At 45.8% G+C, this 123,275-nt stretch overlaps 1 protein-coding gene and 1 non-coding gene across 3 annotated transcripts; both read left to right on the top strand.

Moving 5' to 3' along the window:
* Window positions 1-13,008: 13,008 nt before the first annotated feature.
* Window positions 13,009-120,025, top strand: LOC137355287 (serine/threonine-protein phosphatase 2B catalytic subunit beta isoform). Of its 2 annotated transcripts, none has more exons than XM_068020246.1 (13): window positions 13,009-13,255; window positions 68,074-68,274; window positions 70,463-70,587; window positions 76,226-76,337; window positions 77,503-77,648; window positions 80,015-80,154; window positions 80,254-80,331; window positions 84,750-84,844; window positions 85,365-85,490; window positions 85,614-85,691; window positions 86,213-86,294; window positions 87,099-87,196; window positions 118,018-120,025. In XM_068020246.1, exons 1-13 carry the CDS (start codon window positions 13,207-13,209, stop codon window positions 118,194-118,196), a joined length of 1,509 nt encoding a protein of 502 aa, XP_067876347.1. In that variant the 5' UTR covers window positions 13,009-13,206; the 3' UTR covers window positions 118,197-120,025. The 2 variants fall into 2 exon arrangements, with proteins under 2 accessions (XP_067876347.1, XP_067876348.1); XM_068020247.1 differs by having other exon boundaries at window positions 87,099-87,228.
* On the top strand, window positions 76,446-76,583 carry LOC137355527 (small nucleolar RNA SNORA84). The gene has a single exon (XR_010970937.1). It is a non-coding gene; the product is annotated as a small nucleolar RNA SNORA84 (small nucleolar RNA).
* Window positions 120,026-123,275: the final 3,250 nt, after the last annotated feature.

Raw genomic sequence — 123,275 nt, 5'->3', positions numbered from 1 at the left:
TCTACCCCCTCTCCATCTCTCCCCCATCCCCTCCCCTAGCCCCTCGCCATCTCTCCCTGCCCCATCTCCCTACACCCCTCCCCCTCTCTCCGCCTTCCCTCCCTCCATCCCGTTTTGCCCCTTCCCCTCCCATCTTACACCTTCCCCTCTTTCCCTTACCCATCTTTTTCACTTACCCTTCTTCTTCCCCCTCTCTTCCCTTCCCTCCTCTTCTATCCCAACTCCCCCCTACCCTCTTCTCTTCCTGTCCCCTCCTCATTATCCTTCCCTTCCCCCTCTCCATCTCCCCCCTATCCTTCTCTCCACCTCTCCCAGTTTCCCTCCTGCACCCCTTTTTCCCCTTCCCTCCTATTCTCCCCCTTTCCCCTCCTTCTCTTTCTCCCCTTCTTAACTACCTCCTCGTTCTTCCTCTCCCCTCCATCATTCTTACCCATCCCTCTCCCCCCACTCCTCCATCTCTCCAATCCCTCTCTATCTGTCCCTCCTTCCTTCTACCCTCTCTCCTCCTTTCCCTCCCTCCTCTCACCTTACCCCAAACCCTTTGAAGTCACCCCTTTCCCTCCCCACCTTCCCTCCACATCCCTCCTCCTCTCTCCCACTTCCCATCCCATCTCTCTTTCTCTCCCTTTCCCTTTGCCTTCTCTCCTGCATCACCATCCCATCTCTCCCCGCACCTCATCCTGCTCTCTCCCCTTCTCTCCACTCTCACCCATTATCTCCTCACTCGCCTTCCCCTCCCCTCTCTCCCCTTCTCCTCTACTTTCTCACCTCTTATCCCCTCCCCTCTCTCTTCCCTGCCCTCTCTCCCCTTGTGTGCCCCTCTCCTCACCTTTCTCCCCACTTCTATCCCCGTTGCCCCTCCCTTCTCTCCCCCTGCCTTTCCTCTTTCCTCTCTCCCCATCTCCTTTCACCCCTTTCCCCACTCAAAACCCTACCCTACCTCGTCCACCCATCCCTCACCCCCACATCTCCTCCCCCTCTCCCACCTTGCCTCCCCCTTCTCCTTCTGTCTCAACTCCCCCCTCCGACCCTCAAACCTTTCCCTCCCCCCACTCCACTCCTCCCACTATCACCCCATGGCCATTCCTCTTCTCTACTTTTTCATCACCATCCCTCCTCTATCTGCCTTCTCATTCCATCCCCATCCCCAATCTATTCCCCATCCCCTAACCCCCCTCACCCCCTAATCCCCCTCACCATCTAATCCTCCCTCTACCCCACACTGCCTCCCTTTCTCCCCAACTATCCACCCCCTCCCCGACTAACCCTCCCTTCCCTTCCCTCTATCACCCCTTGCCTATTTCCACCCTCCCCCACCCCATATCCCTCCCTCCCTCTATCCCTCCCTCTATTCCCCATACCCCTTCCTCTACTCCCCCTCCCTCTATTCCCCCATCCCATTCATCCCTCCCCCTCCATTTAAGCACCCTCCACATTCCCCCTCCCTAAACTCTACTCCATTCCCCTCCCTCTTTTCACATTGCTCTCCCCCATTCCCCTCCCAAATCCTCTCGACCTCTCTCTATCCCCTCCCCTCCATCTCCCCTCCCTCTATCCCCTCTCCCATTCCCTCTTCCCTCGATTGCCCCCATTCCCTCCCACCCCCTCCTTCTACCCACCTTCCCTCGCCCTCCCTCTGTCCGCCTTCGCCATTCCCTTCCTGCTAACACCCCTCCCCCATTCCCTACCTCCCCCTTCTATTCCCTCTCCCATTCCCTCCCTCCCTCTCCATCCCCCCCTCCACACTCCCTCCCTAATCCTTCCATCTATGAAGATACGAATTAGGAGCAGAAGTCGGCCATTCGTCCCCTCGAGCCTGCTCCGCTATTCAACAAGATCATGGATGATCTGATCGTAACCTCAACTCCATATTCCTGCCTACCCCAATAACTTTTCACCCACTTGCTTATCATGAATCTATCTACCTCTGCCATAAAAATATTCAAAGACTCTGCTTCCACTGCCTTTCGAGGAAGAGAGTTCCAAAGACTCACGACCCTCAGAGAAAAAATTCTCCTCATCTCTGTCTTTAATGGGTAAACCTTTATTTTTAAACAGTGACCTCCTAGTTCTAGATTCTCCCACAATAACCTTTGATGTGACACCTTGTCAAATGCCTTCTGGAAATCTCAGTACAGTACATCCTTCAGTTCCCCTTTCCACATCCACCTTGTCAAGACCTCTCAGGAGCTTATAGGTTTCAATCAAGTCACTTCTTATTCTTCTAAACTCCAGCCATAACAAGCCTAGCCTGTCCAACCTTTCCTCATAAGACAACCCACCCATTCCAGGTATTAGTTGAGTAAAACCTTCTCTGAACTGCTTCCAATGCATTTACATCCTTCCTTAAATAAGGAGACCAGTACTGTACACAGTACTCCAGATGTGGTCTCACCAATGCCCTGTGGAACTGAAACATAACCTTCCTACTTTGTATTCAATTCCCCTCACAATAAACAATAACATTCTATTAGCTTTTCTAATTACTTGCTGTACCTTTTGCGATTCATACACGAGGACACCCAGAACCCTCTGCATCTCAGAGCTCTGCAATCTCTCACCATTTAGATATTATGCTTTTTTTAAATTCTTCCTGCCAAAATGGACAATTTTCACATTTTCCCACATTATACTCCATTTACCAGATCTTTGCCCACTCACTTAGCCCATCTATATCCCTTTGAAGCCCCCTTATGTCCTCTTCACAACTTACTTTCCTACTTATCTTTGTGTCATCAACAAATTTAGCAACCATACCTTTGGTTCCTTCATCCCAGTCATTTCTATAAATTGTATAAAGTTGAGGCCCCAGCACTGATCCCTGTGGCACACCACTCATTACATCTTGCCAACCAGTAAATGACCCATTTATGCCTACTCTCTGTTTCCTGCTAGCTAGCCAATCTTCTAACCATGCCAATATGTTACCCCTTACACCATATGAGCTTTTATTTTCCGCAATAACCTTTGATGTGACACCTTGTCAAATGCCTTCTGGAAATCTCAGTACAGTAAATCCTTCAGTTCCCCTTTATCCACAGCACATATTACTTCAAAGTACTCCAATAAATTGGTGAAACATGATTTCCCTTTCACAACACCATGTTGACTCTGCCTGATTATCTTGAATTTTTCTAAGTGTCCTGCTATAACATCTTTAGTAATAGCTTCTAAAATTTTCCCTAAGACAGATGTTAAGCTAACTGGCCTGTAGTTTCCTGCTTTCTGTCTCCCTCCCTTTTTGAATAAAGGAGTTACATTTGCTATTTTCCAATCTAACGGAACCTTCCCCAAATCTAGGAAATTTTGGAAAATTAAAACCAACTATCTTTCAGGATCCTAGGATGAGGTCCATCAGGACCCAGGGACTTGTCAGCCCGCAGCTCCAACAATCTGCTCAGTACCACTTCCCCGGTGATTGTAATTTTTTTGAGTTCCTCCCTCCCTTCCATTTCTTGATTTACAGCTAATACTGGGATGTTACTTGTATCTTCTATAGTGAAGACCGATGCAAAATATCTGTTCAATTCATCTGTCATCTCCTTATTTTCCATTACTAATTCCCCAGACTCACTTTCTATAATACCAACCAAAGATCTGCAAAGGAAACACGACCCAAGCCCGAATGCTGGACCCGGAAGCCCGACCCTACCGACACATGTCGTTGGGTCCCTTCGGGGTCGAGTCAGGTAGTCGGCCTTTACCCATGCTTCCGGGTCCGGCATTCAAGCTTGAGTCGGGTTTCCTTTGCTGACCTTTAGTGCCAACACTCACTTTGTTAATTCTTCTTTTTTAACTATCTATAGAAACTCTTACTATCTGTTTTTATATTTCTAGCTAGAATTCTCTTGTATTCTAATTTTTCCCTCCTTATGAATCTTTTCGTCATTCTTTGCTGCTTTTTATATTCTGTCCAATCTTCTGACCTGCCACCAATCTTTGCACAATTATATACTTTTTCTTTAGGTTTGATACGACCTTTAACTTTTTTGGTTAACCGTGCATGGTGGGTCCTCCCCTTTGGAATTTTTCTTTCTCGTTGGAATGTATCTATTCTGTGTATTCTGAAATATCCTCTTAAATGTCTGCCACTGCATCTCTATTGACATATCCTTTAACCTACTTTAATAAAAGCAAAATACTGCAGATGCTAGAAATCTAAAATAAAAACAAAAAGTGCTGGAAATACTCAGCAGGTCAGGTAGCACCTGTGGAGAGAGAAGCAGAATTAACGTTTCAGGTCTGTGACCTTTCATCAGAACTGGCAAAGGTTCTTAACCGACTTTGCCACTTTAGCTAGCTCTGCTTTCATGCTCTCATAATTGCCCTTATTTAAGTTTAAAATACTAGTCTTAGACCCACTCTTCTCTCCCTCAAACTGAATGTAAAATTCAATCATATTATGATCGCTGCTGTGTAGGGGCACAATACTAGGCTTAGTACATCCTGCTAAAGTTACAGCAGTTTAAAAATTAAATTGAGAGATTTAATAAAAGTTTCAATCCCCTCTCCCACCCCCACCCAATGACTAGACAATTTATTAATTGCCCTCGCCCCAAAACAAATTACTTTGCGATCCCGACCTTGCCCGCTCCCCCGCCCAAAGTTTATAACCTTTGACCTTCAACCCATTCCCACCGTCCCTTCCACCAATCATAAGAGTTGTCCCCAAATCCCCCCCGCCACCTGCCCTGAAAACTTACCTGCTCTCCCCTCCCAACCAGTGTTCCGCCTGGAGATCTGAAAGCGCGGGAGTTCTGGCAACCAGCTGGAATACCACAGTGGGGACGGCTGTTGCGACAAGGTAAGTACTAATTCATTCATTTAAATAGATTAACATATTTTAATCATGTTCCCGGCACCGAGTGGCGGGGAAACCACCATGAGGTGTCCCTGCCACTGGTAATATGGGGTGTTGCTTTCCTGGCGTTGAGGCCCGTCGCTGGCCTCTCCCGGATGTATTTTCCGGGCCCCGCCCCCGCCATGACCCCTGACATCGGAGGGTCGCTAAAATCCAGCCCTATATGTAGATTGAAATCCCCCTTGATTATCGCCGTACCTTTCTGACAAGCTCCCATTATTTCTTCCTTTATACCCCGTCCTACCGTGTGGTTACTGTTAGGGGACCTGTACACCACTCCCACGAGTGACTTCTTGCCTTTATCATTTCTCATCTCGACCCAAACAGCTTCTACATCCTGATTTCCTGAACTTAGATCATTCCTCTCTATTGTGCTAATACCATCATTAATTAACAGAGCCACCCCTCCACCTTTTCCTAGCTTCCTGTCCTTCCTAAATGTCATGTACCCTTCAATATTCAGGTCCCAATCTCTGTCATCCTGCAGCCATGTCTCTGTAATGCTATCAGATCGTACTGATTTATTTCTAATTGTGCTATCAGCTGACCTGTTTTGTTTCGCATGCTACATGCATTCTGTACCCCCCCCCCCCCCTCTCTCATTCACACCTCTCCATCTGAACCTCCTTCCCCATTCCCCCCCTCCAACTCCCCTCCCCATTCCTGTCCCTCTCCACCCTCCCTCCTCCATTATCCTCCCTTACACCCTCCCCCATTCCCCTCTCCCTCCTTACTTCCCCCTTCACCACCCTTTATACCCCTCCACCATTCCACCCTCCCTTTATCCCTCTGTCCCTCCCTTTATCCCTCTGTATTGATCCTCCTTCCCGTTCCCCAACCATTCCCCCTCCCTCCCCCATTCCCCTACTATTCCCCCTCCCTCCCCAATTCCCTCTCTATTCCCTGTCCCCCTCCCCATTCCACCTCCCTAATTGCACTCCCTTTATACCCTTCCTCCATTCCCCTCCCCATTCACTCCTCCCTCTATCCACCTCCCTTTATTCCCCTCCCATTCCCTTCCTTCTAACTACCCTGCCCCTTTCCCTACCTCGCCTCATCTATTCTCCCTCCCCCCTTTCCCCCTTCCTTCCTACCCCCTCCCTCTATCTCCCACCCCATTCACCCCACCACTCCCACTAACCCCCTCCCCCTTCCACTAACTCCCAACCTCTTCCCTTCCCCTTCCCCTTCCTCTCGTCCTCCACTCCCACACCCAGCCCTCTCCCTCTACCCTCCTTTCCAACCTCCCTCCCAATTCCCTTTCCCTACCTCCCTCTCCTCCCCATTCCTCACCTCCATCTACACCCCATTCCGCTCCCCTCTCCCCCTCCTACTCCTGCTCTCCTCCCTCACTCTCCCCCCTTTCTCCTCCATTACCTCCTCCCCTCTTCCGTCCTCTCCCTCTCCCCTCCCCCTAACTACCTCTCCCTCCTCTCCCTCTCCCCTCCCCTCCCCCTAACTACCCCTTCCTCCTCTGCCTCTCCCTCCCTTCCCTTGCCTCCTTCCCCCCATCCATCCCCACCTTCCTCTCCCTCCTCTCCCCTTCTCCCACTCCTCTCCCCCTCTCCTCCTGCATCTCTCCCTCATCTCCCATCCCTCCTCTCCCCATCAACACCCCACTTTCCCCCCCTCTCCCTCTCAACACCCCCTCCTCTCTCCCTCCCCTTGCCTCCATCTTCTTCCCCTTCCTCTCCTCTTCCTGCTCTCCCCCCACACTCCCCCATTCCCCCACTTTCCCCTCTCCCCTCCCTCTGCTTCCCTACCCTCCCTCATCTCCCCCGCCCTTCCTTCCTGTCCTCTCCTTCTTCTCCCCCTCCTCACCCTCACCACCTTCCTCTCCCCCTCCCTCTTCTCGCTTCCCTACCCTCTTCTCCCCCTTCCCCCTGTTCTCCCCTCCCCTCCCTCCCTTCTCTTCCTCTCCTCCTCCCCCTCTTCTCCTCTCCCTCCACTCTTCCTTTCCCCCTCCCTGCCCTACTCTCCTTCCCCCTTGCCTCCCTCCCCATCCCTCCTCAACCCCTCCTCTCCCTTCCCTCTCCCATCCCTCCTGTCGTGCCTCCTCTCCCCCCTCTCCCCTCCCCCTCCTCTCCCACCTCTCCTCTCCCTCTTCTCCTCCTCACTCTTCTCCCCCTCCTTCCTCTCCCCTTCCTCTCCTCATTCTGTCCCTCCCCTCCCTCCTCTCGTCCTCCCCCTCATCTCCTCTCCCTCCACTCACCACTTCTCCTCACCTAACCTCCACTACCCCCACCACTCCTCTCTCCCTACTCCTGTCCCCTCCTTCATCTCCCCCTTGCTTCCCCATCCCCTCCCCCCTCCTGTCCCCTCCTTCCTCTCTCCCCTTTCTCCCTCTCCTCCATCCTCCCTCTTCTACCCCTCCTCTTTACCTCTCCTCCCACTCCCCCTATACACCCCCTCCTGTCCCCTCTTTTGTCTCAACCCATCCTTCCTCAACCCTTCCTCTCCCCCTCCCCTCCCTCCTTTCGCTCCACCTGCCATCATTCCTGTGGCCCCTCCTCTTTCCCCCTCTCCCTTCTCCCCTCCCTACCACCTATCCTTTCCCCTCCCTACCCACTGTGCCCTCTCCCTCCATCTTCTCCCTTTCCCCTCCCCCTTCTCCCCTCCCATTCCCCCCTCCTGTTCCCTCCTTCCCCTCCCCACTCCTCTCCCTCATCCCATCCTTCCTCAACTCCTCCTCTCCCCTTCCCTCCTCCCATCCCTCCTGTCTCCCCTCCTCTCCCCCCCGCACTCTATCCTCTCCCCCTCCCTAACCCCTACCCTCCCCCATTCTCTACCCTTCCCAACCCCTCCGACACCCCCTCCTCTCCCGCCTCCGCTCCCCCTCCCCCTTTCCCCTCTCCCCCCTCCCCATCCACTTCCCCTCCCTTCAGCCTTCCTGTGTTCTCCTTACTCTCCCCCCTCCCTTCCCTCATCCCATCCTTCCTCAACCCTTCCTCTCCCCCTGCCCTCCCTTCCATCACTCCACCTGCCATCATTCCTGTGGCCCCTCCTCTTTCCCCCTCTCCCTTCTCCCCTCCCCATCCCCAATCCTTTCCCCTCCCTACCCACTATGCCCTCTCCCTCCATCTTCTCCCTCTCCCCTCCCCCTTCTCCCCTCCCATTCCCCCCTTCCTCTCCCCGCTCCTCTCCCTCATCCCATCCTTCCTCAACTCCTCTTCTCCCCTTCCCACATCCCATCCCTCCTGTCTCCCCTCCTCACCCCCCCACACTCTATCCTCTCCCCCTCCCTTACCCCTACCCTCCCCCATTCTCTACCCTTCCCAACCCCTCCGACACCCCCTCCTCTCCCGCCTCTGCTCCCCCTCCCCCTTTCCCCTCTCCCTCCTCCCCCTCCCTTCCCCCCTCCTGTGTTACCCTCCCTTCTCTCATCCCATCCTTCCGCAACCCCTCCTCTCCCTCCCGCCACCCATCCCTCGTTTTGTGCCTCCTCTCCCTATTCTCCCTTCTCCCTCTCCACACCTCCGACCCTCTCCCCCTCCCATACCCTCTCGCCTCCCCTCCCATCCTCTTCCTCTCCTGCCTCCGCTCCCCCTCCTCTCCCCTTTCTCACCCCCACTTCCACTCTCACTCTTCTCCATTTTCTCCCCCTGACCTCTCCCCCTTCTCGATCCTCTCCCCTTCCCCTCTCCATCCTCCCAATCCACTCCACCTCCCTTCGCCCACTCCCCTCACTCTTTCCATCCATCCTCAACCCCTCGTCTCCTCTCTCTTGCCTCCTCTCCTTTCCCTCCCCACCCTCATCCCATCCTTCCTCAACCCTTCCTCTTCCAGTCCCCTCCCTCCTTTCTCGTGCCCCTCTCCCGTCCCTCCTGTCACGCCTCCTCTCCCCCTCTCCCCTGCCATCCCTCCACTCCCGCTCCTCTCCCGCCTCTGCTCCACTCCTCTTCCCCTTCTCTCCCGTTCCCCATCCTCTGCCTCCATCCTCTCCCCCTCCCCTCCATTCACCCTCTCCCCTCACCCTCCCTTCCTCCCATTTTCTCTCTCCCCTCCCCTCCCTCCTCCTCCGCTCCTCCTTCCCCATCCTCTCCCCCTTTCCCCATCCTCTTCCCCATCCCTCCTCCTTCCCCATCCCTCCCCCCCATTCCCTCCCTCTACTCCCCCTTCTCCCCTCTATTCCCCCTCCCCTAGCCCCTCTATTGCCCCTACCCTCCCCCCTCTAATCCCCCCTCCCCTCCCCTCCCCTATCTATTCCACCCTCCCATTCCCCGTCTATTTCCCTCCCCTCCCTGTCTATTCCCCACTCCCCCCTCACCCCCTCTATTCCCCCTACTCCCCCACCCCCTCTATTTCCCCTCCTCGCCCCCTCTATTCCCCCCTCACCTTCCGCTTCCCCACACCAATCTGTTCCCTGTCCTCTCCCCTCTCCCCCGCCCCTCTCTATTCTTCTCCCCTCCCCTCCCCCTCTCCTACTCCTCCCCTCCCCCGTCTATACCCCCTACCCCTATTCCGCTCCTCCTATTCGCCCTCCCCCCATTCCCCCTCGATTCGCTCTCTATTTCCCCCCTCTATTCACCCCTCCCATCCCTCTCTATTCCCCCCTCACCTCCCCCCTGTTCCCCTTCACCTCCCCCTTCTGTTCCCCCTCTCCTCCCCCCTCTATTCCCCCTCCCCTCCCCCTCCCTTCCCCCCATTCCCCCCTTCCCTCCCCTCTGTTTGTCTTCACCTCCCCCTCTGTTCCCCCTCCCCCCTCTATTCCCCCCCGCCTCTATTCCCCCTCCCCCTTCTATTCCCCCTCGCCTCCTCCTCTATTCCCCCTCCCATCCCCCTCTATTCCCCCTCACCCCCCCTCTATTACCGCACGTCCCTCTATTCCCCCTCACCCCCCTCTATTACCCCACCCCCTCCCCCTCTATTCCCATCACCCCTCCCCCTCTATTCCCCCCACCCCTCCCCCACTATTACCCTCTCCACTACCCCCTCTATTCCCCCCTCCCCTCCCCCCTCTATTCCCCCCTCCCCTCCCACCCTCTATTACCCCTCCCCGACCCCTCTATTTCCCCTCTCCTCCCTGCTCTATTCCCCTCCCCCTATTCTTATTCACTCCTCCCACTATTCCCCCTCCCCTCCCCCTTTTATTTCCCCCTCCTCTATCCCCTCTCTTCCCCCCTCCCCGCCCCTCTATTCCCCTCCCCGCCCCTCTATTCCCCTCCCCTCCTCCCTCTATTCCTCCCTCCCTTCACCTCCCCCCTTTATTCCCCTCCCCCTTTATTCCCCCTCTATTCCCCCTCCCCTCCCCTCCCCCCTCTATTCCCCCCTCTATTCCCCCTCCCCCTTCTATTCCCCCTCCCCGTTCTATTCCCTCTCCTTCCCCCCTCTATTTCCCCTCCGTTCCCCTTCTATTCGTCCACCTCTCCCCCCTATTCCCCATCCCCCTCTATTTCCCCCCACCCCTTCCCTTCTATTCCCCCCTCCCATCCCCTCCCCCTCTATTCCCCCCTCCCCTCCCCCTCTGTTCCAACTCTCCCCTATTCCCCTCCTCCTAGTTGCCCCTCCCCCTGTTCCCCCTCACCCCTCCCCTCTTTTCACCCACCGCTCCCCCTCTATTCCCCCACCCCTCCCCCCTATTCCCCATCCCCCTATGTTTCCCCTTCCCCTATTCCCCTCCTCCTCTTCTCCTCCCCCTCTATTCTCCCTCTCCCCTTTATTCCCCTCCTCCTGTTCGCCCCTCCCCTCTTCCCCCTCTATTCCCCCCTCCCCTCTATTCCCCTCCCACTCTATTCTCCCCTCCCCTCCTCTCCTCCTCTATACCCCCTCCCCCTTCTATTTCCCCTCCCTTCTCTATTCCCCCTCCCTTGCCCCTCACCCCTCCCACTCTATTCCCTCTCACCCCACCCCTCTTTTCCCCCACCACTCCCCCACTATTCCCCCCTTCCCTCCCTTCTATTCCCCCTCCCTTCCTCCCTCTATTACCCCCTCACCTCGCCCCTCTATTCCCCCCTCCCCTCCCCTCTGTTCCCCCTCCCTTCCTCCCTCTATTCCCCCCTCACCTTGCCCCTCTATTCCCCCTCCCCTCCCCTCCCCCTCTATTCCCTCCCTCCCCTCCCCCTCTATTCCCCCTCCCCTCCCCTCCCCCTCTATTCCCCCTCACCCCTTCCTTCTTCTCACCCACCGCTCCCCCTCTATTTCCCCTCCCTCTATTCCCCTCCTCCTATTCGCCCCTCCCCTTTTCCCCCTCCCCTCCCCCTCAATTCCCCCTTCCCTCACCCCTATATTCCCCAAACCCCTCCCCTCCCCCTCTATTCCCCTCCCCCTCTATTCCACCCCTCCCCCCTATTCCACCCCTCCTCCTCTATTCCCCCCACCGCTCCCCTCCCCCTATTCCCCCACCCCTCCCCTTCCCTTCCCCTATTCCCTCTCCCCCATTCACCTCCCTCTATTCCCCCTCCCCTCCCCCCTCTATTCCCACCACCCCTCCCCCTCTATTTCCCCCTCCCCTTGCCCCTACATTCCCCCCTCCCCTCCTCTATTCCCCTCTCCCTCTATTCCCCCCCACTCCTCCCCTCCCCCCTATTCCACCCTCCTCTCCCCCTCCCATTCCCTGTCCCCTCCCCTCTCCCGTTATGTCCCCCAGCCCTCACCCCTACATTCCCCCCTCCCCTCCCTCTATTCCCCCCCACCCCTCCCAGCTATTCCCCCCACCCCTCCTCCCTATTCCCCCCCCATACTTCCCCCTTGCCCCTATTCCATCCTCCCCGCCCCCTCTATTTCCCCCTCCCCTCCCCTCCCCTCCCTCCTCTATTCCCCCTCCCCTGTCTGTTCCGCTCTCCCTCTATTCCCCCCCACCCCCTATTCCCCCAACCCTCGCCCCTCCCCCCTATTCCCCTCACCCCCCACCCTCCTATTGCCCTCCACCCCTCCCCTCCTCCTCCCACTATTCCTCCACCCTTCCCCTTCTATTCCCCCACCCCTCCCCCTCTATTCCCCCACCCCTCCCCTCCATTCCCCACCACTCCCCCCTATTCCCCACCCCTCCCCCTCCCCCTCCCCCTCCCCCCTATTCCCCCACCCCTCCCCCTCTATTCCCCCACCCCTCCCCTCCATTCCCCACCACTCCCCCCTATTCCCCACCCCTCCCCCTCCCCCCTATTCCCCCCACCCCTCACCTCCTCCTCCCCCTATTCCTCCACCCCTCCCCCTCTATTCCCCCACCCCTCTCCTCCCCTCACCCATTCACCTCCCTCTATTCCCCCTCCCCTCCTCTCCCCTCCCCTATTCTCTCTCCCCTCCCCTCCCCCTATTCCCCCTCCCCTCCCCATCCCCTCTATTCCCACCACCCCTCCCCTTCTATTCCCACCACCCCTCCCCCTCTATTTCCCCCACCCCTCCCCCTCTATACCTCCTCCCTTCCCCTCACCCCTCTATTCCCACTTCCCCTCCTCCCCCTATTCGCCCTGCCCCTATTCCCCTCCTCCTATTCGCCCCTCCCCTCATCTCCCCTTCTATTTCCCCCTCCCCTCCCCTCTATTTACCCCTCCCCACCCCTCCCCCGTCTGTTTCCCCCTCCCCTCCCCGTCTATTTCTCCCTCCCCACCCCGTCTATTTCCCCCTCCCCACCCCGTCTATTTCCCCCTAACTCCCCATCTATTTCCCCCTCCCCTCCCCGTTTATTTCTCCCTCCCGACCCCGTCTATTTCCCCCTCCCCTCCCCTCCCCTCCCCTCCCCGTTTATTTCTCCCTCCCGACCCCGTCTATTTCCCCCTCCCCTCCCCTCCCCTCCCCGTCTATTTCCCCCTCCCCTCCCCGTCTATTTCCCCCTCCCCTCCCCGTCTATTTCCCCCTCCCCTCTATTTCCCCGACCCTCCCCTCTATTTCCCCGACCCTCCCCTCTATTTCCCCGCCCCTCCCCCCCTCTATTTCCCCCTCCCCTCCCCGTCTATTTCCCCCTCCCCTCCCCGTCTATTTCCCCTCCCCGTCTATTTCCCCCTCCCCTCCCCGTCTATTTCCCCCTCCCCTCCCCGTCTATTTCCCCCTCCCCTCCCCTCTATTTCCCCGCCCCTCCCACCTCTATTTCCCCGCCCCTCCCACCTCTATTTCCCCGCCCCTCCCCCCTCTATTCCCCCCGCCCCTCCCCCCTCTATTCCAAATGACCCCGCCCCTTGCCCCACCCACCCCCGCCTCTAGCCCCGCCCCCGGGCGGTGCGCGCGCTGCTGTCTGGTCCTGTTGCCGCCATGTTGCGCGGAGCCGCGATGCCGGGAGGCCGCCATCGCTGTCACTAGAGACCGAGGCTGTGGGGAGAGAGCGAGGCCCGAGGCACCGTGAGCCGAAGCGCAGGGCAGGGGCCTGACCCAGAGGCTCGGTCGGGACAGTCGCCGCCGCTCGGAGCGGTGCGATGGCGGCTCGGGACGGGAAGCTGCCGACCGCCGATCGGGTGGTGAAGTGTGAGTAGCCGGCGGTGGGGGAGGCCGGGGCGGAGGGGCCTGGCTCATTCCGCGGCCGGGGTGAGTGGCTGGACCCCCGGTAGTCTGTAGGGAAGAGGCCGAGGCTCCGCGCCCAGGTGCAGCCCCGGACTGGGAGTTGCCTGGTTCCTCTCTGGGTTGCCAGGACCCTGGGTTGTCGAGTTATTGCCCTGGGCTGGCCTGCGGATGCTGCTCGGTGGCCAGATCCGATCGAGCTGTGAGGTGCCTCCCATAGTCAAATAGCCTGTGAATCTCCTTTAGTTTGGGGACACCCCACAGTCCGGAGGCTGGGTCTGTCCAGGGTGGAGTAGTGTTTGAGGGACCCCAGAAACAGTCCCAGTGCAACTTTGTCTGTGGTTTTATCTTCAGGTTAATGTTTTTGGGGTGCAAAGAGTTCACTTGACCTTAACTCTCAAGATTCCTGACTTTACTATAGAATGATTTTCTCCTAATTTTTCCCAACATGACAGCAGCTTTTCGTTAGCTGTAAAATGTTTTAGGAATTCTTGAGCCTGTGAAAAGCAGTTCATAAATGCTGAGTCTTTTTAATTCACTGGCAGCCATTTGGTTTCTTCAGAGCAGTAAGTAATATCCCATTACAGTCATCGTATCCGAGGGTAGGTGTGTGCAGCGGAGTCTCCGGGGCCACAGGAAAAGTTTCTGACAGCTTGGCTCAGTCGGAAGCACGTTGATGTCTCAGCCAGAAGATCGCCTACTCCACAAACTGCTGGCTGACGCGACAGTGCAATATTGAGGGAGTGTTCTATTGTTGGATGTGCTTGTCTTTTGGCTGAGTTGTAAATCTCAGGCACTGTCTGTCCCTTTAGAATGACCTAAAAGATCCTGTGGCTTTATTCGAAGAACCAGGGTTGTTCTGTTGATGCCCTGGCCAGCATTCATCCTTAAAATCACTAAAAACATTGCTTATTAATCGTACTGCTGTTTGTGGATGTGTGCAAAATTGGCTGCTGTGTTTACCTACATTACAACAGTGACTACATGTCAGATGCACTTCATTGGCTGTGAAGTGCTTAGGCATATCCTGATGTAAAAACCACTATATTAATGTATGTAAATGCTTTATTTAAATTCCTGTTCCCATTAATCTGCATTTTAAGTTGCTGATAATGACATATCTTGGTGTTCTGATTGAGGTTTTACCCACCATTGAGAGAACAACACTAATTACAGCCTTTCCAAACCTCAAATCCACAAAATTCAAAGAGTAAGGCTCCAGAGATGGAACTGGGGAAAGCAAGTGTTTTGTCTGGGCTTAGTGGGCTGAATCATGGTTTTAATGGCTGGAAATGGTCAATGGTAGTTGCACCCTGCCTTGAGACACTGAAGAAAATGATGAAATCTGCAGCAGTTGTGTCTAACATGGAGAGCTTCCGCTGCTGGCGCATATGCTTTAAGAATCTGTTTACTTTTAATTCTATAATTATAGTTTGGTGACTTTTCTCCTGTTGTATAACATTTGTAGTGAATTACTCGTGCTGTGCGCTGAAGCAGAGCTCTTGTTTCCGAAACACCAAACAATCACAATGGCCCAGTGCTTGTGGGTAATACAGTCTGATATGGGACTAAGCCAGAGATTAAAAGTTAATAATTTTAATGCAACACTCACTATTTTTCAATTTTGACCAAGCTTTATTTTGATCATTGATAATTACATGTTTTTAAATAAAATACTAGACTTACTTAAAGCTTCCTTGTTTTATTGGGATTGTCAGTTTTGTTTCCCTGAGTGGAGCCAGTTTGGTCAGGCGTCCCTTTTGCTAGGCTGAAACAGTGCAGCTTTGAACTGGATTCAGAATCCCACCCTCAGAGCAATGCAAAGAACAAAGAACAGTACAGCACAGGAACAGGCCATTCGGCCCTCCAAGCCTGCGCCGATCTTGATGTCTGCCTAAACTAACACCTTCTGCACCTCCGGGGCCCATATCCCTCTATTCCCTTCCTATTCATATATTTGTCAAGATGTCTCTTAAACGTAGCTATCGTATCTGCTTCCACCACCTCCCCCGGCAGCAAATTCCAGGCACTCACCACCCTCTATGTAAAAAAACTTGCCTCGCACATCCCCTCTAAACTTTGCCCCTCGCACCTTAAACCAATGTCCCCTAGTAACTGACTCTTCCACCCTGGGAAAAAGCTTCTGACTATCCACTCTGTCCATGCCGCTCATAACTTTGTAAACCTCTATCATGTCGCCCCTCCACCTCCATCGTTCCAGTGAAAACAATCCGAGTTTGTCCAACCTCTCCTCATAGCTAATGCCCTCCAGACCAGGCAACATCCTGGTAAACCTCCTCTGTACCCTCTCCAAAGCCTCCACATCCTTCTGGTAGTGTGGCGACCAGAATTGCACGCAATATTCTAAGTGTGGCGTAACTAAGGTTCTGTACAGCTGCAACATGACTTGCCAATTTTTATACTCTATGCCCCGACCGATGAAGGCAAGCATGCCGTATGCCTTCTTGACTACCTTATCCACCTGCGTTGCAGATCATGTTGCCTGGGCAATTCGCATGCCAAACCTGTAGAGTGGTTTTCCAGGGTTGGGCGGCGCTTGGGCTCGTTTGGAGTCCGCCTGTGCTTCTTGAGGAGAAGCTGCAGGACCTTACCCGTAAGTGACACTTTAGGATGAGGGAACCATATTTGATCTCTGTACCGGTGATAAAATATATAACTCAAATTGCGGGAGAGGCCATTACTTTTATTCTATACGACGAGAGAATCATTTGAAACCTTGCACCTTCAGCTTGGTTTGTGCTCATTGAAAGTAGTAGAAGCGATTGTGATGCTAAAAACATCAGTATGCTAGCAGAGACATACTCTAGCAAGGATCTGTACCTTTAGGAGAGGTGGGTGAATATCGAGGGACAAAAGATAATACTGGGGAGATGTGGTTAATTTTAGTTTGTTTTTCTGAAAAATAATTTTAATTTCTTGACTTTTTTTAAAGTTTCTGCAAAACGTGCATGACCCAGACACCAGCAGTAGTGTATTTCATGCCCAGATGTTTTTGCATTACTTTGCATAAATGGTTTGGCAGTATTGTATTTTCATTTTATGCATACTAAATACTGATTGCAGTTTTCTAATTTCAGAGCAATAAGTATATTGTGCATTTATCACATGCAAAGTGTGCTTAAAACATGAAGTGGGCAGTCTATAATTGCTGTAATGGGAGGCAGACAAACCATTGGAAATGGTACATCTACATAGTTGTGTTTTTTTCCTGAATTTCTGTCAAGCACATCACTATAACTTAGAAATAATTCGCTTTGCTGTGCTCTCTGAACCAGTTTAAATTTGAATTTGTGATTTTTTTTTTTGAATAGTTAGAAAAATTTGAAATTCTCTTGTTTCTGTCTCTGAAGTCATTCAAATTAACTGCAGGCAGGCAGCAAGAAATGCTGCAGCTAGCTGGTGAAGTTCACTGCACTAAGCCACAAAGGCCAGACGTTCCCAAGTCTGATTCTAGCTCTGCTGAGTTAGCTAATCTTGGCTGAGGCAGCAGGTGAGGTGCTACTATTAGCTTCAGTCTCCCTGTTCCAGCAAGGCGTGGTGGGGGGGGAGGGGAGTGAGGCAGGGTTCCAGCTTCTCCTGGCTGTCTAGTGACCCTGCTGGAAAATGTGTGTTGCAACAGGATTACACTTTGCTGTGATCAGTTAGCTTTGCTAACACTCACTGTCCACGATCAGAGGGTGCCCAGCACCCATGGAAAAGTATCCGAATGAGAACCAACAGCTTCACATTGAATTTTGTGTAAAAAAAATCCTCTCATGGGTAGGGAGGAGTGTACCCATGGTTGACTGTCAAACATGTATCTCCCTCAACCAACATCTAAACTGATTGACCTGTTGTTCAGTGCATTATTGTTTGTGGGTTCTTGTGTACAGATTGTCTGCAATGTTACCCACATAACAACTGAGACTATAATTCAAAAGTACCCCATTGGCCAAAAGGTCCTTTGGTCACCGTGCAGACATGAAAGGCTCTTACTGAATGCAAGTCTGTCTGCCTGTCTTCATCTCAATTCAGATTTATTCTACTGATTTTCTGCTGTGAAAATATATCTAATGATTTGAATTTATGAATTGAAATCCAGACATATGCAAATCTTCTCGAAAGGAGAAAGAAATTTAATCAAATCTCAAGTAGCACCTTTGGGGAAAAAAAGTTTAATTTTTTTCTGTGGCTTACTGACAAAAGGTTTGTGGCATGATAAAAGCATTACAGTATACAGTAACATGATTGGACTTGACCATAGAATTGAGACTTTGATTACCTTCTGCAATTTGATTACCTGAAGGCCTTATCCTCTCTTCAAACCCTGGAGTTCCTTGATATTCCCCACTGCCATGGAGCTATTGCTTATTCAACTGAAGGTGGAGAAGCATGTAACTCTTAAAGTTATAACAGGATTTCTTTGTTTCTCCAAATTATTTGAAAACTGGCTACAAATTGAATTATTTAGCTGTTAATTTATTAACAGTTTTAGTTCAGAGTGACAGAATAAGTTAGAGCTGGGAAAATGATTTGAGCTGTTTTTCAAAACATAAACCAAGCTGCAATAGAATCCTGAAAGGTAAACATTACACCATGACACAGGATAATTACAGACAACAAAGCATTCTTTGTTTATACCTCATTGAAGCATGTAATTAATACAGCTCTGTGGGGAAGGGTTCACAGTTTCCAGGAAAGAATAGACAGAATTATGGAACTTAATCTTGGACGGAAGTTTGGGAAGGAACCTCTGCTTGGATAAGATACCCCCACCCCCATGAATAGCCTTGTGGTTTAGAAGATCTTTGCCCTCAGTTGAATGCTGCTTTGATAACTTGTTATTGTCCTCTGTATGCTTTCCAGATTTCTTGCAGGAAAGTAATTTGTCAACATTCCCACAATCTCACACACCAGTAATATCAGTTAAGTAACAAGTCTTCGCAAATTTCCAAAATACGTTAATAGATATAAAATGGTTGCATGATAAAAAGAAAAGCATTAAGAATAAGTACTAAAGCCATGTTGGTGATTCAAATTGCAAGTGCCATTTTGTTTCACATTTTAAATATTTCTTTCCATTCCCTTCAGGTTTCTCGCATGACTGCTTGCACTGGAAGCAGTGTGGACCAGGGTTGAGACACCAAGTCTGGTCTTAGCTTCTGAGAACTAGTTAGGTTCAGGGACTGGAGAAGGCCCTTCATACTGGTGTTCATGTTGGCTGGTCATTGTCTTTCATGGTCCGTGGGTTTGTTGGAGGACCAGGGCAGTTTGTGCTGAGAGAATGGAGTGCAGACTGTTTCAGTTGGATGCCAAATGCCCATTGTTCTGATGACATGTACCCCATGTGTGCTTCAGCTGCATGCTTACTGTGGGAAGGACTACACTTAGTCTGCTTCACATCATTAAAGGAATAAAGTCCACTGGGTGGGATGTTAATCCAGAATATACAGTGCCAAAAAGGGTCATTCAGCACAGCCAGTCCATGCTGGCCTTTATGCTCGACTCAAGCCTGCTCTCGTCGTTCTAACTATATCATCATAGTCCTTTCTCCCTGTGTGCTTATCTAGCTTCCCATTTAATGGATCTATGCTGCTTGCCTCCCTGTGGTAGCAAGTTCCACATTCTCACCACCCTCTGGACAAAGGAGTTTCATCTGAAGTTGCTATTGGTGACTGTCTTGTATTAATGGCTTCCAGTTTTGCTCTGCCGCGCAGATGAAAACACTGTCTGTCTATTAAAATCTTTCATAATTTTAAAGACCTCTATTAGGTCATCCCTCAGCCTTCTCTTTTCAAGAGAAAAGAGGCTCGGTCTGTTCTACTTCTCTGCTGTTTGGATCTGTCCCTCTAGAAATGAACCCTTGTGCTTGGTTTGTTTTTGTTATGGCCTTATTGACCTGTGTCATAACTTCTTGAGCTTTGTGTATTTCAACTCCTAGATTCCTTTTCTCCTATAGCACTATTTAAATAATATGTGACCACTTCAATTTTCTCACCAGAATGAACTATCCCTCGTCTTTAAGTTGAAATTTATTTACCAATTATATACCCGTTTTGCAAATTTATTAATATCTTGTAATTTGATCCAGCTCTCCTCGGTGCTGACTATCCCTCCCAATTTGGTGGTGTTTGCAAATTTAGAAATTGTTTTTCTGGTTCCAAATTCTAAATAAATAATATAAATAGTGAGCAACAGTGGTTCCAGCACTGGTCCTTGTGAGGCCACACTTCTCATCATCTGCCCCTCTGAGTAGTTGCCCTTTACCCCTATCTCTGCTTTCTGGCTTGCAACCAGCCAGCTGTCTATTCTGCTACTTAGAGATACAGCACTGAAACAGGCCCTTCGGCCCACCGAGTCTGTGCCGACCATCAACCACCCATTTATATACTAATTCTACACTAATTCCATATTCCTACCACATCCCCACCTGTCCTTATATTTCCCTACCACCTACCTACACTAGGGACAATTTGTAATGGCCAATTTACCTATCAACCCGCAAGTCTTTGGCATGTGGGAGGAAACCGGAGCACCCGGAGGAAACCCACGCAGATACAGGGAGAACTTGCAAACTCCACTTGTCTCCTGCACTGATCTTATTCATTAGTCTATTATGTAGTATCTTACTGAAGGCCTGTTGGAAATCTAAATGTATTACATCTACTGAATTATCCTTTCCTACTCTCTCTGTTGCCTCTTCAAACAATTCAATGAGCTTTTGTAATTTTTGGTTTCTAGATGTTTTCCTATTTTCTTCCTTAATCGGGATTCCATTACTTTTCCTACTACTGATATGCTGACTGGTCTACAGTTCCCTGGATATGCTTTATCTCCCTCCTTAAATATAGGTATAATGTTAGCTATCTACCTGTCCTCTGGCACTGCACATTTTTCTGATGAATTATTAAATGTATGATGGTGCCTTTACTTTCTCTTCCCTAGATTCCTATAGAATGCATGGATTGGAGTAATGTGCAGAGTGTGAGAGAAGCACCCCATTAGAGACTATTACCAATCAGTATTGTGCAACTGAGTTAAATGTTGGGAGAGGTGGAGAGAAGTATTTTCAGTTTGACGTATTCCTTCAATGAATGACGTAAATCCAAAATTATTTAAAATTTCTCCCATCTGTAAGGTGAAATTTCACCTTCAGGAAACGGATCATATCGGTTCCACCTCTATCAGCAACCTTCTGATGAATACTGAACATTTCTGATTGAATGAGGATTAGCTTAGTTTTCCGCACGCACTGCTAATCCCAACTCTTTGACCCATTTGACAGTGTCATTACTAGTTAGGGGATAAGTCTGTCTTATTTTAGTGTGTGTGACAAAAGCAGGTTTATACAAACCAAGGATGTGTTTGGAAGAGCTGCAATTCAGTCTGGAGTTGGCAAGCTGGTAAAGTAGCCTTTGAAGCTGGGCACTTCCCCTTTCTCAGATTTTGCATAGTGTCTGACCATTGATCTTCAGTCTTTAATCTTGCAGAAAAGCTCGGGTAAGTTCAACGGTGAGAAACCTCCCTCTGTTGTCAAGAGGGAGAATGGTGGCAGACAATGTGAAGTAAATATAGCTTCTGACTTCCCACATCATGACAGTGACAGATTGCCACCTATTTAGCTTTCCAAATATATATTTCAGATTTGGGTTGGTAGTTTAAGCCTCTGATGTTTCAGGCCCTGTACCTGTGAAGTGTATTGGAGTGTGGGATGATTTTAAGGGCAAATATTTGAATTTTGTGCATGTTGTGACAAATTCTGACCCTCTTTTAATTTTGTGCCCTGTGTCCTGCACTGGACAACTTTAGTGAAATGTACATACAACTGCTCAGAAAATATTAGTTTTGTCCAGATGTTTATTGATGGTCTGCAAGAATTTCTATTTACATGGTACCTTCCATGTTCTCAAAGCACTTAACTGGTTTGCTTTTGAAATGCAGTCAGATGAATAGACAGTTAATCCTTTCTCGGTGCTGTTGGTTAAGGGAGGAGTGTTGGCCAGGACACTGGGAGAACTCCCTGCTCTTGGGGCATTAACCCACAACCTTATGATTCAGTGGAGACCACTGAACCAAGCTAGCACTTGACAGGGAGCTTTGTTTGTTTTGGATGTCTGTGATAGTTCAGTCGTCTTCGTGTTATAGCTGATGGACCACATTATCCTTGTGTCTCTATTAAAATGTAAAATAGAACAGACTGCATTGATTTGATGGGTTAATGTGTTGAGCTCAAATGAGTTCTTTAAATTCCAGATCTTTAGTCTTAGTATTGTGGGATTTGAGATGTTTTATCTTTAAGCTCTGCTTTTCTTACGCAGATTGCTATATATGTTGTAACCTCTTCTCCAGTCTTTTGCTGTTTCCTAGAGTATAACTCACTAATGTCATTAAAGTATGTATGCTCCCCTAATTGCTGCTGGAGGGATTCACTCAGTCTGTTCCAGGTTTAGTGGGTGGAAGGCGGGTTAAATGTTGTACGATTAGACACTGATGTTGCTAGGATAAAGCACAGCGGTGGGCGTGTGAAATTTTTGTATTCTGACTATTGAAGTATAAAAAACACCCACTAACAATTCTAGATTCTGTCAAATGTAGGTGGTGCCTCGAGGGAGCACTTTTTTGAGTTGTACAACACTCTGCTAAAATACTGGTGCATGCAGTTTGCCAGTAGCATTTTTACTGTTGGGAGCAATTTGAGGCAGTGAATAAAGAGCATGAACCAAGAGGCATAGCACACAATATTAATGTACTGGTTTCAGCAGGGGTGAGCTCAGCCCCTGCTGCCTGCTCGAGTGCTGATGTTTGTGTGGTACTCCTAGTCAGCTCCATTTCTATTTCTGTTTCATTAGCACAGGTTTGCCGTCTTGAATTTGGCCAGGCTGGCAGCCTGGAAAGACATGCTGTCACCATGCCACTCATTGATGGATACATCCTAAATTCACCAGCAATGAAGTGGCACTGAAAGCAAACTTTCCAAACTGCCAGTCCTGTCACACTCACATGGACAAGCCTGTGCATATGAACACTGTTCAGTAGAACACTACAGCTGCAGGTTTCCATTCGTCCGAACCACATGCCAGGCAAGGCAAAGAAAATATTTTAGATTGAGGGTGTATTGCAACTTAAATTTTAACTTTGTGGTCAAGCTGCCTCTCAGCTTCTTCACCTTTGAGTGTAACAATTTCCCAGAGTTTTAATCCCACTGCAGAGTCTCAAAACATTACTAAATATACTTCATGGTGTGCAATTTGGTCCGTTTTTCTTTGTCAGTAGGAGCAGAGGAATATTCAGTTTATCTGCTGTAATTAAGCCATGTGCCGACAACTTAAACACCATGGCAACAGTTAGATCTTTAGCCCTGTCCTGACGTGCAACCTTGCATTTCTGATGTTGAGACAAGTGGCTTTAGCCCATGCCTGATCTTGATGTCCATACATGCACTTGCTAATAAATGGCAATCAGTGGCGGGAGTTTTGCCTGATTTCTGACCCTTTTTGGTTTTGTACTGGATATTTTCTCAGGTACCGCATATCATAAATCACTAAGCAGAAATCATGTGTCTTGCAATCTCAGTTAACGTTTATTGCCTGATAGCTAGTTAACAATAGTGACCCAGAGATTGTAACATAGAACCCTTATTGCATCTGCTGGCAGTTGTAGTTGTGCACGTCTCATCACAGGCATTCTGCTGCCTTTACGGAAGACAGCACTTATGAGACAAGGCGGAATTTTAAACCAAGAAACTGATATATTTTACGTGAAATACAAAATCAACAGAATACGGTTATTAGAGAGACTGATCCATAGAAGTAATAAAAACACAAATTCAACTGACACTTCTGGGCAAACAGCATTTTCAGGGAGGCTGACCTTGAACTAACTGGTTCTTAACTGAAAGAATGGTAAATGGTTCTTTACCATTGTAGTGCCTCAACTGGATAGAGAGAAGAGCTCCATTAAAATTTAATATGGGGGGGTGGTTGTTGGTCCCCAAATCTGTCAATCAAAATTACGACCTTAATTGAAATGCTTCCCTTTTGATATAAGAGCAGCAGACATCCAAAAGTCTGTTAAGCTAAGCCCCTTGCTTGGACACATTGAATGAGTATTGTATGACTGTTAGGTGCTGTGAGTAAATTATTACCATAATTATGTGAAATGCTTAAAATATAATGAATCCCATTGTTCACAAATTAACATTTCCAAATACTTGTCAGCAGTTTGGCTTTAATATTTAAACAGTGTTGTTTTTAATTTTATAAGAAGCACTATGAACTTAAAAAAATCTACACAGGGTAGACCCAAAATATTGCAGTGGAGTTTCCCTTCTTTGTGACATACAAGGGAGATCCCTTTGTTCCGAAGCTACCAAATTAATTACTTTCAAATATCAGGCAAGTGTCTGCATGTTACTGAGCGTCCATTTTGTGCTAATTGTTTGTTTTGGTTCTGATGGTAGAAAATAAAATTTACTAGTGACTGAGTAAATGTTTAAACATTTTGGGCCTCGAATAAATGGGGATCCCTCAATTTTTGCTTACATTAATTTGAAAGGAATTGTGCCTGCTATTTGCGCATGCTTTTTATGTTCACTTTTCTCTCCTTTGGAAGACATGGACTTTAGCTACAGTAGGGTTCTATGAGTGCCTAAAAAGTCTGTCTTCATAGAATTTTGCAGCACAGAAGGAAGCCATTTAATCTATTGCACACTCAAACAGCTATCTACTTAGTCCCTCCCCCTTTCTCCTAGTTATTCACTTCCTTTTTAAAACTCTATTACCGATTCTGCTTCCACCATTTCCACTAAGCACTACACTGTTCTTTGCCTTTTAACCAACTTCCTCCATGCTCCAGACTCCCCTTAATATTACCTGCCTTAATTTTACCAATGGGCCTTCTCTGTGGCACATCATCAAATTCTTGTTGACAGTCTAGACGCAATGTTCATGGTATTTCCTGAGAAAACCCCATTAATTCTTTTTTTCTAGACATAACTTGCATTTTATAAATGCATACTGGCAGTCCTTGATTAAACTATGTCTTTCTAAGTGAGCGTTATTTTATCTTTTATTATGGTCTCTGGAAACTTACCCATTACTGGTTTTGGGCTACCTGGCTTCTTGTTAGTCAGTTTATCCCTTTCTGCATTGAGCAAAGGGGTTACTTTGGCAGCCTTCTAATCCTGTGGTATAACTTTCACACATCCTTGGTTAATGAGCGATGATAGTCAGAGAACTTGCTATTTTTGCTTCTCTTCCCTCAGCATTCTAGGTTGAATTCTACCAACATTTTCTGTCCTTGCCTATACTTAACCTGGCTAATTACTCCACTTCATCTTTTGTGCTCTTTCATTCCCACTCCTACGAGCTTCTGTGAAAATGTGTGAGGGTAGACAATGACTGTCAGCAGGCTCTTGTATTGTAGGGGTCTCGAGTCGAGCATGGTCCTTTTGTTATCTGATGCTTGTGTGTGTGGATGCTCACTTTTTCTTTCCCTCTCTCACATGCAAAGATGTTGCCTAATTGGGATCATTGGATACCTATAGGGGTTACCAAGTGGCCTTAATGATCCCGGGGTGGAGAGGGGAAAATCATTCAGGCTTGCTGTTCCTGATCACTGTCCAATTCGTGCAGTTTAAAGACTTTTAAAAATGGCCTGTGGATCACCCAGTTCTGTTTACTTTTTACAGAAGCAAAATCCCGAGCATGCTGGAAATTCTCAGCAGGTCAGGCAGCATCTGTGGAGAGAGAAACGGAATTAACATTTCAGGTTGTTCTGGTGCTAGGTCGCAAACTGAAACATTAACTCTGTTTCTCTCTCCACCGATGCTGCCTGATCTGTTTTAATTTTTAGCTCTGTGTGTGCTCTTCCTCATCTTTCCCCACCTCCCTCCTTTCAGAGGTGATCCTGCTGCAGTCACAAGAGTCACGAGTCGCAGCAGTAACCTAGCTGGTAGATGAATTGTTACAATAGTACATCATCGCAGTCACTGCACAGATTGGTGAGGAAGGGTTAACCATTGGGAAATATCTCTCCTGACAGAACATACAACCAAACAGAAAATCATTTGCTGAGACTGGACTGGAAAAATGTCAATTAAGTAATAAACTGGTAATACAGCCATTTAAATATTCAGAAGTTGCAAATACTTTCCACCCCACTCACTTTTTAAGGAGAAATACTTCTGACTGTTTCTGAGTTATTGTGCTTGCGACGCGAAGGATGTCAACACTGAGGAATGGAATATTGTAAATATTATTTTGCATTGTTGGTATATTCCACCATGGGTGTTCCCCAGACTATTTCTGAATTAGATATAAAAAATATATGCAGCTACTACTACTACTTTGCTTCAAAAATGCTTGTAGGGCACTTCTGCATTTTGGGCCCTTGTCCAATAGGACCTGGACTAAGAGGGTCCGGATTTGTCCTTACAAGCAATGGATCAAGTGTCAGTAGGGGAGGATTTAGGGAACAGTGATCATAGTATATTAAGGTTTAGGTTAGCTGTGGAAAAGGACGAGGAGCAATCTAGAATAAAAATACTTAATTGGAGGAGGGTCAATTTTTGTCCCAGGTAAATTGGAATCAGAGATTACCAGGCAAAGCTATAACGGAACAATGGCCTAACTCTAAGAGATGGTTCTGGTACAGTTGAGGTACATTCCCGTGAGGGCCAGAGCTCCCTACATGACAGAAGAGATAGAAAGATAAAGCAGAAAAAAGGTATGTCCGACAGAACTGGCAGTTCTGAAGAAGAGTCACTGACCTGAAACGTTAACTCTGCTTCTCTCTCCACAGATGTTGCCAGACCTGCTGAGTATTTCCAGCATTTCTTGTTTTTATTTCAGATTTCCAGCATCTGCAGTATTTTGCTTTTATGTCTGACATATCAGGTTGACAACCGGGCTGAGTTTAGAGGGGAAGTGAAAAAGGAATTGAGGCAAAGAGAGAGTATGAGGAGAGGCTGGTAGCTAACATAAAAGAGAATCCAAAAGGTATCCGAGGGGGTAATGGCATATGGACTTCCAAAAGGCATTTGATAAAGTGCCACATAATAGACTTGCCAGCAAAGTTGAAGCCCATGGAATAAAAGAGAAAGTGGCAGCATGGGTGCAAAGTTCGTTGAGTGGCAGGAAACTGCATTGTGATGAATGTTTGTTTTTTGGACTGGAGGAAGCTGTATATTGGGGTTCCCTGGGGTCGGTACTAGGGCCATTGCTTTTATTGATCTATGTTGATGTGTGTGGGCACTATTTCAAAATTTGCAGATGACACAAAACTTGGAAATATTATGAACTGTGAGGAGGATAGTGATGGACTTCAAGAGGCCACGTAGCAGATGAAATTTAATGCAGAGTAGTGTGAGGTGCTGCATTTTGTTAGGAAGAGTAGTGAGGAGAGGCAGTATAAAATAAAGGATGCTATTCTAAAGTGGGAGCAGAGGGACCTGGAGATACACCCAAATTGTTGAAGGTTGAAGGTGGCAGGGCAGGTTGGGAAAGTGGTTAAAAAGGCATACAGGATCTTGGGCTTTATAAATATGGGCAAAGAGTACAAAAGCAAGGAAGTTATGCTGAACCTTTACAAAACACTGGTTTGGCCTCAACTGGATTATTGTGTCCAATTCTGGGCACTACACTTTAGGAAGGATGGTGAGGGCTTTAGAGAGTTTGAAGAAAAGACTTACATGAAAGGTTCTAGGTATGAGGGACCCTCAAATGCATGGGTCGATTGGAGAAGCTGAGGTTGTTCTCCCTAGAGAAGAGAAGGTTGCGAGGAGATTTGATAGAGGTGTTCAAAATCATGAGGGATCTGGACAGAGCAGATGAGAGAAACTGTTCCCATTGGCGGAAGAGAACATCAATTTAAGGTGAAAGGCGACATGAAGAAAAGCAGTATTACAGAGTGAGTGGTTAGAATCTGGAATGCACTGCCTGAGAGTGTGGCTGAGGGAAATTCAGTTGTGGCTTTCAAAAGGCAATTGGGTAAGAACCTGAAGAGAGATGATTTGCAGGTCCATAGAGGAAGGACAGGGGAGTGGGACTAGCTGAGGTGTTCTTGCAGAGAGGCAGCTCAGCACAACTGGCTGAATGTCGTCCTCCTGTGCTCTAACCATTCTGAGACTCAATATGTAGCAGAGACTTTCACCCCATCCATCTGGGCTGGGATTTTGAACCCATGGGTGAAAGGCCTATACCTAATCCATTGTATTGTCCAGTTCCCTTGAACAAATGTTTAAAACAAAACAGTTATTGGTAAACTGCAGGGGTGAGCAAATGGCTTCATTGACCTTGGACTGGTCGGGGAAAATCAGCCAGGCTTCCTGCTCCTGATAACTATTCTATTCGTGTAATTTTACGAGTTCCATGGTATAGGCTGGTGCAGAATTGGGGCGTTATAGTTGTCTTCAGTGCTTTTGCGCTAGCTAGGGGGAGAAAATTATCCAGGGTTCTTTTGTTGCTTGCTGGTATGCTGGTATCCTTCATTGTACACGAGCTCGGATGCCTGAGGAACTAGCCCCAACATGTCAGCAGCGAAGGGTCAAAAATGAAGAATCCTGGATGAGGCACATTAACTCCTTGCCAGTCTTCCTTGTGAATGTATGGAATGGATTATCAAGGGAGATGGTGGGGGCAATTGTATCAGCAATCTCGAAAGAGTACCTGTGAAAGATTTGACAGGGATGCATAAGATATGTGGTGCAATATGATATTTCCTCGACTGACTGGATCTATTGTAATGTTGTATTCCAATCATGTGCATTGCCAGCTTTTCCATAACTGTAGCCTTTTGCCCCCCTCCCCTTCTCACCACAGTTTTCCTGCATTAGAAGTAAAGGACATAGGCTCTTGGACTGCATGAATTGCTGGAAAAGATCTGAAGCTAATCACCGGCAAGTAGGAGGACTTCCTTTGAATTTGTCAGGCATCCCTTGCCATGGTCTATGTTTCAACTTCAGTCTGAAAATTCAATTTTAAAATAGAGAAAAAGTTCTTTTGGTGTAGATAAGGAACGGAGCAGTTAGAGAAGAAGAGCTGTTACAGTCTTCAAATAATCAAATACTTCAATGAAGCAATAATTATTTGTTAGGATCAGATGTAAGTGCTTTATCACTGGGCTTATTTAATATTTTGATGCCAATGAACTACAGGAAAACATTTGTACTTCATCAAATGTGTTTTCATGTTGTATGTACTTTTGGGATCTCTTGGTTCTTTACCTTAATCCAAGTTACTCTCACCACTAATGCCAGACCTTTAACTTCTATTGTTTCGCCTTAGTATTAGATCTATAATGCACCAGAACCATGGCTTTCACACATTTCTGCATGGAGGACGTCTTGTTGCTGCACACCATCTGTGATCCTCCTGTCCTCAATGCCAAAAGAAAGTGTTAACTAAAGGAATGGTGTTATAATTGCCGCATGCGCTTTTTAATTGGTGTACAGTCACAGGAAATAGTGTGGTGGCAGTCAACAAATACTGAAAGGACAGGTAAACTTGACACGTTCGGTGGCCTTGGAAACCTTGCTGTGATTTCCTCAGTGACCGCAGGATCCAGAGCCCCAGTCATATGAACATAAGAAATAGGAGCAGGAGTAGGCCATTCAGCCCCTCAAGCCTGCCCCGCCATTCAATAAGATCATGGTTGATCTGTTCCAGGCCTCAACTCCTCTTTCAGGCCTGCTCCGCATAACCCTTGACTCCCCGAGATTTCCAAAATATTATCTACCACCTCCTCAAATACATTTACTGACCCAGCCTCCACAACTCTGTGAGGTAGAGAATTCTAGAGATTCACCACCCTCAGAGAAGAAATTCCATTGCATCTCAGTTTTAAATGTGTGCCCCCTTATTCTATAACTCTGTTCCCTAGTTGGAGATTCCCCCACAGTGAAAACATACTCTCAACATCTACCCTGTCAAGCCCCCTCAGAATCTTGTACGTTTCAATAAGATCACCCCTCATTCTTCTAAACTCTAACGAACAAAGTCCTAACCTATTCAGCCGTTCTTGATAAGTCAGTCCCTTAATCCCAGGAATCAGCCTCATGAATCTCTTCTGAACTGCCTCCAATGCCAGTATATCCTTTCTTAAATACGGGACCAAAACTGTACACAGTACTCCAGGTACGGCCTCACCAACACCCTGTACAGTTGTAAGAAAACTTCCCTATTTTTAAACTCCAACCCCCTAGCAATTCTTAATTGCTTGCAGCACCTGCATGCTATCTTTTTGTGTTTCATGCACAAGAACACCCAGATCCCTCTGTGCTGCACCTGTTTGGAGTCTCTCTCCATTTGAATAATGGTCTGCCTTTTGCAGGCAACGAAGATGGAAATTATTGAGCTGCTTTTCCTGGTAACGGTAAGTCCTCATGTTTCATAGCCATACAGCAAGGTGCTGAGAACACAGGCCTTATAAACCATCAGCTTCCACGACAACATGGACTGCACTGTACAGTTTGGCTCCACTTCTGACAGTTTCGGAGTGAAGAATGGAGTGAAACAGGGTTGTGTCCTAGCTCCCACTCTGTTTGGCATCATCATCTTCATGCTCCTGACCTTTGCCTTCCTTGCAGATGTGGAAGGAGTCTATTTGCACGCTAGGTCAGATGGGAAGCTCTACAATCTATCAAGGCTGAAAGCGGAGACAAAAACACATCACATCCTGATCAGAGAATTTCTCTACGCTGATTATGCTGTGCTAGTCGGTCACACGGAAGCTCAACTACAAAGACTCATGGACTGACTCTCCCATACTTGTAACCTGTTCTCTTTGACATCAAGAAAACCATGGTCATGGGACAAGGTGTTGCATCCCTGCCCCTGATCACACTAAATAACACCCCACTGGTGCTACCTTGGATCCATGGTGACAGACAATCTGTCCCTTGATGCAGATCTTGATACACGCATAGGGAAAGTAACTACCCCAACCTAAGTAGACATGTCACACTCCACTGGGTAATATTGGATATGAAATATGCAACAGATGGTGGAGGTATTTTGGCTTGTGTAAGTGATCGTGAATGACAGATATCATGTCCAGGCTATTAATTTGTGATAAACTTAATACCCCATTAATGCACAAAGTCAAACTTGCATTATCATCTTTCTGGCCTTAGTCCTTCTCTGGTATCTGGGGTAAGTCAGGACAGGCTGCAGTGTCAAATTCAAATTGCTGGTCTGTGGCTAGGCTGAAAGCTCAGCTCAACCAGGGCCACAAGAAAATGATCCCTTGAGGAAGGAATTGCCAGCTCTGACATTTACTTTGGCTAGAGTTTTTGCTCTGCATCCTGAGGCAGAGGTAAACCACTACTTGAGGTATTGCCTGCCTTGGGGGGACATGTAGGCTTCGGCATTCATATTACAGCACTGTAATGTAAACTGATCTGAAGGCACGAGTATGATGGAAGCTGCTTCGGTTAGTAGAAGGTCTCACGTTGATGCTCTGCTTAAACCAGGATTGACTTTACACCGATACTACAGCGCAAAAACAGGCCATTCAGCCCAACTTTTCTATGATGGCGTTAATGCTGCACATGGGCCTCACCTCACCCTATCAGCATATCCTTCTATTCCTCCTTTGTGCTTATCTAGCTTCCCCTTGTATTCCCCGTATGCTCTTTGCCTCAACCACTCCTTGTTGTGGAGCATTCTACAATCTCACCGTTATTGATAAAGTTTCTCCTGAATTCCCATTGGATTTATTGGTAACTAACTTATATTTATTGACTGAAAGATATCAAGCAGTGTGGCAGATAACTTTTTTCTGGAAGAGATGTGATCGTGTGACAATTCATTTAGAAGATGTTGACAGCCTCACCCTTGAGTTTTGGAAGTATCAATATGGAGAGCAGCGACATGACAGCATTGCCTTGGTAGCAATTTACACACAACATTAAAATCCCATGAGCAAGTTGGCACTAAACACATTCAATTTGGACATTTCAGAGTTTGACAGTGTGCAGTACTGTGTTACCACTACATTGTTTTGTGATTAGACGGGTGTAATGTTTAGCAGAGTCTTACACAAAGTGCGGGCTTGAGAGTTGGTTGGCAAGGATCCAACTTGCAACTTTTCCAAAATCGATCATGCATTGCTTCTTAAACTTGCCATCCTGCGTATAGCTTTGTTAACTCTGTTCTAATTACTGTTTTCTTTCGTTACACCTATTTATTGTAGATACTTTTTTGGGGGTGGGGTGTTTATTTTAGGAAGGTGCTGATAATAGCACACATATGTGTGGAGTTGGTGCTCAACTGAACTTGGGGCTGACGCATATTACTGGTAAAGGAGAGGCAGATTTACCCTGTTACACCTAATCTGAAACTGCCTAAAGTAGGAAGCATTGCATTTATTAGCACAAACATCCTGCAACTTAATGAGCTCAAAACATTAGAAAAACATGTTTCCCATTGAAACAACTTCAATTAAATTCTGCAACCAGATTTGGTGATGAAGGACCAGTAGAGAATATTGTGGGGAGAAATGTTTTTCTGCAGCATTCTGCAGTTCAGCCTGAGTTTTCCATTTAAGAAGTCGTGTATAAGCATGGTCTGTTGGATAGGTGGACCCAAGCAGGGTGTGCAGTTTTCCAGATCGTAACTCAGTTTTTTTTGTTGCCTTCCATAGTTTACTGAAATATGGCAAACCTTTTGAAAGGCTTATATATGAGCCTTTAAAAGGATTAGTATCACATTTTGTGTTTACAGCACTTTAGGCAGACTGGAGCATTAATCTCCTGGCTAACATTCATTCTTCAACTAAATAAGATTAACTGGTTATTGATCTCATTTGCTATTTTGTTTTTTGCTTAAAATTGGTTGTCTTGTTTACTGGCAAAGTAACAGCGACTGTGTGTGGGGCGCCTTGAGGATGTAAGAGATGATGCATAAATACCATTCTTAACCTTTGGGGAAATTGGTGTTGCAAATGGATTACACACTGGCATGAAACTCTCCATCCCCTGAATGCGCACGTCCCATGTGAAACCAATTCCTCAAGTGCCCATGGCACAAAATGGCTCCAGATTAAGGGCTAATTTGTCACCATAACTTGAGAGGTCACAAAATGGTTAGTGTAGGAAATTGAAACACAATGGCGCAGTGGCTAGCACCGTAGCCTCACAGCTCCAGTGACCCGGGTTCGGTTCTGGGTACTGCCTGTGCGGAGTTTACAAGTTCTCCCTGTGACCGCGTGGGTTTCCTCCCACATGCCAAAGACTTGCGGGTTGATAGGTAAATTGGCCATTGTAAATAAGTTGCCCCTAGTGTAAGTAGGCGGTAGAAGAATTGAGGGAAGGTGGGGATGTGAGAGGGGAGAAATGGAATTAATGTAGGATTAGTATAAATGGGTGGTTGATGGTCGGCACAGACGCGGTGGGCCGAAGGGCCTGTTTCGGTGCTGTATCTCTCTATGACTTTATGACTCTGTAACTGAGTGTCCCACTGATGGATTGGGGTTTGGGTACATTGCTAGAGGATTATAGGGGGTGGGGAAATTTACCCTCTTCTTTTCATTCCATATTTGACAGTCATATCAAAATAAGCTCCTTACTGCACCACCCCCACCCCGTGCAAATATCCCTCACCTTGGCAACTTTTGGTGTACAGGAGAGCAGGAGCTGTGTCATGCTGGTCCGATCAGTTTGCAAGAAGCAGTTGAGATCACAGAATTAGAATCACAGAATTGTTACAGTGCAGAAGGAGGCCTTTCAGCGCATTGTGTCAACACCAGCTCTCTGAAAGAGCGACTCCCTCAGTTCCATTCCCCTGCCATCTCCCCATAACCCTGCACATTCTTCCTTTTCATGTAGCTGTGTAATTCCCTTTTGAATGCTTCAATTGAACTCGCCTCCACTGCATTCTCAGGCAGAGCATACCACTTGCTGCGTGAAAAAGTTTTTCCTCATGTCACTTTTGCTTCTCTTACCAAATACTTTAAATCTGTGCCCTCTTGTTCTCGATACTTTCACGAGTGGGAACAGTTTCTCTCTATCCAGACCTGTCATGATTTTGAATACCTCTATCAAATTACCCCTCAGGCTTCTTATAGAGGAGGTAGATAGATTTTTGAAATATCGGGGAGTTGAGGGCTGAGAAGCTGGCACGAAAGAGGAGTTGAGGTCTGGGGCAAATCAGCCATGATCTTATTGAATGGCAGGGCAGGCTTGAGGGGCCGAATGGCCTACTTCTGCTCCTATATCTTATGCTCTTATGTTGATGAGAGCAAAAAAGAAATCCTTTGCTGACAGGATGTTTTCTCTAAAGATGCCAGCCATCTGGCTCACCTAACTGTAGACAGCTGTTTGGTTACTGTTGCTTATGTGACTTTCAGAAGCTGTTTCTTGAGGGAGTCTACAGATCAGTATCCTTCTAATTGGGAAGCTCAGGAGTGGTCAGTACCCTCTCAACCTTTGAACAGGGTACATGTGGGGACATGAATCGGGCCAATCTATATTTGAATAGTGTGCCAACTCTAGCTGTTCAGGCTCCCTGTGTGAGGAATAGCCAGTTCTCTGTGCGCTGCAGGACTCCAGGTACAAAGAAAACAATCACCAGTGAGAATTTTTACCCCGAGGGAGCAAATTGGAGAGGAAGGAAATCTTGCTTCCCTTCCTCCACTACCTCCAGCATGCTGTGCTTGCTTTAAAAAAAAGTATCGTTGGGTTTGCAGCCAGTAATTGTGCTAATTTGAGCATTATTTGAGTCAAATGCCATATAATTTATTTATTTAGAGATACAGCACTGAAACAGGCCCTTTGGCCCACCAAGTCTGTGCCAACCAAGAACCACCCATTTATACTAACCCTGCAGTAATCCCATATTCCCTACACTAGGGGCAATTTGCAATGGCCAATTTACCTATCACCTGCAAGTCTTTGGCGGTGGGAGGAAACCGGAGCACCCGGCGAAAACCCATGCGGTCACAGGGAGAACTTGCAAACTCCGCACAGGCAATACCCAGAATTGAACCCGGGTCCCTGGAGCTGTGAGGCTGCGGTGCTAATCATTGCGCCACTGTGCCGCCCTTAAATAAGGAAAACAAGGAATTTTGAATGCAGATAATTTTGTGTTGCACATTTCTGGTGATTTCAGTGGGGTTTTTTTTAAGTCAGTGCCTAGGATATATTCATATAAAAAAAATGCCTGTATAAAAGGTGAAAGTGTTTGTGAAGCTGGCCTAAACTGCCGTTGTCAAATTTGGGAGATTGCAGCTTAGACCAGCTTCAGTGTGAGATTTGTATTTCAGTGTATTTAAATGTTTAGAACTGCCAGTAGATTCTTGCCATTCACTGCCCTCTTCGATACTAAAATGTTGAGGTTACTTGCTTCATTAGCAACTCTCCCCTTCTGTATGGAATTGTTCTGACAATTTTTTTTTCCCCTCAAGACTTTTTTCAGTTGAGAGAAGGGCAAGCTAGCAGCAAGATTGCAAAGTATATTTTAGAGCACTTGGTGAATCAGGAACTAGTTACCAGGTGACACTGAGGAGAGTAAGGAATTCCACAGGGTCTAGAATAAGGGGCCATAGACATGAGATTAAATGTAAGACATTTAGGATAACAAGCAGGAGAAACTTGACAGTTGTGAGGCTGTGGAATTTGCTCCCAAGGTTAGTGATTGAGGCAGAAACTATCAATATTCAAGATTGGATTGGATAGATAGATGAAGGAAAGGGTATTGCAGGCTTTTGGGAACAGGGCGGGTGAATGATTAGAACGGTTCGCTTGCATGCAGGGTAAATGCCAACACTGACTGGTTGGGCCGAACGGCCTGTTTTCGGTTTGTAGCTTCTATGTATTTTTATGAATTAGTTTGAAGAATGCTGGGGTAGTGAGAGAAGGCTATAGTCGAATAGATGGGAATGGGACTAGGTGCGGCAGTCCTTGCCTCCTGACTCCCAAAAGCCTGTCCACAATCTACAAGGCACATGTCATGAGTGTCATGATCGAATACTCTCCTCTTACCTGGAAGAGTGCAGCTACAACACGCAAAAACCGCAACATGATCCAAGATGAAACAGTCCGCTAGATTGGCACTCTAATCGCCACCTTAATCATTTACTCCCTCCATTACTGGTGCACAGTGGCAGCAGTGTGCACCATCTACAAGATGCACTGCAGTAATTTGTCAACGCTCCTTTGACAGCACCTTTCAAACCCGTGACATCTACCACCTAGGACAAGGACAGCAGACCCATGGGAACACCACCACCTGCAAGTTTTCCTTCAAGCCACACCATCTTGACTTGGAAATATACTATTGTTCCTGCACTGTCACTGGTCAGAAATCTGGAAACCCCTTCCTAACAGTACTGTGGTTGTACCCACACCATATGGACTGCAGCAGTTCAAGAAGGCAGCTCACCACCAACTTCTCAAGGGCAATTAGCCTACACTGCATGTTACAACCTCAGAAAATTCCAACAGAATTGCCAAATACAATTTCCCTTTCCTAAATCCATGTTGACTCTGCCTAATCGCATTATGATTCTTTAAGTGTTCTGCTACCACATCCTTAATGATAGATTCTTGCATTTTCCCATGATCTGACATTTGAACATCTTAGTTTGGGGGAAATGCTGCCTGAAAAGTCTGTCCTACACTTCCATTTCTGCATCTCTTGTTACAAGTACTTTGAGTGACTGATGCAGTGGGATGCTTCATTAGGAACAAACAGCTCCTATGTCCAAATATGACTGCCAAGGGTTGTGAATGTTGCCTTGTCCCATTGGTCTGTATCTCTGGTCTGTGCCTTAGTTCCCACCACCCACCTTAAATGGCCACATGCCGCTGGTGGGTCTTATATGGGCGCAAGACTCAGGGACACATCACAACTGAACTGTTATGCAACCTGCCTTCACAATGAGAACCATGACGATACAAACTGCAGGGCTGGATAGCAAAATGATGCAAACTGTGCACTTGTCTGAGAGAGCAACACGGGACGAGGTAAAGCCAAGTGCATTAAGAACATATGAATCTAGAAGATCACTTATTACGGAGAAATAAATCAGAAGTCAACCAAACAAAATCTGATTTCAAACAATGGGCTGTGGAATGACTGGCCTTGAAGAGATCGCCGAGAAAGATGAAAATTCTCAGCTGAAAATATCAAGTAGACTCCATCATGTAGAAGAGGGGATCATTTCAAGTGAAGAGCATGAGCGACAGAGAGCCATGGAGATCACCTTAGAGCTTCGGAAAGTTTACTTGCAGAAGCTCAATGTCAAAAAGGGTGCGTCTGGAAATATTGTGGGGACTCTAATTGGACGACTGATGCTTTGTTGCGCAGAAAGTTCACTTCCTGTTTGACAGATGGCCCTGGACTCTGTGCACTGTCCTGCCTGTTCAGTTATCATATGAAGGTGCCAATCTGGATCAGCAAACAGAGCAGTTAGAGGATCTGAATACACTCAGAACAGTCAGACAACGCTGACGTTTCAGTCCTCTTTCAAAAATGCCATCAGATCGCAGAGATCATTTCCAAGTATTTGCCCCATGACCAGCTGCGCAACTTGATCCTCATGGTCTTCAAAGGAACACCCCAGCTGTTCCTTTGCAGCCGCTGTGCTCGTAAAAATAATCATTAAAAGGCGAGGCAGTGAACTTCGGGACCAGGTCTCAGAAATACTTGACATGCTGAGGGTTCAATTGGAGTCCGTTCCTTATGAAGATGTAAAATGTTCAGTTCTACATAGTATCATCATTTTGGCCTCTAACAATACAGCATCAGTTCTGTCCCATCTCCTCACCTATCTCATCCCTTTGGAGAAATTTGTCAAACATGTGGAGGTCAGTGGCTGAAGATAGAATGTGCAGTCAGGAGTCTTCTTAGGCAGTCCCTCAGGAACGAGGATGACTTTCTTCCAGTCCAGGGTTGTGGGTACTTAGGTGACTGAATAGTCCAATTCTAGATCTGCACACTCTGCCACAGGTGGGGCAGGTGGTGTTTGATGAGGCGAGTGAATGGGATACACAAATTTCTGCTGTTGGCACTTGGTCGCTGCGTGGGCATGTCGATGTTGTGTAAACTGGCTAGCACCTTCGTGGATGCTTCACCATTTTGGGCGATCTCGGGCAAGAGATTCCCACGAATCAATGATTTCTCAGGGAAGCTTTGAGGACATCATTGTAACTTTCCTCTGCCCTACTGGTAGCCTCTTCCCATGATGGAGTTCGGAGTAGAAAGCTTGTTTTGGGTGTCTTGTGGTAGGCATGTGAACAATGTGGTCTGCCCAATGTAACTGACTAGCTATGACCAGTGTCTCAATACTAGGGATGTTGGCTTGAGAGAGGACACTGATATTGGAGTGCCTGTCCTGCCATTGATTTGCAGGATCTTGTGGAGGCACTGCTGGTGGTATCTCTCCAGGGTATTGAGATGTCTGATGTACAGTGTCCATGTTTCTGAACCCTACAGGAGGGCAGGTAACCCTGCAGCCCTGTAGATCATGAGCTTGGTGCCAGATTTGAGATCTTTGTCGTCAAATACTGTTTTCCTCAAACGACTGAAGGCTGTGCTGAGGCGATGCTGAGTTTCATCGTCTATGTCTGCCCTTGCTGAGAGGAGGCTCCCAAGGTATGAGAAGTGATCCACATTAACCAGTGGTCTGCCATATGAAGGAGCTGGTATACACACTTGGGAAAAGAACCTGGCCCATCAGTGGGAACAGAAAATGGTATTCGATTGCTGTATCACTGGCTGCTGTCTGCGGGCTGCATGAGATTATCACTAAGCCTGAGTTGGCAGAGGCAGTGAATACATTGTTCCTACTGCTATTTAGTACCCTACTCATTTCCTTAACTAGCTGCGTTAATATTTCTCTGATCAATCGTTCAGATACTGAATCGCAGCAGAGATATTTTGCAGCTAAATTTCAAACATCGACAAGTAGGGATTTGTGTAAGTGTGTACAGACACTAAAGGTCCTCTAGGCCAAGCAACAAATGGAGACATAGTTGATTGCTTGAACAGAAATGGAGGATTGTGCCTGATGCTGAAGCTGAGCCACTTCGATAAGGGGGTTCTGCTGGCCAGAGCAATGGCAGAACATGCTGGTTACAGTCTGCCTCATATCGTGAACCATCTGACTTCTCACATTGTTAGGGTTCAAGACTGTCAGGGAGTCACGATAATCATCATCTTTGGAGAACTGCTAAAAGCTGCATTGGTTTCCGTGCCGCAGCTCACAGACTCTGGTAAACAGTTTGATAAGATATTTGCTGTATGTTTCTCCTGTGACCCTGTTGCCTTGTGTCAGGGCCCTGGGAAATAACTTTGGAGCTAAAAGGCAGTCTTGGAACGTGATGGGCACAATGATTAGTTGGGGAATGAGCAGATCTTGGAGGTGCTAATGCATGTGGTGCTGTCCTGTCTGTGTAAGAACATAATCCAGTCATCAGCAAACACCATCCAGCCCTTTGTGGATCCAATCCTTACCAGAATTCAGCCACTCTTCGGGGCAGGGTGTGAGAAAGTGTGGGTGGAAGCATTCAATGTGTTGGGGAACTTACCTGACCAAGTGCGGAATTGGAGGGTCCACATCCCAGCAGGTAAATTCCAACCTGTTGTTGTACTTGGATGGAACGAGTGAGAGGATCACCCGATCTTATAGTTTAACACTGCGGATGATCTTCCCAGTTATTGGATCTGCCAAGGGTTCCTCTTTGAAAGATATCTAGCCCAATTGGAGCTACACAGACTTCCTCAGACGCATCTCATGCCAGTTGGTTCAAGATTTCCCCGACAGGGTGAATTGCTGCGCCATGGATTGCGAATTTTTCAACAATGACCAAGAGCAGCTCTGAGATCATGCAGTGGCCTTTTCAAATTTACTCCTGAAGCAGCCAGCATGTTACCGACTCACTCTGTGGGCCACCTCGTGGAAGAACTGCGTGATCAACTGCTGCTGTCGAGTACCAGAATAAACCCTAAAGCGACGCAGGCCCTAATCATCCTCCTCCTCCTCTTAAAATCAAACTGATCCACCTTTCAACATGATTTGTGCATTTATATATTTAAGTATTGTACATACAAATTAGGAGCAGGAGTAGGCCACTCGGCCCTTTGAGCCTGCTCTGCCATTCAATAAGTTCATGGTTGAACTGATTACTCCACATTTCCACCTACCCCTGATAACCTTCCACTCCCTTGCTTATCAAGAATCTATCTACCTCTGCCTTAAAAATATTCAAAAGACTGTAAATAAATGATCTGTTGTACTGTAAATAAATATTCTGTTGGAATAAATATTGTGCTATTGTAACTATTGGTGGATCTTCAAAGTGCAGTTTCTCCTGATGAACGCATGCACAGAAACCAGACATTGCAACTCACAGCAATTTATTGCAAGTCACATCCTCATGATCTTGCAAATGAGCTCTGAAATATCTGGATTTTTGTGTTACGTTCAGATGAGGAGTGGTCAAAGGGCTTGTCTCTTTTCCCTCTCCTTGTTTGACCACAACAGGTTTCATTCTTTTTTAAAGTGGATGTACTGGCAAATTCAGTAAATGTTTGATTGGTTCTTGTTATGATCATAGCAAGTAAGTAATCAGACAGGTTTTCTTGAGTTTATCAAAGGACGAGGTTAACTTTATTGTACATAAATTGAACTAATGAAAATAATAAACTACACACCAACTTTCACACATACACTAGAGGTTCACAGACACACAAATAGTTTTGCGGTGGGAAAGGGTAGATTGGTCAAGTTTGATGATTCAGCTGGCTTTTAGCTGAATTTTGTAGTCCTGAGGCTTTTAGTTTGAAGAGGTAGATGACTGATTCGGTGGGTCTCTCAGAGACAGCGATGCGGATGATTCCCTCCAAAGGGGTTTCTGGTTGTAGCCGGAGTAGGCAAAGGTGGTCAGTCAACAGGTAGGGTTCAAAGCTTGCAAGCTGGAATACAGAGAGCGAGAGGAGGACCGCCCCCACCCCCCCACTTGGGTCTACGTGTGTCAGAGTTCAGATGCTTCTCAACCTGCTGCAGAGAAACACCAGCTTAAAACCACAGGGGGTGGGGGGGGGGGGCTTGTCACATGACAATCACCCAGTGATTCAAGCATAGTAGTTAGTGTATTTCTTCTTAAAAAGAACAGGCAGTTCCCTTAAACTTCCTGGATCTTGGTTCTTGCTGGGATGAGTAGACATTTCGTCTCCACCTCACAGGCCTTGCAATGTAGGGTACAGTGTTGCAAATTAGGTGGCCGTCTTAAGCTGCTAGCGAAGTCATCTTGAATCTGTTCCTTTTAAAATTTCTTTAAAAAAATATATATTCAGATCTCCAGTCAGTGGATTAAAGAAAATTATCATTCAACAAAGCACGTTGGCGTGACACCTCCCCACTATGCGAAATGACATTTGACGGCAGGACATTTCATTGAGGTCGCAAATTAAAAAGAAACTGTATGCACAGACATTCATTCTCAAATGCTTACTTATCAGTCTCACTGTCATAGCCATACTCTGGTTTAAATTTTCATCTGGGTTTGGGCATGAGCACATCTGGGGAATTCCAACTGCTGTGACTATGCTCAGTCAGCTTGTGCTCCAGCGTATACTGAATTTCCTCCCAAAGCTGAGTCAGTTGATTGCGATCTAGGCTATAGGGATTTTGTTTTATGGGAGGGTTCTCTCCTACATCCACGTTGTGGAGGGTTAGAGTTGTGCACCCTGATTTGTCCCTGCAGCTCCCTTTAAACAATGTGCGCAGCCTTGTTAGGTCTCCTCTGTTCTGCATTTAAATAGAGTATGTGTCTTAATTTCCCTAACATGTCTGTGTTCGCTAACTGGATGGTAGGGGGTTCGATTTGGGAATTCTCCTGGCTTCTGTTTAACTCATTCTCACTGTCTCTTTCACCCTTCTCTTTACTGCCTGGCAGACTTGCGCTTGTTTGTCCCCTTCCTGGCTGTGATACTGCTTTAACATTGATGTGGCATAACTTTTGCTTTTTCCGACAATCTGGGATATCAATTATATAATTCACCTGGCCAATTCTCTTCACTATGTCGGGGCCACTGAACCGGGCTTTCAGTGGTTCACTCTATTGGTAGTAGCACTAACACATGGTCTCTGGGCTGAAATGTTCTGGCCAAGGCATGTTTATCCGCCTGCCTTTTTTTTCATAGCTGTCTGGGAGGTTTTTAGGTGTTCCTGAGCCGCCGCACAGGCTCTCGTGAGCCATTGTCAGAACATGGAGATGTAGTCTAACAGGAAAGATTTGTTCCTGTGTCCTTAGAAACTCTCCCTGATTAGTTTTAGAGGACCTCTCACCTCGTGTCTATAAACTAATTCAAAGGGACGAAAGCCAGTGGACCCATTGAGTGAGTCTCTGATAGCAAACAGAAGAAATCCCAGCCCTTTCTCCCAGTCATGGGGGTACTCATATTAGTATGCTCTGATCATTGTCTTTAGGGTCTGGTGATATGCTCCAAAGCCCCTTGTGACCAAGGGTGGTAGGCTGAGGACTTCAGCTGGGTTATGCCCAGCTTTTTCCCCAAGATTTTTTGAAAAATGCTGGACATAATATTTGTGCCCTGATCCAACTGGATCTCAGCAGGCAACCCATATCGGGTGAAGAATTGGGTTAACCCCTCCACCACTACTTTGGCAGAGATAGTTCTTAGAGGGATAGCCTCTGGAAATTGGGTAGCCACATCCATAATGATGAGCAGATATTGGTAATCCCCTTTTTTTTCCAGCAGGAGCCCCACACAATCCACCAGCACTCTGCTGAACAGTTCCCCAAAAGCCAGTATGGGAATTAGGGGTGCAGGTTTTATTGCAGATTGAGGCCTCTCCACAACCTGGCACGTGTGGCAAGTCTTACAGAACTCCACCACATCCTTGTGGAGTTGTGGCCAATGAAAATGCTGTCTTATGTGGGCTTGGGGTTTTCTGATACCAACATGTCCTGCCACTGGAATCTCATGGACTTTTCTCAGTATTTCCCTATGGTACCTCGGCGGCACCACTACCTAGTGAACCACTGTCCTCTCTTCATCTGCAGGTCTGTGAGGAGGTCTCAACTTCCTCATCACCTCATTCTTTAAATAGTAACACTCCGGTACTCCCTCTGCTTCAGCTTCAGTTTGGGCAGTCTGTGCTAACTTTTTTAACCCTGGGTCGGCTTGCTGGGCCTCAACCATGGAAGACCTGCTGATGGTTCCTCTTATTTCTCGAAGAAGGTCTTGGATAACCAGACAGCAGGGTCATTCGTCGGCAGTGCCAGTTCAGCCTCCTCTGACAGAGCTTGTTTGTCCATGGACCGGGTCACCTTACAGTCAGGAAAATTCCAGTGACCATTTCCTGTAACTGCTCTGCCTCCCTGACTTTGGTCTCTCTCTAAGACCACTGCAGAAGCTACCACCTTAGCCCCCACCAGATCATTAACAGGAAGCAGGCCGACCCCATCCACAAGTAAACTAGTGACAATCTCCACGGTTACTTGTCCTGAAATAAGGTTGCACTCCAGGTGCAAATGATATAAAGGTATGGGCATATACCATGCCCCGATAACGTTTACTAGTACTTTAGCATTCAGTGCACTCTCTGGGGGAAAGGTCATGCCTTTTCCCAGCAGAAGGGATTGAGTGGCCCTGTGTCCTTAAGTGCGACTATGGGCTTATTTGCCTCACTTGAGGGGTATGGAGTCACTTTTCCTCTTGATACAAAATCCTGGTAACTCTCAGGGATTTTGTGAAGTTCTCCTGCACTCACAGCGGCATGTTTACTGAGTTTTACTACCGCAGTTAAAGCCACAGCCTGGTCTGCTATGCTTTCCATAAGGGCACCTTTTCCTGCACTGGTCTGGTGTACCCTGACTAATCCTATGGATTTCCCTCGTAACTTCCAGTAGTCAGCTCGAAGGTGACCTGCCTTGTAACACTGGAAACATACAGGATTTTGGGCGTCACTCCTATTTTCAGCATCTTCCTTTTTGGCCTGAGGAGGGCCCTCTGTGTTTCCAGCTCTCCCTTCTCACCCATAGCTGTTCATCCTCGTATCACCCACCCACATTTTATCCTTCTCAGGTTTTTGGAGCTTACTAGGGAAGGGTTTCCCTTAGGGCAAGGGCTTGTGAACCAGTATATAATCGTCGGCCAGGATTGCTGCCTGCCTGGCACTTGGAACTTTTTGTTCCTCCATGGGAAGGGGAAGGTTTTCATAGGTGGATTCTATCTTAAATGCCTGTATCCATTGGTCGAAAGTGAGTTGCTTAACCCTTTCAAACTCGAGATAAGTTTGGTCAGGGTGCTTTCAGAGAGTTTGGAACTTTTGGCCTCCAGTACTAGCTCATATGCACTTGGGATAGTATTTTTAGTCATCTCATAATCCGATGAACTCTGTCAGGCAACAGTGAATAAATAATAGACGTAAAGTTTGTGGCCTGATCTGATTGAATTTCAGCAGGCACCCCATATTGGGTGAAGAATTGTGTTACCCCTCCACCACTACCTTGGCAGAGATAGTTCTTAGAGGGATAGCCTCTGGAAATTGAGTAGTCACATGCACAGTGGTGAGAAGATACTGGTAGCCCCCTTTTGTTTTCGACACGGGCCCCACACAATCCACCAGCACTCTATTGAATGGTTCCCTCATGGGTTTTTCCTGTTAGTTTGCTTTGCAGTAACTGTATCCAGCTGTCTACTGGCCAGTTCAACTGTTTTGTAAGCTTTTCAAAAGAAATGAAAAATATTTCCACATCCCCCTCATTGGCCTTTGGTAAAAACTGGGAGAACTTTAAGAGTTCAGCGCTCGGTTCTGAGCTAGGGGTAGTTCCCTCACTAGCGGTGCCTTCCCTGGGTGCATTGAGACTTCCTGTAGTTAATTCAAGCCACCTTAACTCCCTTTGGAAAGCTTTTTCTCTTTCCTGAAATTCTCCCCCCTCCTCCTCCTTGAAAGCACTTTCTTTTTGTTGGAATTCCAATTCTCGTCTCTTCTGTTCTAGCTGTATCTTAGCTAATGTTACTCTGTATTTCTGATTCTTTACCTGTTTCCGGTTCTTCAGTGTCAATTTTAAAATGGTTGGCCACAAGTTTTAGGATTTCGGGTTTCCTAGCTTTTGGATGGATATTTATCTCTACGTGCACAGTTATACTCCTTAACTCTTCCACGGATAGGGCTTTTAAACTGTCCCAAGATACTTCCCTCTGTTCTAGGAAATTACTGGCCTCGAATGTGGATATTTTCGTATTCTAGCACTGAAAACCACAAGAAAACATATACTGACCTTTTTAAATTATTACTAGGGATCAATTTGGTTTCCTGCTTCCAATTTCTCATTTGTCTTTGGATTTAATCCCAGAAATGAGCCCCCAAATTTCTGTTTGGTCAAGTGAGGAGGGGTTGAAGGGCTTCCCTCTTTTCCTTCTCCTTGTTTGACCACAATAGGTTTAATTCTTTTTAAAAAGTGGATGTACTGGTCAATTCAATAGGTGTTTGGTTTGTGTTAAGATCATAGCAAGTAAGTAACCAATCAGACAGGTTTTCTTGAGTTTATCAAAGAAAGAGGTTAACTTTATTGTACTTAATCGAACTAATGAAAATAATAAAATAACTTTCACACATACACTGGAGGTCCACACACAAATAGTTAGAGTGGGGAAGGGTAGATTGGTTAAGTTAGAGTCCATAGAAAAAGGTATACAGTCTGTGGAGTTTGGTGATTCAGCTGCCTTCTAGCAGAATTGGATCGTCCTGCGGCTGTTAGTTTGAAGAGATGACTGATTCGATGGATCTCTTGGAGACAGCGATACTGATGATTTCCTCCAAAGGGGTTTCTGTTTGTAGCAGGAGTAAGCAAAGGTGGTCAGTCAACAGGCAGGGTTCAAAGCTTGCAAGCTGGAACGGAGAAAGAGAGAGAGAGAGGAGGGACCCCCCCCCCCCCCCCTTGGGTCTGCACGTGTCAGTCCAGATGCTTCTCAACCTGCTGCAGAGAAACACCAGTTTAAAACCACAGATGGGGCTTGTCGCATGACAGTCACCCAGTGATTGAAGCATGGTAGTTAGTGCATTTCTTCTTGCTAAAAAGAACAGGCAGTTTCGATAAACTTCCTGGGTCTTTGTTCTTGCTGAATGAGCAGACATTTCGTCTCCACCTCACAGGCCTGACAATGTTAGGATACAGTGTTGTAAATTAGGTGGCTATCTAAAGCTGCTAGCAAAATAATCTTTTATCTGTTCTTTTTTAAATTTCATTAAAAAATATATATTCAGATCTCCAGTCATTGGATTAAAGAAAATTATCATTCACCAAAGCACGTTGGCGTGACAGATTGAAGTACCTACCTTTCCTAGTCGGCTGCCTTCTGTCCTGCTCCCGATGGATTATGCGACCAGAAGGGCTGCTCTCCTGTGCAGCATGGACGTGAAGCCTCCAGCAGACACACAGGGAATGGGCCGCAGCCTTGTCGGCACTAAATCTGGAACAAAGATTACAGATGACAGTCTGCACATGGCTGTGTGAGTGACTGAGAGTCAGGGGATTAGCGGCCTGGGGTTTGGTGCATGGTGGACAGGGATCTACTGGATCCTTCGTGTTTAAGCACAAGATTGGTGTCAAATCTCTTTGAGGAATCTGTTTGAAGCTTTCTCTAGGGTATGCGACTCAATGACCAGACTGCAATTCAATTAGGTTTGATATAAAAACTGAAAAGGAAAGGGGACTGTCAATGGTAAATGTTCGTTACTGGGGCCAATTTCAACAAGTTAAAAAGAGAAGCAGCCCAGATCAATGGGAAAGAAAAGGTAATAACACGGTGCACAAATCGTGGGAAATTATTTAAACTGGAGCTGATTGGGGAACAAAACTTCACAGAACAACATTTACAACTGATAGAGAGACTGAACAATAATACAGAGATAAATATAGTAATAAACAACATACAGACAGGTACATATGAACATACAAATTGCAAGCAGGAGTAGGCCACTCGAGCCTGCTCCACCATTCAATAAGATCATGGCTGATCTGATTGTAACGTCTACTCCACATTCCCGCCTACCCCGATAACCTTTCACCCCCCCCCCCCCCCGCTCATCAAGAATCTGTCTATCTCTGCCTTAAAAATATTCAAAGACTCTGCTTCCACCGCCTCTTGAGGAAGAGAGTTCCAAAGATTCACGACCCTCTGAGAGAAAAAATTTCTCCTCATCTCTGTCTTAAATGGGCAACCCCCTTATTTTTAAACATTAACCCCTAGTTCAAGATTCTCCCACAGAAGAAAACCTCCTTTCCCCATCCACCCTGTCAAGTACCCTCAGGATCTTATATGTTTCAACCAAATCGCCTTACTCTTCTAAATTCCAGCAGATACAAGCCTAGCCTGTCCAACCTTTCCTCGTAAGACAACCAACCCATAAAATCAAATGCTTGGAAACTAATAAACTCACATACAGAAAACACATTTCTAAATAACACAAAGATATAAATACATCTCCGGACTATTTTGATTGGTCAGTTCAAGGCTGGTTTCTGTTGGTGGGTGGTGCCTGTCGCACAAAGAGGCACATAGGACGCACAGAGGATTGGAGTTTGTGATGCATGTAGGCTGCCAACTGATGGTGGCTGCAGCGAGAGCAGGCTGGGTGGTTGGGAAGAACAAAAATAGTGGAAGGTAAGGGGAACACAACAACAAAGGTGCTCTGGCTGGAGAGATTGTTTTTGTAAGAGAGGGCTAGGGATTGCATGAGAGGGATGGAAGGAATGGGATGGGGATGGCATGAGATGGAGGTAATGGCATGTGGGTGTGGCTGAGACGTTGGAATTTATTAAGAATAGCAAAATGGAGGGGACAATTATTATTCAAAAGTTATTCTTTGTGCTAAAATTGAAGATTCACTAGATTTGAGTGAAAACGTTTTGGAAAAGCTGTGATGATGGGGAAGCCAAGTTGGATCATCCACTCAGCTCTTCTGGCTGAAGATGTTTGTAATTGCTTCATTCACCTTCAGCCTTGTCTTTTGCGCACTCATGCTAGGCTCTGGATGCGAACGTTCTCTGAGCCTTCTCCTATTGTTTAATGGTCAACCACCATTCACGACTGAATTCATTGATTGTGTGATAGCTTTGCTGTCTATAGCATGCTGCTCCCAATGTTCAGTATACGTGTAGTCCTGTGTTGTACCGTTGTACCTTCACAAGTTACAACCCATTTTCAGGTACACCTGGTGCTGCTCCTGCCATACCCTTCTATATGCCTCGTTGAACCAGGTTTGGTCTGCTGACTTGATGGTAAAGGTAGAGTGAGGGATATGCTGGACCATGAGGTTACAGATTGTGCCTTTGGCCCTTAGTACTTCATGGATGGCCAGTTTTGAGCTGCTAGATCTGTTCTGATTATATCCCATTTAGCACATTGATAGTACTACATAACACAATGGAGGGTGTCAGTGAAAGGGTGGGACTTTGACTCCACAAGGACTGTGTGCTGGTCACTCCTACCAATGCTGTTATGGACAGATGTAACTGCGATCGGTATATTGCTGAGAATGAGGTCAAATAGGCTTTTGCTAATGGTGTTCTCATCACCTGCCCAAAGCTCAGGCTTGCTGTTATATCCTTTAGAACTCTGCCAGTAATGCTGCTCCCAAGCCACTCGCGGTGATGTGCATTGATACTTGCCTCTGATTAAGCTTGGAGGATTTAATCTCCAAAATAGATGGTGCTATGGGATATATAACACTGTTCCATCTCTAAAATGCAAGTTGCTTTTGTCACCAGCACCTGCTTCTTAAAATTAGGTCTCTTGCCCAATGGTATTTGCCCTACTTCTTTGCTGCTGTCGCCTCCTACTAAGGCCCTCCTGAACTTTGGGCCTTGAAGCTCTCAGCTCTACAATCCAAGGAACTGCAGTCATGGAAATCAATTTAAGCATGCTTAAAATGATTGTTTTTGTATCTTCACATTTTTCCTTTGGAAGTTATCTTTGGCCTCCTTGTCTCGAGAGACAATGGGTAAGCGCCTGGAGGTGGTCAGTGGTTTGTGGAGCAGCGCCTGGAGTGGCTATAAGAAGGAGTGTGTAGCTATATAATGTTTTACAGGCTGATTAATAATCTGCTAGGCTGCGACAGGAACACTTGTTCCACGGCTTTAACCATCTTTACACCAGTTGATAAGGTGGTTAGTCCTATGTGGCGGAAGGGGGAGGTGCAGGTGCTAGCCACGCCCAGCTGACATGAAAAACCCTCTAGATGATCAACCCAGAGCCTAAGCTCCAATCTCCATTCATGGGTACAGTCCACAGTGCTGAAAGAAGTGAGGGTGGAAATCACGGAGGCACTGGCCATAATTTTTCAGTCTTCCTTAGATGTGGGGGTGGTGCCAGAGGACTGGAGAATTATAAGCGTTACACCTTTCTTCAGAAAAGGGTGTAAAGATAAGCCCAGCAACTGCAGGCCAGTCAGTTTAACTTCGGTAGTGGGGAAACTTCTGGAAAGAATAATTCTGGACAAAATTAATGTCACATGGACAAAAAAGTCATGTTTAACTAATTTGCTGAGTTTTTTGAGGAAGGAACGGAGGGGTTGATGAGGGCAATGCTTTCGATGTGGTGTACATGAACTTTCAAAAGCTGTTTGATACAGTGCCACACAACAGACTTGTGAGCAAAGTTATAGCTCATGGTATAAAAGGGACAGTAGCAACATGGATACGGAATTGGCTGAGTGACAGGAAACCAAGAGTAGTGGTTAATGGATGTGTTTCAGGTTGGAGGAATGTTTGTAGTGGAGTTCCCTGAGAGTCAGTGTTGGGACCCTTGCTTTTCCGGATAAATATTAATGACCTAGACTTTGGTCTACAAGGCACAATTAGTTTGTGGATGGTATGAAACTTGGAAGCATTGTGAAGTGTGAGGAGGATAGTGTAGAACTTCAAAAGAACATAGGCAAGTTGGTGAAATGGGCAGACAGGTGGCAGATGAAGTTCAATGCAGAGAAATGTGAAGTGATTCATTTTGGTAGGAAGAACATGGAGAGACAATATAAAATAAAGGGGGTGCAGGAGCAGAGGGCCTGGGTGTATATGTGCATAAGTCATGGAAGGTGGCAGGACAGGTTGAGAGAGCAGTTAATAAAACATACAATATCCTAGGCTTTATTAATAGGGGCATAGAGTACAAGAGCGAAGAAGTTATGTTGAACTTTTATAAGACCCTGGTTCAGTCTCCACTGGAGTATTGTGTCCAGTTCTAGGTGCAGCACTTTAGAAAGGATATGAGGTCATTGGAGTAGGGAAAAGATTTACAAGAATGGTTCCAGGGATAAGGAATTTCAGTTATGAAGTTAGATTGGAGAAGTTAGGACTGTTTTCCTTGGAAAGGAGAAGGCTCGGAGGTGATTTTATAGAGGTATTCAAAATCATGAGGGGTGTAGATAGAGAGAGACTGTTCTCACTGGTGAAAGGATCGAGAACGAGAAGGCACAGATTTAATGTGATTAGTAAGAGAAGCAAAAGCGACATGAGGAAAATCTTTTTCACGCAGCGAGTGGTTCAGGTCTGGATTGCACTGCCTGAGAGTGTGGTGGAGGCAGGTTCAATTGAAGCATTCAAAGGGGAATTAGACTGTTGTATGAAAAGGAAGCATGTGGAGGGTTACGGGGAGAAGGTGAGGGAATGGAACTAAATGAATTACTCTTTCGGAGAGCCAGTGCAGATGTGATGGGCCAAATGGCCACCTTCTGCACTGTAATGATTCTGTGATCATGAGAGAGAATGAGTTAGACTCAAATTCAACACAGTGAGATCCAAATCAGTCCATAGCTCTGTTTACTCTGAAATTTACTGATTTGAGGCTCACCTGCTTCTGTCGACGTAGTAATTACATAGAATATACAGCACATTTAGTCCAACCAGGAAGGAAGCTAACCTGTGGAATTGAGATTGTGAGAATAAAGAGGAATGCCTGGTTACAAAGCTGCACAACCAAAAGCCTGCCTTCCCCCTGTTTGCTCACACTCTTCATTGCTCTAGAGTGAGTGAGAGAGGGATAGCAATCTATATGTTGATTATTGTCCCTGCTGTGTAATTTTATATCTTGCAAATATGGACTCTTAACATCTAAACAAAGCAAAATCTAAACAATCCTATATTGTATAACATGATAAGTATCTGAACTTTTTATTTAATTCCACTGATTACAGTGAGAACAGGAATCTACAAACTCAGTTTGAAAAAGATGCAGCATTTATTGAGGTAAATCTCTGTCCAGAGTTAAAGTGCATGCAGAGGCTGTTTGCACTAATTCACAGAAATTAATTTATACAGAGATCTGTGCAGCAGTCGGGTACAAGTTTTGTATTGTGGGGCAGGAAAAGACCCCTTATAGGACTTCCACCATTGCTAATGATATTAGTGGGCTCCTGCCGACTGCAGCTGAAGCAGTGAAAGCAACAATGGATATACCAAGCATTGAATCGCTGACCTGTGGGCTCTCAGTAAAAACTCCACGAGGTGTCTGAGGTAGCATGATCCTCCAAGTGGTCTGTGGGGAGAGTGGTGCATGATTTTTTTTACCCAGAGGGTGGTGACGGTCTGGAATGCACTGCCTGAGTGGGTGGTAGAGGCGGGTTGCCTCACATCCTTTAAAAAGTACCTGGATGAGCACTTGGCACATCATAACATTCAAGGTTATGGGCCAAGTGCTGGCAAATGGGATTAGGTAGACAGGTCAGGTGTCTTTAATACATCGGTACAGACTTGATGGGCCGAAGGGCCTCTTCTGCACTCTATTATTCTGTGATGATCCACTCAGCTGTCCTGTGATCTCCTGATATGAACATAGAGGTCTGGCTTAGGTGCTGGCAGTTGTTCTCCAGCTGTGATCATATGGAGCACTCAGCCCAGTCATAGGTCTGTGATGCCCAGGAAGGGCAATTTGCGTATTTTGTCCCCATTCTACAACATTTGTCAAATAAAATGTGCAGCTTTTTAATGCATTGCTGCTGTATTTATTCTTATTGCTGGACCTATGTACTGCATCTCCCAAAAAAGATTGGGTAAAATTATTGGAGGCTGTGCTTATTAAAGCATTTGCTTACACCTCTTGATTTCAGTCCTTATTTCAGGATAAAACCTTTTGGAATGTTCATTCTAACCATAGTAACACTTGTGTCAAGATTTTGGTCACAGCAGTGCTCAAGTACTTTATATTATAAACATAACCCCAAGATTGTTGATCTGTAAAAGAATTCCCAGACATCTGTTTTATATAAAGTACTTTTTCTTGCTCACTGTCACCTTCTCCTGTGTTCTTGTTCTGGTTCTCTTTAGCTGCTTTTATGTTGGGGCTGGATCGCCAGGAGAATGGCCTTAAGGTGGACAACCTTCACAGCCAAACACCATTCTCCAGTTTTTCTCTGCTAGTAAGTTGATCTCTAATGGGAAGTAGGAAGGAGCCCTGCTATTTCTGCCAGCACTGGCTTTGCTCAGGATTCAGGAAAAATCAGGCCCTGGTAACTGCAGGATGTGCACTGTTTGGCTCCATTACATGATAGTGTGTAATCACTGGCAAGAGTGCTGGCCATCTGCTGTTGAAAGCACACGCTGTGAATGTAACAACACCTTTTGTACTCCACCCCAGACAAAGCAACATTGCAATAGCCCATTACGTCATTCCAAACACATCACTTGCGATAAACAGTTCATATAAATTGTTGATATTGTTCAGCTTTAACAATTTGTGAACACTACTGTGGCGATGAGTCGATGCTAAGTCACCTGATCCCTCAAAGCCTGTCTACTGCCTACATGGTTCCAGTCGGGAATTCGGTGGAATACTCACTACTTGCCTGGACGGACCCAATGCAACAACACTTGACAAGTTCACCACCATCCAGGAGAGAGCAGCACACTTGATTGTCACCCGCCCCTGCCACTTGATTCAATATTCACCCTTTCCAACACTGGCACATTTGGGCTGTAGTATGGATGACCTGCAAGGTGCACTGCACTCACTGGTGTTACTTTGTCAGCACCTGCTTCCAGACAAAAAGGACAAGAAAATCAATGTGTGAACGACTGTGGATGGGCAATAAATGTAGCCCTGTCAGCGTTGCTCACGTTCCAACAACAAATGCTTAGCCCTTCCACAGTCACATAACCTTCCGATGCTATTTAGTCGAGGAGTTTGTGAAAGTTTTGTCCTATATAAAGTTTAAATGAATCTTATTAATTTGTTTATATATTGAGCTGCTGCTACTAACACAACTTTGTGTGCTATTAAAATGCTCATTCGCTCACTCAATTTTTGATCCCTCTGCATTGTTTAATAGTTTGCTGTTTGTCTACGCTTTCCCTACAATAGTAGTATGGATTTTTAGTTGCCGTTTATTTTTTTGAGCAGAGGAGAATTCTCTAACTTAATTTTCATAATCAATATCTTTTTACCTAGTTGTACATATTCCACCTATAATCACTCTGTATCTTATAAGGTAGCTATCAATGGAAACTTACCTGTTTGGATTGGCAAGATACAAAACAGAAGTAATAAACAGTTTTGAAACCTATACTTTAAAAGAAGCACAAGTGTGATTAGTTCACTAGTTCATGAGTTCTGTTGTCACTGGAGACGGCTTTAAGCAGCAGTGAAGCTGTGTCCTCTTCATTTTAAGTTCATGTGTTCATGAAGTTGTACTCATCTGTGAAGCTGATTTCCACATATTTATCTGCATTGTGTGGCACATAGATTTAACACTTAGTTATCCACCAATGAGCAAACATTGCTGAGAAATGATCCCAAACTCCAGACCCTTAAAGTTCAGACAGGGGAAGCTTATGGAGCAAGAAACAAATGCAAGCAGAAATTTAAGTTGCTAGGGTTTCATGGGCCAAGTAACCCAGCGCTAGTGAGAGACAGTTTGGATACCCCAGGCTTAGATTTGTACATAAAGATTGACCACCTGGGTGATACATCAGAGAGCTCTGGCATCTGTGGGGCTATACCTCAGCAGGAAGCAGAGCCTTCAAAAGGAGGAAAGTGGAAGAAAAGGGAACTTGTATGGAAGCCACGTTTGACTGCCTGTTGGTTGCACAGGAAAATTCCACAGTAATCCACTGTCAGACGTGCGATCTTCTCAAATAGCAATGATGTACCACTGTGAAGAGCTATATTCAGCGCTTAGGCTCTCATGCTGCTTTTGCTGTTTTCCGAGTTGACTTCATGTTTTCAGTGCTCCCTGTCTTCAGATTTGTTTGTTATTGCATACTTACTCTGAGGACTTTTTCTTCAACACTGATGTAGATTCAACTTGCTACCACCACCCACCCACCCACCTCCCCCCTCCCTCACACACACCCCACCAAATCTGAGTCTGTAACACAAAATTATCTGACTAAGATCTTTCCCAGTTATGCAATTAGAAACACTATATTCTAAAAGTTATATGATATGGTAAACAATCTGTCTGTCGACCTGGTTTGTATTTTTGGCTGCGATGATTCCATATGCAGAAGTTATGATTGATGTAACCCTGCAGTAGGGGTTTCCCAGTAAGGGTGTCCTTGGTTTCCCCATGCTGCTTCATCTTGGAATCAGTTTCGTACATGTGTTTTGCAGAGTTGGTTTTGTGGCAGGGGCAGTAGAACCAAGGAAAGGGAGCAAATGAAAGGTGTGAAGTGAATAAATGAAGAGAGTAATAAAGTTCTATTACAGCTTTCGTCACAGTCATAAAGTAAAATGAGGGAGTGCTACACTCTCTGATGTACTGTCTTTTGGATGAGATGTCAAACCAAGGCTGCATCTGTCCACTCAAGTGGACGTGAAAGATTCCATGATAATATTTTGAAGCAGAGCAGGGCAGTTCTCGCTGATGTCCTAGCCAATATTTGTTTCAGTCAACATTGCTAAAATAGATTATCTGGTGATCTTCACAATGCTTTTGTGGGGCCTTGCTTTGCGCAAATTGGTTGGCAAATTTAGGATATTACAATAGTGACAACATTTGCAAGGATGCCTTCAGGAGCGGAAAGCAGTTGGACCTCTAAAAGCGAGCCGGAGTTTTGGAGAAAAAAGCCAACAGCGACGTCACAGGAAAGCTGCAAGCTGATTGGTTGGTGAGTCACTGCTGTTAGGGAATAGCTCTAAATGGCTGGGTAAGTATCTAAGGTAAGAAAGGTTTACAGTTTATTTTCATATATAGTAAGTAGTATTTTTTAGGGAGTTCTGTAGTAACGAAGACCAGGGAAGAAGGGCCCTAGAGTAATTGATATGATTTGATATTAAAATCTTTCAAAAGGTTTAATTTAAAGGGGTAAGTTATGGCAGGAGAACTCAAAGCTGTGGCGTGCTCCTCGTGCTCTATGTGGGAAGCCGGGAACAATTCCAGTGCCCGGGACCAGCATGTGTGCAGCAAGTGTCTCCAGCTGCAGCACCTGGAAGCCCGGGTTTCGGAGCTGGAGCAGCAGCTGGGGACACTGTGGAGTATCCACGAGGCGGAGAGTATCGTGGATAGCACATATAGAGAAGTGGTCACACCACAGGCTCAGACCCCACAGGCAGGAGGGGGGAATGGGTGACCACAGGCAGAGCAAGAGGACTAGGCAGGCAGTGCAGGAATCTCCTGTGGCTATTCCCCTGCAAAACAGATATACTGCTTTGGATACTGTGGGGGGGGGGGGGGATGGCCTCTCAGGGGAAAGCAGCAACAGCCCAATTCGTTGCACCACAGTTGGCTCTGCTGCACAGAGGAGGAGTAAAAAGTGTGGGAATGCAGTAGTTATAGGGTATTCAATTGTAAGGGGAATAGATAGGCATTTCTGTGGCCGCAAAAGAGACTCCAGGATGGTATGTTGCCTCCCTGGTGCTAGGGTCAAGGATGTCTCAGAGCAGTTACAGGACATTCTGAAGGGGAAGGGTGAACAGTCAATGGTACAAACGACGTAGGTTTTAAAAAAAAAGGATGAGCTCCTAAAAGCAGAATATAGGGAGTTAGGAAGTAAGTTGAAATCTCAGGATTACTACCAGTGCCACATGCTAGTCAGAGTAGAAACAGGATATATCGGATGAATACGTGGCTAAAGAGATGGTGTGAGGGGGAGGATTTTAGATTCCTGGGGCATTGGGACCGGTTCTGGGGGAGGTGGGACCGGTACACACTAGACGGGTTACACCTGGGCAGGACCGGGACTGATGTCCTCGGAGAAGTATTTGCTAGAGTGGTTGGGGAGGGTTTCAACTAAAATGGCAGGGGGATGGGAACCTTTGCAAGGAATCCGAGGAGTGGGGATCAAAGACAAGAACAAAAGACAGTAAGGGGAATAAGAAAAGTGATGGGCAGAGAAATCAAGGGCCAGAATCAAACAGGGCCACAGTGAAAAGTAGTGGGAAGGGGCCAAGTAATGTTAAAAAGACAAGCCTTTAAGGCTTTGTGCCTTAACGCATGGAGCATTCGCAATAAAGTGGATGAATTAATCGCGCAAATAGATGCAAACGGGTATGATATAGTCGGGATTACGGAGACATGGTTGCAAGGTGACCAGGGATGGGAAATGAACATCCAGAGGTATTCAGTATTTAGGAAGGACAGACAAAAAGTAAAAGATGGTGGAGTTACATTGCTGGTTAAAGAGGAAATTAACGCAATAGTGAGGAAAGATATTCGCTCTGACAATGGGGAATCTGAAAGTTGAGAAACAGTAAGGAGCAAAAAATGTTAGTGGTGATGGGAATGGCATTAAACAGGAAATTAGAGATGCATGCGATAAAGAAACATCTGTAATTATGGGTGGCTTTAATCTACATATAGATTGAGCAAATCAAATTAGTCACAATACTGTAGAGGAGGAATTCTTGGAGTGTACACGGGACGGTTTTCTGGACCAATACATTGAGGAACCAACAAGAGAACAGGCCATCCTAGTCTGGGTATTGTGTACTGAGAGGGGAATAATTGATAGTTGTGCGAGACCCCTTGGGGATGAGCGACCATAATATGATAGAATTCTTCATCAAGATGGAGAGTGATGTAGTTGATTCTGAGACTAGGATCCTGAATCTTAGTAAAGGAAACTACGAAAGTATGAGGTGCGAGTTGGCTATGATTGGGGAAAGGCAATGGCAAACATTCAAAGGGCGCATGGATGAACTGCAACAATTGTTTATTCCTGTCTGGCGCAAAAGTAAAACGAGAAAGGTAGCCAAACCATGGCTTACAAGGGAAATTAGAGATAGCATTAAATCCAAGGAAGAGGCATATAAATTTGCCAGAAAAAAGAACAGACCTGAGGATTGGGAGCAGTTTAGAATTCAGCAAAAGAGGACCAAGGGATTGATTAAGAAGGGGAAAATAGAGTACGAGAGCAAGCTTGCAGGGAACATAAAAACTGACTGTAAAAGTTTCTATAGGTATGTGAAGAGAAAAAGATTAGTGAAGACAAACGTAGGTCCCTTACAGTCAGAAACAGAGGAATTTATTATGGGGAAGAAAGAAATGGCTGACCAACTAAATGCGTACTTTGGTTCTGTCTTCACAAAGGAGGACACATATCATACCAGAAATGTTGGGGAACACAGGGTTTAGTGAGAGAGAAGAACTGAAGGAAATCAGTATTAGTAGAGAAATAGTTTTTGGGAAATTGATGGGATTGCAGGCCGATAAATCCCCAGAGCCTGATGGTCTGCATGCCAGAGTACTTAAGGAAGTGGCCCTCGAAATAGTGGATGCATTGGTGGTCATCTTCCAAGATTCTATAGACTTTGGAACAGTTCCTACAGATTGGAGGGTAGCTAATGTAACCCCACTATTTAAAAAGGCAGGTAGAGAGAAAGTAGGGAATTATAGACCAGTCAGCCTGACATCGGTAGTGGGGAAAATTCCAGAGTCCGTTATCAAAGATTTTATAGCAGAGCACTTGGAGGACGGTGGTAGAATCGGACAGAGTCAGCATGGATTTACGAAAGGGAAATCATGCTTGACAGATCTTCTAGAATTCTTCGAGGATGTAACTAGTAGAGTTGATGAGGGAGAGCCAGTGGATGTGGTTTATTTGGACTTTCAGAAGGCTTTCGACAAAGTCCCACATAAGAGATTAGCATGTAGAATTAAAGCGCATGGGATTGGGGGTAGTGTATTGCGATGGATAGAAAATTGGTTGGCAGACAGGAAACAAAGAGTTGGGATAAATGGGTCTTTTTCTGAATGGCAGGCAGTGACTAGTGGGGTACCGCATATATTAATGATTTAGATGAGGGAACTAAATGTAATATCTCCAAATTTGCAGATGACACAAAACTGGATGGGAGGGAGAGTTGTGAGGAGGATACAGAGGCTTCAGGGTGATTTGGACAAGTTGAGTGAGTGGGCAAATGCATGGCAGATGCAGTATAATGTAGATAAATGTGAGGTTATCCACTTCAGTAGCAAAAATATGAGGGCAGATTATTATCTTAACGGCTATAAACTGAGCGAGGGGAATATGCAACGAGACCTGGGTGTTCTTGTACACCAGTCGCTGAAGGTAAGCTTGCAGGTGCAATAGGTGGTAAAAAAGGCAAATGGTATGTTGGCCTTCATAGCGAGGGGATTCGAGTTCAGGAGCAGGGATGTCTTGCTTCAGTTATACAGGACCTTGGTGAAGTCACACCTGGAATATTGTGTGCAGTTTTGATCACCTTATCTGAGGAAGGATGTTCTTGCTATAGAGGGAGTGCAGCGAAGGTTTACCAGACTGATTCCTGGAATGGCAGGACTGACGTATGAGGAGAGATTGAGTCGATTAGGATTATATTCACTGGAGTTCAGAAGAGTGAGGGGAGAATCTCATAAAAAGCCTATAAAATTCTAACAGAACTTGACAGGGTAGATGCAGGAAGGATATTCCCGGTGGTGGGGGAATCCAGAACCAGGGGTCATAGTCTAAGGATACGGGGTAAACCATTCAGGACTGAGATGAGGAGAAATTTCTTCACCCAGGGAATGGTGAGCCTGTGGAATTCACTACCACAGAAAGCAGTTGAGGCCAAAACATTGTATGTTTTCAAGAAGGAGTTAGATATAGCTCTTGGGTTTAAAGGGATCAAAGGATATGGGGCAAAAGTGGGAACAGGTTACTGAGTTAGATGATCAGCCATGATCATAACGAATGGCGGAGCAGACTCAAAGGGCTGAATGGCCTACTCCTGCTCCTATTTTCTATGTTTCTATGAGACATGGAGGCCCTAAATGTCAACTATCGCACCTGGGAGTCACTAGCTGGCAAAAGAGGGAAATAGTGACACATCCTGTGGACTGGTGTGCAATACCACAACTACAGCAGCTTGGCAATAGGCGCCAATGTCAAAAAACAACAACTCACTATGTCACATGGCAGCTTCACATGCAGCACTTGTGCCAGAACCTGCCTCTTAATGATTGGCCTTCACAGTCGCCAGCAAAGGTGCACCAAGAGAAAACACCCCGCCTAAATGGATTAAAAACAGAAAGTGCCAGAAATACTCAGCAGGTCAGGAAGCATCTGTGGAGAGCGAAGCAGAGTTAACGTTTCAGGTCTGTGACTTTTAAAGGTTAGAAAAGAATTAGGTTTTAAGCAAGTGAAGGGGGTTAGGGTGGTGGGTGGATTTGGTGGGGAAGAGAACAAAAGGGAAGGTGTGTTATAGGGCAGGTGAGAGTAAGCAACAAAGTTGTACTGGGACAGAAATGAAGAGTGTGTTAACCTAAGTGGATTGTTTGCTGCGAATCCATCATCTTTCATAGATGGAAGGATGCTGACCAGACATTTCAAAATACTTCACTGGCTGTAAAATGTTTTGGACCATCCTGAGGTGGTGAAAGATGTTATACAAGTGAGTGTCTTTCTTTCAAGAGACCACAGTCAGATTTCATTGTCATAGGGTCAAAATCCTGGAACTCCCTATAGTACAGCATTATGGGAGTACTTTCAGCATATGAACTGCAGAAAAAAAAAGCCTACCACCACCTTGAGGGAAATTAGGGGTGGGTAACAAATGATAGCCTTACCAGAGTGAGCCACCGTCCCAAAGAAATGATTTTAAAGAAGTTGCTGCTTGAAATTGAATTATTAGTTCATTTTAGTCTAGCACCTTTGCATTAAACGCAAGGCAGGCACTTTGGACGTGCCTGCTGTAAAGAACAAAGAGCAGTACAGCACAGGAACAGGCCATTCGGCCCTCCAAGCCTGCGCCGATCTTGATGCCTGCCGAAACTAACAAACACCTTCTGCACTTCCAGGGCCCATATCCCTCTATTCCCTTCCTATTCATATAATGTAATGGCTGCTCACGTGAAACTGAGGCTAAAGGGGCATTGTCGAGGTGCAGGAAGGGATTCTTTAGTTTGCATGTAACTTTTTTATTTCTTGGGCTATGGAATCCCTGGCTAGACCAGCATTTATTGCCGATCCCTAATTGCCATTGAGAAAGTGGTGCTGAGCCACCTTCTTGAACCACTACAGTCCATGTGGTGTAGGTACACCCACAGTGCCATTAGGAAGGGAGTTCCAGGATTTTGACCTAGTGATAGTGAAGGAATGGCGATATATTTCCAAGTCAGGATGGTGAATGGCTTGGAGGGGAACTTGCAGGTGGTTCCCATACATTTGCTGCCCTTGTCCTTCTAGGTGGTAGAGGTCACAGATTTTAAAGGTGCTGTCAGAAAAACCTTGCTGAGTTGCTGCAGTGCATCTAGTAGATGTTACTGTGCGTTGGTGCTGGAAGGAGTAAATTTTGAATGTGGAGGGTAGGGTGCCAATCAAGTGGGCTCCTTTGTCCTGGATGGCCTTGAGCTTCTTGAGTGTTGGAGCTGCACTCATCTAGGCAACTGGAGAGTATTTCATCACACTCTTCAGTTGTGCCTTGTAAATGATGGATAGGCTTTGGAGAGTCAGGAGGTGAGTTACTTGCCGCAGAATTCCCAGTCTCTTGTAACCGCAGTATTTATATGGCTGCTGCAGTTCAGTTTCTGGTCAGTGGTAACCGCCCCCACCCCCCCCCCCCCCGCCAAAAGGATGTTGACAGTGGGATATTCAACAATGGTAATGCCATTGGCTGTCAAAGGGAGATGGTTGGACATTCTCTATTGGAGATGGTCATTGCCTGGCACTTGTGTGGCACGAATGTTACTTTCCACTTATTAGCGCAAGCCTGAATGTTGTCCAGGTCTTACTGCATTTCTACACGGACTGCTTCAGATCTGAGGAGTCGCAAATGATGCTGAACATTGTGCAATCATCAGCAAACATTCCCATTTCTGATGACCTGATGGAGGGAAGTTCATTGTTGAAGCAGCTGAAGATGGTTGGTCCTCGGACACCACCCTGAAGAATTCCTGCAATAATGTCTTGGGATTGAGATGATTGACCTCCAACAACTACAACCATCGTCCTTTGTGCTAGGTATGACTCCAACCAGTGGAGAGTTTTCCCCCTGATTCCCATTGACTCCAGTTTTGCCAGGGCTCCTTGATGCCATACTCGGTTAAATGCTGTCTTGATGTCAAGGGCAGTCACTCACCTCACCTCTAGAGTTTAGCTTTTTGTCCGTGTTTGGACCAAGGCTGTAATGAGGTCAGGATCTGAGTGGCCCTGGCGGAATCCTAACTGAGCGTCAGTAAGCAGGTTATTGTCGAGTAAGTGCTGCTTGATAGCACTGTTGATGACCCCTTCCATCACTTTGCTGATGATTGAGAGGAGGCTGATCGAGTCGTAATTGGCCGGGTTGGATTTGTCCTTTTTGCGTACAGGACATACCTGAACAATTTTCCACATTGTTGGCTAGGTGCCAGTGTTGTAGCTGTACTGGAATAGCTTGGCTAGGGGCGCAGCCAGTTCCACAACACAGGTCTTCCGTACTATTGGTGGAATGTTGTCAGGGCCCATAGCCTTTTCAGTATCCAGTGCCTTCAGCTATTTCTTAATATCACGTCAAGTGAATCGAATTAGCTGAAGACTGGCATCAGTGATGTTGGGCACCTCAGGAGGAGGCCGAGATGGATCATCCACTCAGCACTTCTGGCTAAAGATGGTTGCAAATGCCTCAGCCTTGTCTTTTGCACTGATGTGCTTTGCTCTCCCATCATTGAAGATGAGGATATTTAGGGAGCCACCACCTCCTGTTTAATTGTCCTTCACCATTCATCCCTTGATTGTGGGATTGCTTAGCTCTATCACATGCTGCTTCCGCTTTTTGGCATGTGCGTAATCCTGTGTTCTAGCTTCACTAGGTTGACACCTCATTTTGAGGTATGCCTGGTGCTGCTCCTGGCATGCCCTCCTGCACACTTCATTGAACCATCTGGGAGACTTTGGTCCTGATATTGATTATTCAACGAACATCCCAAACTTGATGAACCCACAGATTCACAAGGGAAAAAACAAGAATTACAGCATGCACATGTAGAATATTACACAGTTCATGGCGCTTAGAAGATGACGGCCCTTCCCTTTTTCCATAGTTGCAGGCAGGATGTTTGTTGAGGTTTCTTTACTCCATGGTAGTAGAAATTTCTAACCTAGTTACGCAATGGGCATTTTAGAGGCTGTTTTTATGCTGATGTCCTCTCCCATGCTCAAAGCACACTAAGCAGATAGGCTGGATGAGGGTTTTGCTATGGACTGTCCATATGACCATTATGACCAGTTATGGCAACAACTGGTGGAGGGACAGGGTGGGGGGGTGTGGTGGGGGAGTGTGTGCTAGTGCTTTCCAGTTACCTCCTCACCTTACCCCCTGTTCAGAATGACATGCATAACTTATCAATAAGATTAATGTTGTCCTATAACTGCCAACTACCCGTCACTTGTCCTTCCCATCTTTTTTGGCAAACAAATTGGGAGTGTATGCAATTGTTGAAAAGTAATTTGAGTTTGGTATGTAGTTTTATTTTGTAATGGTCAGAATATTTGTTCTAATAATAATGATGTAAATTTACATAGTGCCTTGTCGCATCCTCAGGTGTTCTCAGATGCATCTCATCCAATGAACAACTTTGAAGCGTAGTCACTGTTATGTCAGCCAGCACATCAGCCAATTTGCCAAAAACAAGATCCCACAAGCAGCAAATGAGACAAATGACCAGTTAATAATTTTTGGTAGTAATGGTTGAGGGAAGAATGTTGGTCAGGATGCTGGGAGAACTCCCTGTTCCTCTTCAAATAGTGGCATGAGATATTTTGCATCCACTGAACAGGTAATTGGGGCCTCCATTTAATGACTCATCTGAAAGATGGAACCTCCAATAATGTGTACTCACTGAATACTTCACTAAGGTGTCAGCCTAGGATATGCTGCTTGAGCTCGAGCTCGCACTCAGGATCTCCGAGCTTGAGGGGCAGCTGGAATCACTGTGGAGTATCAGGGAGAGTGAGAGTTTCCTGGATTGTACGTTCCAGGAAGTGATCGCCCCAGAGGCGGTGTGAGTTCAAGATTGTAGATGGGTTGTATCTGGAAGAGTCGGAAGTGCAGGGGAACAGGCAGTTATTTCTGTAACTGTCATTGCTTGTCCAGTGTGGTATGTTGCCTCCCTGGTGCTAGGGTAAAGAACATCATGGAGAGGGTTCAGAATATTCTGCAGGGGAAAGCAAGTGACCTTGAAGTTGTGGCACACATCAGTACCAATGATATAGAACAGGTATGGAGGTCTTATGGTCAGACTTTCAGGAGGTATGGAGAATGATGAAAAGCAGGACATCAAAGTAATCTTTGGATTACTCCCAGTGCCAAGTGCTAGCGAGAGTAGAAATAGGAAGATAGGGAGGATCAATGAGTGGCTTGAGGCATGGCGCAGGAGGGAAGGCTTCAGATTCTTGGGACGTTGGGATCAGTTCTGGGGCAGGAGAGACCTATTCAGAAAGGACAAATTACACCTCAGCTGGACTGGGACCAGTGTCCTCAAGTTGAGGTTCACTTGTATGGTTGGGGACAATTTAAACTAAATTGGCAGGTGGTGGGCACCAAAATATAGGAGTAGAAAAGAGGAATAAGGTGAAAAAAGGAGTGAGAGCATTGGATAGTACGAGAGAAGGAAGTAGTACCATATTAGAGAGGAGCAGACCAAGAAGGACTATGAGGAATACATAGGCACGGTTAGAATGCATGTATGTAAGCACACACGGTGCGGTCAATAAGATTGGTGAGCTACAAGCAGAAATAGCCATGTGGGAATATGATGTACTGGCAATAATGGAAACGTGGCTAAAAAATGGTGAGGACTGGGCACTTAATAATCAAGGATGCAAAGTGTTCAGAAAAGATAGAGAAGGAAAAAAGGGTGGCAGTAGTGATTAAGGAAGACACAGTGGCGCAGTGGTTAGCACCGCAGCCTCACAGCTCCAGCGACCCGTGTTCAATTCTGGGTACTGCCTGTGTGGAGTTTGCAAGTTCTCCCTGTGTCTGCATGGGTTTCCTCCAGGTGCTCCGGTTTCCTCCCACATGCCAAAAGACTTGCAGGGTGATAGGTAAATTGGCCATTATAAATTGCCCCTAGTATAGGTAGGTGGTAGGGAAATATAGGGGCAGGTGGGGATGTGATAGGAATATGGAATTAGTGTAGGATTAGTATAAATGGGTGGTTGATGGTCGGCACAGACTCGGTGGGCCGAAGGGCCTGTTTCAGTGCTGTATAACTAACTAACTAACATTGTAGAGTTGGAAAGAGAGGATATCCTTGATGGCGCAAGGACAGTATCCATTTGGTTAGAGTTGAGAAGCAAAAAGGGCATGATTGCACTACTGGGGGTATTCTATAGGCCTCCAAATAGTGAGAGTGAGATAGAGGAGCAAATCTTCAGGGAAATTGCAGAGATGTGCAAAAATTAGAGTGGTAATATTGGGGGACTTCAATTATCCAAATATAGATTGGGATAATGTTTGAGTAAAGTGGAAGGAGGGGGAGGAATCTTGACCAGTATGTTCTGGGAAGGAGGCATTGCTGGGGAATGAGGTGGGCTAAGTGGACCAAGTGTCTGGCGGAACACTTGGGTATGAGTGATCATTCTATCATAAGGTTTAGATTAATAGTGGAGAAGAGCAAGGAACAATCTAAAGTAGAACTTTTAAATTGGAAGAAGGCTAACTTCATTGAAGTGAGGGGGGATCAAGCCAGGGTAAATTGGAACCAAGATTGGCAGGAAAAGCTCATGGACCAATGGATGATCTTTAGGCGGAGATGTTTCAGATATCGGCTAGATATATTCCAACAAGAGTGAAAGGTAAGGAACCAAAGCCAGGGCTCCTTGGATGATGAGGGAAATCAAGAATATGATGAAACAAAAAAAGAGGGTGCATGATGCATTTCAGGTGAATCCTTCAAATGAGAACCAGGCCGAATACAATAAGTTGAGAGGGGAAGTGAAGAGGAAAATAAGACCGGCAAAGAGAGAATATGAGAATAGACTGGCAGTTAATATAAAAGGGAACCCAAAAATCTTCTACCAGCTTGTAAATAGTAAGTGGCTAGTAAGAGGCAGGATGGGGCCTGTTAGCAGCAAAGAGAGTGATATATGCTTAGAGGAGTAGGATAAGACTAGAATACTTAATGAGTACCTTGTATTGGTGTTGACCAAGGAAGAGGATGCTGACAAAGTATCAGTAGAAGCGGAGATGGTAGAGGGAATGGATGGGGTGAAAATTGTTAGGCAGGATGTATTGGAAAGGCTGGTTATGCTTTGAGTGGATAAGTTGCTTGGTCTGGATGGCTTACATCCCAGGTTGATAAAGGAAGTGGGAATGTAAATAGTGGAAGTGCTTCTCTAATCTTTCAATCTTCCCTGGCGGCGCAGTGGTTAGCACCGCAGCCTCACAGCTCCAGTGACCCAGGTTCAGTTCTGGTTACTGTCTGTGCGGAGTTTGCTAGTTCTCCCTGTGACTGCGTGGGTTTCCACCGGGTGCTCCGGTTTCCTCCCACAGGTTGATAGGTAAATTGGCCATTGTAAATTGCCCCTAGTATAGGTAGGTGGTAGGAGAATTAAGGGAAGGTGGGGATGTGGTAGGGAATATGGGATTAATGTAGGATTAGTATAAATGGGTGGTTGATGGTCGGCACAGACTTGGTGGGCCAAAGGGCCTGTTTCAGTGCTGTGTCTCTAAGGGGATTGCAGCGTGACAAATATGATGCCCTTATTTGCAAAACGGTGTAAGGACATTCTTAGTATCTACAGTCCTGTCAGTTTAACGTCAGTGGTAGCTAAGGTTTTAGCAACAATAATCAGGGAAAAAATTAACAGACACTTGGAGAGGTTTGAGTTAATTAGGGAAAGCCAGCACTGAATTGTAAAAGGCAGATTGTGCTTGTCTAATCTAATTGAATTTTTTGATGATCTAACAGAGAAGGTTGATGAAGGGAATGTAATGGATGTTGTCTATATGGATTTTAAGAAAACGTTTGACAAAGTACCACATAAAAGGCTGGTTAAGAAAATTGTGGCTCATGGAATAGGAGGGTCAGTATCCAGTTGGATAAAAAATTGGTTTAAGGACAGAAAACAGCAAGTTGTGGTGAATAGTTTTTCAGACTGGAGGATGGTATTAGTGGAGTTCCCCAAGGTTCATTGCTAGGACCACTGCGTTTTGATGTATATAAATGACTTGGATATTGAAATACAGAGTAAAATTTCAAAATATTTGCTGGTGGTAACAAACTTGGAGGTGTGGCAGATGATGAGGATCAAATCGACTGCAACAGGACATAAATAGGCTAGCAGAATGGGCAGACAAGTGGCAGATGCAATTTAATACTGATAATTGTGAGATGGTGCCTTTTGACAAAAGGGTAGAGAGAGATTTAATGGCACAGTTTTACAGAGTGTACAGGGATTGAGGGACTTGAGGGTTTATTTGCATAGATCTTTGAAGGTGGCAGGACGTATTGAGAGTGGTTAGCAAAGCAAATGGGGTGTTTTTTTTGTTCATTCATGGGTTTTGGGCGTTGCTGGCTAGGCCAGCATGTATTGCCCTTGAGAAGGTGGTGGTGAGCTGCCTTCTTGAACTGCTGCTGTCCATGTGGGGTAGGTACACCCACAGGGCTGTTAAGAAGGGAGTTTCAGGATTTTGATCCTGTGACAGTGAAGGAACGGCGATATAGTTCCAAGTCAGGATGGTGTGTGGCTTGGAGGGGAACTTGCAGGTGGTGGTGTTCCCATGCATTTGCTGCCCTTGTCCTTCTAGGTGGTAGAGGTTGCGGGTTTGGAAGGTGCTGTCTAAGGAAGCTTGGTGCGTTGCTGCAATGCATCTTGTAGATGATGCACACTGCTGCCACTGTGCGTCGGTGATGCATGGAGTGAATGTGTGTGGATGGGGTGCCAATCAAGCGGGCTGCTTTGTCCTGGATGGAGTTGAGCTTCTTGAGTGTTGTTGGAGCTGCATCCATCCAGGCAAGTGGATGTTCCTTCACACTCCTGACTTGTGCCTTGTAGATGGCGGACAGGCTTTGGGGAGTCAGGAGGTGAGTTACTTGCCACAGGATTCCTAGCCTCTGATCTGCTCTTGTAACCACGGTATTTATATGGCCACTTCAGTTCAGTTTCCGGTCAATGGTAACCGCCAGAATGGTGATAGTGGGGGATTCAGTGATGGTAATGCCATTGAATGTCATGGGGAGATAGTTAGATTCTCTCTTGTTGGAGGTGGTCATTGCCTGGCACTGTGTGGCGTGAATGTTACTTGCCACTTATCAGCCCAAGCCTGGATATTGTCCCAGTCTTGCTGCATTTTTACGTGGACTGCTTCAGTATCTCTGGCGTCACGAATGGTGCTGAACATTATGCAATCATTAGCCAACATCCCCAATTCTGACCTTATGATTGGAGGAAGGTCATTGATGAAGCAGCTGAAGATGTTTGGGCCTAGGGTACTACCCTGAGGAACTCCTGCAGTGATGTTCTGGAGCTGAGATGATGGACCTGCAGCAACCACAGTCATCTTCCTTTATGCTTGGTATGACTCCAACCAGCAGAAAGATTTTCTCCTGATTCCCATTGACTCCAGTTTTGCTAGGGCTCCTTGATGCCATACTCGGTCAAATGCTGCCTTGATGTCAAGTCTTTTGTCCATATTTGAACCAAGGCTGTAATGAGATTAAGAGCTGAGCGGCCCTGGCAGAACCCAAACTGAGCGTCACTGAGCAGGTTATTGCTAAACAAGTGCCGCTTGATGGCACTGTTGATGACACCTTCCTTCAATTTACTGATGATTGAGAGTAGGCTGATGGGGCGGTAATTGGCCATGTTGGACTTGTCCTGCTTTTTGCGTACAGGACATACCTGGGCAATTTTCCACATCTTGGCCTTCATAAATGGAGGAATAGAGTACAAAAGCAGGGAAGTTATGAACTTTTATAAAGCTCCGGTTAGGCCACAACTAGAGTTTTGCAATCCAGTTCTGGTCACTACACTTTAGGACGAATGTGCGAGTCCTTGAAATTTGCAGAGGAGATTTACCAGAATAGTTCCATGGACGAGGGATTTTAGTTGCAAGGTCAGGTTGGAGAAGCTGGGCTTGTTCTTCTTGGAGCAAAGGAGATTGAGGGGAGATCTCTTAGAAGTATGCAGGATTATGACAGCTTTAGATAAGGTGGAGAAAGAAAAGCTGTTTCCATTAGCTGATGGTACAGGAACTCGGGGACGAAGATATAAGGTTTTGGGCAAGAGATCTAGGGTAGATGTGAGGAGGTGCTTTTTTACACAGTGAGTGTCAGAATATACAATACTTTGCGTTGCTTTTGATTTTTAGATCAATATTGTTCATCAATGCTAGTTGTCATCTGTTTTTATTCAGAAGCAATTGACACATTTTACACTGCTCTGTCTCTCCTTCCTGTAGCTGTCCCCTTTCCACCGACGCACCGCTTGACATTTGAGGAGGTCTTCGACATCAATGGCAAACCTAGGGTGGACGTTTTGAAGAATCATTTGATTAAAGAAGGTCGGGTAGAGGAAGAAATTGCACTTAGAATTATTAATGATGGAGCTGAAATCCTGCGAAGAGAAAAGACCATGATTGAAGTGGAAGCTCCAATAACGGGTAAGGTGTCAGTTCGCTTCTGTGCTATGGAGAACTGTTTTTTACACTGGAATAACCTCTTGCTGATTAAATATTTTCCATTCCTTCTATCTGCTTCCTCTCACCCCCATTGGAAACCTAGCTAAGGCAAAACTCAGTTGAAATAGCTGATCTATTTTAATGTGCTACCCAGTGCAGTTATGAGGTGAAGTGGCTCTGGTGTGTTTGTGTGAGGCACATCTTCAGGCCTAAGAATGCTATTCTGGAATTTGGCACCTTTTCTAGAGTAAATCATTAAACTTGAGTTTACTGTTAAAATTCATTGTTAGTGCTCACCAGATGGCCTAGTGGGTGTCGGAACTACACCATACAAGTCAAAAGGTCCCAGTGTTGATTGAGGGCCGGTGCAGACTTACCGGACGGATAACAGCCAGGACAACAGTTGGCCTCTGTTCGTTGTGTGAGGCAGTGAAAAATGCAGTCAGATTTTCGTCCCCTGTTCTGTTATTCCCAAGACATTGATTTGACTGAAGATCAATTGAGATTCGGATCAGGCTCGGCTTTGATGTTTCCCATGGTTGAATAGCTTTCTAGCACTAATCAGCAAAACGCACATCTGTTTGAAAAGGAAAACATTTCAGGGCTACGGGGAAAGAGTGAATTGAGTGGAAATAGTTGGTTAACTCTTTCACAGAGCCGGCACAGACACAATGGGGCAAATGACAAGCTATACGATTCTATGCCTTCATCTTCAGAGGTAAACATGCACACAGCACTGATGTAATCCGCCTCCTAGCTCTGATACATATTATAAAGAGTTGTAAAATTTCAAACACATTCATATTTGTGCACCATTCTCAGCACGACTGAGCATTGTTCTGGTCAGGATCTGACTGAAAAGTTGTTGATGGTGACAGAAAATGCCTCGCTGTTCCTTTTCTTGACAGTCAAAGCAAAAGGAACACACTGCGAAGTATGCCTGATTGAAATTGATTTGATTTGCAAGTTTTTCAAAATGTAATCAGATTCTTGAAGCAATAGTACATTCCCTTCCCATTTTGGTTTCAACAACCTGCATCTCCAAATAGCTTGTATCCTGAGTGTTGTGTGAGCTAGGGTTTTGTACATTCTGCTCTCCATTGTATGTACAGTAAGGTTTAAATGCTTTTTCTTGCTAAGTGATCGCTGAAGCAAATTTAGTTGAGCTGGATTATCAAGCACCCAGGTTAATCAAAATTGTTAATGCGGGCAGCTGACTGGCCACAATTTCCATTCCGTGCCATTTCTTTTTAGCTCTCCATAGATACCACCAAAGGTAGGTTTAAAAAGATAAATAATGTAAGTTGGAAACTTCAAAATAAAACCAGAAACTACTGCAAGTATGGAGCAGATCAGCAAGTACTTGAAAGAGTAGTTAACATTTTGGATGGCACCCTAAGACTTAATGTTTTAAATGAATCTATATTGCGCACTTGTGTCAAGCCTGCCACTGTGGGAGTTTAGTCAGGTTTAGGAGACTGAAGAACTTTTTTTTGCACAAAGTTAGATTCCTAGTGAATTAAGATCTAATAAAGCTGGGGAGATGCAAAATACTGCACAAAAAGTCAATATTAGCCTGTGTTTTGACACTCTAATTTTTTTCTTCTTGCTCCCAGCTTAGTTGAGAAGTTAGTCAGCAAGACCGATCACTGCAAGGAACTACAGCAGGTGCTGTAGTTCAGCTAATAGTTTTAACTATTTAGCTACCATAAAATTAAACTGTTAGTATAAGTGATTTATGTAGTCGCTCTTCTCACTGCTGAACATGCAGAATCTAGATTACGTCTCTCTACCTAAGCAAATATTGACTGATGCCTGATTAAGCAGAATTATAATTTTACAGTAAAATTGTCCAACAAGCACCAGCAGCCTGAAGGTTAATATTGCATTATCCATTTTATTTCAGGCTAGTTTTATCATTGTTTCCATGCTGTGAAGTTTGCTGCTTTAAAATGGAAATGTCATATGTAAAACCAAAAAATTACATGATTCTATTTAAACATTGGGATTTAAACTTTGTGGCTGTTTGTGGTGTAATATTTTTATGGCATTTTAACTTCATGATTATTTAAGCCATAAAATGAGTGGGTTACTTTTCTGCGCAGTAGATATTCTGGTGTTTTGATAAATGTTGGTTTGAGTCTAAAATCTAGCTGTTGTCGTCTTCTAGTATGTGGTGACATTCATGGTCAGTTCTTTGATATGATGAAGCTATTTGAAGTTGGAGGGTCACCAGCCAGCACCAGATACCTCTTCCTTGGCGATTATGTGGACCGAGGGTATTTCAGCATAGAGGTAAGCAGGACTCTGAAATCAAGTTGTCAACAGACTTTGCTTTACCCAATTGTTAGGGAAGAAGGAAGATAGGATAAGAGAACTGTTAACAAAGCGCTTGAATATTCATTGTTGAATTTGGGCATGTATCAGTCTCTTTTGTTCCCTTTCCAGAACAAATTATTTGTATGTTATCACGTAATGCTAGATATGATCAAATATTGACCGTATTGTTTTGTTAAAGCCAACTGGCTTTGTACTGCAATTCAGCAGCATAAAATGTTCAGTTGCAAAACAGGATACCATATTGGGGCATTCATATAGAAGTATATGTGCCCTTAAATATGAAGGCTGTTTTCAGTTCCTGGTCTGCACTGCATTAGTTAATCAGAGCCCAGGTGACGGGCAGATTGCTGTAGTTAGCCTGGGTGGACCTGGGTTAGGATTCTTGCTGCTGATTGCTGTTTAGTGACTCCTACAGACGTGCATGTCAGACAAAAACAGGGATTGAGTTTGCCCGTTATTTCCACAGTAGTTGAATAGCCTGCAGTCCAGGCTGACATGAAGAGTAACTGGTCAAGAAAGCTGGGTCTTGCTACCACCTGTGGATCCTGTACCCCAGCAAGAGGCAACTCTTCCAAAAGTGGAGATGGAGTGGCAATATTGGTAAACGAGGGAACACATGCTGATATAGACAAGGAAGGAGTACCAAGTCAATATGGTTGGAGCTGCCCACAGACTTTTTACAGGCTTTTAAGTGGCAACCCATGGTATTTAGAGATCCATTTTAGCATGGTACTGTGAACAGGGTAAGCAACAGTATGGCTCTTCAACCAATCAGATTGAAGAATTGTCACTAATAGGCTAAACCTGGAAGTATAAATTAAAATGTTTAATTCATTCTCGAATCATATACGGATAGCACAATAGAGAGGGAAAGAAGATGTGATTGAGAGAGAGATGAGACAGAAAGAGAAAGTATAACTTTTTAAAAAAAAATTCCAATTATTAATTTCTTAAGGAAAGAGACTTTGCACTTGTAAAATTCAATGTTCAGGGCCAGAGAGATTGTTTGACAGTAATTAGTACTTAATTACTCCATTAAAAATTCACTTGCACCTTATACAGCAACCCTAGCTACTTCTGGTGTGTTCAGTGGGTAAGTACAGCAACTGCACACCCTTGCATGTATTTTAATGCTGAGTTTCTTGCCAGTTTAGCACAGTTTGTGGAGGAGCAGGGCAAATTGGACCACAGCTTCCAGATTTATGCTTTTAACTGCGCATGTTGTTATGACTGAGGTGGAAGGAGTGCGCTGTCTTCCTCTAGTTCCACTTTTCCACAGGACACAACATATATTTAAATGTTTACCCAGTTACCGATACGGTCAATCACATACTCTACTCTTTATCCCAGAATAAAATACACCAACCAGGTTTCTTTGGTAAACAATAACATTATCAGTTTATTGTAAAACAAGACTTATCCAATAAAGATGCAAAGCATTAACACACAGATTGAAATATGAAAGTTTGCAGAGTGTGCTTTCTGGCTCAAACAGTGATAACACTTGATAGGGTACTGTTCTGCAGACTGTGCTGTGAACAGTCAGCCTCATCCTATTCTCACCCAGTGCACAGGTGCACCTTACTGAACTCTCAGTAGGGATCAATGCATAGTGTTCAAGAGTGGGATCCCACTGGATAACTGGTTGTTACACGTCCAGCCATTCCTTTAATGAGATCAGCTAACTTACCTGAATTGAACATGAGCGTTTTGGGATAGTTTCCCAGATCTAGCAACACCTCAGCCTTTATAGGCTGGCTAACATTCTGCTTGAATCATAGAAAGTTTAAGGCACAGAAAGAGGCTACATGGCCCATCATGTCTGTGCCAGCTGAAAAACGATCCATCTATTCTAATCCCACCTTCCAGCATTTATAGAATCATAGAAAGAGGAAGTAATCCTGTACACATTTTAGTAATGCCGTTCCCTTTTCTCTGTTTAGTCCCCTTTCCTAATTAATAATGACTAATTAAAATACCCCAAAACAATTTTATTTCAATTTGCCTATCTAATCTGACTGTAGGTTTCCTCGTTGATTTCCTTTTTGCAACTTGGAGGTTTGTAAAACCCCCTATCTAATTTAACCAGCCCTTTTTTTTTTGCATCTTTGAGCTCCAACCATATTGACTGTGTACTACCTCCTTGTCTACACCATCAAGTGTTCCCTCTTTTACTACTCCATCTCCTATCTCCTATCTTATCTTTTCCATCCCTTCTAAATAGTTTCTCTGTCAGTGTTTATTTTCCATTCTTGTGCAGTTTGGAGTCAAGTTTCTATTGAGTCTAGAACTTCCTGTAACTTAGCAACAGGAGTGGGCTATTTAGCCCCTCAATCAAGCTTGTCCTACCATTCAATCAGATCATGGCTGATCTGTGACCTATTTCCATATATTCATCTTTGCACCATATCTCTTAATACCTTTGGATAACAAAAGTTTATCAATCAAAGAGTTAAAATGAATTGATCTAGCTGTTGCTGTTTGCGGAGAGAGTAAAATAGTTGCTTCCACTTTCCGCAGTTAATTTCATGCAAAACATTGATTTTAAGTGATTTTATGCCTTTTTAAATGCTACTCCTTTTTGAATGACTATTGTAACCTCTACCTTCTCTCCAGTATTATCCTCCTTTATATCCAGTCCATTTTATTTTATTCTTCTATATATCCCTTTGGCTAAATTGTTTCTGCATGTATATTATCCTTAAATATTTCATCCTTCACTAGAAGAGAAGGCTGAGAGGTAATTTGATCGAGGTATTCGAAATCATGAGTCTGGACAGAGAAGATAGGGAGAAACTGTTCCCACTTGTGAAAGGATCGAGAACGAAAGGGCACAGTTTTAAAGTAATGGGGTAAGAGAAGCAAAAGTGAGATGAGGAAAAACTTTTTCACGCAGCGAGTGGTTAAGATCTGGAATGCACTGCCTGAGATTGCGGTGGAGGCAGGTTCAATTGAAGCATTCAAAAGAGAATTAGACTGGTATATGAAAAGGAAGAATGTATAGGGTTACGGGAGAAGGTGGGGGAATGGCACTAAGTGAATTGCTTGTTCAGTGAGCCGGTGTGGACATGATGGGCCGAATGGCCTCCTTCTGCACTGTAACAATTCTGTGATTAGCTGTTCCAGGTTGGTTTTATTTTCCTAACCCCTGTCAATCCTAGTCAGAATACCTCATCACTTCCTTTTTAAACGATGTTGCCAATACATTAGCACTCTCCCTGTTCAGATGCAGCTGTCCTTGCAGAAGAGCTCCCATTTATCCTACAACTACTGCCAATGTCTAACAGAATAGAGTTCCTCTCCTGACACAGACCTTTAACCATGCATTGATTTCCCTCATCTTTCGCTTCTCTATTCTAGTGCATGGATGGGAAAGCAAATCAAAGATTACCACCTGTGAAGCCCTGATCCTCTGCTTGTTTCCTAATCTACACTCACCCTTTGCTTACATTATTGACTCCCACTAGGTCCACACTAACTGGTAGCTCTCCCTCTTGCACAGTCTTTTCCAGTTGGTACAATATGTTAAAATATCCAAACACCTGTCAGTCTGGCTTGTAGTTGACGGACTGTTAAGTGTCAACTGACCTGCAGTTACAGAAATTTAAATTTGGGAGTCTAGAACCAGGGGACACAGTCTCAGAATAAGGGTAGGCCATTTAGGACTGAGATGAGGCATTTCTTCACTCAGGGTAGTGAATCTTTGAAATTCTCTGCTCCAGAGGACTGTGGAGGCTCAGTCGTTGAGTATGTTCAACACTAAGATCAGTAGATTTCTATGTATTGAAAACATCAAGGGATACGGGGGTAGTGCAGGAAAATTGTGTTGAAGTAGATGATCAGCCATGATCTCATTGAATGGCGGAGTGGGTTCAAAGGACTGAATGGCCTACTGCTGCTCCTATTTCTTATGTTCATGTTTTATGATTAATAGAATTCACGGGGAGGGTGACACTGACTGCGTGCCATTCTGAGGTCTTGTGTGAGCCTTGGGTGATCCTTGAATGCAATCACGCAGTGTTCGCTGAAAGCTTTCCACTAACGGGCACTACTGGACATATTGTGTTTTGTCAACATAGCTAACCACATCTTAAACTAAAAATGTATGACTTTTTTTTAGCTGGACCCACCTGACACAACACAGTATGTCCAGCGGTAATAAAAACAAGAAATGCTGGAAACACTCAGCAGGTCTGGCAGCATCTGCGGAGAGAGAAGCAGAGAGTTAACGTTTCGGGTCAGTGACCCTTCTTTGGAACTCCAGTTCCGAAGAAGGGTCACTGACCCGAAACGTTAACTCAGCTTCTCTCTCCGCAGATGCTGCCAGACCTGCTGAATGTTTCCAGCATTTCTTGTTTTTATTTCAGATTCCAGCATCTGCAGTATTTTGCTTTTATTTTTGTATGTCCAGCGGTGCTGTCTTTTGGATGAGACGTTAAACCGAGGCCCCGCCTGCCTTTTTGGGTGGATGTAAAAGATCCCACGGCCGATTTCAAAGAAAAGCAGGGGAGTTCACCCTGGTGTCCTGGCCAATTTTTATTATCCCTCAACAAACATCACTGAAACAGATTACCGGCTCATTATCTCTTGCTGTTTATGGGACTTTGCTGTGTTCAAATTGGCTGCCTTGTTTCCTCCATTCCAATAATGACTGCACTTTAAAAAAAAAAGTGCTTAATGTGTACAGGTGCTTTGGCACGTCCTGAAGTCATGAAAGGCAGTATATAATCGCAAATGTTTCTTTTCTCTCACCAGATACCCATTTTAAAAGTTATTACTCACTCTGTTCCCACCTCACTCTGATATTAGCACATTTCGTTTTGTGTTCTCTGCTTGCTAATGGGAGCTTTATTCTATATCTAACCCATGCTGTACTTGTCCTGTGAGTGTTTGAAGGAACAGTGTCTAGGAAGCTTTGCATCTAACCCATTTTTTCTCTTTTTTTTTGCTTTTTCTCTTTTTTTATTGAGACATTGACTCAAAAACAAGTGAGAACTGAGCTATCATCTCAGAGTCTTTGGGACAGTGTAGAGGGAGCTTTACTCTGTATCTAACCCCGTGCTGTATCTGTCCTGGGAGTGTTTGATGGGGACAGTGTAGAGGGAGCTTTACTCTGTATCTAACCCCATGCTGTACCTGTCCTGGGAGTGTTTGATGGAACAGTGTAGAGGGAGCATTGCTCTGTATCTAACCCATGTTGTACCTGCCCTGGGGGTGTTTGATGGAACAGTGTAGAGGGAGGTTTACTCTGTATCTGACCCACACTGTACCTGCCCTGTGATTGTTGGACAGTGCAGAGAGAGCGTCACTCTGTATCTAACCTGTGATATTTGATGGGGGAGTATTTAATGCCAGTGTTGTTGACTGAAATGGAAAGTCTTTCCCAGTGCCTAGCACTAATGTCCAACATCCAACATTAAAACAAAAGGTGTTTGGTCCAAAAGTGTATGTTGTACCAGTCAGTGAATTATTGAAAATAAACTATACCTTGCCTGACATGAGTTAACCTTTTAAACATTTCAATGCTTCTTGCGGAGGGGTGCCTTCGTGTGTCTATTAATTTGAATCCTAATTAGGTGTTTTTTTTTTACAGTGTGTCCTCTACTTGTGGGCTCTTAAGATTCTATACCCAAATACATTGTTCCTTTTACGAGGGAATCATGAATGCCGACACCTCACAGAATATTTCACATTTAAACAAGAATGTAAGTAATTGTTAACTTGTATTGCATAGACTAAGAATGAGCTCAGGCTTTTATATTGTAGCTGTATAGTGGTCTGGGTGATATTACTAGACCATAATTCCTGGGTTTGCCCTGTGGTTACTGTAGACTGGGTTGACTGTACAGTTCTACAGTTATTAAGGATGGGCGAACATTAACACTGTGATATTTGCATGGAGCCTGTAATGGTTAATCTTCAGTCTCCGTAGCCCGGTCACAGAAACATTGAATTGAATAATTGAGGTTAATTTTAATTGTGAGCTGCCTTTAAACTTGAGCTAATAGGGGAGGTTTCTGCTATAGGCTGAAGTTGGTAACAACCTGGTTGGATAGCTATTGAATACTTGTGCATCCCAGTCAAACTGTTTCAGGGACTGCATTTATTCTGGTCTTTGTGGTGCTATATGCAACAACTATTAGTGAAATTGATTGGCCTTGAAGGTAGAATGCTTTGCAGTAGTGGAGTATTCTTCCTAATGAGATGGGGAAAATATTGTTTGTGACATGCTATAAAGTGAATGGCTGAGCCGATTTGCAACAGTGACTACCTGTGCCGCACAGAAAAGGAAGGCCCCTGTTTCAATCCCAGTCTGTTCTGAGTTTACTGATGTGTTACGGTGGTGGTAGTGACACTATACTTGGCTTTATGCCTGAGTTGGTGGGGAGTGGGTGGTGAAATTTGCCATGTTCTCGCCCCGGTATGTGTGTATAGACATTAGGTGAGGACAGAATTGAGCTTGGCTGCGGGGTGCCTTGCGTTTGAGTGGCTGGCTCACCCCCCCGTCCATCTCCGACAAAGAGAATGGCCTCTTGGAGGGTGGCTGGAGCCTGGGTAGTCGTATCACCGCAGCAAATGAATGCCATGGGAAGGAGGAAAGAGGAATTGAAAAGGTGCACAGACTTTTGTCTCGTCATGAGGTTACAAAAACAGTGGCAGCCTGTGCCCAATTGAAGGACTCTTCTTGGAAACAAGTAATCCCGATGGTTAAATATTACAAAAAGGGTCATGGGGAAGGGGAGAGGGTTGCATATAAATGTTACCAATAGCACGGTAGATAAATGTGAATATTTAATTGCAATAGTTATTCATTATTGCAGGAAACAAATGCAAAACCAGAATATTAATCCTCATTTTTTTTATAAATAGGTAAAATCAAGTATTCCGAAAGAGTGTATGATGCGTGTATGGACGCTTTTGACTGCCTTCCTCTTGCTGCACTTCTAAACCAGCAGTTCCTTTGTGTTCATGGGGGGCTTTCACCAGAAATTCATAGTTTAGATGATATTAGAAAAGTAAGTATTTTGTGCAGTGCTTAAATCCATAATTGCAGTGACAACAGTTCAGGACGAGATGAGAAAAAATTCTTATGAAATTTCAGAACCTGTTAGAAATTTTGATCACTTTTGATCTTTCCCATGGGCCCATATGATAATTAAAATACAGAAATGCATTCTTTATCATTTGTTCAACCTCCACTTGAGAATGGGTTACTTTCTCCATCCTACAGGAGGAATAAAAGACCTGTGGATATTGCCCTTTTAAGAAGTTCATGTTCTGCACAGTCTGTTGAGCTTCAGCTTGCTCCCTAATCCTTTCACTCAGTCTTTATTAGATCTGACCTGTTTCCCATACCAGGAATGATTTGTAACTTTTTTTGTTGTGCTCAAGTTTGCAGACAGTGGAGTAGAAATTCCTTCTTTTCCCCAGTGCTTACTGACATTGCAACCAACTTCCCTTACAGTCACCGTTTTGCTTCATTCAAAACTGTTTCATCACCTTCCTCCTCATCATTCAAGCTCATGCTGGACACCTTCATCCTCTTAAACCTCTGCCCCATCTCTGACCACCTTTTCCTCAAAATCCTTCAGTACTTTGTTGCCACCCATCTACATGCTCAATTTTCCCATGTTCTCAGTTGAATCCTTAAATCCAATTCACATCCTCCCCACACTTGACCACAGCCACCACAAACACACTTTGACTGTGACTGTGGTGCATTATCCCCTCCGTGTACTCCGTAACCTCAGTGGTTGGCCACTCCGATCTTCAATTGTCTCTTATCCATGGTCTGTCTCCATGCATATGCCCCAGTGTGTTCTCACTCCTATCTGCCCCAGTATTACCAGCGCATTTCAAGCAATGGCATCTGCTCCTCTCATACCCCAAGGTTCCATCCTTGACCTCTGCCTTTTCCTTGTTTGCTGTTTCTTGATGGCATTATTAACAGACATAGCTCAGTTTCCACATGTAGTCAGATAACATCCGGTCTATCTCTCTACAACCACTCTTGGTTGTACAACTGGCATTGTGTTGACAGATTGCTTTCTGCCACTATGTTGAGCATGGGTCAGAAATTTCTACCAAACCTCCAATGGCCTTATCTCCCTTTGTATCTGTAGGCTCAGACACAGATTCAGGAATCAAGCAGTGTCTGAGGAGAACTACTTTCACAAGCTCAGGTTCAGCAGAGGTACGCTATCTGCTGCAAAGAGACCTGTAGCCAACCTTCACCATAGAGCATAAGTGGCAGTCAGTCTCCCCACTGACCTCAACTTCCTATCTCTGTTGCTTTCCTGGGTAGAGATTTATTATCCACAGGTGTATCAAACAGATACAAAAGCAAAATACTGTGGATGCTGGAAATCAACTAAAAACAGAAAATGCCGAAAGTACAGAGTTAACGTTTCAGGCTGATGACCTTTCATCAGAACTAGAAAAAGTCTGATGATAGGTCTTTGACTTGAAACGTTAACTCTCTTTCTTTCTGCACAGATGCTGATAGGACTGCTAAGTATTTCCAACATTTTCAGTCTGTTTAGTATCAAATAAGCATCTGATGCAATGTTGGCCAAGGCTAACATTTTCACCTCCGATCCCAATGCGTAACAACAAGGGTAGGACATGGCCGAGTTTCAACTCTTGATGCATCAAACCCCAACATAAAATGTGTCAGACCACTGAGCTGACCCACCAACATTACCATAGCATGTGGAAGTGAAAGAGTAAGAATAAATTGAGGGACTCCTTTAAGAACTCCTTTAGTGCTATTGCCTGAGCCATTTAAATCTTATCCCATGTCCGAAGATAAAATGCAAGAAGTCTGAAACTTGAACCCAACCCACCCATTTTCTGGTTTTAGGATGTGGGACAAGCAACTAATCACTGCATGGGAAGCGGGTTGGTCATTTGAATATTATAATCAGGTTGCATGCCTTCATTTTACAGTCATTCTACTATTAACCACAGGTGTCTTGGTTTACCAGGCCTCTGCATCTTAAAAGACCCGAATAGGGCTGAATCTGAGAGTTAAGTGCTTTTACAGCGCTGCTTGTGGGCCATGAGAAGCAGGAATGTTTCCTGCGGGTCCAACAAGCTTAGCTGTAACAAAAAAAAGAGAAAAAAAGCTTCCTGCCTCCTGTGATCTGTCTGACTTCCTTCCCCCTCCCCCCCCCCTGCCCACTCTGACCACTGTTGCGCGATGCAGACACTGCCCCACCCTGCTCCCCGCACAGAACTTGCCTCTAGGTTCAAATTCAGGCCATGATCAGTTTTGTGGAACTGTCTAGTCTGGAAGTGACTGCTGATTTATATTAATTAGAATTGTCGTGTTTGATAAGTACTATTGACTCTCTTGTTTTCCTGACATGTCTCTTCACAGTTAGATAGGTTTAAGGAGCCGCCTGCATTTGGGCCAATGTGTGATTTGTTGTGGTCAGATCCTTCAGAGGATTTTGGAAATGAGAAAACACAAGAACACTTCAGTCATAATACAGTGCGGGGATGCTCCTACTTCTACAGGTGCAGTTTGTCGGCAGGTGCACGGCTTTGTCAATGTGCATTCAATTTCAGTTTTCTGACATTTTAAATGGATATTAATTGGACACTTTTGTATTTCAGTTACCCAGCTGTTTGTGAATTTTTACAACACAATAATTTGCTATCAATAATTCGAGCTCATGAGGCCCAGGATGCAGGGTAAGCAACACTGAATTTTCATTGCATGACACAAAAGATACATCTTGATTAAAGTTTAATTATAAAACAAGATTCCAAAAGAGAATGTGAGCGCTAATGAGGATCATTGAGCTACGGTTTTGTAATTTACAATATGAGAAATTGATGGGTTGGACAGGTCTGAGTTGATGCTGATTTAACAAGTCCTTGTATAACGTTCCCAGTTCAGGTATCAAATATAACTGGTGTGATACAAAACCATACAGACCAGATGATCCACAACTCAGCCGTCAGTCTGTACTCATCAGCCCTGTGCGAAGAAACCAAGCTGTGTTTTGCCTCGGTACCCTTGGGCTAGAGAGGGGTTAAAATCAGGCAGATTTACATTCCTGATTGCTATCTAGTGACTTGCAGGATACATGTTTGGATGCCGTGTGGACTGGATTGGGCTAAACTGTGATACCCTTTATTATTGGAATAGCCTGTTAATACTTATTGTAAAGCCTCACACATGAAAATGTCTGCTTGCGTTTCCAGAATCAGTGGAGCTATTATCCAGTTGTTTGGAGTGTTTGATTCTCGGGCCCAAGCCCACATTGTAATTTGAAAATTCATATCACAGAATCATGCACCCACAACTGGCGATGATTGGCTTGAAAATCCTGACCAAATAATGTGCACCATAGATGTAGAGAAGATAATAAGAATAACCTTGATGTCTAGAGTTCACTATATGTAATGTTAAATCTTCTTCAAGTTGTCCAACGTTAAACCAACAGCCTGAGTAAAGTTCAGCGTTGGTTGGAATTCTTAGCTTGCCATTGATCAAGAAATGAGGAGCAGCTCAAATACAGAGATAACCTGGTAATTGGAATAATAATCAAAAATAATGTGGTTGCTGGGTTTCAGACTTACACCAGCACAGGGTTAGCTGGGTTCAACTGAACATGACATAGCTCAGTTAGGAATTACAGTATCACAGCCTTGACTGGCTTTAGTTTAATATAGCATCTCTTAATTCAGCATTTCGTTTGAAGGATTATGTTACAGAGTCTAATGTAGTTTGGATAGCATTATAACTGGTAGCAGTCATATGTTCAAGTTTTGGATATTAGTAAATGTATGCAATCTATACTCAGGACGTTTACTTCTCTGGGCTGTTCAGCCTGTGGTGGGCAGATTACTGCATCTGGATTACGTCTTCAACTAGTCCTTTACAATCCTTTCATTCCTTGTTCATCAGGCATCTTCTCTGCTCTGTTTAACTGTAATTGTATACTTATCCTTCAAGAGCTTGTATTACTAAGTTGTTATAACTGCTAGACCTCGCTGAACTGAGTGTTTGCGAGCTTTTAAATTCTCTTCCAATTTCCTTTTCTTCTGTTAGTCTCTTTAGCTTTTTTCAGACCTAAACTTCAAGCATTCCGGCCTGACAGTCATTCTATCAACAAGGTTGTTGTGAGTTGCTTTGGCTCCAGAATCCAGTAACATTCAGCACCACTTTCAGGGTAGAACGGGGGAAGCTTTGCTATCTCCGCACGCCCCTAAGCTGTTAACACTGTGAATCAGAAATTGCCGCAGTGAATTATTATTACAGATATCATTCCAGCTCAAGTGGTCAGTGGCACTTTGGTGTTGCCGAGTGGGAACAGGATAACTGCGATAGCTGTTTTTCTGCTTATTCTTGGCTCTGCTCCACCTGCTGTTACGGTGCTCCCAGAAGTTCATCTGGTCTGGGCTGTCATCAGGAACTGATCCTCAGGATTTAATACCCTGTATGTAACCCAATAGGGGGTCCATTGTAACTTCAAAGAGCCGCGGAAACCCGAGGAAAGCAGCATAGACAGCATTTTCATTTTCTCAGTTTCTGCAGCTCCTGTGCCAAACGTACAATGATGGAGCAGGCGAGCTTTTATGGAAATTCAACCTGTAACACCCATTTTATCTGTTTAGGGTTGGTAAAGTTTGGCCATTTTCTTGCATTCTTTAATCTGCAGTAAACCACTTTTTTTTAAAAGAATCTTCCAATATTAAGCAAGGTGGAATTTTATCCCAATTCTAGCTAATTCAGTTAATTTTATTATAGTAGTATTAATGAACACTGGAAAATAAATATGGTGAAATATTATGAAGAAATTCATCACTGAAATAATCCATCTCTGCAAATATGCTGCAAAAGTGGTAGCAAACTCTTGGGTTTAATTTGTCATCTGATTCGATGGCACATTGAAGTAGGAGGAATGAATCACTCAGCCATTGGAAGAGGTTCCAGTGCATTTTCCATTTTGCAGACTGCAGTGTAATTTCAGTCTCCTGGAGTTGGGTGTATAACACACAGCTGAATGCCTGATACTACAGCTCAGTAATCAAGTAATACTGTAAATGATGAATTTTACTTAACACTATTGAGCAAAGTATCCTCCTTCTGTTTTCACTTTATTTTCAATGATTGTTTTTGTGCATGTGTGTGTTACTCAGCCACCCTTCAATAATACGCCCAGTCCCTCAGTGTAAGCAATCCTGGGGCCCATCATATGTGCAATCTCATAACATATGCAATCATGTTACACAAAGCACATGAACCATGCAGCATAAGGCAACTTATTAGTATTAAAGTTGCATGAGGATTTCATTCATCTGGTCAGACAGAAAAATTTAGTAGAGCACAAAGTAAGCACGTAGAAATGAAAATTAATAACATAAATCAACCTTCCTTGATGGCTCAATAGGTTTATTTTCTGAGTAGCTGAGCCCAACAGACCAATAGATTGGATCCCTATTCTGCCCTGAATTCACAGTTAAATATTTCAGATGGCTTCAGTGTACACATTGGTACATATCACACAACCTCAGAGGCCATGTATCAACTTTAAATATATGTTCTCATTAATTTGAGTTGAGGGCTTATCTGCCAAAGAGGCAGCAGAAATGCTTCGACTCATTCCACAAAATTCAAACAGGGCACTTCCCCTAATACAAGGACAAATAGGATTGAACTGCCTGGCTGGAAGGCCCTCAGTTGTCAGGACAGGGTTGACAGTTCCACCCTAATGGCCTAAATTTTCCCAGTCCCTAGGAGGCAGGACCGGGAGCAAAAATTAGAAAAAAGTGTGTCGTGTCACCCTCCCGATGTGTTCCCGCCTCTAAGTGATCTTTGCAGAGGTGGGGTAAAACTGACACCAGCTACCCACCCGGCAGCAGCAGGTACCTAACTAGGACAGTTCAGTGCCCTACTTTGGGGGCAAATTGGTAAACCTCCCAGGATCTTCCTGTCATTGAGCGGGCACCCTGATGAATCCATAGCCTGGCAGGTGCCTGGAGGCAGCCTCCCGGCACAAGCTGGGTGGAGTGGGGCGGAAGACGAGGCAACAATGCCTCCAATGACTCGCTGCATCATAGAGCTGCGGTGATGAGGGTTGCAGCCACGAGCTATCATGTGGAGGTGTACACCCTCCAATTGATGGCCTGACAGAATAAAATTCTTTATTTTTAACTTTCCCTAACTGTTCAGAGAGCGCCTCCATCTTGAGGAGTCCTCATGTTCACCTACCTACATCAGCATCCGTCCCTCCCTGTGGGGCTGCCAGCCAGCCTGTGCTGCAGGCCCTCTGAATGGGCCTCCTGCCTCGGGAGCCTGCCCGCTGTCCTTAATTGGACAGCGAATGCAGAGGTGACCAATTAGACCACCTCCCAGAAGGTTGCGGCAGCTGACAGCCTGACGGCATCGGCGGGCTCGGAAACCCCATATAACCCTGATGTCGGGGCCCTGACGCCCACCAGAAAATACAGCCCTTTTTATTTCCATTTCTCATATCAGTCATTCTAGAGGATTATGCCCATTGGGACAGTTAATAGACTGCACAGACTAATTTCAAATGGAACCCTTCCACCAGACTGCACTGGATTTGTATGTATTTGCTAGTATCTGACCCACTGCAGTAGTGCACTCACCGTCATTGTTGATTCAAAGCCTTAGTCCAGTGAATTAAGCACACGATCTAGTCTAATGCTAGAGCTGTGTATTAGAGGTGCCATTATTTGGCTGAAATGTTAAACTAAAGTCCTGTCAGCCTTTTCCAGTTACATAAACGATCCCATGGCACTTTCTGAAAAAGAACAAGAAAGAATTCTGTTTGGTGGTGTCCTGACCAACATGTTGTGGTCATTTATTTCATCACTGTTGCTGGAGCTTGCTGTGTGCAAATAGGCTGTCAAGATTCCCTGCATTATAAGTGACTGCACTTCAAAAGCATTTCATTGCTTTAAAGTCCTTTGGGACATCTTGAAGTTGTGAAATGAGCTGTATAAATACAAGTTGTTTTTCTTTGGTCACCCAGTTCCCAAAGTAGTTTATAACAAGTACAAGGAGGATGGTTTATTATTGGTTTTAATTTCATTACATAAGTAAATATAATTGCTTTCAATATTTTTTTTTACAGCTACAGAATGTACAGGAAAAGCCAAACCACTGGGTTCCCATCATTAATTACAATCTTTTCTGCACCAAACTATTTAGATGTCTACAATAATAAAGGTAAGTTCTTCGAACCTCATCTCATCGGTTTACACTTTTAGTATTCTAATTCATTTATCCAGCACACTGATGGAGGTTCATGTGCTGATATAAATTGGCTCACAGGCCATTGTCACCTGTACACCCAGGACCTGTCGCTAGAATATTTGATCGTAGGGGGACACCATGGTCAATTGTGTGCTCTCACACATGCACTGACACATTGTTAATGCAGGGGGCACTGGATGGTGATCAGCATCGGAAATCCTGGATGATTTTCATTTTCTTTTCCTTGCCTGTGAGCCATTGAGGCCAATTACAGTAGCATTTTGACCACCTCTGCACAGGAGCTAATTCAGCAACCACCCAAGGAATGTTAGGTCAGTGTGCCTCTGTTTTACCTTGCACAGTACATTCACCAACTCAGCCCTCCAAGTGAATTAAAAAACAGGCAAAAAAGAATTATTTTTCTTTTTGAAATATCTCCCCGATTTACACAACAATGTTTGGCAGATCACTGAGAAACTGCTTTTCATTTCAGCTGCTGTATTGAAGTATGAAAACAATGTGATGAATATTCGACAGTTTAACTGTTCTCCTCATCCCTACTGGCTGCCTAACTTCATGGATGTCTTTACGTGGTCGCTGCCATTTGTTGGAGAAAAAGGTATAACTATTGAACACTCATTTTGCTAAAGGTAAATTTAAAATATTGGCAAAGTAAAAATTGAAACAAGTGGTACAGATGAAAGGTAAACTCAAATTTAATAAACTGGTTTCTGTTGTACAGTAACAGAGATGCTGGTTAACGTTCTCAATATCTGCTCTGATGATGAGCTCATGTCGGAGGGAGACGACGCATTTGACGGTAAGAGAATGTTTTGGACTTCATCGGTGTGTGGCTTAATCCATTAAACAATAGGTATTGAGGGTGTAAGCATTCTGAGAACATGATATGCCCATACGAGCCTATGTTTTCAGAGACCATTATCACAAACACCACTCTTGTTGGTTGGGAAATTAAGTGGTTGCTTGAAGAAAGCTGATTGGTTTTCATTGCATTGGTTTTGTAATGCAGGCTGAGTAGTTCAATCCATCCACCCAAACTTTGTGTAAGACTTTTTTTTCCACCCACCTGTCAACTGTGAGGCCTCCAGCCTCAACAGTGTAGTTTGTCCCAAGCCTTGCTGCAGCAATTATCCTCCTGCGATGGAGGCAGGAATCCCATTGACAAATTAGCTCACTTTGGATAGGATTTGAGCTATTTCCAATAGCTCCATGGAAGGGAAACAGATCACGGAAAGCTGCGTATTAGTGAAAGAATGCAATGTAGAAAAATAGTTCCAAAGTGATTCTGAGCTTGAAGCATTTTTTTATTTTTTAAAATAGGCACAGCTGCAGCTCGGAAGGAGATCATTCGGAACAAGATTCGAGCGATTGGCAAAATGGCCAGAGTCTTCTCAGTCCTCAGGTGAGGGTTCCTTCACTTCTCCAGTTGTCTTTGGCGCAGGGATCAAATGTGCGTTTCTTTTTCAATAATAATATTGGCCTTCTATCCTCTTAAGATGCTCCTTAAAAGCTCTCTTTAAGCAAGCTTTTGGTCACTATATCACTGTCTTAATATCTGCTAATGTGGCTTGGTATTAAATCCTGCTCGATAATTCTCCTGTGAATTGCCTTTGTATTTTTTACTATGGTAATTAATTTGCAAATTAACAATGAAAAGTTGAGCCCTACTTGATCCTTTCAGCTTGTCTGTTTCACATTAGTTTTCACGCTGTCCCGATTCTACAGTGGTTCCAATTTGCTATCCCATTTTATAAGTCAGAATAAATAAAAGCATGGCTTTACAAGACAAAAATGGCTCCCTGCTCCCATCATGTGAGTAATTAGACTGAAAAGTGTGCTATTGAATGGGCTGTTCCTAAATTCAATTCCATCTTGAGGTACCTGATCTCAGTGGTGACCCTACGATTGATCGTAGGGCAATCTTGGCTAGGGAGGGAGGCATTCAACCAGCCCTCTCTTTCCTGATCATTGGAAAATACATGTTTGATGAGTATAAATATGAGACTGAATAGCCTATTGACTCTCAGATGAAAGCTGGCTGAGGGTTTGTCCCAGCATATCAGAATCTTCAAGAGCAGTGGGGCGGGTATTTAAATAGCAGTTTCTCGTCGAGTGACAGAACATGTTCTGTTTAATTTATGTAGGAATTTTATTTCCATTATTACACAGTGGATCTGAATACAGTCTCAATGTTCTACATTTTCAGAGAGGAGAGTGAGAGTGTGCTGACGCTGAAGGGATTAACTCCCACTGGAATGCTACCAAGTGGAGTGTTGGCAGGAGGACGACAGACCCTACAAAGTGGTAATGATACATTGCCTCTTCCTGTGCCTCAGGTGGATTGGGGCACATCTCGCTGTTTCTCTAGCACCGCACATAATGCATGTTGGGAATTTGTGATGCTTTTTAGCTCTTGTCTCGATGGCTGATCGCATAATGTTACATGTTACCCAGGCAATTTGAATGCACACTGACCAGGGTTTAGATGTGATAGCCAAATATTGATCATGTTTTTTCAGAAATTAATTTTTATTTTTCTTGGCTTTTGCTTAGAAGCTTCTTCAGGTCTGGAGTATTGATATTTTTAAAGAAGGTGATTATTTTAGCAAAGTCGTCCTGTATGTTGTTAATTCAGACGTCTAAATGTTTTAAATCTTGTAAACTCCAACCTTAGTGCCATTAGCTAAATAGCCAGACTGCATAGCATGTCGTCTTCAGTTGACCATGACCATACACGCCAAGCCTTATGTGTTAAGAACACAGACATTTGCAAGCCACATCCCATAATATAAACCCATTATAGTTACAATTATTGTATGCTATTTCAGTCTTTATATAGGAAGAGGAATAAATGAGGCGTGGTAGCAATGGAGTACATTTGTAAAGCAGTGCTATCACATATACTTGGTGAAATGACACCAAATTATTTGCCTTCTGTTCATGTTTATGTGTGCTGCTGTCTCTCTGCTACCAGCTTGCCTGAATTGTCTTCAGACTTTATAACATGCCTTTCCTTCCTCTGCAGATAAAGCAGTCTTTTGTAACTCTATGTCTGTGTAACTTTGTCAGAAGCATCTTTGCAGGGAGTATTGTGCAGTCTGTATGTTAATACATTTATTGGCACTTTAGATGGTTGCTGGTGCAAGAGTGAGTGTTTGAAATTGTGATCAAATCTTTTGAGGCTGTATGGAATGGGAAGAAGTTCATATCCCAACATTAGCTCATGATTAAACTTAAAAGTGTGCATACTTGTTTTATTTCAAAATAAAAATAGTCTGTGGAATTGCAACTATAAAACTGGTTTTATTCAAGTACTTTGCAACATCGGGCGGGGGTTGAGGGTGGCGGCGAGCTGTTTCCTGAAATATTTCGCAAGTTCAGTTGGAATGTAATTCTCTCTCTCTCTCTCTCCCTCTGTCTCTCTCTCTCTCCCTCTGTCTCTCTCTCTCTCTCCCTCTGTCTCTCTCTCTCTCTCCCTCTGTGTCTCTCTCTCTCTCCCTCTGTGTCTCTCTCTCTCTCCCTCTGTGTCTCTCCCTCGCTCCCTCTGTGTCTCTCTCTCGCTCCCTCTGTGTCTCTCTCTCGCTCCCTCTGTGTCTCTCTCTCGCTCCCTCTGTGTCTCTCTCGCTCCCTCTGTGTCTCTCTCTCTCCCTCTGTGTCTCTCTCTCTCCCTCTGTGTCTCTCTCTCTCCCTCTGTGTCTCTCTCTCTCCCTCTGTGTCTCTCTCTCTCCCTCTGTGTCTCTCTCTCTCCCTCTGTCTCTCTCTCTCTCCCTCTGTCTCTCTCTCTCTCCCTCTGTCTCTCTCTCTCTCCCTCTGTCTCTCTCCCTCTGTGTGTCTCTCTCTCCCTCTGTGTGTCTCTCTCTCCCTCTGTCTCTCTCTCTCCCTCTGTCTCTCTCTCTCCCTCTGTGTGTGTCTCTCTCTCCCTCTGTGTGTGTCTCTCTCTCCCTCTGTGTGTGTCTCTCTCTCCCTCTGTGTGTGTCTCTCTCTCCCTCTGTGTGTCTCTCTCTCTCCCTCTGTGTGTCTCTCTCTCTCCCTCTGTGTGTCTCTCTCTCTCCCTCTGTATGTGTCTCTCTCTCCCTCTGTATGTGTCTCTCTCTCCCTCTGTGTGTGTCTCTCTCTCCCTCTGTGTGTGTCTCTCTCTCCCTCTGTGTGTGTCTCTCTCTCCCTCTGTGTGTGTCTCTCTCTCCCTCTGTGTGTGTCTCTCTCTCCCTCTGTGTGTGTCTCTCTCTCCCTCTGTGTGTGTCTCTCTCTCCCTCTGTGTGTGTCTCTCTCTCCCTCTGTGTGTGTCTCTCTCTCTCCCTGTGTGTGTGTCTCTCTCTCCCTCTGTGTGTCTCTCTCTCTCCCTCTGTGTGTCTCTCTCTCTCCCTCTGTGTGTCTCTCTCTCTCCCTCTGTGTGTCTCTCTCTCCCCCTCTGTCTCTCTCTCTCTCTCCCCCTCTGTCTCTCTCTCTCTCTCCCTCTGTCTCTCTCTCTCTCCCTCTGTCTCTCTCTCTCTCCCTCTGTCTCTCTCTCTCTCCCTCTGTGTGTCTCTCTCTCCCTCTGTCTCTCTCTCTCCCTCTGTCTCTCTCTCTCCCTCTGTCTCTCTCTCTCCCTCTGTCTCTCTCTCTCCCTCTGTCTCTCTCTCTCCCTCTGTCTCTCTCTCTCCCTCTGTCTCTCTCTCTCCCTCTGTCTCTCTCTCTCCCTCTGTCTCTCTCGCTCCCTCTGTGTCTCTCTCTCGCTCCCTCTGTGTCTCTCTCTCGCTCCCTCTGTGTCTCTCTCTCGCTCCCTCTGTGTCTCTCTCTCTCTCCCTCTGTGTCTCTCTCTCTCTCCCTCTGTGTCTCTCTCTCTCCCTCTGTGTCTCTCTCTCTCCCTCTGTGTCTCTCTCTCTCCCTCTGTGTGTCTCTCTCTCCCTCTGTGTCTCTCTCTCTCCCTCTGTCTCTCTCTCTCTCTCCCTCTGTGTCTCTCTCTCTCTCCCTCTGTGTCTCTCGCCCTCCCTCTGTGTCTCTCGCCCTCCCTCTCTGTCTCTCGCCCTCCCTCTCTGTCTCTCGCCCTCCCTCTCTGTCTCTCGCCCTCCCTCTCTGTCTCTCGCCCTCCCTCTCTGTCTCTCGCCCTCCCTCTCTGTCTCTCGCCCTCCCTCTCTGTCTCTCGCCCTCCCTCTCTGTCTCTCGCCCTCCCTCTCTGTCTCTCGCCCTCCCTCTCTGTCTCTCGCCCTCCCTCTCTGTCTCTCGCCCTCCCTCTCTGTCTCTCGCCCTCCCTCTCTGTCTCTCGCCCTCCCTCTCTGTCTCTCGCCCTCCCTCTCTGTCTCTCGCCCTCCCTCTCTGTCTCTCGCCCTCCCTCTCTGTCTCTCGCCCTCCCTCTCTGTCTCTCGCCCTCCCTCTCTGTCTCTCGCCCTCCCTCTCTGTCTCTCGCCCTCCCTCTCTGTCTCTCGCCCTCCCTCTCTGTCTCTCGCCCTCCCTCTCTGTCTCTCGCCCTCCCTCTCTGTCTCTCGCCCTCCCTCTCTGTCTCTCGCCCTCCCTCTCTGTCTCTCGCCCTCCCTCTCTGTCTCTCGCCCTCCCTCTCTGTCTCTCGCCCTCCCTCTCTGTCTCTCGCCCTCCCTCTCTGTCTCTCGCCCTCCCTCTCTGTCTCTCGCCCTCCCTCTCTGTCTCTCGCCCTCCCTCTCTGTCTCTCGCCCTCCCTCTCTGTCTCTCGCCCTCCCTCTCTGTCTCTCGCCCTCCCTCTCTGTCTCTCGCCCTCCCTCTCTGTCTCTCGCCCTCCCTCTCTGTCTCTCGCCCTCCCTCTCTGTCTCTCGCCCTCCCTCTCTGTCTCTCGCCCTCCCTCTCTGTCTCTCGCCCTCCCTCTCTGTCTCTCGCCTCCCTCTCTGTCTCTCGCCCTCCCTCTCTGTCTCTCGCCCTCCCTCTCTGTCTCTCGCCCTCCCTCTCTGTCTCTCGCCCTCCCTCTCTGTCTCTCGCCCTCCCTCTCTGTCTCTCGCCCTCCCTCTCTGTCTCTCGCCCTCCCTCTCTGTCTCTCGCCCTCCCTCTCTGTCTCTCGCCCTCCCTCTCTGTCTCTCGCCCTCCCTCTCTGTCTCTCGCCCTCCCTCTCTGTCTCTCGCCCTCCCGCTCTGTCTCTCGCCCTCCCGCTCTGTCTCTCGCCCTCCCGCTCTGTCTCTCGCCCTCCCGCTCTGTCTCTCGCCCTCCCGCTCTGTCTCTCGCCCTCCCGCTCTGTCTCTCGCCCTCCCGCTCTGTCTCTCGCCCTCCCGCTCTGTCTCTCGCCCTCCCGCTCTGTCTCTCGCCCTCCCGCTCTGTCTCTCGCCCTCCCGCTCTGTCTCTCGCCCTCCCGCTCTGTCTCTCGCCCTCCCGCTCTGTCTCTCGCCCTCCCGCTCTGTCTCTCGCCCTCCCGCTCTGTCTCTCGCCCTCCCGCTCTGTCTCTCGCCCTCCCGCTCTGTCTCTCGCCCTCACCGCTCTGTCTCTCGCCCTCCCGCTCTGTCTCTCGCCCTCCCGCTCTGTCTCTCGCCCTCCCGCTCTGTCTCTCGCCCTCCCGCTCTGTCTCTCGCCCTCCCGCTCTGTCTCTCGCCCTCCCGCTCTGTCTCTCGCCCTCCCGCTCTGTCTCTCGCCCTCCCGCTCTGTCTCTCGCCCTCCCGCTCTGTCTCTCGCCCTCCCTCTCTGTCTCTCGCCCTCCCTCTCTGTCTCTCGCCCTCCCTCTCTGTCTCTCGCCCTCCCTCTCTGTCTCTCGCCCTCCCTCTCTGTCTCTCGCCCTCCCTCTCTGTCTCTCGCCCTCCCTCTCTGTCTCTCGCCCTCCCTCTCTGTCTCTCGCCCTCCCTCTCTGTCTCTCGCCCTCCCTCTCTGTCTCTCGCCCTCCCTCTCTGTCTCTCGCCCTCCCTCTCTGTCTCTCGCCCTCCCTCTCTGTCTCTCGCCCTCCCTCTCTGTCTCTCGCCCTCCCTCTCTGTCTCTCGCCCTCCCTCTCTGTCTCTCGCCCTCCCTCTCTGTCTCTCGCCCTCCCTCTCTGTCTCTCGCCCTCCCTCTCTGTCTCTCGCCCTCCCTCTCTGTCTCTCGCCCTCCCTCTCTGTCTCTCGCCCTCCCTCTCTGTCTCTCGCCCTCCCTCTCTGTCTCTCGCCCTCCCTCTCTGTCTCTCGCCCTCCCGCTCTGTCTCTCGCCCTCCCGCTCTGTCTCTCGCCCTCCCGCTCTGTCTCTCGCCCTCCCGCTCTGTCTCTCGCCCTCCCGCTCTGTCTCTCGCCCTCCCGCTCTGTCTCTCGCCCTCCCGCTCTGTCTCTCGCCCTCCCGCTCTGTCTCTCGCCCTCCCGCTCTGTCTCTCGCCCTCCCGCTCTGTCTCTCGCCCTCCCGCTCTGTCTCTCGCCCTCCCGCTCTGTCTCTCGCCCTCCCGCTCTGTCTCTCGCCCTCCCGCTCTGTCTCTCGCCCTCCCGCTCTGTCTCTCGCCCTCCCGCTCTGTCTCTCGCCCTCCCGCTCTGTCTCTCGCCCTCCCGCTCTGTCTCTCGCCCTCCCGCTCTGTCTCTCGCCCTCCCGCTCTGTCTCTCGCCCTCCCGCTCTGTCTCTCGCCCTCCCGCTCTGTCTCTCGCCCTCCCGCTCTGTCTCTCGCCCTCCCGCTCTGTCTCTCGCCCTCCCGCTCTGTCTCTCGCCCTCCCGCTCTGTCTCTCGCCCTCCCGCTCTGTCTCTCGCCCTCCCGCTCTGTCTCTCGCCCTCCCGCTCTGTCTCTCGCCCTCCGCTCTGTCTCTCGCCCTCCCGCTCTGTCTCTCGCCCTCCCGCTCTGTCTCTCGCCCTCCCCGCTCTGTCTCTCGCCCTCCCGCTCTGTCTCTCGCCCTCCCGCTCTGTCTCTCGCCCTCACCGCTCTGTCTCTCGCCCTCCCGCTCTGTCTCTCGCCCTCCCGCTCTGTCTCTCGCCCTCCCGCTCTGTCTCTCGCCCTCCCGCTCTGTCTCTCGCCCTCCCGCTCTGTCTCTCGCCCTCCCGCTCTGTCTCTCGCCCTCCCGCTCTGTCTCTCGCCCTCCCGCTCTGTCTCTCGCCCTCCCGCTCTGTCTCTCGCCCTCCCGCTCTGTCTCTCGCCCTCCCGCTCTGTCTCTCGCCCTCCCGCTCTGTCTCTCGCCCTCCCGCTCTGTCTCTCGCCCTCCCGCTCTGTCTCTCGCCCTCCCGCTCTGTCTCTCGCCCTCCCGCTCTGTCTCTCGCCCTCCCGCTCTGTCTCTCTCGCCCTCCCCGCTCTGTCTCTCGCCCTCCCCGCTCTGTCTCTCGCCCTCCCGCTCTGTCTCTCGCCCTCCCGCTCTGTCTCTCGCCCTCCCGCTCTGTCTCTCGCCCTCCCGCTCTGTCTCTCGCCCTCCCGCTCTGTCTCTCGCCCTCCCGCTCTGTCTCTCGCCCTCCCGCTCTGTCTCTCGCCCTCCCGCTCTGTCTCTCGCCCTCCCGCTCTGTCTCTCGCCCTCCCGCTCTGTCTCTCGCCCTCCCGCTCTGTCTCTCGCCCTCCCGCTCTGTCTCTCGCCCTCCCGCTCTGTCTCTCGCCCTCCCGCTCTGTCTCTCGCCCTCCCGCTCTGTCTCTCGCCCTCCCGCTCTGTCTCTCGCCCTCCCGCTCTGTCTCTCGCCCTCCCGCTCTGTCTCTCGCCCTCCCGCTCTGTCTCTCGCCCTCCCGCTCTGTCTCTCGCCCTCCCGCTCTGTCTCTCGCCCTCCCGCTCTGTCTCTCGCCCTCCCGCTCTGTCTCTCGCCCTCCCGCTCTGTCTCTCGCCCTCCCGCTCTGTCTCTCGCCCTCCCGCTCTGTCTCTCGCCCTCCCGCTCTGTCTCTCGCCCTCCCGCTCTGTCTCTCGCCCTCCCGCTCTGTCTCTCGCCCTCCCGCTCTGTCTCTCGCCCTCCCGCTCTGTCTCTCGCCCTCCCGCTCTGTCTCTCGCCCTCCCGCTCTGTCTCTCGCCCTCCCGCTCTGTCTCTCGCCCTCACCGCTCTGTCTCTCGCCCTCCCGCTCTGTCTCTCGCCCTCCCGCTCTGTCTCTCGCCCTCCCGCTCTGTCTCTCGCCCTCCCGCTCTGTCTCTCGCCCTCCCGCTCTGTCTCTCGCCCTCCCGCTCTGTCTCTCGCCCTCCCGCTCTGTCTCTCGCCCTCCCGCTCTGTCTCTCGCCCTCCCGCTCTGTCTCTCGCCCTCACCGCTCTGTCTCTCGCCCTCCCGCTCTGTCTCTCGCCCTCCCGCTCTGTCTCTCGCCCTCCCGCTCTGTCTCTCGCCCTCCCGCTCTGTCTCTCGCCCTCCCGCTCTGTCTCTCGCCCTCCCGCTCTGTCTCTCGCCCTCCCGCTCTGTCTCTCGCCCTCCCGCTCTGTCTCTCGCCCTCCCGCTCTGTCTCTCGCCCTCCCGCTCTGTCTCTCGCCCTCCCGCTCTGTCTCTCGCCCTCCCGCTCTGTCTCTCGCCCTCCCGCTCTGTCTCTCGCCCTCCCGCTCTGTCTCTCGCCCTCCCGCTCTGTCTCTCGCCCTCCCGCTCTGTCTCTCGCCCTCCCGCTCTGTCTCTCGCCCTCCCGCTCTGTCTCTCGCCCTCCCGCTCTGTCTCTCGCCCTCCCGCTCTGTCTCTCGCCCTCCCGCTCTGTCTCTCGCCCTCCCGCTCTGTCTCTCGCCCTCCCGCTCTGTCTCTCGCCCTCCCGCTCTGTCTCTCGCCCTCCCTCTCTGTCTCTCGCCCTCCCTCTCTGTCTCTCGCCCTCCCTCTCTGTCTCTCGCCCTCCCTCTCTGTCTCTCGCCCTCCCTCTCTGTCTCTCGCCCTCCCTCTCTGTCTCTCGCCCTCCCTCTCTGTCTCTCGCCCTCCCTCTCTGTCTCTCGCCCTCCCTCTCTGTCTCTCGCCCTCCCTCTCTGTCTCTCGCCCTCCCTCTCTGTCTCTCGCCCTCCCTCTCTGTCTCTCGCCCTCCCTCTCTGTCTCTCGCCCTCCCTCTCTGTCTCTCGCCCTCCCTCTCTGTCTCTCGCCCTCCCTCTCTGTCTCTCGCCCTCCCTCTCTGTCTCTCGCCCTCCCTCTCTGTCTCTCGCCCTCCCTCTCTGTCTCTCGCCCTCCCTCTCTGTCTCTCGCCCTCCCTCTCTGTCTCTCGCCCTCCCTCTCTGTCTCTCGCCCTCCCTCTCTGTCTCTCGCCCTCCCTCTCTGTCTCTCGCCCTCCCTCTCTGTCTCTCGCCCTCCCTCTCTGTCTCTCGCCCTCCCTCTCTGTCTCTCGCCCTCCCTCTCTGTCTCTCGCCCTCCCTCTCTGTCTCTCGCCCTCCCTCTCTGTCTCTCGCCCTCCCTCTCTGTCTCTCGCCCTCCCTCTCTGTCTCTCGCCCTCCCTCTCTGTCTCTCGCCCTCCCTCTCTGTCTCTCGCCCTCCCTCTCTGTCTCTCGCCCTCCCTCTCTGTCTCTCGCCCTCCCTCTCTGTCTCTCGCCCTCCCTCTCTGTCTCTCGCCCTCCCTCTCTGTCTCTCGCCCTCCCTCTCTGTCTCTCGCCCTCCCTCTCTGTCTCTCGCCCTCCCTCTCTGTCTCTCGCCCTCCCTCTCTGTCTCTCGCCCTCCCTCTCTGTCTCTCGCCCTCCCTCTCTGTCTCTCGCCCTCCCTCTCTGTCTCTCGCCCTCCCTCTCTGTCTCTCGCCCTCCCTCTCTGTCTCTCGCCCTCCCTCTCTGTCTCTCGCCCTCCCTCTCTGTCTCTCGCCCTCCCTCTCTGTCTCTCGCCCTCCCTCTCTGTCTCTCGCCCTCCCTCTCTGTCTCTCGCCCTCCCTCTCTGTCTCTCGCCCTCCCTCTCTGTCTCTCGCCCTCCCTCTCTGTCTCTCGCCCTCCCTCTCTGTCTCTCGCCCTCCCTCTCTGTCTCTCGCCCTCCCTCTCTGTCTCTCGCCCTCCCTCTCTGTCTCTCGCCCTCCCTCTCTGTCTCTCGCCCTCCCTCTCTGTCTCTCGCCCTCCCTCTCTGTCTCTCGCCCTCCCTCTCTGTCTCTCGCCCTCCCTCTCTGTCTCTCGCCCTCCCTCTCTGTCTCTCGCCCTCCCTCTCTGTCTCTCGCCCTCCCTCTCTGTCTCTCGCCCTCCCTCTCTGTCTCTCGCCCTCCCTCTCTGTCTCTCGCCCTCCCTCTCTGTCTCTGCACTCTGATCTTCTGTCAGCCTTTGCTGGAGCTCCCTGCCATCAGCTTTGTGATTTTAAAAAAAAAACAAAAACCTGACTACCTGAGTAGCTGTCTTTTTATCTCACTTTTATGTTCGCAAACCCTGCTGAACACATGGGTCCAGGCATCTCTCAACATAGTGAGCGTGACATGTTTATTAAATGCCAGGACAGGCTAACAAGTTTCATGCTTATAGTCTTGGGGCGGGTGTGGGTGGGGAACATCAAAGTTTAAACCATTAATGGCACAATTTGAACAAGAATTTAAAGGGGGACCAGGAACATAGCAGCAGGGGTAGGTCATTCAGCCCATTGAGCCTGTTCCGCAGTTCAATACGATCATGGCTGATCATCCATTTCACTGCCTTTCTCCCACGCTATCCCCACATCCCTTTATGTCATTGGTATTTAGTAATCTGTGAGTCTCTGCATTAAACATACTCGATGACTGAGCTTCCATAGCCCTCTGGGGTAGAGAATTCCAAAGATTCACAGCCCTCTGAGTAAAGAAATTTCTCCTCATCTCAGTCCTAAGTGGCTTCCCCCTTATTTTGAAATTGTATCCCCTGGTTCTAGACTCCCCAACCAGGGGAAACATCTTAGCTGTATATTTTGTAGGTTTTAATGAGATCACCTTTCATTCTTCGAAACGCTAGAGAATACAGGCCCAGTTTCCCCAATCTCTCTTCATAGGACAGTCCCGCCATCCCGGGAACAAGTCAGGTGAACCATCATTGCACTTCCTCTATGGCAATAATATCCTGCCTGAGGTAAGGGGACCAAAACTGCACACACTACTCCTGATGTGGTCTAACCAAGGTTCTATACAACTGAAGCAAGACTTTGCTACTCCTGTACTCAAATTCTCTTGCGATAAAGGCTAACATACCATTAGCCTTCCTGATTGCTTGCTGCACCTGCATGTTAGCTTTCAGTGACTTAGGGCACCTAGGTCCTTTTGTACATCTACACTTCCTAATCGCTTACCATTTAAGAAATACACCATATCTGTTCCTCCTACCAAAGTGGATAACCTCACATTTTTCCACATTCTCTTCCGTCTGCCTTGTTCTTGCCCCCCACTCAGTAAGTCTGTCCAAATCCCCTTGAAGCCATTTTGCATCTTCCTCACAACACATATTCCCACCTAGTTTTGTGTCATCCATAGACTTGGAAATATTACATTTGGTCCCCACATCCAAATCATTGAGATGTTGTGAACAGCTGGGGCTCAAGTACTGATCCTTGCGGTACCCCATTAGTCACAGCCTGCCAACACAAGAATGGCCCGTTTATTCCTACTCTGTTTTCTGACTGTTAACAATCCGTAATCCATGTCAGTGTATTACCTCCTATCTTATGTGCTTTAATTTTGCTAACCAACCCCTGTGGGGGTCTTTATCAAAAGCCTTCTGAAAATTCAAGTATACCACATCCACCGACTCCCCTTTATCATTTCTGTTGGTAACAACCTCGAAAAACTTGACCAGATTCGTCAAATATGATTTCCCATTCATAAATCCATGTTGACTGTGCCCAAACAGATCATTATTATCCAAATGCCCATTTATCACATCCTTTAGTATCGGTTCTAGCATTTTCCCTACTACTGCTGTAAGGTTAACAGGTCTGCAGTTCCCCGTTTTCCCTCCTTTCTTAAATACTGGGGTGACATTTGCTACCTTCCAATCTGCAGGAACTGTTCCAGAATCTATAGAATTTTGGAAGATTACCACCAATGTATCCACTATCTCCATAGCTACCTCTTTCAACGCTCTGGGATGTAGAATATCAGGTCCCGGGGACTTATCAACCTTCAGCCCCATTAATTTCTTCAATACAACCTTCTTACTAATACTAATTTCCTTCAATTCCTCATTCTCCCGAGTCCCTTGGATCTCTAATTCTGGGAGATTCCTTGTATCGTCCTCAGTGAAGACAGACACAAGGTAATCATTTAGCTTCCCTGCCATTTCTCTATTCCCATTATAAATTCTCCTGACTCTGCCTATAATGGACTTACATTTATCTTAGCCAAACATTTCCTTTTTACGGTCCTATGGAAGCTTTTGCAATCTGTTATTATGTTTTTTGCTGGTTTACATTCATATTCTATTCTCCCTTTCTTTATCAGTTTCTTGGTTCTCCTTTGCTATATTCTAAAATCCTCCCAATCCTCAGGTTTGCTACTATTTCTGGCAACTTCATAGGCCTTTCCTTTTAATCTTATACAATCCTTAACTTCCTTTGTTAGCCACGGTTGACTGACCTTTTTGCGTTTTTGTGCTTTGAAGGAATGGATAGTTGCTGTAAGCTATGTAATAATTCTTTAAAGACTATCCATTGCCTGTCATACCTTTTAATGTATTATCCCAACCCAGCTCATCCAATTTGCCCCTCATACGTTCATAATTTCCTTTGTTCAAATTTAGCACGCTGACTTCCGATTGAGGGAGCTCGGGCTTTTCTCATTGGAGCAAAGAAGGATGAGAGGTGACTTGATAGAGGGGTACAAGATGATGAGAGGCATAGATAGAGTGGATAGCCAGAGACTTTTTCCCCAGGGTGGAAAGGGCTATCACCAGGGGGCATAATTTTAACGTGATTGGAGGAAGGTTTCGGGGAGATGTCAGAGGTAGGTTCTTTACACAGAGAGTGGTGGGTGCATGGAATGCGCTGCCAGCGGTGGTGGTAGAAGCAGATATATTAGGGACATTTAAGCGACTCTTGGATAGGTGCATGGATGATAGTAGAATGAAGGGTAGGTAGTTAGTTTGATCTTAGAGTAGGTTAAAGGTTCGGCACAACATCGTGGGCCGAAGGGCCTGTACTGTTCTATGTTCTATGAACTATCTCACTTTCAAACATAATGTAAAATTCCATCATATTATGGTCACTTATCCCTAAAAGTTTTTTTACAAGAAGATTATTTATTAGCCCTTTCTCATTACGTAATACTAGATCTAAAATAGCCTGTTCTGTAGTCGGTTCTTCAACATACTGCTCTAGAAAACCATTCCACCACACTCCACAAACTCGCCCTCCACATTATTATTGCTTATTAGTTTTACCCAGTCGATATGCAGATTGAGATCACCCATGATTAATGTAATACTGCATGCTTCTCTAAACTCCTGAAAGTGACGACGCAGGTGGATAAGGTAGTCAAGAAGGCATACGGCATGCTTGCCTTCATCGATCGGGGCATAGAGTATAAAAATTGGCAAGTCTTGTTGCAGCTGTACAGAACCTTAGTTATGCCACACTTAGAATATTGCTTGCAATTCTGGTCGCCACACTACCAGAAGGATGTGGAGGCTTTGGAGAGGGTACAGAGGAGGTTTACCAGGATGTTGCCAGGTCTGGAGGGCAATAGCTATGAGGAGTGGTTGGAAAAATTCGGATTGTTTTCACTGGAACGACGGAGGTGGAGGGGTGACATGATAGAGGTTTACAAAGTTATGAGCGGCATGGACAGAGTGGATAGTCAGAAGCTTTTTCCCAGGGTGGAAGAGTCAGTTACTAGGGGACATAGGTTTAAGGTGCGAGGGGCAAAGTTTAGAGGGGATGTGCAAGGCAAGTTTTTTTACACAGAGGGTGGTGAGTGCCTGGAACTTGTTGCCAGGGGAGGTGGTGGAAGCAGATACGATAGCGACGTTTAAGAGGCATCTTGACAAATATATGAATAGGAAGGGAATAGAGGGATATGGGCCCCGGAAGTGCAGAAGATGTTAGTTTCGGCAGGCATCAAGATCGGCGCAGGCTTGGAGGGCCGAATGGCCTGTTCCTGTGCTGTACTGTTCTTTGTTCTAATACCATGCCCCACACTACACATTTAGATGAGCACTTGAAACGCCATAGCATACAAGGCTACGGGCCAAGTGCTGAAAAATGGTATTAGGATAGGTGTTTGATGGCCGGCACAGACACGATAGGCCGAAGGGCCTGTTTCTGTGCTGTATAACTCTATGACTACCATTACTGTTTCATCACCTGTAAACAACTACCAATGTTTGCTGCCCCTTACTGTTTCTTAGCTCCACCCAAACATTCCGCATTTTGTTCTTCCGATCTAAGATCCTCCCTTACTAATGTACTGATCCCATACCTTATTATCAGCGCAACACCACCTCCTTTTCGCCTCTCCTTCCTAAATGTTGCATATCCTTGAATGTTCAGTTCCCAGTCTTGGTCACCCTGTTGCTATGTTTCCATAATGGCAATTAGATCATACCCATTTACCTCTATTTGTGCCTTCGAATCATCTACCTTGTTGTGAATGCTGCATGCATTCAGGTAGAGTGGTTCCGATGAAGGGTCACTGACTCGAAACGTTAACTCTGCTTCTCTTTCCACAGATGCTGCCAGACCAGCTGAGTGGTTCCAGCATTTCTTGTTTTTATGCCCTTAAACCTTGTCTTTTTGACATTCTGCATTCTAAACCTAGTTAATACTCGTCTTTGTTTCACCTGCCTTCTAATTTCTACTTGCTGTTACCAGCTTTACTTTTTTCTTATTCAGGGATGTGGCCATCGCTGGCTAGGCCAGCATTTATTACCCATCCCGAATTGCCCTCGAGAAGGTGGTGGTGAGCTGCCTTCTTGAACCGCTGCAGTCCATTTGGGGTAAGTACACCCACAGTGCTGTTAGGAAGGGAGTTCCAGGATTTTAACCCAGCGACAGTGAAGGAATGGCGATATAGTTCCAAGTCAGGATGGTGTGTGACTTGGAGGGGAACTTGCAGGTGGTTGTGTTCCTATGCATTTGCTGCCCTTCTCCTTCTAGTTGGTAGAGGTTGCGGGTTTGGAAGGTGCTGTCTAAGGAGCCTTGGTGCATTGCTGCAGTGCATCTTGTATTTGGTACACACTGCTGCCACTGTGCGTCGGTGGTGGAGGGAGTGAATGTTTGTCGATGGGGTGCCAATCGAGCGGGCTGCTTTGTCCTGGATGGTGTCGAACTTCTTGAGTGTTGTTGGAGCTGCACCCATCCAAGCAAGTGGAGAGTATTCCATCACACTCCTAACTTGTGCCTTGTAGATGGTGGACAGGCTTTGGGGAGTCAGGAGGTGAGTTACTCGCCTCAGCATTCCCAGCCTCTGACCTGCTCTTGTAGCCACGGTATTTATATGGCTTTCCAGTTCAGATTCCGGTCAATGGTGGCCCCTAGGATGTTGATAGTGGGGGATTCAGCGATGGTAATGCCGTTGAATGTCAAGGGGAGATGGTTGGATTCTCTCTTGTTGGAGATGGTCATTGCCTGGCACTAGTGTGGCGCGAATGTTACTTGCCACTTATGAGCCCAAGCCTGGATATTGTCCAGGTCTTGCTGCATTTCTACACGGACTGCTTCAGTATCAGAGGAGTGACGAATGGTGCTGAACATTGTGCAATCATCAGCAAACATTCCCACTTCTGACCTTATGATTGAAGGTAGGTCATTGATGAAGCAGCTGAAGATGGTTGGGCCTAGACTTCCTTCCAATTTGAGCTACTGCTCAGGTTCCTAACCTTCTGACAAGCTGGTTTAAATCCTCCCCAACAGCACTAGCTGCGAGGATATTAGTCCCAGTCCCGTTGAGGTGTAGCCCACCCATCTTGTACAGGTCCCACTTGCTCCAGAACTGGCACCAATGCCTCAGAAATCTGATCCCCTCCCTCCTGCACCAATTCTCCAGCCATGTGTTCAATCCTCCTATTCCTGTGCTCACTAATTGTGGCACTGGGAGTAATCATGAGAGGTCTGGTCATGCACATACACGAATCTTTGAAGATAGGACAAGGAAACAAGTCTGTTCTTTAAAAAAGAAATCTTGGTTCCTTGGTTTTATAAACAGAAGCATGGAGTTCAAAATCAAGGAAGTTGTGCTGAACCTTTATAAATCACTGGTTAGGTCCCAGCTGGAGTATTGTGTCCAATTCTTGGCACCACATTTCAGGAAGGATCTCAAGGCCTTGGACAGGGCACAGAAGAGATTTACTTGACTTATACCAGGGGTAAGGAACTTCAGCATGTGGAGACTGGAGAAACTGGGATTGTTTTCCTTAGAGCAGAGAAAGTTACTGGTGAATTAATATAGTGGTTCAAAATTATGAAGTGCTTTGATAGAGTAAATGTGGAGAAACTATTTCCACTGGCAGGAGGGTCAAAAGCAGAGGACACTCATTTAAGATATTTGGCAAAAGAATCAGAAGGGAGAAGAGGATTTTTTTTTTGCATGGGTTGATTATCTGGACTGCATGGCCTGAAAGAGTGTGGTGGAAAAATATTCCGTAGGAAGTTACAGAAGTGAATTGGATAAATACGTGAAAATGAGAAATTTTCTGGGATACGGGGAAAGAACAGGGGAGTGGGTAATTAGATAACTTTCAAAGAGCTGACTTGAGCAAGATGGGTCAAATGACCTCTTTATGTTCTCTATCACGCCATGATTTTCAATCCCACCATAATAGTTTGAGCATTGAATTTAGTTTAAAAAATATTGGAAATAATCTGGTAACAGTAAAAGTGAATATGAAGCTGTTGGATTGTGCTAAAAACATAACTGATTCACTGATGTTCATTAGGGAAGGAAACCCATCATCGTGACTCGGGCCGACATTTATGCAACTTCAATCCGACACCAACGTTGTTGACTTCCATCTGAAATGGCCTAGCAAGCCATTCCAGGGTACCTAGGGATAAACATCAAATGCCAGCCTTGCCAGCAACACACACATCCGAGACCAAAATTTTAAGGAATCGGAACCCATATTGCAAACATAGCCATGATAATGGCCCAGATGTTGAAACTGAACTTCTAAGCCACTTTAAACACTTCAGGCAGAGACTCTTCTATCTACGATGTTGTGCCTGGTGCTTGGTAGCATTGTACAGCTGTTGCTCAGTAATTAATGAAAGGCATTGCTGCTTGGAGGTACACACTGACCAGCTGGACTGTAGCCATGGGTTAACTAAATTCCACTGGAAATGGTACAGCCCATATATCAAATTTTACACTATTGGCCATTCATTTTAATTAAAGTTGGAGGTCTCCAAAACCAGGCATTCAGGACCATGATAAACATAACCTGTAAGCATGCTAAGGATTAGTTATGCAGTTGTTTCCTTTCCCAATTTTTACAGTCAGGCAGTAAACCTAAAAAGCTTTTTGAAATCAGTTACACTGCTTTCATTGTCTATTTAAGCAGAAATTGGGTTTTGCAACTCATTCTGGATGGGAAGGGAAAAAACTATTTTGAGATTAAGTTCCAAGTACCTTGAGGAGCAACTCCTCCGTGTTGGCCTCCACCCTCTACAAACTACAGCATATCCTGAATGTTTAATCTGTGTCCTCACCGACATTATGTATGACACTGCCATCGTTCATATTCATCCAAAACTCCACTATTTCCCCATGCACAGTGGAATTCATTTAAGATCCCGACCCTCACTTTCAATTCCATCCATAGCTTTGCCCCAGTCATCCTCAAAGGTCTGTGGCCACGTGTTGTCGCTGTATCTTTCAATCCTCCAGTATCAGTTTACTCCTTATTCCACACTCTCTTTGCAGCATTGGCTGTGCTCTTTCACCCACGTTTCCCTTGCCCTCTGGAACTCCCTTGTTGAATCCTTCTGTCTTCCCACCTCCTTACCATTTTCAGAATCCTAAAAATTGTTTTTTCTCCCCCCCACTGTATTTTCATCATTCCCTTCCCGATTTTTTTAGCCTGTCCCTACTTACTCTGTGCTTCTGACGTACAAAAAGTGGCACTATGTGAAAAGTTTTCTAGATCATGGGTTAAGATTTGGACTTTGACACCAATGATTTAAGAAGACTGCATTGAGACCTGAGTCTTTTGTCTTTTAACATTTATCTTAAAATTGATCCTGCTTTAAGACATTGTTACTAAACCATTAGTTTGACTAATCCAAAGAGTCCCACAAATAAAATTCTTCATTTGGGGATTTAATGTAAGCTTTTTCAAATCGATGTGGGGCTTGAAATAAATCTCATGCAACCTACTGTACTTTGCTTTTAATACTTGCTCATTAACTTTTGGGTTGCAAGCAGTCCAGTAGTGGCATGGAATGCTTGTTTTAAACCACAGAGCACACAAATGAAGGCAACACACTGAAGTAGATGTTTTAGAATAGTTTCTTGTGCTCAGAATTGCAAAGTAACCCGTAGTATCTCCCTTCAAGAGCTGCTACCAATGACAACCCAAATGTCAGGTGGATGAGGTGATGTTTCTGCCTCCAGGAGCACCAGGACCATCTGATGAGGCAGTTTGGAGAACCGGGGACACCTTATGTGCTGACCACGAACAGGTTGAGCATTGAGGCTCCTTAAAGAGGGCAGCCTGGGGCTTGCACTCACCTTCCTTATCCATCAAAGATTAACAATTGCCAGGCCCTTTTTCTCTTGTTCACTGGATTCTGCCCTGAAATATAAAGGAGGTAGAACCCATAATACTGGGGCCTCTCTACTATTGCAGTTGTTTTCACCATTGAGGAAACTGCTTAAAAGGCCAATATGATTCAGTACCTCTTCAGAAAAAATGTTCAGAAATTTAGCTGATAAAATGCTTCTTGCATGAATTGTGCACAGTTGGTGTTTACAAGTGCCTTTAACGCGATGCGACATTCACAAAAGGTACTTGACAAATCACCTACTCTTGTGTTCCTCACCCAAGCATCCACCAACTTGAGAGAAGATTAGTCTAGATTTTCAACTCCTGATCATTATCCAGAAGTGGGTGAGAACAGGTTCAGACTTGGCTGTGACCCCTCCCCTACTCTACCCATAGTCAGTTAGCTTGTCAAGACTTGTCTAGGCTCACTCACAAGCTATGGAAACATGGGTAAGATATCTTAGGGGGCCATCACCCTTAGAATTATACCTGAGCAAAGTATTGACACCTTCAGGAGAGAAGCGGGAGAAAGTAGGCGGAAGAAGATGCAAAAATATTGGAATTGAAACCAGCCTCAAAATTGTTGTGGTTTCATTGATTGATGTGCACTTGTTTTCAGAATATTGTTGGGGAGCATCAAAAACTGTAGTTTCAACATCCCAACAAACCCTATGAAAGACACATGGAGTTAATTTCAGACTGATGACTAGTTCTGACAAAAGGCCATCGACTTGCAACCTTAACTCTGTTTCTCTCTTCACAGATGCTACCTGACGTGTTGAGTCTTTCCAGCAATTTCTGTTTGTATTCCAGATTTCCAGCATCCCCTATATTTTGCTTTTTCCAAATAGTCCCTCTCTGCAATGCTGTCTGTTAGGTTTTGCTCAGTGGAAATAAAATTTGCACATGACATTTAAGTTTTAGAAAGCACAACAGAAATCCTAAAGAAAGTACAGGGGAAAGCCTAATGACTGAAACAGTTAGTTTAGAGTATATCTGATAAAATGGCCATGTTACCCAGTCTGTCAGAATGTGCTGTGTCTGTGCTATGGAGTCTGGTACAAGCACGACCACATGTCAGCGTATAGGATCTCACTGATTGGAATTCTTTTCTTTTGGGCCTCCTTATCTCGAGAGACAATGGATACGCGCCTGGAGGTGGTCAGTGGTTTGTGAAGCAGCGCCTGGAGTGGCTATAAAGGCCAATTCTGGAGTGACAGGCTCTTCCACAGGTGCTGCAGAGAAATTTGTTTGTTGGGGCTGTTGCACAGTTGGCTCTCCCCTTGCGCCTCTGTCTTTTTTCCTGCCAACTACTAAGTCTCTTCGACTCGCCACAATTTAGCCCTGTCTTTATGGCTGCCCGCCAGCTCTGGCGAATGCTGGCAACTGACTCCCACGACTTGTGATCAATGTCACACGATTTCATGTCGCGTTTGCAGACGTCTTTATAACGGAGACATGGACGGCCGGTGGGTCTGATACCAGTGGCGAGCTCGCTGTACAATGTGTCTTTGGGGATCCTGCCATCTTCCATGCGGCTCACATGGCCAAGCCATCTCAAGCGCCGCTGACTCAGTAGTGTGTATAAGCTGGGGGTGTTGGCCGCTTCAAGGACTTCTGTGTTGGAGATATAGTCCTGCCACCTGATGCCAAGTATTCTCCGAAGGCAGCGAAGATGGAATGAATTGAGACGTCGCTCTTGGCTGGCATACGTTGTCCAGGCCTCGCTGCCGTAGAGCAAGGTACTGAGGACACAGGCCTGATACACTCGGACTTTTGTGTTCCGTGTCAGTGCGCCATTTTCCCACACTCTCTTGGCCAGTCTGGACATAGCAGTGGAAGCCTTACCCATGCGCTTGTTGATTTCTGCATCTAGAGACAGGTTACTGGTGATAGTTGAGCCTAGGTAGGTGAACTCTTGAACCACTTCCAGAGCGTGGTCGCCAATATTGATGGATGGAGCATTTCTGACATCCTGCCCCATGATGTTCGTTTTCTTGAGGCTGATGGTTAGGCCAAATTCATTGCAGGCAGACGCAAACCTGTCGATGAGACTCTGCAGGCATTCTTCAGTGTGAGATGTTAAAGCAGCATCGTCAGCAAAGAGGAGTTCTCTGATGAGGACTTTCCGTACTTTGGACTTCGCTCTTAGACGGGCAAGGTTGAACAACCTGCCCCCTGATCTTGTGTGGAGGAAAATTCCTTCTTCAGAGGATTTGAACGCATGTGAAAGCAGCAGGGAGAAGAAAATCCCAAAAAGTGTGGGTGCGAGAACACAGCCCTGTTTCACACCACTCAGGATAGGAAAGGGCTCTGATGAGGAGCCACCATGTTGAATTGTGCCTTTCATATTGTCATGGAATGAGGTGATGATACTTAGTAGCTTTGGTGGACATCCGATCTTTTCTAGTAGTCTGAAGAGACCACGTCTGCTGACGAGGTCAAAGGCTTTGGTGAGATCAATGAAAGCAATGTAGAGGGGCATCTGTTGTTCACGGCATTTCTCCTGTATCTGACGAAGAGAGAACAGCATGTCAATAGTCGATCTCTCTGCACGAAAGCCACACTATGCCTCAGGGTAGACGCGCTCGGCCAGCTTCTGGAGCCTGTTCAGAGCGACTCGAGCAAAGACTTTCCCCACTATGCTGAGCAGGGAGATTCCACGGTAGTTGTTGCAGTCACCGCGGTCACCTTTGTTTTTATAGAGGGTGATGATGTTGGCATCGCGCATGTCCTGGGGTACTGCTCCCTCGTCCCAGCACAGGCATAGCAGTTCATGTAGTGCTGAGAGTATAGCAGGCTTGGCACTCTTGATTATTTCAGGGGTAATGCTGTCCTTCCCAGGGGCTTTTCCGCTGGCTGGGGAATTAATGGCATCACTGAGTTCCGATTTGGTTGGCTGTATGTCCAGCTCATCCATGACTGGTAGAGGCTGGGCTGCATTGAGGGCAGTCTCAGTGACAGCATTCTCCCTGGAGTACAGTTCTAGGTAGTGCTCAACCCAGCGGTCCATCTGTTTGCGTTGGTCAGTGATTATGTCCCCCGATTTAGATTTGAGGGGGGTGATCTTCTTGATGGTTGGCCCAAGAGCTCTCTTCATGCCATCATACATTCCTCTGATGTTTCCGGTGTCTGAGGCCAGCTGAATATGGCTGCATAGGTGTTGCCAGTAGTCGTTTGCGCAACGCCTAGCTGTTCTTTGTGCAGTACTTCTGGCTGCTTTAAGTGCTGCGGATGTTAAATCGCTGGGGGCTTTCTTGTAGTTCAAAAGTGCAATGCGCTTAGCGGCTATGACAGGTTCCAGCTCTTCATTATGAGATTGAAACCAGTCTGCATTTCTCTTCGCACTTTTGCCGTAGGTGGTCAAAGCTGACTCATAGATGGCGTCTCTGATGTGGGCCCACTTGGTCTCAGCATCCCCTGTGGGAGTGTTTTGAAGGGCTGTTACAAGTGAATTTAGAAATTTTTGTAACAGCTGTGGGTGAGAAATTCTGCTCGTGTTGATGTCAGCGTATAGGATCTCACTGATTGGAATATTTTCTGCAATACTGCCTGTAGCATTTGGACCTCAAAAATGAAGATTGCTTTTTAAAGTAATAAACATCTGATATGAAAAGTTTATCTTCTGTGAAATAAAAGCACCGATATAGGAACATAGCAGCAGGGATAGGCCATTCAGCCCATTGAGCCTGCTCCACCGTTCAATACGATCATGGCTGATCATCCACTTCAATGCCCTTTTCCCACACTATCCCCATATCCCTTTATGCAACTGGTATTTAGAAATCTGTTAACCTCTGCTTTAAAAATACTCAATGACTGAGCTTCCACAGCTGTCTGGGGTAGATAATTCCAAAGATTCACAACCCTCTGAGTAAAGAAATGTCTCCTCATCTCAGTCCTAAGTGGCTTCCCCCTTATTTTGAAATTGTGTCCCCTGGTTCTCGACTCCCCAGCCAGGGGAAACATCTTAGCTGTATCTACCCTGTCTATCCCTTTAAATATTTTGTAGGTTTTAATGAGATCACCTCTCATTCTTCGAAACGCTAGAGAATACAGGCCCAGTTTCCCCAATCTCTCTTCATAGGACAGTCCCGCCATCCCGGGAACAAGTCTGGTGAATCTTCAATGCACTCCCTCTATGGCAATAATATCCTTCCTAAGGTAAGGGGACTAAAACTGCACACAGTATTCCAAGTGTGGTCTAACCAAGGTTCTGTACCATTGAAGCAAGACTTTACTACTCCTGTACTCAAATTCTTTTGCGATAAAGGCCAACAAACAATTAGCATTCCTAATTGCTTGCTGCACCTGCATGTTAGCTTTCAGTGACTTATTGGCGAGGACACCCTGGCCCCTTTGTACATCTACATTTTCTAATCTCTTACCATTTAAGAAATACTCTGCACATCTGTTCCTCCTACCAAAATGGATAACCTCACATTTTTCCACATTATATTCCAACTGCCATGTTCTTACCCACTCACTGTCTTTCCAAATCCCCTTGAAGCCGCTTTGCATCTTCCTCACAACACATTCCCACCTAGTTTTTGTGTCATCCGCGAGCTTGGGAATATTACATTTGGTCCCCGCATCCAAATCATTGAGATATATTGTGAACAGTTGAGGCCCAAGTGCTGATCCTTGCAGTACCCTAATAGTCACAGCCTGCCAACATGATAATGACTGTTTATTCCTACTCTCTGTTTTCTGCCTGTTAACCAATCTTTAATCCATGCAAATATATTACCTTCTATCTCATGTGCTTTAACTTTGCTAACAACCTCCTGTGGGGGAACCTAAACAAAAGCCTTCTGAAAATCCAAGTATACTACGTCCACTGACCCCTTCATCAATTCTGTTAGTAACAACCTCAAAACAGGTTTGTCATACATGATTTCTCATTCATGAATCCATGTTGACTGTGCCCAAACAGATCATTATTATCCAAGTGTCCATTTATCACATCATTTAGAATATATTCTAGCATTTTCAAAACGACTGATGTAAGGCTAACAAGTCTGTAATTCCCTGTTTTCTCTCTCCCTCCCTTCTTAAATAGTGGGGTGTCATTTGCTACCTTCCAATCAGGAACCATTCCAGAATCTATAGAATTTTGGAAGATGATCACCAATGCATCCACTATCTCCATAGCTACCTCTTTCAACACTCTGGGACGTAGAATATCGGGTCCCGGGGACTTGTAAACCTTCAGCTCCATTAATTTCTCCAATACAGCTTTCTTACTAATACTAATTTCTTTCAATTCCTCATTCTCCCTCGTCCCTTGGATCTCAAATTCTGGGAGATTTCTTGTATCTTCCTCAGTGAAGACAGGTGCAAAGTAATCATTTAGCTTCTCTGCCATTTCTCTGTTCCCCATTATAAATTCTCCTGACTCTACCTGTAATGGACCCACATTTGTCTAGCCAAGCATGTCCTTTTTACATACCTATAGAAGCTTTTACAGTCCGTTTTTGTGTTTTTTGCTAGTTTACATTCCTATTCCCCCTTTCTTTATCAGTTTCTTGGTCCTCCTTTGCTGTATTCTAAAATCCTTCCAATCCTCAGGTTTGCTACTATTTCTGGCAACTTTAGAATCCTTTTCTTGTAATCTCATGTTAAGTAATTGTCAAATAAATACCGAAAATAGTGAAAACGCATAGTAAGACAGTCAGTAAGGCCTCTCCTCTGGAAGATTCAGCTGTCTGTTACTTTACAGATGCTGACTGACTTCCTGTATATTTTCTAGCATTTTCCATTTTTATTTCTGATGTCCAGTTTTTGCAGTTATTTGATAAATTGTCAATTTTAGTAACCGACTAAATCCATTTTAATTAAAGCTTATTGTGCAATGTTGCATTAAATGGTAACAACAGCTCCTTAACATGGGGTAATTCCCTGCTGACCCCACTAAATCAGCTCGCTGTTCAACTACTGTGAAAACTTAAAACTACTTCCTTTGTATCAAAAGCATTAGTTGTGTAAAGCTGCCCTGTTTAGTCACACCAGTACTTTCATCTCTACACAGTTGCTGCAATATTACTTGTAACAGACCCTTATTTATAATTAATTCTTTTGCATGTCGTAATCAGAATTTTATTTTAAGAGATCTGTATTCGTCGATTATATTTGTGTTGAGGACCAGTTGGACTTTGGGAGGACTAACATGGGAATCTAGTATACTTTAAATGGGACGATTGTGAAAAGTATAGACGAACAGAGAGACCTTGGTGTCCATATGCACAAAGCCTTGCAGGTGGCATGGCAAGTTGCGAAGGTGGTTAAAATAAAAGCAAACTACTGCAGATGCTGGAAATCTGAAATAAAAACGAAGTGCTGGAAATACTCAGCAGGTCTAGCAGCATCTGTGGAGAAAGAAACTGGGTTAACATTTCAGGTCGGTGACCTTTCATCAGAACCTTTAAGGAAGGAAATCTGCTGTCCTTACCGGGTCTGGCCTACCTGTGACTCTAGACCCACAGCAATGTGGTTGACACTTAACTGTCCTCTGAAATGGCCTAGCAAGCCACTCAAGAGCAATTAGAGGTGGGCAACAAATGTTGGCCTTGCCAATGATGCCCACATCCCATGAAAGAATTTTTAAAAATCACTGGTTAGGTCTCAGCTGGAGAATTGTGGACAATTCTGGGCACCACACTTCACTAAAGATGTAAAGGCCTTAGAAAGGGTATAGAGGAGGTTTACCAGGATGTGACCAAGGTGAGGGACTTCAATTATGAGGAGAGGTTGGAAAAGTTAATAGAGGTTTTGATAAAGTAGATAGAGAAGAATGATTCCCTCTGGTGAGTGGGTCAGTAACCAAAGGTCATAGATTCAAAATCATTGACTAAAGATCTCGAGGGGAGATGAGGAGAATTGTCGTCACTGAGTTGTCGTGATCTGGAGCACTCGCCCTAAAAAGGTGTCGGAAGCTGGTTCCATAAATAATTTAAAAAGGGAGTTGGACAGGTGCTTGAGGATGAGGAACTTACAGGGTTATAGACAAGCAGGGATGAGGAACTACAGGAGTAACTGCTCCTTCAAAGAGCCAGCTGTGGCACGATGGGCTGAATGGCCTCCTGTGCTGTATGTTTCCACGTTTCGAATGAAAGACTGTCAGGCCCACAAACATTCCACCTCATTTTGACAGATTTCACCCTCATACCAAAACTCTTCCACCTGCAGAGAGAGGTAAAAAGCCACAGAACAGTAGCCAATTCAGGAGTAAAAATTCCTCTCTGACCTCGTGAGTAATGAGACCAGCCCTGGGAGGCCGCAAACCCATTAATTATCCAGAATGATTCACTCCCACCTTCCGTGTGCTATGTTAAGCCCTTTTTCCCATAAGTCCTAACAGCTGCTTGGAGGGCTGTCATGAATCATGTTCCCTACTCTAGAATCCTACTCTACAGACCCATCACCTCTGGGGAAAAATAAAACATCCAGCCCTCAGACGTCATTCCCGGCCTCTTCAGTTTATACAGCTGGTCCCTAGTTCTACCTAGTCCCATCAGATCTACTCATATGGTGGCAATGCCATTAATAATAAACACCTGGATCAGATCCCTCGGTGTAAACCCAAAGTGTTGAGTATATGTAGCTCACTGATGTCCTTTTGGGGCATTAAGCTCCCAAGTTGCCTGTCTTTGACCTTTCCCCAGAGTCATTATGCCCTTTCTGGGCTGGGGGACCAAAACTGTGCACCATACTGCAAATGAGGTCCTACCAAAGTTTCATAATTACCCCTAATAGGTGGTTAAATTTAGCTTGAGGAAATACTATGCCTTCTCTGTCAGCTGTGACTCAGTGGTAACACTCTTGCCTCTCAGTCAGAAGGTTGTGGCTTTAAGTCCACTCCAGAGACTTGAGCACAAACTCTAGCCTGACACTCCGCGTACAGTACTGAGGGAATGCTGCGCTGTCGGAGGTGCTGTCTTTCAGATGAGGCGTTCAACCGAGACCCTGTCAGGTAGATGTAAAAGATCCCATGGTGCTGTTTGGTTAAACAGGAGAGTTCTCCTGATGTCCTGGCCAATATTTATCCCTCAACAAACATTGTTAAAACAGATTATCTGGTCATGTATGACATTGCCTTTTGTGTTCGTTAGTTGGCTGCTGTGTTTCACTACAACAGCGACTACACTTCAAAAATTCTTTATTTTCTGTAAAGCACTCTGGGATGTCCTGGCTGGTGAAAGGTGCTTTATAAATCCAAGTCCTTTCCTTTCCAGGTTGGTAAATTATAGCTTAGTGATAGCATTGGGGCATGTGAGGCTATCCCTGGGCACCAGTAGATGGCGTGTATTTGCATTCAACATGCAAGAGATCAGGGTACCGGAAGCTGAATACTACTAGAGGGAGTTGGCTGGCTCAAAAAGTGATGGCAAAGACAGAATTTGATTTCCTGTGCCATTTCAATTGGTGTACATCTGCATTCTAAATTTTTACTGTCAGATGGCCATGTTTTGATGTGCTTAATCATATAACTTTTATCCACTGATCCAGGACAGATCTTTGTATATTTTTCTAACAAAATTGCAAGTGGCTGAAAAAATTAAAACCAAATCCTCTTTGAAAACTGCTGATGCTGCTTGCGTTTCTTAATGGAGATTAGAATCCTTTTCCTGATGCATGGATACGGATCGGAATTGTACTAAGCTATACACGTATGAAGATCCCAGATTAACACACTGTTCTGTTGGGTGAGCTAACTGATCTCACCAGAGATGCAGTTGGCATTGGTGTCCTCTAGGCTCTGGAGGGGAAGGGAAAAAAATCCAGATTGCCTGCTTCTGATTGCTTTCCAGCTGAGAAGTACATTCACTTGGCCATTGATTGAGGACATGATCCAATGTGTTGCTTATGCAGATGGATAGCCTGCCAGCATTGGATTTCTAAGCTCACACATGCAGAATAGCCAATTATGTGAGCTGAATAAATTGTATCTGATGAATTAATAAGGTATTTACAGCAGAAGTCAATGTCCAGCATCGTGCTCCCCTTCTACTTAACTACAGAAAATGCAATATTGATATTCACACCCAGTGAAACCTTTGGTTGATGAATTGATTCATTTCAACACTGCCTATTTTATCTTCTCGGTTATTGAATCCCAATTCTGAATATAACATCATTGTCTGCCTATTCCAGCTTTGAAGTTGGGACAGCAGGACAGGGCTGAAATTGAGCCACAAAATCAGTTATTCTGGATACCTTTGAATTCTTGCTACCTTCTGAAGTTGGGCCTGAGGCAGTTTAACTTGATAGAGTAGAGGGAGCTTTACTTTGTCAATAGGAATACTTGGCACTGAATGGTTGAGAGGGTTCCATTCCCCAGCAGTAACATCTCTCACATTAATGAACATAAAAATCATTCAACATGTTTTCGTTCAGGTAAAAAATGTATCAACAGTGTCATGAAGGCTCCCACCTGCCAAGAATGAGGCATATTAATTTTGTCATGTGAACATTGATTTTAAACTGTTGCTGGAGTGAAGAAAGGATTTTTTAAAAAAATCACCAGACACTTGGCTGGAAGGACATTTGCATACTAACAAGACAGTGCTTGTGGAGACAGAGGGCCTGGTCCACTTAACCCACAATGGATTTTTGACCAGACATTGAAGGTGTAAGGAAGAGCATTCCAGAGACTGCTAAGGTGATACAATTCGCAAAAGCCAGGACTGGTTAAACCAGCTGGTCACATGACTGGCTGGTCCAGGGCTTTTTTTGAACTAGCCACAGAGTTTGAAGGCAGAAAGACTGTTTGCTCCTGGACTGAGAAGACCTATCCTGTCTGCTCCCATCTCTTTCTCACGGAACTCCAAACCCACTGAAGACATGTGAACCTCGAGAGAAAAGTCTCCTACATTGAACAAGATTTAAGAAGAAGACTGGGCCCCAACGAAAAGCAAGACCTAACTACAATCAAGAACTCTACAGCGAGCTCTGAGAACAGTAACCAAAACCATCTTCAACTATTGCCTCAAACTTTTCCACTTTATTTCTTCTCTTTTCTGTCTCTATCTGCATGCTAGCGTGGGCACGTCACATATCCGTAGGCGTTAACCGAATTAGGGTTTAAGTTTAATAAAGTTCAAGCTTTCTTCTTTAAACCTAAGAAAACCTGTTTGGCTGGTTTCTTTGCCTTACAATTGGAAAGCAGTGAACAAGGATTCACTAAGGGGGAGTTCAAAAACACGGCATTTTAAAATAAAACCCTGTTACGGTAAGACGAGGTGAAAGCTGAGAGGGAACCCTAGCCCCCTTTCTCACCTGGTCGTAACAACGGTGATGTAGACAGAATTGACAAACGTTTGAGACAGACTGTTTGGCCTGTCTGTTAAAGTTCTGCATTCCTCCTCATTCTTATTCAGCCTTTCACCTTGCAGATTTTTATACCCTGGAGTTATGTAATAATTGACACCATTGCCTAAATCAGTACAACGTAAAGCTACCCCATAGACCTGTCCCAATTTTCTTTTTAACTAACATTCAAGCTGTATTACTATTTGCCAGTGAAGTGAAAAAGTTCTTCCAATCCTGCTGCAGATTCCTGCTTGTGAAAATTTGATTGTTCATTCTGAATTAGTCAGAAGAGGAGGCTTTGACATGAACAATTCATAATATCTGATGACCAATCTGTTCTGACTCTCTCCAAATTAAAAGTGCTTTGGTGTATGTCCGTTACAGAATAAATTTGTCTGAGCCAAAATTGATTTTTTTTCCGCCCCCCTTGAGGCCAAGGTAAAAGAAAACTAAAGTAAGCTGAAAAGATTCATTTTCATATTGTTTTACTTGAAACTTTCAGTATTGGGCTTTAGACAAATTGTTAATTGTGCATTGTTTGTTGGAACTTTTATTTCCTATACTGTTTATTAACACTGTTGCGAATTAAAGCTGCTGTTCTGAATCTGGAGTTCAATACAGTTCTGTCTGGGGATGATATGTTATGCTACTGTTCGTTCCTTGCTATTTCTATGAAATACTACGCTACTCATCTCTCTCATTCATTTTGCATGCAACTGCTCACTTCTGTACAGCCACAGTTGAGGCAATTGAGGCTGATGAAGGTACGCCAGTGTGTCGGCAACAGAGATGTGCAGAGTTTTTTGGGGTGTGTGGGGGCGGGAGGGGTCAAAACGATCGAGATTTTGGGTGTATCTTAACTTGCACAAGCAGGAATTGAATTGGTTTATCATTCATTTTTGTTGTGAATACAAAAAATTTTTGAGGAATATTGTGTGTTTTTGCTTTGTAAGGTTGAGTTAGGTTTAGTCGTCCCACTGTCTATATTACCTTGGATGAGGTAATATTGTGGAAATGAGTTGGTATCTGAATGGTGTGTTCATTAACAGCTTTGTCAGTTTATATGGAGCATGTTTTGTCAGTTTGATATCTGCATGTCAGTGAAGTCTTTCCAATGTTTGAAGTTACTGCATGTGAGTGCTGAAATATTTTGCATGTTTCTGTTTAACTCTTAGTCAGATGCACCACCATCTTGATGGTAAGTGAGTTGAAGAGTGATTTCCCATTACAGCATCTTTGTTTTGCCTTCTGAACTAACCTGGGTGATGCTATTGGGCTTTCTTTAAGCTGTGCCTCAGAAATTCTTTGTACTGCTGTTTCAATAGTGGATGATTGAAAAGTAAGGGGCATGTTCGCCCAGTGGGCCTTTGAGATGATCTAGTGAGTGGCTGAATTCAGCCACACTAGGGCACAATGTTGAATGTTGCCACATCTGTGGTGTCAGTCAACATAAAAGGAGGGGAAACAATTTCTATTCACCAAAGATGGTTCAATTTGTGCATTTCCTTAACTTTCTTTGATGTACAGTTGAATAAATTGTGATTTCTTCTTGAACGAATTGATGCATCAGAACTTGTCCATTTGAGCAAATTGGGCAAACGGGCAAATCAACTGAACTGTAAAATGCCAATAGATAACCGTCCCAAGTAAGCTGCCTCTCGCCAAATGAAAACTGTAATGGAATGGGCCTTCAGCTTACTTACAGTCTGTGAAAGATAAGGTGGCTCCTTTTCTTTATATAGATTAGTCTTTGGTTCACAGCACATCATCTGCCTGGTTGTGCAAGATTAATGGTGATAGATTTTAAACTGTAAATTTGATTGATGGAAGCCCTCTGATTAAAGGGCTTGGTGTTGACTTATTTGACTGTCTTCAAGTAAGATAACAGGACTATACTCAAGATAGATGCTTTTTACCTCTGATAAGCTAGTTTTACTTTGTAATGGACTTTGAAATTGTTAAATGTGATATATATTTAGATTGTACATGGATGTTAGTAGATTTATCAAATAGTAGCTTCCAAAAATTCTTAAATTTGCTTCCTCAGACAGCAGTCATGGAGTCAGCCACTTTATGTGATTGTACTCTATTTATCTTTTTTACTGTCTCTTTTTGAGTAACGTTATTTGAAATCAAACTCACCAACATAGTCCTCTGTGGGGCGGCACAGTGGCGCAGTGGTTAGCACCGCAGCCTCACAGCTTCAGGGACCCGGGTTCGATTCCTGGTACTGCCTGTGTGGAGTTTGCAAGTTCTCCCTGTGTCTGCGTGGGTTTTCTCCGGGTGCTCCGGTTTCCTCCCACAAGCCAAAAGACTTGCAGGTTGATAGGTAAATTGGCCATTATAAATTGTCACTAGTATAGGTAGGTGGTAGGGAAATATAGGAACAGGTGGGGATGTTTGGTAGGAATATGGGATTAGTGTAGGATTAGTATAAATGGGTGGTTGATGTTCGGCACAGACTTGGTGGGCTGAAGGGCCTGTTTCAGTGCTGTATCTCTAATCTAATCTAATCTAAAATCATTTCCTGAGGGTAATAAGCTTCCATTCCTCCCCTATCCTTCCTGAAGATGATTCTGGATCAGATAAGATAGGTTCCAACCGCCATACATAACATGAAATCATGGCAGAGTTCCCAGTCATTGGCGTGTATTTCGAAATTGGATCACAAAGATTGGCTCAGAATTCTGATTGCACAATGCAAAAACCCAAACAAAATTAATTAAAAATGGCAGAAAAATGAACTCATTTTCACATTTAATTTTTCCCTTTTTATAAAAACCAAAGCCTTTCCAGTGGTTGTCCATGTCTGATTTTACTCACATGGTAATGCAGGAAAGAATCCTTGGCTATTGAACACACTATGGCCACAAGAGATGAATAAAGTAAGAAATTTCAGATACTGAGATGTAAGTTTGTTTCTCCGTTAAACTTCTCATTAGATTAGTCCACTGTTCTGGTACACTTTTGCACTCCAAGGGAACCCCACTTGCACCAGTACGCTATAGGGAAATCTAGACCTTGGATGCACTGTCGCTTTCTCTGATTGATTATCCTTAATTAGTGTAGGATTAGTATAAATGGGTGGTTGATGGTCGGCACAGACTCGGTGGGCCGAAGGGCCTGTTTCAGTGCTGTATCTCTAAACTAAACTAAACTAAGCAATTTGCTCTGATAGGACTTGGGTGCTCTGTAGTTTCTCTGTCAAGTGTTCAGTGCTATAGTTCTCTCCAGCACAGTGGAGGAGTGTCTGGTGACAGACTATTATGTTGGTGAGTGAGTAACAAAAATGTTTCACTCAACGACAAGCAAGACGTTCTTAAAACTGTCCAGCACCTCTGATTTATTATTTAAAGAAATTTACTTTCTGTTGTGCCATTTCCATTATTTACTCATTTATTCTGCATTTCGTTAAGCAATCCGAGGATTCTCACCACAACACAAAATCTGCAGTTTTGAAGAAGCTAAGGGCTTGGACAGGATTAATGAACGAATGCCTCCACGGAAAGATGCTCCCCAGCAAGATGGTATCAATTCAGTGAGCACGGCAAATACTAACGAGAACAATGGAACTGGCAACAGCAACATACAGTGACCGTGTCCCTTCGCAATCCCATATTGCCTGAGATTTCCCTGAATCACAGCTTCTGAAATGGCTTCAGTTTCTTGGCCAAAGCGATCTATTCATATGTTTTTGAACAGCTGAACAAATTTGGTGACTTTAAATGATCAGATATGGTAAAGCCATCCTGCTTTTGAGAGAACGGCCTGTGGTAGACGGAGATTCATGCGCATGCAGCATATATTCAAGACTTCTGGACCCTTGGAAAGGCATTACTTTTTTCACTAAATCACATCTAGAGTAGCATCTCGCGCCCATCGACTTCAACACCTGTTAAGTTTACAAGCCGAATCTTTCTTGAATAGCTTTAGTCAATTTCAATCAGAATTTGAATAGAAACCCTAATTAATGCTGAAGAGCTGACTATTTATTGCTGAACATTGTTTCATAAATAATGTCTGCTAAAAGACAAGTTTTTAAATGGTAGAATGGTCTTAAAAAGTAATTCTGAGGCTGCAAAAAGATGTATTTTAAATTCAGAAAATGCCAAAATAAATCTATTGGATGGCAGGGCCTAGTAACATGCTGACCTCAGCCTTATTCCTTCTATGGGATGTTATTAATCCTGTGTTACAATTGCTGCATCGTAGTTTGTAGGAATGTTTCTTGCTTTAAAAGAAACCAAAGCTATTTAACCCGGAAGACACTGGCCCATTGAAACCCAGCTTCTGTTAAATTGACATTTCTGGCCCCTTTTCAGTTTTAATATGTATTTTGAATTAATAGCCCACGCACAATATTAATTGAAAGGTACATTTCATTGAATTTTGTACATTATGGAAAGACATTTGATTCATATCAAGTCTGTAAAGCTTAGCTGTGTAATTTCTGTATGCATGTTTTTTTCCATTTTGCAGATATTTAATATATAGACCTATAATGTACAGGGCAGCATCTATAGGGTTACATCAATGTAATGGATACCTTTTAGTGCATTGTGAGTATTCGATTGGCTTATATCGCACCGACCCCCAGGGTGGAAAAGCTTCAGACATTTTAACGTTTCTCTTTATGCAGTGCAAGCTATGGCCCAGTTTAAAAACAAGATCGTGGTGACAGTGTCAAATCAAGGTTGCATGTTAATTTTTTTTTTATAAGATTGCTTTGTTCAAATACATCATGTCAAAAAGCTAGTGTTTTATTCAATTAATAATGATACTGATTGTCACAGTACTCGGCTGCATTTTTATGCATTTATGACCTGATTCATTTCTCATTCCCTCCTTTCCCCACCCCCCCCCCCCCACCCCTCCCCAAACACAACTTGAAATGTTGATCACCGAAAAAAAATCATCTCTCTTTGTTTGCCATGAGCACATGTACATAAGTCTGTCTCAGCTGGAAGCTGTATGCCTGCTCCGAAATATTTAATTATTTTATAAGACGGTACACAATAAATGTTGTGTATGGGCCACTGCTTTTATTGGACAGTGTGGATTTATTCTTTTTCCTCTGAAAATGATAAAGTTCCTTACAATCGTTGCTGAAAACAGTAATATTCAGACTCTCCACCATCGCCATTGCAGTAAATGGGACATTCATTCTGCCTCCTTGTGTTGGTTTGATCAGTGTGCATTTAATTGCAATACACTGGCCTTTTCATTTGATTGAAATATACATAAAATTTAGCAGTCATTGTTTTGTACTTGATGTTTCCTGCCCTGAGATGGCAGAGATTGTAAATACTGTGATTTGAGGTCAGCTTTTCTCTCCTGTTCTTACCCTCCTGAAAGTTCTGACTCCACTGAAAATTACTAGCTTTATATTTGGTTTTATGTCTAATTATAATGGGGATTTAATTATTTAGTCTCTTTTGTTTGAATTGACTTGTGACCAACTTGCAACAAAAATTAAAATAGTTCCTGCAGCACTCAATCTTCATTCATAGAAAAATAGGGGCAGGAGTAAGACAGTTGGCCCTTTGAGCCTACTCCGCCATTCAATACTATCATGGCTGATCATCCAAACTCAGTACCCTGTTCCTGTTTTCTCCCCGTATCCCTTGATCCCTTTAGCCCAAAGAACTATATCCAACTCTTTCTTGAATATATTTAATGATTTGGCCTCAACTGCTTTCCGTGATGGAGAATTCCACAGGTTCACTGCTCTCTGGGTGAAGAAATATCTCCTCATCTTCGTCCTAAATGGCTTACCCCTTATCCTTAGACTGTGACCCCTGGTCCAGGAGACGCCCGCCATCGGGAACATCCTTCCTGCATCTAGTCTGTCCAGTCCTGTTAGAATTTTGTAGGTTTCTATGAGATCCCCTCTCATTCTTCTAAACTCTAGTGAATACAAGCCTAATCGACCCAATCTCTCTTCATACGTCAGTCCTGCCATCCCAGGAATCAGTCTGGTGAACCTTTGCTGCACGCCCTCCATAGCAAGAACATCCTTCCTCAGATAAGCAGACCAAAACTGCACACAAATACTCAAGGTGTGGTCTCACCAAGGCCCTGTATAATTGCAGCAAGACATTCTTGCTCCTGTACTCGAATTCTCTCGCTATGAAGGCCAACATACCATTTGCCGTCTTAACTGCCTGCTGCACCTGCATGCTTACTTTCAGCAACTGGTGCACAAGGGCACCCCGGTCTCGCTGCACCTCCCCCTTTCCCAATCTATTGTAGTTCAGATAATCTGCCTTCCTGTTTTTGTCACCAAAGTGGATAACCTCACATTTATCCACATTATACTACATCTGCCATGTATTTGCCCACTCGCTCAAGCTCTCCAAATCACACTGGAGCTTCTCTGCATCCTGCTCACACCTCTAATTCCCACCCAGCTTTGTGTCATCTGCAAACTTGGATATATTACATTTAATTCCCTCAGCTATATCATTAATATATATTGTGAATAGCACTGGGGTCCTAGCACTGATCCCTGCGGTACCTCACTAGTCTCTGCCTGCCACTTGGAAAAAGACCGTCTATTCCTACTCTTTGTTTCCTGTCTGCCAACCAGTTCTCTATCCATGTCAATACCTTACCCCCAATCCCATGTGCTTTAATTTTGCATGCTAATCTCTTATGTGGGACCTTATCGAAAGCCTTCTGAAAGTCCAAATACACCACATCCACTGCTTCTCCCTTATTTATTCTACTAGTTACATCCTCAAAAAATTCCAGTAGATTTGTCTAGCATGATTTCCCTTTCGTAAATCCAGGTTGACTTTGTCTGAAACAAAAACAAGAAATGCTGGAATCACTCAGCAGGTCTTGTAGCATCTGTGGAAAGAGAAGCAGAGTTAACGTTTCGGGTCAGTGACCCTTCTTCGGAACAGATTTCTCTCTGCCTCCTTTTTTAAATAGTGGGGTTACATTAGCTACCCTCCAATCTGTTGGAACTGTTCCAGAGTCTATAGAATTTTCAAAAATGACCAGCAATGCATCTACTATTTCTAGGGCCACTTCCTTAAGTACTCTGAGATGTAGATTATCAGGCCCTGGGGATTTATTGGCCTTCAATCCCATCAATTTTCCTAACACCATTTCCCTACTAATACTGATTTCATGCAGTTCCTCCTTCTCACTAGACCCTATGTTCCCCAACATTTCTGGGAAGTAATTTGTGACCTCCTTTGTGAAGACAGAACCAAAGTATGTATTTAATTGGTCAGCCATTTCTTTGTTCCCCATTATAAATTCCCCCGTTTCTGATTGTAAAGGACCCACATTTATCTTCACTAATCTTTTTCTCTTCACATATGTATAGAAGCTTTTACAGTCAGTTTTTATGTTCTCTGCCAGCTTAATCTCATACTCTATTTTCCCCTTTTTAATCAATCCCTTTGTCCTCCTTTGCTGAATTCTAAACTGCTCCCAATCCTCATGTTTGCTGCTTGTTCTGGCCATTTTATATTTCTCCTCCTTGGATCTAATACTATCCCTAATTTCTTTTGTAGGCCACAGTTGAGCCCCCCTTCCTGTTTTTGCGCCAGACAGGAATGAACAATTGTTGTAATTCATCCATGCGCTCTTTAAATGCTAGCCATTGCCTATCCACTGTCAACCCTTTAAGTAACGTTCCCCAGTCTATCATAGCCAACTTACGCCTCATACCTTCATAGTTTCGTTTATTTAGATTCAGGACCCTAGTCTCAGAATCAACGCTCTCGCTCTCCAGCTTAATGAAGAATTCTATCATATTAGGTCGCTGTTCCCCAAGGGAGCCTGCAGAACAAGATTGTTAACTAATCCTTTCTCATTGCACAATACCCAGTCTAGGATGGCCTGTTCTCTCGTTGGTTCCTCAACGTATTGGTCAAAAAAACCATCATGTACGCACTCCAGGAATTTCTCCTCTACAGTATTATTGCTAATTTGGTTTGTCCAATCTATATGTAGATTAACGTCACCCATAATTACAGTTGTACCCATATTGCATGCGTCTCTAATTTCTTGTTTAATGCCATCCTCTATATCACCACTGCTGTTTGGGGATCTATATACAACCCCCACCAACGTTTTCTGCCCCTTGGTGTTTCTTAGCTCCACCCATACAGATTCCACATCAGGATTCTCTGAGCTAATATCCTTCCTCACTATTTTATTGATTCCCTCTTTTACTAACAACGCTACTCCATCTCCATTCCCTTTTTGTCTGTCCTTCCTAAATATTGAATACCCCTGGATGTTCAGTTCCCAACCTTGTTCACCCTGCAGCCATGTCTCCGTAATCTTAACTATAACTTATCCATTTACATCTGTTCAGCATCCTTCATACTGTACTGTAGATGCAAGCCTTGGTGCACAGTGAGAATATCACTGGATCTCCTTCAAAACAGTATGACATAAGGATGTTAGCCACATGATCTTCCTTGCTCACAGCCTTGTCCAGTCAGTAGTACTCTCGCCACTGAGTAAGGTCCTGCTCCAGAGCCTTCAGTGCATAATCTAGGCTGACATTCCAGTGCAGGACTAAGGGTGCTACCTCGTAGATGGAACATTAAACTGAAGTCTCTGTCTGCCCTCTCAGGTGGATGTAAAAGATCCGGTGGCATTACTCTTGGAGCAGGGGAGTTCTCCCTGGTCCTGGCCAATATTCAGC

The sequence above is a fragment of the Heterodontus francisci genome, chromosome 42, assembly GCF_036365525.1.
Source record: "Heterodontus francisci isolate sHetFra1 chromosome 42, sHetFra1.hap1, whole genome shotgun sequence".
NCBI classification, from domain to species: domain Eukaryota; kingdom Metazoa; phylum Chordata; class Chondrichthyes; order Heterodontiformes; family Heterodontidae; genus Heterodontus; species Heterodontus francisci.
This window is presented reverse-complemented; position numbering and strand designations above follow the sequence as displayed.

What these genes read in the sequence shown, in the direction of transcription:
- LOC137355287 (XM_068020246.1), top strand. Translation starts at nt 13,207, where the DNA reads ATGGCGGCTCGGGACGGGAAGCTGCCGACCGCCGATCGGGTGGTGAAG. An exon ending in GTTTAGATGATATTAGAAAA is followed by an intron (nt 77,649 to 80,014) that starts GTAAGTATTTTG and finishes GTCTCTTCACAG; the next exon opens with TTAGATAGGTTTAAGGAGCC. An exon ending in AGATGTCTACAATAATAAAG is followed by an intron (nt 84,845 to 85,364) that starts GTAAGTTCTTCG and finishes TTTTCATTTCAG; the next exon opens with CTGCTGTATTGAAGTATGAA.